This window comes from Anolis sagrei, chromosome 2 (genome assembly GCF_037176765.1).
Source record: "Anolis sagrei isolate rAnoSag1 chromosome 2, rAnoSag1.mat, whole genome shotgun sequence".
Taxonomy (NCBI): domain Eukaryota; kingdom Metazoa; phylum Chordata; class Lepidosauria; order Squamata; family Dactyloidae; genus Anolis; species Anolis sagrei.
In genome coordinates, this window is record NC_090022.1 from 137,934,416 (window position 1) to 138,077,548 (window position 143,133).

The following is a 143,133-nucleotide window of genomic DNA, read 5'->3' on the forward strand; positions in this document are numbered from 1 at the left end:
GTGGCAATAATAATTTAAGTGCAAACAAACTTTCAGGAAGTGGCTCTACAGTCACAGTATGAAAACCACAACTGCTAGCGTCACTGACAATTGCTATATTGGCTGGAGCTGATAAGTGTTGTAGTCCAAAATATGTAGTGAGTACTGGGTGGAGGAATGATGTCTTCCAGCAGTCTTGCCCAAAATCTCATTTCCCAGCATTAGAGTAAGGTTACATGCAAACCTTACTCTAAGGTTTGCATGTAACCTTACTAAGGCTAAATCGATGCACACACAGTCCTATTGTCGGGGGTCTTTTTCCCCCCTTGTGGAATGAATGTCACTTGAATGGATAGTGTTCCCGCTCCCCTTTCCCACACACACATTTTAAGCCAAAGACCTCCTTGTGCAAGGGGCATGTTTTCACTCAGATGTATTGGAAGGACCTCTGAGCATCAGTTCCATCTGGAAGGACACATCATCCCAGGACTGACTCAAACTGCAACCTTGCAGTGGCCGCATAGTAAATCACCCTATAGAGCTGGCTGCAGCAAGCGCCTTTCCCTGCAATCAGAGCCAGGGCCTGACAGAAGGCAACAGGAATTTCAAGAGGCTGTGGTCTGGGCTGGAAAGAGATGTTCTGGCACTGAGATGCATGATTTTTTTTTCACACACATGCTGATCCCATACACACAATCACATGCACTTCCCACACTTACTAAACACTCACAGGCATGTGCTGGAAAATCCTGAGATGATCTATCTGGTTGCACAGTTGTAGCCAAATTGAAACATATACCCTTGGTCTATGGAATACACATGATCCTGTGGATATCAGGCATCTCACATACATAGAGCTTTTCTGTGTCATTTATCTATAGTAGAAACTTGACAACTGTCCTTGTGTTACTCCTGAAATAGGTGAATGCATGTATGTGCAAACATTTCTCTCCCAAACCCACCCACACATACTTGTTTTTGCTAATCTTGGGCATATTATATCTTAGACTACAGTTTCTCCCATGCAGCATCATACGCGGCCTTGCTGTCTGGAAATTGTAGTGCCAGAAACCTGAGTCAAGCCAAATCTTGATGCAATATCAGCAGGATATTGCAATCATGTGTACACTCATGCAGATACACACCTCTTCTCATGCTTCTGAATGAAAACAAAGGCACCAACACAGCTAGTGGTCTTGCCGGTGCTGCACATTTTTAATCAAAGATTGCATCACCATCTATCAGGATTATTTCACTAGTAGATTTCCTACATTGAGGGCGGGTGAAGATCACCTTTGGTGTCCCTCCCCACTCTACAGTTGAAATTTGTTTTACATGTGAATGAACATGAGCAAACACACATATATCTAGGTTTTCATTCACATAGAGAATTTGCTTCCTCTCTAACATCTATGAGATAACAGGTGAACTTGCCTGTGTCCCTGTATGTAGCTTGGAAGGTATTGATTATAATGTATTGTAGAAGAGTGTGGTAGTGGATATTAGTATTACATTAATATCCTCTACCACACTCTTGTACAATAGGCAGCTCAAACAGGTGCCTGTTCAGTTGTGGTATCCTTAATGATATAAGGAAGAGGTATCATTATGTGTCCAACTCTGAGGGGTGATGCTCATCTCCATTTCTAAGCCAAAGAGCTGGAATTGTCTGTAGACACCCCCAAGGTCATGTGGCCGGCATGACTATTATAATAAATGTAAAGATTTCCCCTGACATTAAGTTTAGTCGTGTCTAACTCTGGGGGTTGGTGCTCATCTCCATTTCTAAGCCAAGGAGTCAATGTTGTCCGTAGACACTTCGAAGGTCATGTGGCCAGCATGACTTTATGGAGCACTGTTACCTTCCCACCGGAGTGGTACCTATTGAACTAATCACATTTGCATGTTTTCAAACTGCTAGGTTGGCAGAAGCTGGGGCTAACAGCAGGAGGTCACCGCACTCCCCAGATTCTAACTGCCAATCTTTTGGTCAGCAAGTTCAGCAGCTCAGTGGTTTAACTCACTGCGCCATCGGGGGCTCCTCTACCTTCTACTTAATCAGAGCAAACTGCTTTAGCATTATAAATGAATGTTGAGGCAATTGATATAACTTGGGGGGGGGGGAGTGGGAGAGGAGAGAAACTGGGACATTTTAAAAGCCATTGGAAAAATGTGCTGACAGATGGTTAATCAGGACTGTCCTTGCCAAATCAAGGCAGTTAGAGGGTATGCAACTGCAATATTTGCAAAGAAGAGTGTGTTTTTCTTCTGCCTAATCGATACACATGCACACATGCTCACACGCTGTCTGGCTAAAGGTTTCATGTTGGGCATCCTTCTTCATTGGCTTTATTGTGTCCCTGGGACCAATCATTTGGCTTTAACAAGTCCATAGTCTCCCACACTTGCCTGAGTCCTGGAGAAATCCAGCCTAGGATTTTTGCCACTCATTTAAACTTTTCTGCTGGTCCAGTCAGCAACAGATATTTAAGAAGGAAAGCAATGGGACTTCCATGTCCTGCACTTTACCACTACCTTCCCCATAATTTTTGGATGGTCTTTTGCTGCCAAAAAGCCAGACAAAATGCACCACCATAGAAAAACAGAACAGCGGCAAGCTTTTATAGAATCTTCCATGCAGAATGGAGAATTCCCATCTCTAAGGGACATTGGTTTGCAGGCAGACTTTCATTCTGGACTCAAGAGAGGCTAAGATACCCTGCATCTTCAACGACTTATAGGAGAGATACAGAAAACACAGTATCAGTCTCTATGGAATCTTGCTTTCTGAGGGGTGACTCTGCCAAAAGCTCCATGTTTGCATATGCAGACTGACTCTGGCAACTGTGTATTTGATGTTCATCCTGCCAGGAACTTGACCCTTTGTGGGACTCCATATCCCATGTAGCAGCACAGCCACTGGGGCCTTCCCACCATTCACTTGCAGATACTGATCCATTCTGTGGCAGGACACTCCTCACATTGTACATGACAGCACCAGTGGAAGCGGCAGTGGCAACGCTGGGCTCGCATCTCCTGCAGCACATTGTGCCCACGGCCACAGCATAGGCTGCCACAGCCATCTGACCTCATGCTTCCCTTGATGCACAAACGGCCACGAGTGCCTGATGAACTGAGACTCTGGTCAGGGTCACAGAAATCAGGTGAGGCTTCATAAAAAATGAGGTGCTTGGCCAGGCGGGAACTGTGGAGTCGTGGCCGGAAAGCTCCAGAGTTGCCGTTGTGAGGCCGCAAGAATATGGCTTGGTCCATTCGTTCCCTTAGGTCAGAACCCACATGCTGGAAGTCAGGAGGTGCCAACCAGCACGTCTGGAAGTGGCAGCTCCCTGAGGGACCATGGCATTTACACCTTCGCTGTCTCAGATCTGACACAACCTGCCAAAGAAGGAAAGACAGATTTAGCAGCCAGAAAACATTTGGTTACCTTTTGCTGCAGGGAACTGCCTTTTTCTATTTTGTCCCCTTGTTGAAGATGCTTAAAAAGCAGCAACTCTAATCAGGTGAAGCATGTGTCAGCTATTGAGAATTTCTATAAGTATGGAATTGAATCCATACTCCCACAACCCCAAGCAAGTTCTAAGTTAGCATATCTTTGACAATGTATGTTTACAACTTTGTCCTCTTTCCAAGGAGAACTTGTGGCCTTTGAAACAAACAAACCACTTAAACAGCTCACAGATTACATGGGATGGTACCTTCCCTTAGGATTTTGGAGTGAAGTATCCTCTCCAATACTCCGTACACAAGTTTCCCCCATCAGCCAGTTTTTAAGAGACTTGGTGATTTGTTACTCTGAAAGGATCCACCGTTTCACTACATTAGCCATATCAGGCAATTGGAAGTAAATTAACATCAATCCTGGTTGTTCTTGCAACTTAGCAGGGAATACTTTCTTTATTTTGTGTGTGTGAAGGGGGCCTCCTAGAATATAATATTTAGCCACTCTAAAATTTATGATGTCTCAGCTGAATAACATGATATTATTAAACTTTTTTTAGGGTGGTGTGACAGACTTTGGAATTGGTAGGGCCTGGAGGGCTTGCACTGCCAACCTCCCAAAAGGCTACATGCAGTAGATGCCCCACATAATTAAACCATGCCGATTCTGACTCCTGAAAGCACAGATTTCTATTGTTGCATTAACTATCATTAGGCTTTTGTACGTGGGATAATTAGGAAAGGGAGAGGGCAATGTCTAAGAGTTGTGAGTGGGCTCAGACTCACAATTGACTTGTTTTTGCCGTACAAAACCTCAAATTACAGCAAATATCTTGTGTCAGACAAAGACAGAGAAGACACTACTGTGAAAGATTACTAGATAACTTTAGACTAATCATTTTTTCTCTCCCTAGCCTATCAGAAAGGATTTTATGAGGGGGAGAATCTTGTACTCCAGAGATGGGCTACATGTGGTCCTTAGAACATTGCTGGACTGCAACTCCCATGATCCCTTGCCATTAGCTGTTCTATTAAGAGCTGCCATCCAATGACATCTGGATGGACCCACAATCCCCAGCCCGAATGTATACCACCCTGGAGTCCCTTGATGTGAATACAAGCTATAAAATGCAGTAATGGACCGATAATTCAGAAATGTAGAGGTGATTTTACTGCTCTTATATAATCACAAAACTACCATGGGAGCTGTCATTGTTTTCTAAACAGACTAAGATTCTATATTTGAAAAAAACCATAGCAGTATGCAGAGGAAAAGGAAAATTCCCAGGGCTCTACATCAGGGGGAAGTGGGCAGAAACAACAAACAATTAAATTGGATTTGGTCCGTAGTGTCTTTATTGTTTACATTGCTTTGCTATAACTACTCATGTATTATTCCAGAGCTTTCAAAACTCTGTGTTGCAGCATGTTAGTGTGTCAGCAGCAGTGTGTCGGTATGTCATGCCAACATAACGAGAAATGACAAAATATCTTGAAAATGTATGTTATCTTACAAATGATATATTTTAAATATATATAAATTAAAGGTTTTGATGAGATGTGCTGTGTCCCCACACATTTCATTATTACAATGTATACAAGTCTCTGTATCTTTTATAAGGGGTTGGTTTAACACCCTGTTTGCTAGTAAAACTGAATTACTGTGTTGCGATTTCAGCTCTCAGCCACAAAGCCAAGGTATCCAATGGTGAAGAGTGCTGGGAGTGACAGTCCAACAAAATCTGGAGAGCTGCATTATTCCCATGCTGTTCCTATTTGCATCAAGTATAGGTCTAAAACCAATTGTTAGTCTCAACTATAGTAGACTCACTGAAGATAGGTAGAAATTTGGTAATGCAACACATGCAAGTTCTACTCATATAACACTTTTACTCTGGCTGGAAATTAACACTTGGATTTGGAACATAGCTATTTCCACTACTTGAAAAAAAGTTAGGTTATGGGCATTTAGTATTACAAATTTCAAAGCCCTCCGCTTCTGTGGCTGGAAAATCCACTGGTCCTGGCCTTGCTGTTTAAGCAAAGTTGGGATTTACAGTTCTAACTGTAAATTTCTGAGCACTGTTCTAGGAAGTTGTGTGTGTGTGGGGGGGGGGGGGGCATGAAAAGTGTTTACACGTTTGAAGGCTGTATGCACATCTTTCCCTTTTCTGACTGGAGAGAAGTGGGAAGGTCAGTATAAGCTTGAAAATCTGGAGTCACCAGCAAAGGAACTGCAAGCAAGCCTTGATCTGCATAAAAGGAGCGGGCTCTGCTAGTAGTATATCTCATTTTCATACAATAATAAACCCACTGGGAGATAGATTTGGCTGATAAAAAAAACAGGGCTTCCTTTTTTTGTAATATGTTATTCAGCAAATTCTATTACGGTGAAAATTGTTTTGTTTTCCTAGAGATGTTATCAGATACAATTTGTAGCTCCATCACCAATGTAAATAGATCATTGCTCTGGGGGTTTACATTTGGCAGCGGCTTCTTTCAGATAAGAGCATAAGCAAGCCCAGAAAGATGTGCGAGAAAGGAAAAACTCCCATCTGAAGACTTCACTCTGCTTTCTTTCCTGCTTCTTTTCTACTTCTTCCTCCTCATTTCTTGTATGCCGTGGCATATATGTAGATTTTTTGTTTATTCATTGATGTTTGTATACACATGGCATCAAATTGCTGTCTTTGTAAGTCCACCTTGAGTCTCCTTCGGGGTTGAGAAAGGCAGGATACAACTATGGTAAATAAATATTGTTCACATTCATGAACTGCATAATGCACATGTTTGCCTTCATGAAGAATCCACACCACAAAAAACAACATGGGGGTTTCTACTGTATTTTTTTAAAATTGCATCTTGTTCAGCCTATAATATGAAAGGAAGACCTTCCAATTCTCCTTTTATAATAAGGAATCTCTGCCAGCATTACACTGAACACGTTTCCCAACCACGAAGTAAAGGACATCCCATATAATAAGGGAAAATACAACATGCATGCTGCCCTCCAAGCCTGAACCATGGGGAACAAATTATCTGAAAGGAACTGGTTTAGAATGGGAATGAAGAAAATCCATCCTGCGAGGCATGTGCAGCCCCTGAACTGTATATTTGCAATCTCTGAAGCTACTCCAGTCTCCCAGATCATTCCGAACCCCTCAAATCTTTTTGATGACAACAGCCACCAAAACAGCATAGAGGCACAATGGTCATGGGGATGAAAAATTGGCCTTCCAGTCCTGTACAGTTGCCCTTTCCTGATTTAGACCAAGAGTGTTTTCATGAAAAATAATTATTGCCCTGCCCTGTATTGTCGAATGCGTTCATGGACGGAATCATTGGGTTGCTGTGAGTTTTCTGGGCTGTATAGTCATGTTCCGGAAGCAACCTCTCTTGATGTTTTGCTCACATCTATGACAGGCATCTTCAGAGGTTGTGAGGAACTCACAATCTCTGAGGATGCCTGCCATAGATGTGGGCAAAACGTTAGGAGAGAAAGCTTCTGGAACATGGCCATACAGCCCAGAAAACTCACAGCAACCCATTTTTTCCCTTTCTTTGACTGGCTTTGTTTTTGGCAGTTCAGGGCCATTTAGAGTGTGGCTCACAATAGCTGTATTTACAAGGGTTGAATGAAAAGTAATGCCTCCACCTTCATAACTCCTCAACAGATGGCAGTACTGGTATGCGGCAGGTACTGGCTTGTTCAGTAGACTCTCCTCTACAGTTCCATTTTGGTGGGAAACCTTAGCATTGAACTGTTGTGTTGTTAAAGCGCAAAGTATGGAACCCTGCACAGACGGTCGGTCAATGTGACTTAAGCAACGTACAGTCATTGAATTCTTGACAGCAGAAGGTGTCACCCCAAAGGAGATTCATCAAAGAATGCAAGCTGTTTATGGTGATTGCGTTGATGTGAGTACTTTGCATCGTTGGGCAAGAAAGTTTAAAGATATTGAGGTGGGAACATCTGACTTGCGTGACAAAGAGTTGGACGTTTCACAAGCAAAAGGTTGACAGATTGATTCAGGACAATTGTCGTATCACTCAGAGAGAAATTTCAAGCATAATCAGCATTTCACAAGAACGTGTGGGTCACATTATTGCTTTGCTTGGCTATTGGAAGATCTGTGCACGATGGCTACCCAGGATGCTGACACCTGAAATGAAAGCGCACAGACTTGAAACTTCAGAGAACGGATCTCACCACCATATGACATCCTCCATACAGTCCAGATTTAGCACTGTCTGACTTCCATCTCTTCCCAATAATGAAAGAAGATCTGCGGGGACATCATTATGCTTCTGATGAAGACGTTGAGAGAACTGTGAGATGCTGGTTGCAGAAACAGAGTGTCAACGTCTTCTGTGACGGCTTCAGAAAACTTGTTCATTGTTGACAAAAATGTATCCAATTGTCTGGTGATTATTTGGAAAAGTGAGTGGTGGTAGTTAAAAAGTACATTCTAAGGATTATTTCTGCATTTGATTTATTAAAATATTCTCACCCAAACCCAAGTAACGAAGGTGGAGGCATTACTTTCCATTCAACCCACATAGCTAATCTTCAGTTCCCTTCTATTTAACCTGCAGACTGTGTGACTTCAACATCATAACTTTTCTCCCCTGTATATCCTGCAGCTTTTTTGTGTTTCTTCAGCAAAGACCTGTGTGTTCTTTGAAAACTTGCATAAATAATATTGTGCCTTTTTGGTTAGCCTAAACACAGTGTTTCTAAGTAAGTAAGTAACTAAAAAAATTGACTTCTTTAAAAGATTGTCTATCTGAGGTCTGCAGCAAATGGCACATTCCGCTAGCTATGGAAAAGGGGAGTTCAGTCTTCTTGTACCAGAAGGAATCTGTTTACATGCAATGCTGATACCATGCTATAATGGCTGGTTATTGGTTCATGCCAACATAAACTCATGTTCCCAAGGTCTGCAGAGCCCCAGTCCTTACTGACACTTCCATTATTGAATTGAACTTGCTGCTGTTCTCACAGTTATTGCCAACCACCTATGACTTTTGTCCATAAGGAAGGAAAAGAACAGGGGTGGAGAACTTCTGGCTTTCCAGATATTTTGGGCTTCCAGCCAGCCCAGCCAATGATAAAAGATGATGGGAACATAGTCTAAAGCTGTTTGGAGGGCCAAATATTCCCCACCCTTGGAATAGCGGGATGCCTACACCCAGAATGAGCCATCACTGGTGATGACGTTCAAGATATTACTCGCATTTGAAGCTCGCGCTGTGGCTCACTTCAGTCTTTACGTCTGTGCTAAAACTGGGAACAGTACAGCCCTCTAGTGTCTATGAAGAATTTGCAGAAAATCAAGAACGAATTTTGGAGAAAAGGGGAAGACAAATTCTTCTAACTGAACTTGGATTTAAATATGAACAAAGACAACTGGGTTTCTGGTTTTAGGGGTATTAAGGGCACAATCAGTTTGTAGGCTGGTTCCCCATATTTCTGATTCCTATGCCATATAGTTGAACTAGAACCCAAGGCTTGCTGTATTCCTACATGCAAAAGGGCTTTCATTTGTGGTACGTAAGCATGAGGGACTGCACATGTGCACATTTCTTCCATTTCTACCTTGGCTGCCCTTCTAAGTTGGTTTCCTGATTGGAAGGAGGCACACCTAAAGCATTTCCTAAAGACATGCACTCTGCCAATTCTTTGCAGACAAAAGACCTTGCAAATAATGGAACCCCCTTGTCTGAAAGATAGGCAGAAATACCTACCAAATAATCTGAGTAGAAAGAGGAACACTCCAGGTTTTAGTCCAAATGGAAGAAACTAAAGTATCTCAAGGCTCGGCTGGAATCTCAGGGACTACCCCCCCCCCCCCCATCTAAATTTCTTTGCATTTTGCTCAGCCTAAGTTAGGTCTGACATTGCAAGCCTATATTGCAGGCCTCTTAAAGAAGAGCCAGCACAATAAAGTGCTTTGAGTCTTGGACTATGACTCTGAATCTGTTGAAACCCACTGAGTGGACTTGAACAAGTGACATTCTCTCAGCCTCAGAGGGAGACAAGGTCAAACCCTCTCTAGATATTTTTTCCAAGAAAGCCCAGCAATAGATTCGTTTTAGGGACCTCATAAGGCAGGAATGACTTGAAGGCACACAACAGTGATCCCTTAAAGCAGTGATTCTCAAGGGGTACTCCCTGGAGCCCTTGGGGCTCTGTGAAGCATACTGGGGGGCTCCACGCTTCCCTCCCCCTCCTCCCCTTCCAAGCTTTTCCTCCTCTTTCCTGCTCCTCCCCCTCCCCATCTCACTTGCTCCCCCCCCCCCCCAAAAAGCCTTTTTTCCTCACCTCCCTTGCCACCCAGATCCTTTCCCTTTTGCCTTGCTTGCTTCCAAAACCTTGCTTTCCCTCCTACTGCTTAGGGGGTGGCTTTGATTGTGCTTTTCCTGCATGGCAGAAGGAAGTTGGACTGGATGCTCCCTGGGTTGCTCCTATTATTATTATTATTATTATTATTATTATTATTATTACAAAGGCTGGGTGACTATCTGCTGGGGGTGCTTTGATTGTAATTTTCCTTCATGGCAAAAGGGGTCTGGACCAGATGACCCCTGGGGACTTCCACTGAAATACTGTTAGGTTTATGTTAGTTAAAAATGTTCATTTTAAATATTGTATTGTCCTTTCTTTCTTACTTGCACTACAAATGAAAGATGTGCAATATGCATAGGAATTTATTCATTTCCCCCCCAATTTGTTCACACAAACACTTTCCATCCATCTGCCACTGGCCCGATCCATCTGTCAAATTTTAAAACACAATGCATCAAAATATTTGCCCATGCCTGATATATATACATAAACATTTCTTGGGGCTCCATGAGAAACTGACTGCAAATGTTTGAGAACCCCTGCCGTAAAGACAGGGCTGGTCAGCACCTTGGACAGTTCCTTTAAGGTTCAAATGGTAATACCAGAATGGATGCATGAACCCACCAGTTGAGAGCAGGCAAGAGGCTAGATTTCCACCCATTCCTATCCACTGGGACTATACCAACACTATCTAAATTCAAGAAAATGCAAAAATCCAAAATTTTGCCTTTAGCAAGTTCTTTTCATTTAAAAAATCCCAGGCACAACATGTGCTTTCTTGTTTAAAAAAAAGTAAAGGTTTCCCCTTGATGTTAAGTCTAGACTGGTGGATGGTGTTCATCTCCATTTCTAAGCCAAAGAGCTGGCATTGTCCATAGACATTTCCAAGGTCATGTGGTCAGTAAGACTGCATGGAGTGCTGTTACCTTCCCGCAGAAGTGATACCTATTGATCTACTCACATTTGCATGTTTTTGAACTGCTAGGTTTGCAGAAACTGGGGCTAACAGTGGGAGCTCACCCTGCTCCTGGATTTGAACCTCCAACCTTTCAGTGAGCAAGTTCAACTGTGCAGCAGTATAACCAGCTGTGCTACCCTAGGCCTTCTTGTTTATCATTCCCAATGAGTTTATCATTCCCAATGAGCTTCTGGCAACATTAATAGTTTCCTAGATCAATGTATATTCTCCCTTTGTGATTTTGTTTATCAGCCAGGATGGCTGGGGGTCTAGGATGCATGTGGTTGCCCTTGTTTCTCCAAGGATCTTGTCCACATCCTTGAGCTGCATTAATTGATATTAATCTATCAAAACCAGACAAGCAGGTACTCATGTTACATCCTCAGAGACTGCCATTAACATGACGTCCAGATTGGAGCGGATCAGAGTAACTTTGTCCGCAAAGAACTGAGCAAATGCTTCACAACAACCTGCCAAGGGTCAGGGATCCCATCCTGTGAGATGGGATTTAACAGCCCTCTGACCACTCAAAACAACTCCGCTGAATGGTTCCTTACAGATGCTATATTGACCACAAAGAGAGATTTTTTGCGGCATCTATTGTTGTGGTGTATGCCCTTAGATAGACACACACGGTCTGATTCGTTGCGCCTAGACTCCTCTTCACACACTTCATCGCTGCCAGCTACTCACTGAACTGAGGGAATCAACCAAAGGTTCTGCTGTAGATCCCAATCCACCTTCTACCTACTCTTCCACCACAACACTCTAAAATATCATTTAGGAATACTCACATAAAGTATTGGACAGGAGTTTTCCTTGCTTAACATTGTCATTTTACATCATCTCACATTTTTCTCTACAACCATAAGAGCTAAAGCCTTGTAATCCATTGTATGACCATAAAAATTCTGAGGATGTGAAATATGACACCAGATATCATACCATGTCTGTATTACAGGCCACAGTGGGATGTCCACAGCAATGCTTGATCTTGACTACTGTCTCCCAGATGCTCCCAGCCCTGTCCTTTAATTATGGCGGTTACTATCACTTGCATTGCCAACCCCCAACCGCCCAAATCCTGTCCCGTGCCCTGGAGAACCTCCTACCTTCCTGCCTATGCGGTGGCTGTGCAGTTGCATCCGTGCATGAGCATCGCGTGGTTTCCCCCGAGGGTCCAAGAAGTGCCGGGCAAATCTCTGGGCGTAGTCAAAGTCTGCGCTGCAGCCCCCCCACTCCCAGGTGTCTTGGGGGCCAGGTTCCCCCCACCAGGAGGACGGCACAGGGGGCAGGCTCTTGCCCTTGCTGAGAGTTTGTAGTTGGCTGAGCTTCAGCTTCTGGTTCTCGGTGCTTTGCCTGGCACAGCCACAGCCGCGAAGCTCCCCTAGGCTACAAGCGGTGGCCACCGCATGAGTCACCCCTGCCGCCAGCAACGAGAAGGCAAAGGCACTTTCACGGAAACCTATGGAGACAAAGCACATGGGAGGGAAAAGGGAGTTGGACGGTACACCTGGAGACAATTCAAATAACCAAACCCAGAAGGAGGAGGAAGAAGAAGGAACAGGTATCCCAACATTGGGTCTAGGTCTGAACATGTAGGAGAAACAAGCCCAATAGACAAAATCTACCTCCTGGGACCCACTATGATCTTTGGAGATCCCTGAAAGGAGAGCTGGAAGGAGCATGATGAGAGTAATGCCATTGTCTCTAGCTTTGCAGTTGGAAGGAGGAAGTAATAATAAAGTCCAGGACCATTACATTAAGCATTTTAATAAAAACAAGGTAAATTGTGAAGTGTTTTGCATTATCAAGTATGTATACTTGAGGATAACTTGTAGGAAGGTTGGAGGTTATCTCTGGTGTTTTTAAACATTGTTTTTTTATTTTTAAATGATTTAAAAATAACATTAATAAGATATATTGAATATATACATATATACATATACATATACATATATATATAGTTTCTCCAGTAACACTCCCATGTTCTGTACTGTGACTCCTGTTCAGGGCTGAAATATCCCCCATGTGGTTACTAAAGAAAGCAAAATAATCCAATTGTTTGCTCAAGCCAAATCAAGGATTTGTGTACAGAGTTGCTGATCTCTCACCCTTTCCCCTGCATCTGTTATGTGGAGGAACAAACCAAAAGCAACAGCTATGCAGGGTGCTTTTCTTCCCTTTCTTAAGCATTGGAATAACTCTTCCAATCTCATTGCCCGATTGTTGTCATATTGTCTGCATAGTTTTCTCTGAACAAACATGCTGTTTCAAACAACAAGCCATCACCATCCCATCCTGAAAGTGGAGGGACTTTTTTCTTCTTCCATGCTCAGCTCCTGTTGCTTGTGCGGTGATGTCATTGTATATATGGAGCCATGCTGAAGATCAGCTGAGAACATCCTCTTAGTAATACCGCCACTATGCCAAGTTAGAGCATCTGCAGCTGCACTGTAACGAAAGCATGCCCTTCCCTGAGTCCAGTGCCAAAGTCCTTGAATATCTTCAGACTGTCACAAAGGGTTTCTCATCAGGATGGGCCAAGATTAATTAAACATGTTGAGGCCATGCAGGATTGTGCTTTTCAGCAATTTATGTGCTGATTATAATTGTTTAGAACAGAGCCTAGAAGACTATTTTTTAAATGTTTTGCAAGTTCTGTTTCTTGTTTTTTAAAATACACCAGCCATTACTTGCCATTTTACAAATAACACATGACTAACATATTATTCCTTTTTGTTGTTGTTTTCTGTCTTCAAGTTGTTTCTGAATTATGGTGATCTTATCTTGGGATTTCCTGGGGCTGAGAGAGTGTGACCCACAGTCATCCAGCAAGTTTCCATGGCTCAACAGAAACCAATGCTCAAACCAGTGACAGCTCTGATTTTCAAAATTCTAATCTTTACAATATATCCACTTTCATAACGCATAAGGCCTTCCCAAAAGACCCAAATCCTCTGAATGTCTTCAAAATTAATTATTTTTACAAATAATGAACAAATATGATTTATACCATAGTTTCCTGATTTTCTTAATTATTGCAACATTGCAATGTATTGAAACAGCTGTGGATCGAGGTGGGAGGCAGGCTGCATTAGATAATGCAGAACATTGGATGAGCAAAGGTTGGATAAGTGAGTCTCTACTGTAGTAGTTCTCTAAGGATTCAAGGCAGCTCCACAGTCACCTACGGATCCATCGCACACTGACCCTGGAGGACCATCCTACTCGGACAACAAGGGATTGCCTAAGTAAGTAAGTATATTTACTATCCAAGTATCAACTAGACTTTACTTCTTAGCATTTGAAATCAGAGAAAAGCAGGTACAAGGATAGTTACTATGAATCCAGAGCCGTGGTGGCGCAATGGGTTAAACCCTTGTGCTGGTTGAACTGCTGACCTGAAAGTCAGTGGTTTGAATCTGTGAGACAGGGTATGCTCCTGTCAGTTCCAGCTTCCCATGTGGGGACATGACAGAAGCTTCCCACAGGATGGTAAAACATCCAGGTGTCCCCTGGGCAACGCCCTTGCAGACAGCCAATTCTCTCACACCAGAAGCAGTTTGTAGTTTCTCAAGTCGCTTCTGACACACATACACACACACACACAAACCCTATAAAGCCAGCATACCTGTGGCTTGCTACACTGCAAATATAAATATGTCAACTCAGAGTTAGGGTCAGCTGGTTTCAATAGTGCTCGTAAATTCTCCCAGGATTGCCATTTCAGATCCCAATCTGTGTTACAGGAATCTTTCTCGATCAGTATGCATTTGTTTGGTAATGTTGGCAAGTCCTCTGCCTCGACATGATCCTTATCCTGATATGCATCATTCCTAGAACACAACTAATCCCCATCAGCTCTACTACACCTGGGATTCTCCAAAGCCAAAAAGATAATCAGACCAAAGATCTGGTATATAATTCTTCAGGAAGATAAGGCCCACATTCTGAGTTATCTGGCAGGTGGGAATTACAGTTTGAAAAGTGGACAATTATTTTTATGCCCTAGAGGTTCCGAAATACCACAGAGCCTGTATTTTTTAATGATCACTTTAAGACTTGAATGTTCATTTAATTGTTCTAGAAGTCCTCTTAAAAGGGAGAGACCCTTACTCCAAATGTGCCTGTTCTTGTCAGCCTTGACGGAAAGTCTAAAATGCACACTATGGATGACTCCCTTATCCATGGATTTGATATTCACAGCAGCATTTACCTACATTCCAACAAATATTCTCCCCAGAGGTGTTTGTGGGCCTATCTAGGATCTCCAATACTACTCTATGGTATGTTTCTAGTTAAAGCAAAGACAAAATATAGGATTTACTTTTATACAGTTTTAGATATACATGGTGGGTCTTGGAACATATCACCTATGGATATGCAAGTCATACTGTAGTATATTGCCTGTCTTTGCCTATACTACAAAGACATATATATTACTCCAATTTAAATGTTTTTTAAGGCAGATTGGGAAAATGGAAGGAAAAAGGGAGAGGGGCGGACCAAGGGCAAGATGGATGGATGGTATCCTTGAAGTGACTGGCTTGACTCTGAAGGAGCTGGGGGTGGCCACGGCTGACAGGGAGCTCTGGTGTGGGCTGGTCCATGAGGTCACGAAGAGTCGGAAGTGACTGAACGAATAAACAACAACAAGACAGATCCAATAATTTTAGTACATCTTTCTTCCCAATCCTGCCAATGAAATGACTCTTAAGGTGGTGGCATACAATAGTGTAGCTGTTAGAAAACAACTGATTAATCTGCTTAGTAATTTTATCAATAACAGTAGGCTTTATTCGATTCCTTATTGAAGATGCTTACGTTCTATCATACAGAGCCAGCATGGTGTTATTATTTCAGTTGGATCAAGGTACTGGGAAGTCTTCACTAAGGGCCCTTCCACACAGCCATATAACCCAGAATATCAAGGCAGAAAATCCCACAATATCTGCTTTGAACTGGGATATCCGAGGGCCCTTCCACACAATCCTATATTCCAGAATGTCAAGGCAGAAAATCCCATAATATCTGCTTTGAACTGGGTTATCTGAGTCCACACTGTCATATATTCCAGTCCAAAGCAGAAAATGTGGGATTTTATTCACTTATGTGAAAGGGGCCTAAGGTTCAAATCCCCACTCAGTCTGCAAGGGAGTCAAAGGCAAACTCCCTTTTAACCAGTTCTGTCAGGAAAACCTCACAAAACGTTTGCCTTAGGGGTCACCATAAGTCAGAACTGATTTGAAAGCACGAAACAACAAGCATACGCTGCTGGAATTTTCCTGAGACTAGTGATCCGTACCTGTTTGTTTTGTACTCACCCGTTTTCTAATTAAAAAGGCTGGTCTACAACCACAATTAAATTATGGATGGATGTGTATCCATTACACCCAGTGTGTTCCTTTCGTCTTTATTTTATCTGTCAAAGCCCTTCCATTGATCAAGATATCCCATTGCTTCTCCATGTCAGAGGCTGCCCCAGTACCTAGAAAACAGGACGAAAGGTTTCCCCTTCCCCACCCACAGCCTCACCACGATGACACACGGAGGAATGGCTGGGCCCAGGTGTTGGAGGTTGTAGCTTGCTCCAGCTCCTGCCTGCCCAGGAGGCTGACTTTGATCTGAGGTTTAAATTTAGAACTGGCTCCTTCAAAGCCATATTAATAAAAGAGATCCAAATGACAAAAGAAAAGAGCTCACTGCCAACTTGCCTTTAGGGTCAGGTGTTGGCCACTGTGCATACAGCCAGGGAAAGATACCTGGCGGAGATTTGCCAGAGATAGAGGGAGGGAATGAGAGAGACCTGGCATTGGTGTGCATTAAAAAAGGACAAGTGGGTCATGGCAGGCTCTAAGTACTGAGGAAGATGTAGAGCAGACGTCTTAAAACAAAGGCCTGTGGACCAAATGGGGCACTCCAAGGTCATTTTTCCGGTCCCCAGTGCCGCAATGGGTTAAACCGTTGTGCTGGCAGGACTGAAGACTGACAGGTCCAAGGTTCAAATCCCAGGAGAGCACAGATGAGCTTCCTCTGTTAGCTATGGCTCCCTATGTGGGGACATGAGAGAAGCCTCCCACAAGGATAGTAAAACATCAAAACATCTGGCCATCCCCTGTGCAACATCCTGTGCAACATCCTGGGCAACATCCTTGCAGATGTTGCCCATCCTTGCAGTTGTTGCGACTTGAAGTTTCTGAAGTTGCTCCTGACACGAAAAAACAAAAAACAAAACAAGAACAAAACTCTACACTTCAGACTTAGGGTCACACTAAGTCTGAAACTACTTGAAGGCAAACAACAACAACAACAACAAATCCCAGTTAACTTGACTATCTCACCATCCAAAAGCAGGCCCACACTTTCCATTGAAATGCCAGTAAGTTTATGTTGGTTAAAATATTTCTTAATTTTAAATATTGTATTGTTCTTTTGTGTGTGTTTTGCACTACAAATAAAATATGTGCAGTACCCATAGGAATTCTTTCTTCTTTTTTTTCAATCTATGGTTCAGCCCCCTCAACAGTCTGAGGGAGTGTGCTGTAACTGTCTGGGGACTCCTGATGTAAAGTGTTTATTAGTAAACACACACACACACACCAAAAAGCTCTTCTTCTCCATTTGCTGGACTGGCAAAAAAGAAAAACCTCAACATTGCTTGCTTTTTTTTGGAAGGATTGCTTTTGGGGTACCACAGCTTCCTGCATTCAGAATAACTGACCGGGCACAGATCAGTACTAATGGGAGACATTGTAGCAGGCAGGTCAGCCAGTGTACCAGAGTGCTAGACTAGGATTGGGATGGAAGTCAAATATCTGATCAGTCATGGAAACCCACTGGGTGACTGTGGGCAATCACACCCGCTGAAGAAGGCAATGGCAATCCTCTTCTGAATAAACCTAGCCAAGAAAACCCCAGGAGGGGGTTGTCATAAATCAGGTATGATGTGAAGGGACATAGCAGGCCTGATCATCTTTACCAGGATCATCCTGGGATCTACCTGTTCCCAGACAAAATTTGATGCTAGGAATAGTGCTGCCAAATAAATCAAGGCTAAATCCCTGTAGACCCCGACATCTGGACTATCATTCAGTCTAGTGAACAGTTAAACTTGTGACCCTTTTTGTCACCTTCTTTCAAAACTGGAGCCATACTTTGCAACCCAGGAACACCTTCACATGTAGAAAGTGCTGCTGGTGTACCAAAAGGAATATATACATTTCCTAATCAAAAAGCTTTCTGTTTCTAAGTTTTAGACCCACCAAGGATATCTTTTGCATCTCAAGATCTTAACATATTCCCATTGGGATGCAGGTAACCAATAGGGGAAATCATGTAAAGTTACAGTGGTTAGCATCGCCCTGTAAGGGTGTAGATCCTGGCCTCAATCCAACCACAACTCTCAATGAGAGTTAACTCACCTAATGCACTGCTGACTAGCATGTTAATACTTAGTCCCCTTTCAAACAGCTGATTACAATCCCATATTTTCTGCTTTAAGCTGGAATATATAGCAGTGTGGACTCAGATAACCCTGTGCAAAGCAGATGTTGCGGGATTTTCTGCCTTGATATTCTGGATTATATGGCTGTGTGGAAGGGTCCCAACTCCAAATGGGGTCTTCTTAACTCAAGGTTGGGGTCACAGAAAAGTTGTCAACTGTGAAAGGTTTCTGAATGCCACCTAGACATTTACATGAATCTGCTATCAGCAAGTTGCAGTGTTTGCAGTGGACTCTGTAGAAAATGCTTCAATTGTACTTCATAAAAAAGGAAGATCAGACTGTTCAGCAAACCCTGCAAATAAGGATTTATGATTAGTAAATGTTTGATTCGTGTGCCTGTTTTATATACCTATACATCCAGGTTCACATAAAAAGGAGGAAAGGGGTGACAAAAAAAATATTGGGCAAAAAGGAGTGACTTTTTCCAAAAACCTCCTCACCTCTCTTAAGGATAGGACTGTTGAGAAGGATAGTGCCCCCACTGCTGAGGTCTGAGCAATCCCAGCGCCTCTGCTGGAGCTGGTGCTGGCATTCATGAATGGCCAGGTGGACGCCCTGTAGAGCTGAAGCCATTGCTTCTGGGCTGCGGACACAGAGTCCAAGTTGGCGCCGACTCAGCCAAGGGAGGGTCATGCAGACGGTGTTGGGAGTAAAAACAGGTTCAACCAATGCCTTTGGCCCCAGGAAATCATGGCCTAGGGACCTAGAAGAAAACACAGAAATTAAATTAGTGCCTTCTCTTGAGGAGTAAGTTACTACTGCACCTTAGAGTAGCAAAAAGCCTTTTTGAATGCATGGGTAGGAAAATGGTGGTGGTCAGGTACAGCTGGTTCTCTGATGCAGTGCAGGTGCTCCATGCGAAATGATCTTTACTTTATCCATGGGTCATAAAAAATTCCTTAATTTTGGCCCCCAAACCTGCCCTTGAGGTTGCCATATACACAAGTATATGCAGCCCTTTGTCCTAGCACCAGAATAAATGACAGTCAATGAATAAGGGACAAAAAATAAAACAGAACACCAAGACTAGTTTGTATTGCAAAATTCACCACTATACCACTTGTGATACACTAGTAGTCCATCTTGCTAGACCAGTAGTTCCCAAGCTTTTTTTGACCATGAACCACTTGACCAGGGACTACTTTGACCAGGGACTACTTTGACCAGGGACCACTTTGACCTGAGACCACTCTCCAATATTAGTACCAAAAGGGTTACAAATCTGTTTTTGGTCAACTTTGGATTCAGTTTGGGGTGCTGATTCAGAAAATTGCATTGGATATACCACATCAGCTCTAGTTTCTGATACAGAAAATATGCTGTGATCAGCAACAGGGAAGGAGTGGCATGTAGTGCAAAAGGAGTGGAAATTAAATTAAATTAAATAAATAAAGAGGAAGGAGGCTCACGGACCAGATTTTCATCCTTGCGGCCCACTGATGGTCCACGGCCCACAGGTTAAGAATAATAGCTAGACAAAAAGAGCAACAAGAACTTGAAATACAGTAATACAATGAATTCTGCTTCTGACTAAATGTTCTGATCCGGCATGAAACTATGGTTGGTTTCAGGCATTTTTTTCTTTCTATCAATATGGAGAGAGGGAAGATCCAAAAAAGGAAGGGCCTCTGTTTCAAGATTCTGCACACATGGTCCTTTCCAGAATTTTCTTCAGGTATATTTCTTACTTCATTCAGCTTTTCCAGCCAGAATCTGAGAATAAAATTCAACCACTCATACATTTCTTTCAGACCTTGTCAACATTGCTTTTTTGAGCAACAACATCCCAAATCCTCTGGGACCTTTTGGTTGGGTGATTCTAGGAAATATAATCTTATAAAGTAACTTTTTCACATTTAGAGTTTTCTCCTCCTCCCTGAATCATCAGACAATGGCACGAGATTTACATTTAAGGTAAACATGCTACAAATCATAGTAAAAATAGCAATATGAAAATTCCAGGTACGAGACAAGTGTTAGGATAACATGTATAAAGATGGAACACTATGGAAGCTGTTAAATTTGATATAGCAGCATAGGATATCAGTAGGAGCCCCGAGTGATGCAGCAGGTTAAACTGCTGAGCTGCTGAACTTGCTGACAGAAAGGCTGATGGTTTGAATTCAGGGAGCGAGGTGAGCTCCTGGAGTTAGCCCCAGCTTCTGCAAACCTAGCAGTTTGAAATCATGCAAATGTGAGCAGATCAATAGGTACCACTCCAGCGGGTGGGTAATGGTGCTCCATGCAGTCATGCATGCCACATGACCTTGGAGGTGTCTACGGACAATGCCGACTCGTCGGCTTAGAAATGGAGATGAGCAACACCCCCAGAGTCAAACATGATTAGACTTAATGTCAAGGGGAAACCTTAACCTTTACTTTAGGATATCAGCTGGTCTACACGAAATGCTGAGGTGGCTCCACACTATAGAAATAATGCAGTTTGACACCACTATCAGTGGTGTTACTGCTATGGAATCATAGATTGGTGAGGAATCAGGTACTCTCTTCTCCTCCCATTTCTCCTTGTTGTCCTTGGATTATTTCAGTTGCCATAAACTGAGGGCTTTTCCACACAGCCATATAACCCAGAATATCAAGGCAGATAATCCACAATATCTGCTTTGAACTAGGTTATCTGAGTCCACACTGCCATATAATCCCGTTCAATGTGGATTTTATACAGCTGTGTGGAAGGGGCCTGAGAGGGATCTATACTACAGCATTAATGCAATTTGACATGGCTTTAATTGCCATGTCTCAATGCTATGCGATCCTGAGATTTGTAGTTTAGTAAGGCACCAGCACTTTTTGTCAGAAAAGGCTAAAGACTGGTTTCAAACAGCTGATTTTAAAGTAGATATGACTGATTTTAATGTTTGTGTATATTTATAGTTATTTTATGTCCAGGTGTGGAATATTTGTTGTTTGTATGTTGTGCTCTACCCTGGGTCCCCTTCAGGATGAGAAGGGCAAAATTATAAATGTTTCAAATAATAATAAAAAAAAATAAAGACTGTAAAACTACAAACTCCCATGAGGACATAGCATTAAGGCATGGCATTAAAAGTTGTGTCAAACTGCATTAAATCTACAGTGCAGCTGTTTATTTCTTTCCACTGATGCCAAGACTACATAAGACCCCTGATTTTGCATTTTTCCTTCCTGCATAAAAACCTTTAGATTTCACCTTATTCTGCTATGACAGGAGGAATAACTTTAAGAAACCAGAAATCTTATCTTTTTAAAAAAAAAAAACTCACAAGCACAGAGAGGTGGAGTTCATGCATTTTGTCCTACACGTATGCTGGGCTATGTAAATCCCTTGCAGCCCAACTCCACTACCTGAGGGAAAGCAAAGCAAAGCACCTGGGTGGTTGATTTTCCAGGGGGAAATTCCCTGTCTGCCCTCCTCCCCACTTTGGCACTAGATGAAAGACAGGCTGTGGATCAAAAGCATCCTCCTGCAGCTCAGCACCCAAAAATGGGGAGGTAGGGTTGGGGGTTGGAGTGAAGGATGGTGATGGCTAAATTAGGGAACCCTCCCAGCACTAAAGCACTATGTGGAAACAGAGGGGTGTGAAGGGATAACCAGGGCAGTGGCAGGTGGAGACTGGTTGGTGTTAGAAAAATAAGCAGAGCCAAGTTTTCAGAGGAAAGTAAGTCATCATAGCAACAACCTGGTGAAGATAGGACATCCTCATAGAAATCACAAGGCAATACATTCACACCAGAATGTTAGGGACACAACAGTCCCATTGCTGCTCTCACAAATAGCAGGCATTTTTACTTACTCCCCAACTCTCCTGTTTTGGCAGGAACAATCCCAATCTCTTCTTGGCCATCCCACTTTTCCAGATGGTTTTTAAATGCCTCAGTTTCCCTCACCTCTGTCAATTCCCTCCTACTTGTCCTTGGGTTACTTCGGGTGCCACCAACTGAGAGGCGTTTACACTGTAGAATTAATATTTGCAGTTTGAAATTGCTTGAACTGCATTGGCTCAAAGTTGTAGTTGGTGAGCTGGGAATTGTAGTTTGGTGAGGCACCAGGACTCTGGCAGAAAAGACTTTTAAAACACCAATTGCATCCTAAGTTCAAAGTATAAAAGTAGCTTGCATTCATCAGGAGGGAGAGGAGGAGGCTGTCTCTTGCCTTTCAAGTAGGCCCAGGTAAAAGCAAACTGCTGTAGCCTCAATTTGAATGTTTTTCCTCATTAACAATATTTACTATCTTAGAATACCAATCAACCTCTCTGGGAAGGGATTTCCAAAATCTGGGAGCAGTCATCTCTAAGCTGTATAGAATTTTGTATGTCATAATCAGCACTTTGAATGGTGCCTAGAAAAAGAGCAGAACCAGTGAAACTGTTAAGAGCAAGAGAGTTGTGAGGTCTCATGTGATCAAACCAGTTCCTAGGGCACATGATGAGTCCTGAGCCAAAAACATACTCTCGTGGCATTACATGAGATATAGGAGCAAGAGAGTGGTTCTATCAAACTTTAACCACCCGTAGCATGGGTTCATTTCACTATTTGTTGTGGTTATGTTTTTTTTTCCAGTAAATTTCAACTTTTGCCAACCTTAAAATGAAGCTATCATGGGATTTTCTGGGGCTGAGAGTTTGCGACTCACCCAATGTCACCCAGTGGGCTTCCAAGTGGGCAATTGAACCCTGGTGCGCACACTGTCCTCAGAACACATATGCAACTCATGAAATGGTGTCATCAAAGTCCCAAAACTCCAATGAACTCTGCATCCCTTCACATTACACAGCTTCTGATTCCGCTTGAACTGCTATGAACACAACCTATATAGTCTTGGAGCAGTTTCGTCACAGGCACTAGAGATGTCCTATCCCCCAATTGCAAATTCAAGACTCTCATAGAATGGTACCATAGAATTAAAGTGGAATAATAGCACTAAAACAGTGTAGTAAATGGGTCCAGTTCAGTTTTCAATTGTCTTAATAATGTTTCCCTTAATGGTGTTTAGGAGCCTCTGGGAAGATGGGAAAACTCATCTTCCATTACAAATCTCACCAAGGAAGGGAATTATGCAAACTCCCATTCTTCGGTTGCATATCTGTTTGTGCCTAGTGCAGGAATTCAATCAGGACCGTAGTCAGGGGGGACCGGCTAGATGGGCTTCACCCCCCCCCCCCCGAAATTCTCAGGGTGGCCTGCAAGAAGGCCTTACTGGTGCATTATTTAAACTGTTATATTCATTGGGAGAATGATACAAAAGGTTTGCTAGGGTAGATCCTGACCCCCCCCCCCCCCCCGAATCAAAATCCTGGCTATGGGCCTGTGCCTGGCCATCTCTGATAAGCAGCCAAACATCCATGGGGTGACTGCAAGCATAGAGTTCTAGAATCCTAGATGACATCCAAGGGCCATCCAGTCCAACCCCTTTTCCCATGCAAGAAAACACAATTAAAACATCCCCAGAGATGGCCATCCAGCCTCAGTTCAAAAACTCACAGAGAAGAAGACTCTACCTTGCTCCGAGGAAGCATGTTCCACTGCCAAAGAGCTCTTACCATCAGGAAATTCTTCCTAATGTTGAGGTGGAATCTCTTTTCCTGCAATTTGAATCTGTTGCTCCATTTCCTGCCCCCTCTTCCTAATAACGTCATTTCAAATGTTTTAACACGGCTATCATGTCCCTCCTCAACCTTCTCTTCTCTAAGCTAACCATATCCAGCTCCCTAAGCCACTCCTCATAGGACTTGGCTTCCAAACCTCTGATCATAACTAAAAACACATAAAACTATTTCAACAGCATAGATTAAAAACACATAAACATAAAACACAAATTATTACTCATTTAAATCATGCATATCTATCAAAATGTCAACTTAAAATTTATAGTTGATGCCACATTAAGCATTCCAAACAATCTCTACTTCACCATAGTATGACGATTAGAGTTAGATGCACACTTGAGATACTGAAATCCTTAGGCAGCCAGAAAGTTTGCAGCATAACTGTGAACCAAGCTCTCTCTCTCTCTCCCTCCCCCCCCCCCCCTCTCAGCCTAGCCTCTCTCACAGAGTTGTTGTCAGGATATAAATCATAGAATCATAGAATGATAGAGTTGGAAGAGACTTCGTGAGCCATCCAGTCCTGCCAAGAAGCAGGAAAATCGCATTCAAAGCACCCCCGACAGATGGCCATCCAGCCTCTGTTTAAAAGCCTCCAGAAAAGGAGCCTCCACCACACTCTGGACAGATAGTTCCACAGATGAACAGCTCTCACAGTTAGGAAGTTTTTCTTCATGTTTAGGTGAAATCTCCTTTCCTGTAGTTTGAATTCATTGTTTTGTGTCCTAGTCTCCAGGGCAGCAGAAAACAAGCCTCCTCCCTATGGCTTCCCCTCACATGTTTATACATGGCCCTCATCATGTCTCCTCTCAGCCTTCTCTTCTTTAGGCTAAACATGCCCAGCTCTTTAAGCCACTCCTCATAGGGTTTGTTCTCCAGACCCTTGATCATTTTAGTCATCTTCCTCTGGACACATTCCATCTTGTCAACATCTCTCTTCAATTGTGGTGCCCAGAATTGGACACAGTATTCCAGGTGTGGTCTGAGCAAGGCAGAATAGAGGGGCAGGATTACTTCTTTGGACCTAGACACTACGTATATGCCTATTTATGTAGGCCAAAATTCCATTGGCTTTTTTAGCTGCCACATTATTGGCTCATGTTTGACTTGTTGTCCAGAAGAACTCCTTCTGCTTGAAGGAAAATGTGGGATATATGCAGGTACACATAAAATAAGTAGGTGCAGCTCCTTCAAACATGAGCGTGACCATTCCACACCCTTCAGCCATCCCGACTGTGAGACCAGGAAATAAACAATATACTTTGAAGAAATGATTCCATCCTATGTTATCATCTTAAAGAAGATCTTGGAGGGTGCTTCTACATCACTACAACTGCCACAACTCAGTGCTATGAAATGATGAGAATTGTTTGGTGAGGCAGAAGCACTCTTTGACAGAGAAGTCTAAAGATCTTGTAAAACAACAGCTCCCATGTTTCCATAGCACTGAGCCATAATAGCAAACATTAATGAAATTTGATACCAGTTCTACAGTGTAGATCAGAGCTTTCTAAACATTTCACGTTGGTGACATATTTTTTAGGCACACATTATTTTGTGACACAGTAATTCAGTTTTACTTGCAAACTAAGGGTTAAACCAACACTGATAAGAGATACAGATACAGATACAAATTGTAATAATGGAATGTTTGGGGACACAACGTATCTCATGAAAACTTTTTGTCTATATTTTTAAATATATATATGATTTGTTGCTTATTTCCCAAAGGCCTCAAAGTTTCTTGTAACAGTTGCATGTCACACCTAGACACTGCAGCCGACACACCAACATATTGTGATGCAGGGTTTGGAAAGCTCTGGGGTAGATGCACCCTACAGTGCCCTGCTTCTTGTTTCCCAGTTTAAACTTCTAATTTTTTTTTCTGTGTCAGGAGCAACTTGAGAAACTTCTGGTGTGAGAGAATTGGTTGTCTGCAAGGACATTGCCAAGGGGATGCCCGGTTGTTTGATGTTTTACCATCCTGGTGGGAGGCTTCTCTCATGTCCCTGCATGGGAAGCTGGAGCTGACAGCGGGAGCTCACACATGCTCTATATGGATTCAAACCTCTGACCTATCTTCAGTCCTGCCAGCACAAGGGTTTAACCCATTGCACCTCCAGGGGCTAATCTCTAAATGACAGTGGAAGAAAGTGTGGCCTTTCAGATGGTATTAGACTGGAATGCCCATCAGCTGTTAGCTATCCTAGACTAAGGTGATGGATGATGGGAACTGCCGTCCTGCACAACCTGGAAGGTTGCAGGTTACCCAACAGTAAAGGCTCCAATTTTCTGGCAGATTCAGGAATCATGTGCATAACCATACACTGTCTGTTGAAAAAGGAGGGACGGAGGGAGGGAACAAACTGGGCTGAGCCTGCAGCTGTACAAGCTGTACGGAGCACTTTGCTGCCTCTGTGGGGGTGGCTGTGATGTAGTAATGGTCTCTGCAGTGCCAACTGGGCAGATAAGATGCCCTTCCACGCCAAGGGCAGGCCTCCCCTGTGAGGATCCATGGGGACCCAGGACAAGTCCCTTGTGGACTGCACCCCTAAAATCCCCCAGCCAGCATGGGCTCCAAACTCTCCCCCCACATAATCACAGCCAAACCTTTATTTCTTTCTGGAAAGCACCAATAAAGGTGGTTAACTCCCACCCACCCATCCCATATTCATCCCATAATCTCTTACCCTCTCCAGAGACAGAGACAAGCAGCAAAGAGGCAGGTATTCACCCGGAAGCTCCTGGTAGCCATGCTGAGCACTAAAACTCCCAGATGTCCTCTAGTCTGGCTGTTGGAGAACCCTCTCCTCTTCATGTCCTGGCCAGGGAGGCATGGGGGTGAAGGCTCTGGGGGGAGACATGAAAATAAAACATGAGTAATTGAGACAGAGAGGTCTCCTTCTACTCCTCTTCCTCTGTCTGAGGCTCCACTGTCATATAATGCAGTTTCAGAATGCACTTTCTACATTGAACTGGATCATTTGAGTCCACATAATGCTGTTCAATGCAGTTAAACTGCACTCTGAAACTGCACTACAGCAGTGTAAATCTTTCAGCAATGCTACTGAAAGTGTAGTGTAGATCTTTCAGCAATGCTTCTGAAAGGATGGAGAGGTTTGGCAGAGTGCAAACTAGGAATGGTTCCTGACCCTTTAATAGTTGTGCCAGGGAGTAAGCCATACTCTTCCTGTTGTTGTTGTTGTTTGCCTTCAAGCCCTTTCCAACTTTATGGATGACCCTAGAGGAGGGATATGTTTTGCACAACCTTTAGAATGTGTTGTTGAAGGCTTTTATGACCAGAATCACTGGGTTGCTGTGTTCCAGAAGCATTCTCTCCTGACCCTTCACCTGCATCCAGGGCAGGCATCCTCAGAGGTTGTGAGGTCTATTGGAAATTAGGCAAGTGAGGTTTATATATCTGTGAAATAATGTCCAGGGTGAGAGAAAGAACTCTTGTCTGCTGGAGGCAAGTGTGATTGTTGCAATTGGCCACCTTGATTAGCATTGAATGGCCTTACAGCTTCAAAGCCTGACTGCTTCTTGGCTGAAGGAACCTCTGAGGATGCCCGTTATAGATGTGGGTGAAACGTTAGGAGAGTATGCTTCTGGAATATGGCCATACAGCCTGGGAAATTCACAGCAACCCAATATTTCAAATAATAGAATCCTAAGTGTTGGAAGATACCCTTAAGGGCCATCCAGTCCAACCCCTTGCTTGCAGAAAAACACAATCAAAGCACCCCTGACAGATGGCTGCCTAGCCTCTTTGTACAAAGAGGCTTTAACCATGCCTTTTCTGGGGCAGAGTGGTCAAGTGCAGGTTCCAGCCCTGCTCTGGAGTCCAACATGAAACCAGTATATGCAACCATTCAATGGACTGGAGTCCTCCCTAGTTTTCATCCTGGACTCGACTAGACTTAATGTCAAGGGGAAACTTTTACCTTTACCTATATAAGTATATAGATATACACACGTGAGTTCAGAATCAATACAGTCTGACACCCCTTTAACTGCCGTGGCTCAATGCTAGGGAGTCCTGTGGACTGGGCCCTTTTGGACAGAGAAAGCTGAAGATCTTCCAACGGGGCCCTTCCCCTCGCTGCCCAGCATTGGGCCAGGGCAGGGAGAGTGCTGCCCAGAGACATCCATTCCACACTCATCCAAGGGCGACGTTGGTGAAGCTGGACCCACTTCAGGACGTCTCCCTCTTGAACTTCCTATTCGCTCTCATAGCAAAGAAAGGGAACAAACCCAAACTTGAGCAACAAAAAGGACTCAATTCAGGCGCGGAAGAGGAGTCGCCCCCTGTTTCCACCACAAAACTATCGAAAAACGCTCTGAATCTATGAGGATAGAGAGTTAGGATGTGTAGTTTGGCGTGCAACTCCTGGGATTCCCTAGCATTGAGGTAGGACAGTGGAAATCCCGTGGGACAGCGCGGCCTTGGGTGGGAGGGAAGGGTCAGGAGGAGAAGGCATCCTTGCGCTTCTCTCCCTATGAGCTCAAGGTCTCCCCTTTCTGCTTCCCTTCGCCGAAACCCCTCCAGAGAGGAGTTCCTGGTGGACAGGCCCTCCCAGAACCCCCACCTCCGCAGGGAAAGCTTCCCTTACCGTGGGGGGCCGCCACGACGCTCCGGCTGGCCTTCTACCTGCTGCCCGTCTCTTCCTCTCTCCTCTTCTCCCTGCCTCTCTCTCTGCCTCTCTGCCTCTCTCTCTCTGGGCGAGGCTGCTCCCCTCTCCTCCCCGTCCGGGGGCAGCGGGAGCCGGGAAGCAGCAGCTGTTCTTCCCTTCGGGTGCGGCCCCAGTGCCCACACCCACGGGCGGGGACGCGCGCTCTCTCGCTCTCTCTCTCTCTCTCTCGCCGCGGGTCCCACGGGCGGCAGCGCCAGGCGCCTCGCCATCGCTCCCGGGAGCCCCCACGCCCTCCCCACGCCCTCCCCACCTTCTCTTCCATCCCCGCTGGGCCAGCCTCCTTGGACATCCCCACGCGTGGGCAGCCTAGCTCTCCTTCCTCGCTGGTAGGAGAGGGGCCGCCTCGCATCAGGGAAGAAGACCACACGATGCTACCCCTCTCATGCCGTTTGAGCAGCACTGCATGACTAGTGAAGGACCCTATGGTGCAAAACGGCATTATAGGGCAGCGTAGATCCAACCAGCGCAGGGTCCAGCCCCCCAAAATGCCCCGAAAAAGAACCCTGCGGGTCCACGAAAGACGACCGAAGGAAGAGAGTGGCGCAACTCGGGCCCCTTCCAGATTATTACAGTAAATGTAAAGGTTTCCCCTGACATTAAATTTGATCGTGTCTGACTCTGGGGGGTTGGTGCTCATCTCCATTTCTAAGCCAAAGAGCCGGCGCTGTCCGCAGACACCTCCAAGGTCATGTGTCCGGCATGATATTATAGTAAAAATAAATGTAAAGGTTTCCCCTGACATTAAATTTAGTCGTGTCTGACTCTGGGGGGTTGGTGCTCATCTCCATTTCTAAGCCAAAGAGCCGGAGTTGTCCATAGACACCTCCAAGGTCATGTGGATGGAGCACCAGTGACCTTCCCACCAGAGCGGTACCTATTGATTTACTCACACTTGTTTTCAAACTGCAAGGTTGGCAGAAGCCTAACAGCAGGAACTCACCCCGCTCCCCGGATTCAAACCGCGGACCTGTCTGTTAGTAAGTTCAGTAGCTCAGAGGTTTAACCCGCTGAACGACTAGGAGGCCCATCCAGATTAGCATAGAATAATGGAATCATAGAATCATACAGATGGAAGAGACCACATGGGCCATCTCGTCCAGCCCCCTGTCATGCAAGAAAAGCACAAAGCACCCCGACAGATGGCCATTCAGCCTCTGTTGCAAAGCCTCCAAGGAAGGCGCTTCCACTAGGCTCAGAAGCAGAAGGAGCTTTCACCACACTCTACATTATCGGCTTTGGACTGGGTTATAAGAACCTACACTGCGCCATATAATACAGTTCAAAGCAGATCATATGGATTTTATATGGCAATGTAGAAGGGAGCAGAGAATTAGACACCTAAATTAGACACTTCTGTCCATCCACTGAAGGCACTTTGACACCGCTTGAACTGCCATGGCTCAAATGCTGTGGAAACATTGAGCTGAGGTTTCACAAAGGCTGCTCTGTATCTCAGGATCTGATCCTAGATTATCTGTTTATCCTAGATTATCTGGCAGTGTAGACTCATATGGCATGGAGCAAACTGCATTCATTCTACAGTGTAGAGCAGGTATGGATAAACCCGGACCCCCGGATGCGGCCCCTTGAGCTCTTTTCTCAGGCCCTCCTCTCATCATCCTATCTTATCTTATCTTATCATGTCCTATCCTATCCTAATCCTTTCCTTCTCTCTTTCCTCCCTCCCCTCCCCCTTTCTCCCTCCCTCCCTCCATTCCCTTCCACCCTTTTGTCCCTTTTCCTTCTCTTTTCTCCTTCCCTCCCTCCCTTCCCACTCTTTAGTCATTCCCTCCTTCCTTCCTTTTGTCTTTCCTTCCTTCTCTCTTTCCTTCGTCCTTATCTCCCTCCCTTCCATCCCTCTTTCTCCTTCCTTCCATCTTTCCCTTTTGTCTTTCCTTCCTTCTCTCCTTCCTTTATCTTTCCTTTCCTTCCTTCCTTCCTTCCTTCTTCCTTCCCTTCCATTCTTCTCTTCCTCCCTTTATTTCTTCCTTCTCTTTTTCCTTTCCTCTTTCTCTTCCTTCTTTCCATTCTTCCCTTTTATCTCTCCTTCCTTCCTTCCCTCCCTCTTTCTCCTTCCATCCTTCCTCCCTTCCATCCTTCCTCCCTTCCATCCTTCCTCCCTTTCATCCTTCCTTCCTTCCTTCCTTCCTTCCTTCCTTCCTTCCTTCCTTCCTTCCTTCCTTCCTAGCAGGGAGTGCTCTAGCGTGCGGGCCCCAAGTGAGAAAGTGTGCGCATGCCTGGTGTGGAGGCACCCTCGTATCTTCCCGACAGGCGGAGGGTTTGGCCTCGGGCTGTTGGGGCGAGCGGGAGAAGAGTTACCTCCTCTCTCTCTGTTTGGCGGGCTTGGTTGCCCACTGGCGAAAGGGAAACCACCCCGCCCCGCTCTGAGGCAGGGACTTTCCAAGGCGACTCGCCTAAGCCTTTGGGGGAGGCGGGGGGGGGGGCTTTGCCCGTGCCCTCCCCACGAAGACGGGGTCTTCCCAGCCATACCGGGTGTCCCTTCTGTTGAGGGGAGAGTCCCAGAGTCCCTTCTGTTGAAGGGAGGCAGTTCTACACCGCTTCAAGTGCCATGGGGAGCCTAGGAGTCGTCGTTTTGTCAGGCCCAGCACTCTTTGGAATCAGAGGTCTTGGAAAACTGTAACACCCAGGATTCCATAGCATTCAGCCAGGGCAGTTCAAGAGGCATCGAACTGCATTAACTCTCCTCTTTACCCACAGCTTCTGAAGATTTGGAACTGGAATGTTATGGTCTGGAGGTTTTAAGTTATGTGTTTGGGGCATGGCTTCTATTCTGGAAGCTGACGGGTAGCTCATGGGCATGTGAAGAGTGCCTTTCAACCACCACCCCCCCCCCCCAGGCATGTAGCTAGGGGGAGGGCTTGGGGGGCTTCAGCCCCCCCCCCGAAATTCTGATGGTGGTCCGCGAGAAGGCCTTACTGGTGCATTATTTAAACTGCTATGTTTATTCATATCATGATCTGATCACTATACTCAATATATCCCATATGCATGGGGGTATTGGGGTAACGATACAAAAGGTTTGCTAGGGTAGACCTTCTTTCACTCAGACTCAGCCCCCCCCCCCGAACCAAACGCAGCCCCCCCCGAAACAAAATCCTGGCTACGGGCCTGCCCCCCCCCCCCCCCCATAGCCATTACACTATGTTCTTGAGTTATAAATGTCATTTCCTAATTTGTTCTCTCATAAAAACATGGGAAAGGTTTATTAAACTGCAGAAACGTTTGTTTTTGCAGGACACCCTGCAGCACATTTTGCTACAGTTTTTTTTTTCAATGGATATCTCATCGAGTCTCAACCATAGAAGCATAGAATCATAGAGTTGGAAGAGACCTCATGGGCCATCCGGTCCAACCCCCCTGCCAAGAAGCAGGAAAATCACATTCAAAGATGGCCACCCAGTCTCTGCTTAAAAGCCTCCAAAGAAGGAGCCTCCACCACACTCTGGGACAGAGATTTCCACTGCTGAACAGCTCCCACAGTCAGGAAGTTCTTCCTAATGTTCAGGTGGAATCTTCTTTCATGCAATTTGAAGCCATTGTTCCAAGTCCTGGTCTCCAGGGCAGCAAAAAACAAGCTTGCTCCCTCCTCCCTATGACTTCCCCTCACATATTTATACATGGCCCTCATCATGCCTCCTCTCAACCTTCTTTTCTGCAGACTAAATATGTCCAGCTCTTTAAGCCACTCCTCATAGGGCTTGTTCTCTAGACCCTTGATCATTGTAGTCGCCCTCCTCTGGACACATTCTAACTTGTCAACATCTCCCTTCAATTGTGGCACCTAGAACTGGGCTAATTCAACATAGCTTGTGGAAGCCACAAAAAAAGAAATTTCTGGAGTATAACAACAACTTTCAAAGTAAGCACAGTACTGCACAATTAAACAGGAAATAACACTTTCAAACTAGAAACATATTTTTTTCCAATTTTTATACGTAGTGTTAAAGTGAGCTACAGCAGGACAGGGGACCAAGAAGAGAAGCTGCCTTTGTCACTAGGCTTGCCACAGGTGTCTGATTTTTCATTAGCAATGGGCTAATGTGCCTAGTTATTTTACTGTTCATACGTGTGCTTATGTTTGCCACATTAAATGTGGACTCTCTTCTCTCAGAGATAGGATGCCCAGCCTCCAGGCAATCTTGGGCTTGGTATCTTATTCCTTGTCATGTGCAGGCTGCTGAGACTACACTACTCGATCAATTACCTGAGAGATACACGGGCCTGAAGGGAGACAGGAAGGCTCTGCCTCACATGCACACTTTCGCATAACATGCTACTTAATCAGTAATGACTTCCAGACAACTTCCAAGCATGCCACCCAGATTCATGTGGAATTACTGAATCTGATGGTACCTTTAAAAAGATGAATACATCCCCTGTGAGCTTCCATAGGAGATATAATTCACTGCGTCACATAAGCTCAGGCTGTACAGCATATTCACTTACTCTTTAAGGCTATCAGATTGTAGTCTAGTGGTTCTCAACTGGTGTGTCCCCAGATGTTTTGGCCTTCAAGTCTCGGAAATCCTAACAGCTGGTAAATTGGCTGGGATTTCTGGGAGTTGTAAGCCAAAACAACTGGGAACTCACAGGTTGAGAACCACTGTTGTAGACTGAAGAGATCCATGCAGATGTCAGCATCACTCAGTTGACTATTACCAAGAGGACCAGGAGAATTAATAGGAGTTCATTCCACTTGTCTTTTCCCCACTATAAAGTCTGGACCTAAGCCCATTTAAAATTTCCCTTTTTTTGGGCAAGGATCTAGAGCAAGTGGAGGCTTCTTGGATGAAACTGATTATCTTGATCCTTCACAGTCTGGCTTTAGGCCTGGTCATGGAACAGAGATAGTTTTGGTCAGCTTGGCAGATGGCCTCCACAGAGAACTAGACAGGGGAGTGTGTCCCTGCTGGTTCTCTTGGATTTCTCAGCAATTTTCAATACCATTGACCATAGTATCTTTCTGGGTCGTCTTGCTGGAGTGGGTCTTGGGGGCACTGCTTTGCAGTGGCTCTGCTCCTTCCTGGAGGATCATACCCCGATGATTATGCTGAGGGACACCTGCTTGGACCCCTGGCCATCGACCTATGGGGTCCCACAAGGTTCTATTATTTTCCCCATGCTCTTCAACATTTATATGAAACCAATGAGTGAGATCATCCAGAGTTTTGGAGTTGGGTGTCACACAACTCTACTACTCTTTTCCAGAAAAGAGCCAAAAAACCCTGTTTGAGTAAAATCTTCTCTTTAGTGGTATATATGCAAGGCAATTTGGTTTTCAGTTGTTAGACTGATATCCTGGTGGTCTGATCTGTTAGGAACAGAGATTATGCCAATGCACAAAATATAGTATGTAGTTCTTCAGAAGTGCTTTGTTCAGTGCCCAAAAACATCTACTCTCCCATAAAACATCTTGTTTCTACATCATGCTCTCAAGAGACAAAAATAAAATTGACATATTTGGTTTACTCACAATCTTCATGTATTCAGCATACAGGTGCATAACTTGTCAATCCAGTTACAGATAGGTTTGAAGTAGTTTCTCTGTGCAGATAACACAGGGCATCTTTCTTACAATCAACAGAAACATGAGTTTGCACTTAACAGTCCAAAATCTAAGCAGGTAAGAGACAGTCTTAACAGTCTGAGAGTCTAATGGAGTCTGAGGTCTGAGCAGTCTCAGATCTGATCATGTGATTTTCAGCCCCTCCTACAACCTCAAGAAACATAGAGTAAAGGGAAAGCTGAATACCAAAACATACATATACAATACAGTAAGCAAGCAAAATCATATATAAACAGATTACTAGTGGAGGCTTGAAGAAGTTTGCTATTTCCAGGCCCGTAGTCAGGATTTCAATTTTGGGGGGGGGGGGCTGAGTTTTTTTCAGGGGGGGCTGAGGCTGAGTGAAAGAGGGTCGACCCTAGCACACCTTTTGTATCGTTACCCCAATACCCCCATGCATATGGGATATATTGAGCATGGTGATCAGATAATGATATGAATAAACATAACAGTTTAAATAATGCACCAGTAAGGCCTTTTCGTGAACCACCATGAGAATTTCGGGAGGGGGGCTAAAGCCCCTCAAGCCCCCCCTACCCCCCCCCCCCCCCCCCGCTACATGCCTGGCTATTTCCAACATCTTTCCTCTGTTCATGGGGCAAGGATCTCCCATGTTCATGGAAGAGATAATCACAGCAAGAAGAGCAACCACCACTTCTAGGCAGGGCAGCCCCATCACTGGCAAAGTGAGACAATCACCTCAAGTAGTAGATACAGGACAGCATCAGCAACGCAAGGAAGGGTAGCCCTAGAGATGGTGGTAGAAGGGCTGAAAAAAGATTCAGTTATGAATATAACTGTAGATGAGTGCCCCCCCCCCATCTACACTGCCACATAATGCAGTTTTATAAAGTAGTTAAATTGTATTTTGAAACTGCACTATATGGCAGTATAGATGGGGCCTGGGTGTGGATATCTTCTTCTTCTTCTTCACTTCAGGGAATAAAAGGTCTTGGGCTGTCCCTGATCAAAGGGGTGACTGGACAGACTGTAAATAGGATATGCACAAAGCAGAGAACATTCATACATATTTTCTCTTACCATCTATTAATGAAATGGGTACAGTAAATGTAAAACAGATCTCTGCTTTGTGGAGCTTTCAGTGGGAGATAGGCAGGAATAGCCCAATGCACCCCTATGTCACTACTTCTGTCTTTTTGGTCTCCCTCCATAGACATACCTCAAGCCAGACAGCAGCCTTACCTTGCATCTCGCGAGAGTGACCTTTGGAGAGAAGATCTTTGGTGCTGGGACACCATAATCAGCCTGCCTTTTTATCCTACGGACATCTATGCATGTGTGATATGTTCAGCTAGTCTTCCAAGTAAAGGCTGGAAAAAGGCGCTTTGCTCTGACTCTCCCAAATTCCATGTGGCTCAGCAGCTGGAGCAGATGTGCCATAACATGCTGCCCTAGAATTCCCCTGGGGAGGAGTTGATGTTTAATCACCTTGAAAGAAGATGGCCTCGGCATAGGGAGCAGTTGTTGAGTTGGGAAGGAGAAGCCAAAGTGTCATCATATTTCAAGAGGTAAACACCCCCCCCCCCCCCACACACACACACACAGAGTACTGAACACTTATACTTACACCCCCAGGCTGCAGGAGGTGCCCTGAGGTGTGCAGATTCCTAGCTCCTTAAAGTTGATCATATTAACAGGATTGGAGTTATAAAACAGCTATAAAGAAAACAATTTTTATTTTTATTTTTAGAAGGTTAATTCCCCCCCCCCCCTCAATAGAATGTAACAGAAATAATATTTAATTTTGAACACAGCAACATTATATACAGATCTTTGTGTTGTCCAGTGAGGGAAGGAGGTTGCATATGCCTCTAATTCAGTGGTTCCCAAGCTTTTTTTGACCAGGGCCCACTTTGATTAGGGACCACTTGACCAGGGCCCACTTGACCAGAGCCCACTTGACCAGGACCCGCTTTGACTAGGGCCCACTTGACTAGGGACCATTTTGACTAGGGCCCACTTGACCAGGACCTGCTTTGACTAGGGCCCACTTGACCAGGGCCAACTTTGATGAGGGCCCACTTTGACAAGGGCCCATGTGGCCAGAGCCCACTTTGACCAGGGACCACTTTGACCAAGGACCATCTGACCAGGGACCACTTTGACCAAGGACCATCTGACCAGGGACCACTTTGACCAGGAACAACTCTCAAACATTAGTACCAAAAGATGCAGGGCTTTGGAAAGGAGCAGAAATAAAATAAATGAAATAAATAAATATAGAGGAAGGAGGTTCATGGACTGGATTTTCTCGTGGCCCACTGCTGGGCTGCGGCCCACAGGTTGGGGACCACTGCTCTTATTTCTATCTAGTTAATAAAACCAGAATAATTATTCGTCAAAACAACTGAGCCATGGGCATTGAATCCATGAATAAGAGGATTTACTGTGTTTATAGTGATCCGAGTCTCTCTGTAATGCTAGAATTTTGGAGAATGAGAGACCATTTCATATGGGTTCATAGAATTCTTGCTGAGAGCATGTCTTCATTGCGGAGAGTCCCATAGCTGCACCCCTGTGAAAATATTCAACGGTTCTTAATTGCAGGGAGCCTCAAACTTTTAAAGCCAGGGCCAATCCAACGGTCCCTCAGACTGTTGGAAGGCCAGCCTATAGTTTGAACATGCACACTGCACATATCTTATTTGTAGTGCAACTCCCCCCCCCCCCCCCCCAGAAATGAAGAACAATTTTAACCAGCATAAACTTACTAGTATTCCAACGGGAAGTGTGGGCCTGCTTTGGCTGACAAGACGGTCAAGTTAATTAGGATTATTGTTCTGTGCCTTCCAAACCTTCGGGGCAATCCTAAATCTGACGTTTAGGCATGGAGTCAGGTAAATGACCATGGAAGACCCAATTTGATCCACAGGTTTTAGTTTGGGGACTCCTGTTTAATTGCATAAACACATGAGCTCAATCAGGAAATTGAAAAAGGTCTTGAAAAAGTACATGTGCCTCTGCACCCACATTTTAGAATTGCACGGTATCTTTATATTATGTCAAAATTGAGGAGGATGTACCTAAGAAAACTATATATAATTTCTGGCATCACTATGAACATGGCAATTTGAAGGTGTGTATATGTGCACCCCTTCAACTCAGACAAGTCCCCCCTTGCACTGCAACAATAACACTGGGAGGAGGTAGATGGCAATGTGAAGCCATGGCTGGAGTGTGAGAGAATTTGGGGTGTGAGGGAATTTGCGGGGACAATGTCTGCTTTCAAATGTCACAAATCAAAAGATGGAGGAAAATAAACATGGGAGGATTACAAGTGAAAGATGTGGTGTCGACATGTCTTCATGCTGGCTGGTGACTTCTAGGGAGCCGACAAATTTCATAGGGTTTTCTTAAGGAATAGTCTCAGGATGTTTGTTCACTTCCTTCCTGTGAAATATAGGTTTTATTCATTGCTAGTCCCTATCCTAGTATTTACTAGATCTGATCATGTTTACTTTCAAGATCAGAGAGGATCCAATGTTTTAAGGATATTTAGGCTGGGAGCCCCTGGTGGCACAGTGGGTTAAACCGCTTAGCTGCTGAACTTGCTGATCAAAAGGTTGGTGGTTTGAATCCGGGGAGTGGGGAGAGCTCCCACTGTTAGACCCAGCTTCTGCCAACCGAGCAGTTTGAAAACATGCAAATGTGAGTAAATCAATAGGTACCACTCCGGTGGAAGGTAAGGGCACTCCTTGCAGTCATGCTGACCATATGACCTTGGAGGTGTCTATGGACAACGCTGGCTCTTTGGCTTAAAATTGAGATGAGCACCACCCTCCAAAGTTGGACTCGACTAGACTTAATGTCAGGGGAAAACCTTTACCTTTACTTTACTATTGTGGACACTCTGTAAAATGCCATATAAAAAGCTCCACTTGGAAACAATTTGAGCCTCCTAAAGCTTGCAGGGTGAGTGAGGTGAGATCAGAATTACTTTCAAAGATATGCACTAATCAAATCGAAAAGAAACCAATGAATAGAAACCACAATTTCCAGTCCAAAAGAAAAGTTGCTTGTGGAGGCTGCTGGACATCAATTCTGTGGCTTTTTCCGAAGGGAGGCAATAAGCCATGGAGAACTTCAGAGCCATTGGAGGCTGAACTGTGAGCATTTCTCTCTCCATCTGTCAAGCCCACTATGGGCAGCTCAGATCTGCCTTGTTTGAACTCGATGGCCCATGAGGGCCCTTCCAACTCTTTGACTCTATGACACTATGACTGTATGACTTTACTGTTTGGCTTGTTTGTTTGTTTGAATCCTTACTGTATTTTTGCACTTCTTAGCATCTCATTTACCTTTAAGAAGCAGCCAGACTCACCTGTAGTGTGTGCGAGTGTTGGGGGGAATAAAATATATAGAGGCTCAGTGTGACTTGCCTAAGGTCACTCAGTGGCTTTCTATGACTAAGTGGGGACTTAAACCCTTCAGAATCTGGAGGTACTTCTACACGAGGGTTCTAAAACTTTTTCAGCTGCAGAGCCCTTTTTGAAGCAAAAGTTTCTTGTGGTGCAGCGGGTTAAATCAATGAGCTGCTGAAATTGCTGACTGAAAGGCTGGTGATTCAAATCCGGGGAGTGAGGTGAGCTCTCGCTGTTATGCCCAGCTTCTGCAAACCTAGCAGTTCGAAGCCATGCAAATGTGAGTAGATCAATAGGTACTGCTCTGGCGAGAAGGCAAACGTTGCTCCATGCAGTCATGCCGGCCACATGACCTTGGAGGCGTCTGTGGACAAGCCGGCTCTTCGGCTTAGAAATGGAGATGAGCACCAACCCCCAGAGTCGGATAATGACTAGACTTAATGTCAGGGGAAAACATTTTCCTTTTGTGGCTTTTGTGGGTGAGGGAGGCGAAAGGAAGGGACACATCCCCATAAACACTGGCAAAGATTTATATTTGTAAAATCTTAAAATATCAAAATAACAGAAAGCTATGAAAACAAATAGAAGGAAATGCCCTCATTTATTTTATTTTTTTTGCCCTCAGTTCAGGGAGTCCCAACAGACAGGTCCTCCCCCTTCAGTCCCTGCGTGACTCGCTCCTTTCTGCCCGCTCTCCTCCGCCTCTTTTTGCCCAAGACCCTCCAAGGCAAGCGGCCGCCCTCCCTGCCGAGGCAAGGGCCTGCGTCCCGGGGGCTGGAGCCGGGCCTTGGCCTCCGCTGCTCCTGCCTCCGGAGCCTCCGCGCCTGAATAGGCGAGCCTGCAACAGCCCCTGCTGGCCGCACCGGGCACGGGAGGAGGCGCTTTCGGCACGGAGCGGCCGCCGGGAGCAAGGAAGCGTCGTCCTCTCTCCCTTCCCGCTGTCGCCCAAAGTCCCCTGCAAGGCACCAGATCCCGCCTGGTCTTGGCTGCTAACCAGGGCCAGCCCTGGGAGGCCGCCAACACAGGCCTGTTGCAGGAGGGTCTGTTTCAGGGGGAGGAACCGGCCGAAACTGCTCTGAGGATGCCTCAGAAAACCCTCATGAGGTCACCACAATTGGGCAGGTAGCACTTTTCCTAGTCGGCAGGTGACTTCCAGGTATGCGTGCAAATACTAAAGTTCCTGAAGACACTACTACGCCCTGTCTGATCTTAGAAGATAAGGAGGGTCAGGGGTGGCACCCGGAATGGCTTCACACGCCTATATATATCCCTTCAGCTCCACTCCTGAGAGGAAAAGGGTAAGGATCCATCCAATAAGATTGAGCGGTGGCCATGTGTGATCGAGCTGTAATGACCTATGTGGACAGTCTATGCCATTGCCCTGCTGGAGAGTGGAAATGCCTAGCTCTGTATGAAACATGCAGCTGCTCTCCTGGGATGTTTCTAAGGCAGTGGTTGCCAACCTGTGGGTGCCCAGATGTTTTTGGCCTACAATTCCCAGAAACCCCAGCCAGTTTACCAGTTGTTAGGATTTCTGGAAGTTGAAGGGCAAAACATCTGGGGAGCCACAGGTTGAGAACCACGATTCTAAGGGATCAGATGCAATAAGCCAACAGCCTATTGCTCATGGAGACAAGAGGTGCCTTTTGTTAGGATTGCATGCGAGGGTGGATTCTGATTTTGGGCATGAAGGGAACTTCCTGTTGAAGAAGACTTCCTGCTCCCCGAAGTTCTGGAAACAAAGAGTGAAGCCTGAGGTGGAATGATGTCTGCCTTGTCACCACAGGTGTGGACATATTATATGATGCCTGTAGCACTAATAACAAAAACAAGGGATCAGGAAGAGGTGATCAGACAGTGGTTTCCAACTTGTGGCTCCCCAGGTGTTTTGGCCTTCAACTCCCAGAAATCCTAACTGATGGCAAACTGGCTGGGATTGCTGGGAGTTGAAGGCCAAAACACCTGAGGAGCCACAGGCTGAGAAGCACAGGCCTAGGAGAACAGTGCGAGTGGCCAATCATCACCCACAGAAATGGACCCCCATTTTCCCTTTCTGCACTTGACCTCTGGCGGCCTAAAGTGGTCTGCCGAAAAGCTCTGAAGACTGGAGATGCGCCTGATTCACCTGCTGCAAGACATCTCCAGAAGACGGAGGGACATTGCCACGGCCATACAAGAGAGGGGCATTCCCCAACCCAAGAGGGGCACCTGCCCACAAAGCGGATGGATGGGCGGGGGAATGGAAGGGGGTGTGTGAGACAAGCGGGTCACTTTGGCGGGACGGGGGCACGAATCTTTCCACGAGTGGCATGTGGAAGAGGTACCCTGGGGGGTGTTGTCAGCATTTCACCTCTACAACGAGGCGCAGCACATTTCAGGCAGAAAAGAAGGCAGCGGTGGTGTGCGCTGGGTCTGATGACCCTCCCGGCAGGCGGAGCGGGCCTTGGGGTGACTCCCACGCCGCTCCCGGCCTCTCCAGGAGGTCCCCCCTGCCTCCTCCCCAGTCCCTTGTCTCTCGCTGGCTCTGTGAAGCCCGTCGCTTCCCTTTCAAGTTGCTTCTGTACGTCTAATGGCACTTTTCACGCCGTAGGGTTTTCTGAGGCCAGGAATCCCCAGCGGTGGCCCCTCCTCTGAAGCAGAGCCTCTCGCATCGTTCCGCCGAGGTCTCCCCGAGTCGGGGCCAGGCCAGACCCAAAGGAGGCTTCTGAGAGTCCGGAGCGCCTTGGGCCGCTCGCACCCTCCGCCTTCCTCCTCCTCCTCCTCTCCTCCTCCTCCTCCTCCTCCTCCTCCTCCTCTCCGGGCATCTCTTGCGTCCTGGGTCGGAGCGGAGCGCTTCAGGGGCTGCGGCGGGCTTAATTCGCTCCATCTGCTGCTCTTGCCGCTTCTGCCTCTCTCTCTTTCTGTATGTCTCTCTCTCTCTCTCTCTTTCTGCCACCGCGGGATGGAAGGAGGCGCGGGGGACTGTTGGGGCCAAGGCCAAGGCGGGTATGACGTCTGGCCCGAAGAAGCAGCCAAAAGGCTTCGGAGAGAGGAGGCGCGAGGACGCCGCAAAGCCCAGGGCGGGCCGGCGGGCGGACGGGCGGGCGGCTCGAGGAGTCCCACGAGGGGAGGCAGCGAGGCAGCGGCCGAGGCGGGAAGGGAGAGGACGCCCCGCCGGACCCGCTCCTCGCCCTGCCTTGCGCTCCCTCTCTCCGCCCGCCCGCCCGCACGCCGCTCCGCTCGCCTTCCTGCCTTGGTTGGTTGCTTGGTCGTCGGGGCCATGAAGCACCGGGCGCTGGGTCTTGGGGTGGGCTGGGCGGAGGGGCCGGGCGGCTGAGTGACAGGCAGGCGCAGGACCCTCCCCCTCCTCCCAAAGGCGCGGGCTTGGGCGCCCTCGGGTCCCCCGGGAGGGAGGGAGGGAGGGAGCGCCGCTCCCCCAGGCCCTCCCCCTCCCCTCGGCGCCCCCCTTTTGCGCTCTCGTGCGCCTTCCTCCCTCGCGGGAGCGCCCCGCACCGGCCCTTCCTGCTCCAGGGCTCCGGCCGCCAGAGGCTCCTCTATAAGAAGCCGGACGGGGCACCGGGGCGCAGACCGCAGCCCTTCACCAGGCAGGCAGACAGACAGCCCGGCCGCCGCCGCCGCCTCCGCAGCCCTCCTACCCCGGCCCAAAGGGAGCTGTCCCGGAGGAGAAGGACTGCCCTCTTCCTTCCTTCCTTCCCGCGCCCTCCCGCCCCCGCGACAGGCGCGGATTGGAGTCCCGCGTGTGGCGTGCAGAGCTCGTCGCGGAGGGACCCGCAGACCCGGCTTCTCCTCCTCCTGCTGCTGCTGCTGCTGCTCTTCCTCCTCCTCCTCCTCCTCCTTGCGGTGCGGCTGAGGAGGCGAGCGGGGCGGCGAAGCGATGAGTCCCGTGGCATTAATGCTAGGCTTGAAGACCTTGTGGGTTTTGGCTTTCTCCTCGCTTTCCAACACGCTGGCGGTCAACAACAGCGGGCGGTGGTGGTAAGTCACTTCAGGGCGCCCACACGCGCTCCCCATTCTCCCCCCCCCCTCAAGGCTCTGGAAGGAAGGAAGGAAGGAAGGAAGGAAGGAAGGAAGGAAGGAAGGAAGGAAGGAAGGAAGGTCACCTGGGAGAAGCCGGCAGCGCCTCCGAAATGGGAGCCCCAAGCCCACGGCGGGCAGGCAGGCAGGCAGGCATGCGCTCCTGGGTCCGACGGGGCGCACGCCTCTTTCCTTCCTTCCTTCCTCCCTTCTTTCCTTCCTTCTTTCCCTCCCTCCTTCCCCAGCTCCACTCCTACCCCAAGAGCCAAGGGAAGGAGTGATCTCAGTGCGCTTAGCCAGGCATTTCTCTGTAAAATAAACCCAGTGCCCACATTCATAAATGACACAGGTTTGGCTTCACCAAGGGACTGCATTCCAAAAGGCACACTCTTTCTTTTTGGCTCCTTGTTCGGGCCTTTGAGGCTTTCCAGCCCTCAAATAAAGGGGTATTCCTCCTCAGAAGGGACACCTCCCAGGCCCAGAAAGGACAAGCTTCCCAGTGTTCAATCTTATGAGATTCCTTATAATAAGAGAATGCATATAATAAGAGAATGCATAAGGGACACATTTCCCAACTCTCAAAAATAGGGGTTATTCTGTCTAATAGCACACTTGGCAAATGTACCTGAAAAGCGACTAGCTCCATCACTGAAATGCTATCAGTATTGCATTTGCAAGAGTAATTAAGGAAGAAAGCCCCCCCCCCCCCCCCTTGGAAGTGTCACTTGTTAAGTAAACTTTATTACCCTCCATGACCAGATCATAACAGGGGGAATGTCACTAAAATACTGCATTATTATTCATTGTTCACTAGCACTTTTATTCTTACTATGGCTATTGTACTGATAGTACATCTTATGGGGTGAATCACGGTCTGCCAAAGCTTATGCTAGAACAGTGGCTCCCAACCTGTGGTCTGTGGACAACCAGTGGTCTGCAAGAACTAAAGTATGGTCCTCGGCCTCACTGTTAGTACACTGTTGCAACAAGAGTGACCGGTCTCATGAAACCCTTTTATAGTAGTACCGAGGCTTATAAAATATGGTTTTCTGTGGGCGAGCAGATGGCGTCTACTGGGTAGCATGTCTTCTAAATCAGAAACTAGAACTGTTGTGGTCCATCCAATGCAGTTTTCTGAATTAGCACATCAAATAACCAAACCAAATCTAAAGTAGACCAAAAACTGATTCATAACCTTTTTGGTACTAATGTTGGAAAGTGGTCCCTGGTCAAAAAAAGGTTGGGATCCACTGTGCTAGAATGAACTAGTGAGTGAGTTTCAGTGGTTCTCCTGGGTTCTTTTATGCCTTATTAATGCCAAAACATATGAATACTTTTTATTACCATGTACTAGGCACAGTTGCTACAGTTTGTCCTCCTTGAGTACGAATCCCCATATATTTAGATGCACCCTCTGCTCCTGTTTGAGGGCATGGAGCGCTTCCTCCTGTCATTCATCTTGACCACAGCCCTTTAGAGAAGGCCCTGCCTATTTGCCTCCTCTTCCCTGGGCATCCTGCTCCAGAAATATCAGTGAATCCTGGCAATGAGACTCTGGATTCAGACTTCAGCCCAAACTTCTCTGTTGTTCTGTAGGTACAAGCCTGATCGCCATTAGTCTGGGAGAGATGCTGCAGTAGCTTCAATTCTATTTTACATGGGGCCCTTCCACACAGCCCTTTATGCCAGAATATCAAGGCAGAAAATCCCACATTATCTGTGGACTCAGCCCAGTTCAAAGCAGATATTGTGGGATTTTCTGCCTTGATATTCTGGGATATAGGGCTGTGTGGTCAAATTGGGCAGGTTCAACTTTCACATTGTTGCTGTGTGTCTTCAAGTCATTTCCAACTTACATTGACCCTAAGGTGAGGCTATCATGGGGGTTTCTTGACAAGATTTTTTCAGAGAGGGTTCACCTTTGCCTTTCATTGACATTGAAAGAATGTGTTTTGTCCAGAATCAGCCAGCAAGTTTCCATAACCAAGCAGAAATTTGTACTGGTCTCCTGGACATAGCATAGTGGTTTGAGTGCTGGGAAGCCAGGGTTCAAGTCCCCATTTGGCTATGGATTGGAAACCCCTTGGCTGACCTTGCAGAAGTCACTCTCTCTCAGCCTCAGAGGGAGGCAAGGGCAACCCTCTTCTGAACAAATCTTGCCAAGACAACCCCAGAATAGGTTTGCCTTAGGACCCTTCCAGACAGCCCTTTATCCCAGAGTATCAAGGCAGGAAATCCCACAATATCTGAGTGAACTCAGACATTGTGGGATTTTCTGCCTTGATATTCTGGGATATAGGGCTGTCTGGAAGGGCCCTTAGGGTCACCATCAATCAGTAATGACTTGAACTAACATAGCAACAAATGTTGTTCACAGTTGTTCTCACCCAGAAAAACAAGTGAACAAGAGAAGTCAAAAGCAGGCCCACACTTCCCATTGAAATACTAATAAGTTTATATTTGTTAAAATTGTTCTTAATTTTAATTATTGTATTGTGTTTAAGTGTATTTTGCACTACAAATAAGATATGTGCAGTGTGCATAGGAATTCATTCATGTTTTTTTCAAATTATAATCCGGCCCTCCAACAGTTTGATGGACTGTGACCTGGCCCTCTGTTTAAAAAGTTTGAGGACCCCTGCTCTAGATTCTAGAATAAATTAGGAGGGAATAGGATTCTTGCCCATCTTAAACAGCCGATGATTAAAGTGTTCTGAAAACACACTGGAAAATGAAGATTTCATTACACCCGTATCCTCAAATATGCTAGTTAAAAAGATGATGGAGAAGTATACGTAAGGCCTGCCTTAGGAATTATACACAAGAGAAATACATGCCTGAATAGGTGAGGCATCATAGATCTCCTTAGAAAGCGAAAATCTGGTGCTCACACAGCCCAAATTTCCCTTATGTGATGAGCTCATAAAAGAGGCCAGCAATTGATCACTAAAAAACCACAAGGATCGTACAACCTAGGCATAGGAAAGTTAGTTAATTTAAATAAACTATTTATTATGCACAATTTGGTTGTACTGAGTTTCAAGAGGATCCAAATTTCCTTCAAGCCTGTGCCAAAATAAAGATATAATATTAATTAGTAGGTATGTATGTATGTATGGATTTACTATATCCCCCACTCTTTTCACCCTGAAGGGGACTCAACGCGTCTTTTCATATAGGCAATAATTCAATGTCATAAAAACAATAAGCACGTAAAGTAGACATTTAAATTAAAACTGCAAATTAGACATTTAAGACATTACACCAACTGTTTAAAAATAATGCCATCCACAATTGTAATCTGGGCCATTCCTGTAGTCATTGCACAGATTCCATATCCATTTATTGGACTACAATTATTATCCAAAAAGATTGGTCCCAAAGCTACATTTTGACTTACTTTCTGAAGGCCAGGAAGAAGCGGGCAGATATAATATCACTGGTTAGGGAGCTTCATAGTCAAGGGGCCATCACTGAGAAGATCCTGTCTCTCGTCCCCACCAGTCGAGCTTGCAAGGAAGGTGGAACTGAGAATAGGGCCTCTCCAAATGATCTTAACCTTTGAGATGGATCATAGAGGAAGATACATTTGGACAGGTAAACTGTTTAGGGCTTTATAGGCTAAAGCCAGCGCTTTGAATTGAGCTCAGTAGTAGACTGGCAGCCAATGGAGCTGACACAAAAGGGGGGTTGTGTGCTTCCTGTATGCTGCTCTAGTGAGGAACCTGGCTGTCACCTGTTGGACCATTTGAAGCTTCCAAACAGTCTTCAAAAGCAACACCACATAGAGCATATTGCAGTAGTCTATTCGGGATGTAACAAAAACATTAATACAAGTGAACTTGTATTCAATTTGGTCTAGTTTTAATGAAATATATGAATACCAATCTCCCTCTGCTTATCTTCTTTTTTCCTTTTGCTATAATGCTAGAACATTAGAATCTGTTACTGAGACCTTTGTGGTATATTTTTATTTTACATATGAAAAAAATTAATTGAAAAAAGCTTTGTATTTTTAGCATGTGTATGGAGGAGGTGTCACTTCCATTGACCACTAGAAATCTACACTTGCCATGCATTATTTATTTATTTATTTTATTTGGAACATTTATATTCCACCCTTCTCACCTCAAAGCAGATCACAACATATACACGGCAAGCAACATATACACAGAAAGTGTATCCCTTCCTTTCCCCACCTGTAGACACCACCATTGCCAGGCTGATCTGGCCAGTGCCTGGTCAGCTAAGTTGGTTCTAGCCCTTTCCTTGAGAGGAATATCACAGCCAAAGTTTGGGTACACACTTCAACAACTTTCAGACTACTCTAACAATTGATATATCTGGTCTTGAATTATGTGTGCACCAAATGTTAGATTTCTGGATTTCCTGGAAATATCGCTAGCCATTTAAAAGTACACTTCTTAAGAAAGTACTTTGACAATTTCATTTTATTTGTCCATTATTTGGTGAAATGCTATCTATTGATGACAGATATTTAATCTATCTGTCAATGGATTTGTGAGTTTTTAGTTACTAACTATAAAGCAGCCTCCACCAAGCAATATACAGGGAATTAACAAATCTACAAAATAATTCCCAGATTGAAGTGTCAGGCCTGTAGCATTACTAAGCTGCTTACTGTCATATAAAACTGAAGAGGAGGGCTCACAGCTAACCAGTGGGAAAAGAGCATCTCATTTACTTTTATTTGTTTTAGTTGAATTTATCCTACCTTCTAGGCATAACAAGCATCCCCTCAAAAGGCAGTTGTCTATAATTAGCATATAGTTTTAAAGGAATAATTCAACATGGCTTTAAATATGGGCTAGTGGCACAGTGGGTTAAACCACTGAGTTGCTGAACTTGCTGATCGAAAGGTTGGCAGTTTGAATCTGGGGAGTGGAGTGAGCTCCTGCTGTTAGCTCCAGCTTCTGCCACCTAGTAGTTTGAAAACATGCAAATGTGAGTAGATCAATAGGTACTGCCTTGGCGGGAAGGTAATGGGTTAGGGTTATGCTGACCACATGACGTAGGAGGTGTCTACGGACAACGTCAGCTCTTCGGCTTAGAAATGGAGATGAGCACCACCTCCCAGAGCCGGACATGACTAGACTTAATGTCAGGGGAAACCTTTACCTTTTACCTTAAAATACCAGGGGGCATGATGATTTGAGCATCTGACTATGATACTGGAGACCAGGGTTTGATTTCCTGCTCAGCTGTATGATTTCTGCTGTTAGTGCAACTCCTGAAGTGTTTGCCATAGGATTTCACAACTTCCTTTCCTTTTGGTTGCAAAATGCATTGGTAGGGATGCTTTGCATTTGCTCATGCTGCTCCTGATCATATGGATCCTCTCCATTGTATCAAATGTGTTGGGGTAGGTCAAACGTATGCTGCTGCTGCTGCTGCTAGGCAGGCTCTCTCTGATATCCAGGAGCCAAGGGGCAAGCAGAACGGCAACTGAGGGCCACTGGGTGAAAAAAGTAACTTCACAGGCAATGTTTTCAATACCTTCCACTGCAAGACCTTTCCAAACTGTGTGTCATAACACATTATAGTATGTCAGCTGACGTTAGCATATCAGCATGAATGTTATAAGAAACTTGAGTTTATGTGAAATACTAAATAAATTGTATCTCTTTAAAATATAAATGAAAGGTTATGATGAGATATGTTGTGTCCCCATGTATTTCATTATTACAATTTATATATGTGTCTGAATCTCTTATAAGGGATTGGTTTAACCTCCAGTTTGCTAGTAGAACTAAATTACTGTGTAATAAAATTATGCATGTCCCAAGAAACCCTATAAAATTCATGAAGTTGCAAAAAGTTGATAGATAACTTGAAAGCACATACAGAGATTAGCCAAAGCCACCAGATCTCATCTGCTCCTCTTGGGAACTAACCAGGGTAAACTGTAGTTAGTACTTGGATGGGAGACCATGCAAAATGCTGGGTGTTAAAGGCTGTATTTCAGAAGAGGGAAGTAGGAAACAAACTCGGAGCCTTCTTTTCCTAAGAAAGCCCTCTGAAATTTATGGGGCCACCATAAATCAACAAGCAACTTGTGGGTGTGCACACGCACACATACACATACATATCATTGCCATATATTTTACACACATCTGCCCTTAGATCAGTAGTTCTCAACCTGTGGGTCCCCAAGTGTTTTCGACTACAACTCCCAAAAATCCCAGCCAGTTTACCAGCTGTTAGCATTTCTGGGAGTTGAAGGCCAAAACATCTGGGGACCCACAGGTTGAGAACCACTGCCTTAGATCCTGCAGAAACCAATACAACATGAACCAGCATTCATAACTCTAAAAACCACTTTGTTGAGCTCCAGATCATCTTCATCCAAATGTGTGTTTTTTATTTTGTTTTAGATTATCAATGATAGAATTGGAGATTTTCGTTCGGTCCCCAAATTTGAGCATTCAACAGAGTGACACACTGAACAGTGTCATGTTCGTTGTCCCTTGGTAACTTTACCCTTTTCTTTGGATGCCTAAACTGTAGTTCTAAACAGTTAGCTGAAGTTTCAAGTTAATAGACAGTTTAGGCATTTATAAAGAAAAGATTTAATTGTGGTGGCAGGATTCCTATTTGGAGGAAAGGCCCCCATTTTGTCCTTTCCTCTAGATACACCCCTGCAAAGACTGCATTTAGACTTGGCCTAAGGAGCAGATAAATGAAGCAAAATGTCTTACTTTTGGTCCTGCCAGATACACCTGTTAATTGCACAGTCAGCCTTCTTCCAACCTCGCCCTGCTCCCTCTAGATGTCTTCGATAGTGACATTGTGTTTTAAATCATTCTACCTTGGCTGATCCTGCTAAAACATTGGTAAATTGGACCAAGACAGGAATAGATAAAATGTGACCTTGCTGTGTTACCTATCCCCCCCCCCCCCCCGCCCCGCTCCTGGGCATGTTTTGGGACATCTTAGTTTATCTTTGCTTTATCTTACTTAAAGTTTGTATGTTTGAATTGCCACTCGTAGAAGCCTGTGGTCCCCTGGGACTGTTGTAACCATTTTTTAACAAATACCCAATTTTCAAAACCAGAAGTAAACTTTGAGCCACTTCTGTTTTCTTATTTTTTTTGGTATTTGTGGCAATCTGGAGGACCCAAAATTCAGATAAATTGTCATGCTGGAGTTGTGAAAGTAGCCCACCCTTGGTCGAGGAAGTCAACCACGGCCCATGTGTTTTTAATGGGTTTCACGAGGCTATTCAGCAGGCTCAGTATTCTTTTTGATGAAATTAATTTGAGGAAGGAAATTCTCTCACTCACTCCTTCCATATAATATGTCAGGCATGCCAAATGCACCAGATTTCAAATGTATATGAAATCTCCTTTTGGCTGTGCTCCAGAAGTTTTGCGGTAGAGTCTGGCTAAAAATGGGAACACTCTGCTCTCCTCCTATTTAATAACTGGATTGGAACGCCATCTATACGACCCACTGCTATTGGGGCTTGCAAGACATCAGCACAGTGACTTTTTAAAATGATTGAATAAAGATTCTGATAGTAGCAGATGAGCCCCCTCTTCGGGACTGACATGCAGGAATATTTAACATTGGTTTGTGGGTTTTTCACATTTGACATGAGCCTGGCTGTGCATTTAGGGCATCAGTGGATAGCCTCTTATGAGTTCCATAAGAGCTGGTTAGAGGGCCTTCTCTGTGGCTGCCTCTAAGCCCTAGAATGTCTGGCCTAAAAAGGCCTTTCAACCTCCTTTGATAGCTGTGTCTTACCACATACTATTGGACTTAATGGTCTCAGTTTCAGGGTGCATCTATACTGTGAAATGAATGCAGTTTGACATCACTTTGACTGCCATGGTTCAATGCTATGGAATCCTGGAAGTTGGAGTTTTACGAAGTCTTTAGCTTTCTCTGTCAGAAACAGCAAGGTACCTCAACAAATTACAAACCCATTGAATCCATAGCATTGAGCCATGGCAGTTAAAGTTGTGTCAAACTGTATTAATCCTACAGTGTTGAGGCACCCCGCCCCCCCCAGAGGCGGCCCTATGTCATTTTCAACGGTAAGCAAACAGCATTTTGCCCCCCCCCCCACCAATCACTGATATATATATATATATATATATATATATATATATATGTTCTGTTCGTCATGGGAGTTCTTTGTGCCATATTTGGTTCAATTCCATCATTGGCGGAGTTCAGGATGCTCTTTGATTGTAGGTGAACTATACATCCCAGTAACTACAACTTGCATATGTCAAGGTCTATTTTCCCCCAAGAGCACCTCAAGAGCGCCCCTGGGCAAAATCAACTATACTGCAAATGCTTACTTTAAGTAATGGGTTGAGCCGCCCCTGCCTCTCCCCCCCCCCCCCTACTTCTCTCTCTGATAGGTTTTAGTTGATTCTCCTGGTGCCTTTGGCAAGGAAGGCAGTCTTGAGAAAGTCTGAATGCTTCATTTCTGCCATAAGCCCTTTTAAATTGCTTATTAGCGGATTTTATGTGTTGTCTTTTTCTTCATGGCAGGGGGTTGGACTAGATGGCCTATGTAGTCTCTTCAAACTTAATTATTTTATGATTCTATTTGTTATTTCAGCTTTCATTGATTTTAATTGTTAGCCTTTCCCCAATGCTATGTGTTTAAGGATCTAATGTTGATAGCCACAGTACTTAATGAAACAACAGGGCTCTATGCAAATAAATGGCTGACATACAATGCAATATATCTGAATCCTTTAGAAATATAATTAATTTCAATTTTAATGTAAAAATGCAGGTTGCTGCTGTTAATTGAGTCCTCTAATATCATAAAAATGAATACATTTCAAACAGGAATCCAAATCAATCAATCAATCAATAAAACTGTAATGAAAGATTTGAATTTCCACACAGAGCAATGTGCCGTAATGGAATCTGAATGCTTGGTGCATTCTGTATATTAGGAGAAGAAGAAAAGGTACACTTTTGGACTATACCTCTACTGGCTTTATGACCAGGAAATTCTGCAAGTTCTCAAACCCCAAAATTAACATTTCCAAGCTCTGCTTGGGGATGGCACTACACCAGGGGTCCTCAAACTAAGGCCGGGGGCCGAATATGGCCCTCCGAGGTCATTTACCCGGCCCTCGCTCAGGGTCAACCTAAGTCTGAAATGACTTAAAAGCACACAACAAAACAATCCTATCTCATCAACCAAAAGCAGGCCCACACTTCCCATTAAAATGCTAATAAGTTTATATTTGTTAAAATTGTTCTTTAGTTTAATTATTGTATTGTTTTAAAGGGTTTTTTTGCACTACAAATAAGATATGTGCAGTGTGCATAGGAATTAATTCATGTTTTTTTCAAAATATAATCCGGCCCTCCAACAGTTTGAGGGACTATGACCGGACCCTCTGTCTAAAAAGTTTGAGGACCCCTGCTTCACACTGTTGAATTAATGCATACTGACACCACTTTAGCTGCCATGTGTCACTTTAGCCGCCATGTGTCAATCTGCACTATGGAATCATGGGATGTGTCAATCTGCACTATGGAATCATAGTATGGTGAGGCAACAACACTTTTTGGCAGAGAAGACGAGAAAATCTTGTAAGGCCACAGCTCCAAAGATTCCATAGCACTGAGCCATGGTAGTGGAAGTGATATCGAAGTGCATTAATTCGACAGAGTAGATACACCCCGACTTCAGAGTTCAGGAGATGCCTCCCCAGTGTTTAAGCCTTTACAATTATTCTCTCCCTCCCACACCTCCAGGGGAATCATCAATGTGGCTTCTTCCACCAACTTGTTGACTGACTCCAAGAATGTGCAGTTGGTGCTGGATCCTTCCCTGCAGCTGCTGAGCCGCAAGCAGCGCAAGCTCATCCGCCAGAACCCAGGCATCCTTCACAGCATCAGCAGTGGCCTGCAGAGTGCCATCAAGGAATGCAAGTGGCAGTTCCGCAACCGGCGCTGGAATTGCCCCACCATGCCAGGGCCCAACATTTTTGGCAAGATTGTCAACAGAGGTAAGGAGGTTACAGGAGAGAGAAAAAACTGGAAAACGTGCATGTGTCAGCAATGGGCTACTTGTGTTTTGATTTTCTCATTCCTCTGCGTTGGGTATATTACAGGACTGAGATTATTAGTTCCTTATTTGTGTGAAAATTTTGAAATAGAGGGTATTAAATTAATTGTAAAGGAGATATAGCTGCGGGAAACTTGCTTTTTAGGCTATAACTCCGTATCATTAAAAGACCTGATTTGGCATGGATGGTCCCAATTAATCCTCTGTTTCTCTACCTTTAAAACTCTTTTTAAAATTTCCAGATTTCCTCCTAATTAGAAAAGAAAACTAAATTAAAATTTCCAATATCAAAAATCCATGGTGCAGCCATATCTGGAATTCTGGTGCAGTTATGCTCAGTGCATCTAAAAAAACTTTAGAGTAGAGGTTCCCAATCTTTTTTTTTGACCAGGGACCACTTTAACCAGGGACCACTTGACCAAGGACCACTTTGACTAGGGACCACTCTCCAACATTAGTACCAAAGGGGTTATGAATCTATTTTTGGTCAACATTAGATTTGGTTTGGTTATTTTGAGAGCTGTTTCAGAAAATTGCATTGGATAGACCACATCAGCTCTAATTTCTGATGTGGTCTATCCAAGGGGTTGAGGCTGGTCAATGACATGGAAGGAGTGGCAGGCAGAAATAAAATGAAATAAAATAAAGAGGAAGGAGGCTCACAGATCAGATTTTTGTTCTTGTGGCCCACTGGTGGTCCGCGGCCCACAAATTAAGAATCACTGCTTTAGAGGGTGTAGAAAAAGAGAACCAGAATGGTAAAGTGATTGAAATGACACACCTTGCAACTGTCAAGATTTGGTAGGGACGGTCCTAGTTAATCTTCTGGTGTTCTCTTTTTCATTTGGTTCTAAAATGTCCTGTTGTACTCTCCTCCTTCCACTTCCTTCATCCTTAGATTATTTTTGTTGCTGCCAACAGAGCTCAAAGTGTAAAAATAGTTTGGACTAGTACAGGGGAATAGAAGGAGGCTGAATCTTTTCTTTTCCTGCAAGCTCAGGCAATAGTACACTGCAGCAACCTCTCCTAGCCTATGTGTTCTTCTTCATTAGTAACGCTGATGGTGTTCTTCCCCATCTTTGTAAAGCAGGGATGGGCAACTTTAGCCCTTCAACTGTTTTGGGGCTACAGCTCGAATTAACCCATAGCCAATTGTTAAGGATGATAGGAATTGCAATCTTTAAAATAACATATGAAGAGCCATACGTTCCTTGTTCCTCTTTTAGATGAGAACCGGTTACCTCAGGCCAAATATTTCTCTGTGCAATCCATGGACCAGTGTAACCTTTTCATTAATTGAGAGGTATATTATGATATAAACGTATACAGAAAATAGTACAACTGAAGCAGATTTTGTGATACATCATTTTGTTTTCTGTTTCCCAATTTTGAGTCTGTTTGTGTGCATACATAATAAAAGTGTATTCCTCAAGAAAGAAATATAAAGGTGTGCATAATGTCCAGGGGAGTTTATGCTGTTCCTTTTCCTGTCTACCATTCTTAACCTCTTCTTATGATGAGAGACTTTTCCTTTTCCTCTTCCTTTTCCTAAATGGTGATTTGTAGAAAAGCATGTATGTGCCTGCTCACCACAGAACCACACAACCGATTCTAGCTCCAACGAATGGTGGCCAGAAAGCAATGTGCTGTGGGCCCATGACACTGCTGCTCTATGATTAAAATTAAGTAAGGTTCAACTGGCCAGCCTCAGCGCTTGTCTGACAGCATCTGTGTGAAAGAGGGGCTGTCAAGGAGTTGGCAAAAGAGAGATCTGGTTCTACTAAGTGATCTCTGTTAAACATTTCTGACTTACACTCAAATTCTCTTCCCATGTCCCAATTTGACTAGGACAGTCATCTCACTTTTTCCTTTATCATCCCACTTTTTTCACTGCTCTTAAAATGCTCCATTTTCATTCTCGTCCTACTTACTACATTATTTTTTAAAAAACTGAATGTAAGATGCAAAAGTCGTTTTCATTCAATTACTCTAGCAGGTGGAAGGGGATAGGAGGGTGGATTCTTTCCATTCTCCATAAAAGTAAAAGTTTATCCTATTTTATGTGATCTTCCTCATTAATAATGCTGCTTGAAGTCAGTGTTTCTGGAAGGGGGTAGTCAGTGGATGGATGGGCTTCCGAGGGAGCGAGTGAGTGTGTGCGCGCACAAGTGGGTCTTTGGGCAGGTGGATGAGTGAATGAAGCGAGCAGGTCAATTTTGGGGCAGATGGGTGGATTGATGTGCATCCGAGTGAGTGTGTGGGTGGGTGTGCGAGGAAATAGATGGGTATTTACAGTGGAGAGGATGCCTACCAGTAAATCAAGGGTGCAACTATTATGTGAGGAATTTGAAAATACCGCAGCCGGGACCCAAAAATGGGGGTGTGACTATTATGTGAAGACGACTATTGTGCAATGAAATACTGTTTATTCCTTTTGTGTTAGGATCTAGTTGGTCAGTCACATTTCTCCCCTTCTCTTTTCTTCACGATTTAACAGTCTAGTATATGCTGAAGAGATAAAAGGAAGTTCCTTCTAAATCTGTCTGTCAGACTGAGTTCCAAATGTAATTCAAGTTGAAGTAGCATTATCTCAATAGATCAAAGTTTAATTGTCCCAAATCTCTATCCACCTCAGAGATAACAGTAAGCAGCAAGGAATCCAGGAGCAGTTCAGTATTTTTTACCCCTAAGAAAAGTATAGGAAGAACCATACCATTTTTTTAAGAAAATGGGGAAGGGTAGAGTTTGTTTGTTTGTTTTCAATGGTAGAAGTAGGGAGACATAAATGAGAATGATATAGGATTGTTTTTATGTTAAAATATATAACACTAGATAAATAGTAAGAGGCACCATGGTGTAGTGGTTTGGATGTTGAACAAGGACTCCGGGAGACCAGGGTTCAAACCCTACTGGGTGAGCTTGGGCATGCCACACTTTCTCAACCTGAAAACAAAGCAACCACAGACCTATCCTAAACAAATCTTGCCAAGAAAACCCTGTGGTATGTTTGCTTTTGTGCTGACTTGAAGGCACACAACAACAAAAACAAGGGAAAACATGGGAAATGTTTGGAGGTCAATGCTGGGGGTCAGTATTTGGTGCCAGTAAATATGGACCTTCCAAGCATGTTTGAGCTCATCATTATTCAGACTTGGTTTTATTTCTTCAGTGAAATAATATAAAATGAAACAAAAGAATGTGCCACAAGTCTTTCCCACAGGAATGTACTCTCTGCATTTCCCTTGGCATCAAATGGCATTCAAGAGACAGCACAACTTAGAGTGGAATTACCAAAGCCAATGCATGGCAACTGCCTTCCGTAGGGAGTAACCAGAATAAGAAAGATAGGGGAGAGAGTCAGCAAGCCCACTCATCAGGGTGAAAAATGGACCTGCAACTTCGCACCCTGAAGATACATGGAGTAGAGCTTAGAAAGCTTATAAGCAGTAGTATTTCCTTTTCACAGGGCAACTCTGGAACTGTAATCCAGAAACCAACGACTGGCATCCTATTTAGTAATTGTGAGTATGTGTTTCTGCTTTCAGGGCACCTGTCAGCTTATAGTGACCCTATGAATTTAATGTGGTTTTCTTAGACAACAACAACAACTTTATTTAAAGACCGCCCTATCTCCCCAAAGGGACTCAGAGCAGTTTCCAACAAATATTGCAAACATTCAAGGACAAAATAAAAGCCATACAAACAGTTTACATCAGGACAAGACTCATTAGACAATAAATAACAACATAACTATAATTTAATAATCAAAATAGCAAAAAAATTAAAATTAAAACATCATAAAATAAAAAATACTGATAAAACAAACTAAAATAAAATATAAAACCAAATACACCCTAGTTACAAGACAAGGAATCCTCAGAGGTGGTTTTGCCAGTTCCTTCCTCTGAAATATGGTCTACAGCAACCAGTATTCATTGGTGGTTTCCCATCTAAGTACAAAGGGTGTTTCCCTGCTTAGCTTCCAAAATCAGATAGAATCTGTTGTCTTTACGGTATTTAGGCCTAATGTCATAAGTCAGTTGCACATGCAATGACCCAAAGTCTCCCAAAACCTACCTTTTGGTACCTGCATCTTCACCAAAGTGAGAGGCTGAGTGGAGATACATACAGCAATCTTCTTTAGCTGGATACATCTCGGAACATCCCGCAGCTCTCTGGCAACATGGAAATGGCTTTCTTAGACAAGGAATCCTCACAAGTGGTTTTGCCCATTCCTGTGAAAAGTAGTGATGCAAATTCCGAACCAACATTTCCAAGCTGCCTCCAAAAAGTAACTTATCTAAACTAGTCATTATGATTTATTACATTTTTATAACATTATTACCTCCTGGAGTTCAGAGGATCATATATGGCTGTCAAAGAGACATGCATCATTTGGTATGTACTAAGAAAAGGCAATTGACCAGTGAACTTCCTGAATGGCTGTGGGATGTGAACCTGGATTTATCTCATGCTAACCTGTATCCCAGCACAAGGGTGATAAGTGTTTGTGAGGAAGAAAACACTGGAAATGTAAGAGTGACTTGAATTGTGTAGAGAAAGCATTTTGGCTATGCAGCTCTTCTGTGCAAAAAAAAAAAAAAACCCTTCAGGGATCAACATATAAACAACACAGCATATATCCTAACAAATTAACAGCTGGGATTTGTACATCAGGCATCATGTATTTTTTTAGATTTTATAGTAAACTTATTATTATTATCCCTCCCTCCATTCCCTAGTATGAAGAGGAAAGACATTCCTTTCCCACAAACTCTAAGACCATGTTAGTCTAATATGTCTCTGCTTGCTCTCATCTCCCTTTAGTTCCCAGAAAAAGAAATCGATTGGCTGGGGGGGATGCCAGCATTTGGAAATTAAAATATTTTGATTTTTAAAATTGCTTCCAATGAATCAAACATTGTGTGAAAGCATTATTTATATTTGGCTCTTAAATTTTATTTATTTATTTATTTAGTCCACTTATATATTGCCTTTCTCACCCCTGGGGGGACTCAAGGCGGTTTACAACATATTAATGACAAAAATTCAGTGCCAACATACTGAACATATAATAAAATAAAATCACAAGAACTAAACACTGATATATAACTATAAAACAAGATCATTAAAACCATTAAACATAGGCATATACAACATTTAAACACTATTCAGGAACCTGCCTCACTGAACTCTGCAAAACTTATTACTTACATCATTTAATTATTTAATTCAAACCCTCTTTCTCCTAAAAAAATGAAATGAATAGTATACCAATAATGTACACTAAAATATTAATTAAAATATTTATGCTATTGAAATACCCATTAAATCAAGTTTAAATTACCACCTGACAGTAAATTTCAAAACCCTGGGCTATGATAGGCATGGAGCTGTTGAAGGCCTATTTGAATAGAAAGGTCTTGACTTGCTAGTGAAAGGACCATTGGGAGGGAGTCTGTGATCTTTGCAAAGACATTACTCAGTCTGGGAGTAGTCACCAAAAAGGTCCTGTATTGTATTTGCCTCATGAGAAGATCCACTTTTGCAGATCTCAAAACCTGTATAAAATTCTACAAGGTATGCATGAAACATAAATGAATTTCATATTTAGCTTTGGGTCCCATTTCCAGAATATCTCATTATACATGTATATGCAAATACAGGTATTCTAAAATCCAAAACAATCCGAATCATATCCAGTCTCAAGCATCTCAGATATTTATGCAAGGTTACATTTGGTAAAAGGCCATATATAAGATTACTGGAACTTGCAAAAAACGAATGAGACAGTAACAAGGAAGCTTTCCACACTCTTTTAAAGGATGTCTCTACTAAGGTGGTATCTATAATACTGGAATATTGTCATAATTGTTATGTGTTTTCAAGCCAGTCCCCATACTTGGTGTCCCTTTTCCTGGGGTATTCTTGGCATTGCCTTCCTCTTCGGATGAAACAATGTGAGTTGCCCAGGATTGCTTAGTGGGTTTCCACAACTCAGGGGAGATTTCAACCCTGGTCTCCTCAGTCTCTCTTCCAGGGAAATCCTGAAATGACTCATGCAGAAACAAACAACATCCTCCTCATCTATCCTTGTTTTTTTAACCATGTACAAATCATGTTCAGAATATGCAGAGCGATAGCTGTGTGATTTTCTAAGTCCTAATAGTCTTATGCTGGGCAAGAAAGGAAGTGTGACTTTCCCCCACTTTTTTGTATTCTATGGAAGACTCTTCTTCCATTGTCTCTGGAGGGATAGAAATCTACTACACCAGAAGGCATGTCTCAGTGCCCTGTGCCTCTAATTTGGATCTAAATGATCTCCCAAGCTGTCCCTGACACAGCTCCAGAATTGCCTCCCTCCACATACCAAAAGATCACTACCATTCAGTTGGAGGAAATTAGGTACACTGCTGGTCAAGGCAGCCCCCTTCCTTTCTGTCCAGCAGAAAGTTTTTCCAGTGGCTGTAGCTACTCTGTAAGGTTTTAAAGCTAAGTGTGCCAAATCTTCAAAGAATCATAGAGTTGGAAGAGCCATCTAGTCCAACTCCCTGCCATGCAGGAAAAGCACAATCATAGTATCTCTGACAGATGGCCATCCAGCCTTTGTTTAAAAGTTTCCAAGGAAGAAGCTGTAGAATGATTGGACATACATTCCCTCTTTCAGTGGAAGCTAAGCACACAAGCTTTAATATGTCACCTCCTGTCTGGATCACTTCTTATTACCGTCTCATCTCTCCTCCTCCCTTTTATATAGTCTTGACTGGATTGTAAACAAAGGCTGTTATACTTTGGACATATCATGACACAACATGAGTCCATAAAAAGATGATGATGCTTGGCATAACAGAAGGCAGTAGAAGAGGAAGACCTGAGCAGGATTGCTGATGGAGGACTCTCATCCACATAGCTGACATACGTCAAAGTTGACCTGACAGAAAACAACAACAAAGTCATGGACTTTGTTGTTGTTTACCTTTTACAACAGAAAAAAAACTACACTCAAAGACCCAAGTAACTGTACACCCAAGAGGTTCTATACATATTTTTCTGTCAATGAGATTTACCATCATGTATGAAGCAAAGCTTAGTCCCAGTTATATTTATGGCATTGATGACTTAGTACAACAGTGTAATTGGACAGTTTTATTTGGTGGAGGTTATGTTTATAAAGAACTGTAAAGCTATTTATACTGTGAGAATGTGAGGAGACAACAGGCAACTCGCTTCCCATTTGTGTAACTAGGGAAGGGATGGGAAGTTAAAACTTCTAGCCTCAGTAAAACTCTACATATAATGGTACCTTAAAGACAAAAATATGTGTCATGCACAAAGACCATCTACTCCAGTTCCCTGTGTCAGTACACTTCTCCTTCCAAACAGATTGACTTATCTCAGTTATACACAGAGAATGGGAACAAAGTGTTAATAAACTGTATGCTGTGCATTATGTGTTGTGATTGTGCATCCTATATTTTGCAGTGTGAAATGGCACCTAGCTGCTGACACATTGCCTACTGTTGCCATGCTGTGTAGCACTCAAATTGCATCTCTCTGTGTGCAGACAGTTATGTGCCATAGGATATATGGGATTGCAACCTGAGGAAGAGACCATTATCAGCTCATTTTGGTGGTCTAGTCAAGGTGAAGGAGGCTGTATCAAAGTATAGCAGGGCTTAAGAAATTTTGCTTGTTTGAACTACAACTCCCACAACTCCTGGCCAGCATTGCCACCAGCTGATAGGCTGGGGAATTGTAGTCCAAAAACCATTCTCAAGTTTTGGAAGTTTACTGTGTTTGACACAGTCCCCTCTTAAGGTTCAAGGTCCCCTCTTGAGGATCACTGTAGGATAATGCTCACACCCTGCCTCTGGAAAATGCAGATTTATTAGGCTTTGGATGTATATCAGAGAAATAAATGCAGCAGCAGCCCAAATATATATTTTTAGATGTTAAAATGGAGAAAATTGTGTATAGCTGGAAAAAATAATGGAAAGAAACGTAAAAATATGTGCCGGTAATCAGGCCTGTAGCGAGGGGGTGGTTTTAGGGGCTCACCCCCCCCCCCCGAAATGTTTCAGAATTTTTTTTAAAAAAAACTGGTTTACTCATGAATTTTAACTGGTTAACCAAATCCCCATGCTAAGTCTATGAGATACAAAAAATTAAGAGTCCCTCCAGAACTGTAAGCACTATCTCAGGCAAATATTGACAATTTATTCACACTGTCATTACTTGCAGCAATAGCCGATGTAGTGAAGCAACCAAGTTGGGGGTGTGTGTGTTGAATGCTCTCACTAAGGAGGCCAGACTTGGTGGAGGTGGTTGACAGGGGTGGAGTTGCAGGCTATTGAAGGTTGCTCTGCCCCCTGCTGTGCTCTTTGCTTCAGCGTGAGCTAGGAGGCAGGTTTCAACCCCCCCCCCCCCCACCGCCGAAATTTTCAACCCTCCCCGAAATTTTCAAACCCCCCGCCGAAATTGTCAACCCTCCCTGAAATTTTTTTCTGGCTATGGCCCTGCCAGTAATCCCCAAGTCACAAACATCCAACTTATAAACAACTCCTAACCCTAACTGCCCTGAGTTGCCTAAGGGCTGAGAAGGGCAGTATACAAATATTAAAAATAAATAATAAATAATAAATAAGAATGGGGTGAGACAACAGGGAGTGAGGGAAATCTACCCTTAGGAAGGGAAAATTACTCATGGAAAAGTTGGCATGGGGAAAAGTATCTCCACCGAAGCTTTATCACCAAATCCGTTTCCACACCAAGCCATTTTTTTCAAAATCCAGTTATCATAGGGACAGAAATTGAGGTGAAATCTTTGGAACAGGGACACAGATAGCAAAGCAAATACTACAGGAGTGTTAACCCTTCCCAATGCTATCCATTTTTTGGCTGGAGCTACACTTAAAAAAAGACTTGTTCTGACCTACATACAAATTCAACTTAAGAACACACATACAAAACCTATCTTGTTTGTAATTTGGGAACTGCCTGTATATTAAAAATTCATATTAATATAATATGAAGGATAATGTTTCCAAGAAATACAGTCCTGCAAGATGATAGGAAAGAAGGGATGCATGAAAATACAGATGAGATTCAGAGAAATGCAATATAACCCAAACATCCCTGCTCTTGTGTCTTGTGGCTGATCACTTCTGTTCCCAACATTGTAAAATCTGGGTTGCTGTATGGCCTACAACACATTGTAAAATCTGTAACTTGTCAAAAATATCACATATTCTATCATGCCTGTAGGGGAGCCCAAGAGCTTTACTAGCAAACACAACCTGTCCTCCTGTATTTTACAGCTAGAGTTGAAAAGGAAATGCCTTCTATGTTGCTCTCCAGTGCTATTTTTTTGTGCAAAGCAGGGTTTGGAAACTTAAAACTTACCACATGTTGTTGGCTTTCAACCCCCAGCAGACTTAGGCAGCATAAGACAATAGGAATGAATGTTGGGTGCTGCAACTTTGCCACAATGTGCACCTCGATACAGAAGAAGCAAATGAGAGCATTCGTGCATGTGGCTGCGTTGTTCTTATTGCAATGCTACATAATTGCCTAACGCTATGCATCTTGTTCTAATCCTGCCCATGTTTACTCAAAAGTGTTACTGTTGTAGCCAAAGGGGGCTTGCTTCCTTGTAAGCAGTTTGAATGAAACCTCCACAAGCAGCTGTCATTTCTAGGCACTGGACAAACATGCATACACTTGTCAGAAGCCTCATATTCTAATAGATGCTATACAAAAAGGGAATGAGAGGCTGGGTTGAGAGAAGAAAATAAGTATTGGGACAGCTTTTTACCAAAGTCTCAGAAACTATTATTTCAGGAATGACTGAGAAACTATATTGGTTAGCCTTTTAAATTTAACATTTCAACATGCAAACTGAAACAGTTATAAGGATTTTTTTTTCTAAACATAGTGATATGGTTCACAGGTGAAAATAGTCATATAAAACTGTATAATGGGGGAAATGGTACACAAAATTGAATTTTAATTAAAAAAAATAGCTTGGGGCTAAAGTGCACATTAGGAAACGTTTGTATTCAGATAAGTAAACATGAAAGTAAATATAAATTTTACATGCTCTTGGTGTTTTTAAAAACTAAAAATGCAAACTAATATTAAAATGAGACAAACAGACTTAATGTTATATCCCATAAGGTGTTGTGCTTGATGCTGCACATTGCCATGTCCTCTCCTTGTTTCCAACTTCTAGGTTGCCGAGAAACTGCTTTCATCTTTGCCATCACTAGTGCTGGGGTCACACACTCGGTGGCCCGTTCATGCTCAGAAGGCTCCATTGATTCGTGCACCTGTGACTACCGCCGGAGGGGCCCAGGTGGTCCAGACTGGCACTGGGGTGGCTGCAGTGACAACGTTGACTTCGGCAGGGTCTTTGGACGAGAGTTTGTGGATTCCAATGAGAAGGGGCGGGATCTGCGTTTCCTGATGAATTTGCACAACAATGAGGCAGGACGCCTGGTAAGATTCTATGAGCTAGCAAGTGTATATAAAGACGTGATAGAGATTATAACTACTTTTTAGATTATAGAGCCTATAATCCTATTATCAGCATGACCTATGGGCATTCCAGCTGTGATATTCTGAGAACTGTTGTCTAAAACAGGTCCTCTTCCAAGCTCTGTGCATGACGATGACATAGGTATGTGAGAAAGTGAGCAAGGGATAAATTGAGAGGTGAGGTCAGCAGGAGTTGACTGGTTGGTTCAAAGGTTTCTGTTACTGACATATATACATTTAAACTAACCATCCTCAATCTGAACTCCCCCTGATATGTTATACCACAATGCCCAATGCCTATCACTCATATACTGTCTAGGGATTATAAGGTTATGGTCTAATACAGCGTTTCTCAACCTCTGGGTTGGGGCCCCTGGAGGGGTCACGAGGGGGTGTCAGAGGGGTCATAAAAGACCATCAGAAAACACAGTATTTTCTGTTGGTCATGGGGGTTCTGTGTGGGATGTTTAGCCCCGTTATATCGTTGGTGGGGCTCAAGAGGCTCTTTGATTGTAGGTGAACTATAAATCCCAGCAACAACAACTCCCAAATGTCAAGGTCTATTTTCCCCAAACTTTATCAGTGCTGACATTTGGGCATATTGAATATTTGTGCCAAGTTTGGTCCCAATCCATCATTATTTGAGTCCACAGTGATCTCTGGATGCAGGTGAACTACAATTCCAAAACTCAAGGTCAATGCCCACCAAACCCTTCCAGTATTTTCTGTTGGTCATAGGAGGTCATAGGAGTTCCGTGTGCCAAGTTTGGTTCAATTCCATCATGGTTGGAATTCATAATGCTCTTTGATAGTAAGTTAACTATAAATCCCAGCAACTATGACTCCCAAATCTCCCCAACCCCACCAGTATTCAAATTTGGGTGTATTGTATTTGTGCCAAATTTGGTCCAGTGAATGAAAATACATCCTGCATATCAGATAATTACATGATGATTCATAACAGTAGCAAAATTACAGTTACAAAGTAGCAACAAAAATAATTTTATGATTGGGGGTCACCATAACATAGGGAACTGCATTAAGGTGTTGCAGCATTAGGAAGGTTGAGAAGCACTGTTCTAACACATTGGCATGGGGAGAGGCAAGTTGGCAAAAGCTGATTCCCTCTTGAAAATATCTTCCTGAGAGCCAGTATGGCATAGTAGTTTGAGTGTCGGATCAGGACACTGGAAGACCACAATTTGAATCCCCTCTCAGCTATGGAAAACTTTGGGGGCGGGGTCCACTGTTGGCAGAGTTGCTTTTGTGTTATTGGAGCCCCCCAGCCAGTCTGGCCATTGGCAACTGTAAAGAACTCTTGTGATTCATTAGGGGTTTCCCTCACATAGTCCCCACTGAACGTTATGGGAGTTGTACACAATCACACAGGAGTGTACTTGCACATCTTTTATCTTGTTAGTGGTGTGGTGGGCAGGAAAACTTCCCAGTGGCTCAGAGCTACCTGTCTTTTGCTGTCACTTTTACAAGTGCCACAAACCTGCTTGCCTGACATCAGATCTACTTGTATACCAAGAAATACTTGTCATACAAAGAACCATTTGCACACTAATGTATGGCAAAGCACTTTGCACTTCGTGCATGCATGGGGATGTAGTCTTCTTGACAGAGGCATGTGTGAACTCCACTAACAAGAAAGCAACATCTCTGTTTGCGTTTTTGCAAGGGATATGTTACTACAGCAGGGAGGGAGTGGGAAGACAAAGATGGCAGCAATGGAAAGGTGGTGGGGGCTGTGCGAGGACATGATGCCCGTTCCCCACAAAAAGGTGGGGAGGTATCCTTTAGCGGGCAAGCCTTATGCATGCTAGCCAAGGCCAGAACCGCACGCCCGGCTGCCATGTGGGCTCTTATACATCTGGAAGGAAATTGTTCCAATTCTTCTAATTGCAGTAAAAACCCCTTTGGAAGGGAAAGCTGTGGGCTTGGAGAGCCATAGGCACATTCCATGGGAGGGAGGGGGGCCCCACAGTCTGCCAGGGGGATAGTTCCCATTTACAAGGAAGGATTGTGAGGAAACAGAGAAATGGGCCCACTGAGAGGAGCATCACAGCACTAAAAAGAGAGGAGGTGCAAGCTGAACAGTAGGGATTCCATGGCAGGCTTTCAGCTCACTTCTGTCCTGGTTAGCATAACTGATGCTCAGGAATGCTGGGAGCTGCAAAATCTGATGGACATCAGATTGAAGATGGTTATACTAGCATATTGCCAATATTCACACCTAGCCCAACTGACAAAAGTCCTTTGTCTCACGCTGGTCATTCCACAGATATATAAACCCTTTTTCCCAGTCCCAACAGACCTCACCTCTGAGGATGCTTGCCATAGATGCAGGTGAAACGTCAGGAGAAATGCCTCTAGAACAATGCCATATAGCCCGAAAAAACCCACAAGAACTTACCTTAGAAATGTTCAGCAAAAATATAGTACAGTGCGTCTTTGATATCCACTAGGGCAGTGGTTCTCAACCTATGGGTCCCCAGGTGTTTTGGTCTACAACTCCCAGAAATCCCAGCCAGTTTACCAGCTGTTAGGATTTCTGGGAGTTGAAGGCCAAAACATCTGGGAACCCATGGGTTGAGAACCACTGCAGTAGGGTTTAGTTCCATGACCCCTGTAGATTCCATAATCTGTGGATGCTGAATCCCAGCTCTAAACAATGTAGCAGTAAAATGGCACACAAATTATAAAATGGCAAAATTAAAGTTTGCTTTTTGGATTATCTTTGTTGAATATTTTCAATCCATGGATCGTCCAATCTATGGATGAAGACTCTGTAGATCCAGAGGGCTGGCTGTATAGTGGTAAAGTAGTATTAAAAGTAAGGTAAAGATAAAGGTAAAGGTTTTCCCCTGACATTAAGTGCAGTTGCAGGCTCGTAGCCAGGATTTCGTTTCGGGGGGGGGGGGGGGGGGGCTGAATTTTTTTCAGCGGGGTTTTGGGGGGGGGGCTGAGTCTGAGTGAAAGAGGGTCTAGCCTAGCAAACCTTTTGTATCATTACCCCAATACCCCCCTGCATATGGGATATATTGAGTATGGTGATCAGATCATGATATGAATAAACATATCAGTTTAAATAATGCACCAGTAAGGCCTTTTCGCGAACCACCATGAGAATTTGGGGGGGGGGGGCTGAAGCCCCTCAAGCCCCCCCCCCCCCCGGCTACATGCCTGTCCAGTCGTGTCTGACTCTGGGGGTTGGTGCTCATCTCCATTTCTAAGCCGAAGAGCCAGCATTGTCTGTAGACACCTCTAAGTTCATGTGGTCAGCATGACTTCATGGAGCGTTGTTACCTTCCCGTCTACTCACATTTGCATGTTTTGAACTGCTAGGTTGGCAGAAGCTGGGGCTAACAGTGGGAGCTCACGTCACTCCCCGAATTCGAACCTGCGACCTTTTGGTCAGCAAGTTCAACAACTCAGCTCTTTAACCCACTGCACCACTGGGGCCTCCTTATTATTATTATTATTAAAGGTAAACTACTCATAAAAATAAAATAAGCAGTAGTAGAGTAAATAGTAAAAATAACCTTCGCAAGCAATGCAGGGAAATTCTGTTCCAGTCTCTCACACTTTTGGTGTCACTTTTGTTGTCTTATAGACTGTCTTCACAGAGATGCGTCAGGAGTGCAAGTGTCATGGGATGTCTGGCTCTTGCACAGTCAAGACTTGCTGGATGCGGTTACCCACTTTCCGGACAGTGGGGGACTTCTTAAAGGACCGCTTTGACGGTGCCTCTCGGGTTATTTATGGCAACAAAGGCAGCAACCGGGCCTCCCGGGTGGAGCTGCACCACCTCGAGCCAGAGAACCCGGCCCACAAGCCCCCTTCCCCTCACGACCTGGTCTACTTCGAGAAGTCACCCAACTTCTGCACCTACAGTGGCAAAACAGGCACAGTGGGCACAGCAGGTCGCTCCTGCAACAGCTCCTCCCCAGCCCTGGACGGCTGTGAGCTGCTGTGCTGCGGGAGGGGGTACCGGACCCGGATGCAGCGGGTCACTGAACGCTGTAACTGCACCTTCCACTGGTGCTGCCATGTCAGCTGCTTGAACTGCACCAATATGCAAGTCTTGCATGAGTGCTTATGAGCAAGGAGAGAACAAGACAAGGATTTCCTTTACCTCCATGGAAAACAGTGACACTCCTCATCTGATAGCAGGCTTCCCTCCATACATCAAAGCCCTGCCAACAAGACAGCCCTCCTACCTCCTCTGTGTACGTACACACACACCTTTCTCCACAAGATTACAGCGTCCTCTGTTGGCCCAGGAAGGCAATGGTTTCCCTATGGCAAACTCTCTGCTGCCCCTCTGAAAAAACTCCAAGGTCCTGAATACCACAGGACTGCAAGAAGAACTAAAACGGGGCATACTTGTGTCAGTGTCAGTAGCAGCATTCGAAAAATCTGGAAACAGAGTAGAAGGAGCAATGTAGTATTTTCCTAGGTGAGGAAGATGCCTGCCACATGAACAGCAAAGTGAAATGTCAATTTCTTTTACAGAATAAAAAAGAGGTGCTGCAAAAAGGGAGCTTAGTGGGAAACATATGAAACTCACAGGCTGAATTTGGTACATCCTTGACTGACCCAGGTAATAATATAGTATATGGATGTATTTCTCTATAGGGGAGTGCCCTTCTTTTAAGCAATGAGTCAGTGGGAGGGATATGCTCCTTGCTTGGGAATGATGTTTGTCCCCTGCACCAGAGCCTTCCCTAGTTGTGTGTGTGTACATGTATATATATGTATGTGCTTGCCAGATAGTTGACATTCTCACTGCAAGACTTTAATTTGAACCAGATCTCTCCTTCATCAGGGCAGAGCCACTGTGATCTTCAATACTAGGACTCATTGCTTCCAGATTATTTAACTCTGTTACCATTAATAGGAGCCTCTGGTTGTTGTTCCTGTAGAACAACAGAGGGAAGAAACACGGGGGATGTCTCTATGTTCATCTATCGTGGATAGTGAACAGCCTTTTTACTATTCCAGCCAGTCCTCCCCATGCTTAGTTTAAAATCATGTTCATAGGAGATAACTTCCATGATGAGCTTGGAAACATTAATTGTGGGGGGGGGGGGTACAGCAACCAAAGGCTAGTGGCTATTCTAGTTGGAAGTTCTCAGAGATGTAGTCTCAAATGTAAGTTTCCCAGGCTCCCCCTCTGCCATGCCTGTATGACTGACACATAGCCTGGCACTTTTCATTTTACAAACGAAGCACAGCCTCTGAGAACTTTATTTCTTATAGATGAAACACTGTACAAGATTGCAGAATGTTGGCTGTATGTATGTATGTATGTATGTATGTATGTATGTATGTATGTATGTTTAAACACTGTGTTGCATTTTGTTTACCCACTCCCATTGGAAACTCAATGTGTGGAGCGTAAGTGGAGCATTACATGCAGGCACAACTAAACCATATCAGGGCCATTTCAGCACTCCACAATTACAGTGAAAGGATTCCACTTTAATTGCCATGGCAACATTCTATGGATTCTTAGGATTTGTAGTTTGGTGATGGACACCAGTGAAACTCTTTGAATGAGGATTTTAAAGGCCCTTCCCAGTATTCCATAGGAAGTTGCCACTGTAGTTAAAATAAAATCACAGCACTTCAATTCAGGCTCTAGTCTAAACCCAATACAGATGTCTGGAGGCCAAGTAAGAATACTCTTCAGTTGCCCTGAAACTACTCTTGATGGAACACGCATAGGAGAACTCTATATTTAAGTCTTACCACTTTAGGGCCGCTGGTAAAAATTACTCAAGGCCTTGGGTTAAATCCCTTGGTGTTCCATCTGTACACAACTCAGTGGCAACATGGTGTCTTGACCCGTTAAGGACTGTCAATGTTGACCTTCTAAGCACTTGTCAAATTCAGAGAAAAGCAGACAATTCCCTCAGATTACATGGTGTTACATGTCTTTGCAACTATTTCCAAATGTCTGTATGTCTGTGTATTCTTGTGAGCATGCCCTCCAACCTTTGATCATTTTGCCAAGGAAATGTTTGTAGAAAAATATTGATTTTTGTTTTACAGCTGTAATTCCCCCTTCACTCTAGTCTCACCAAACTACAAATCCTGTAAGTAATATGCACTGAAAACTTGTGGGGATCGCTGATGATTTTTGCAGATGTCTGTAAATAAAATATTTATTGTTACCATTTCATATTCTTGTAAGCCTGGACTAAGGTTCTTGCTACTAGATTCATGTTTCTAGCATTCTAGAGAAAGAATAAAGTATATATTTTTATCAATCCAACTGAGTTGAATGAGTCTGCTACATTTTAAGAAACAGCCAAGTACTCAGTCGACTGATGCCAAGTTACCCTGCACTGGTATTCAGCAGAGCAACACAAGTTTGCTTGGCACGCTTGTTGACATGGATTCAGATTTCAGCACTTTCACATTTAAGCTGACCTCTCGGCACAGGTCATGGAGTTTTGCCTGGCAATTCTGATTCTAAGCCCAATTATTTGCAGCTGAATGACAACGTATCATTTGGGAATGCAGCCAAGCTTCACTTAAGGTCTCCAAGTGTTGGATAATTTACCACATCCCTTGTTAATCTGTTCCAATGCTTTCCACCCTATTAAAAAGCCACATTGTGCTTCCAGCTTGGATTCATCTGACTATAAGCATTTCAGATTATGAATCTTGTTTTGCTTTGGTCGACTAGGTTAAAAAGCCATTCTTTTTTCATGGAAGGGTGGCAAGGTCACACAAGGGCAGAAAATGACATGCTGCTATGGGGAAGTATGATCTACAATTAATAGCAACTTGGATTGAATTTGGGGCAGGGCAAATCTATTTATGGAGAGGCAGATTCTTGCTCAATTTGACTGGACTTAGGCAATAGATGAATTACCAATCTAATGGGTCTTTTGGCATATCAGTCTGGCATTGGAGCAAGGAAATTTTCCAGATTGCCTTAAAGAAGCAGTGGTCCACCCTCTCCTGAAAAAACCAAGCATTGATGCTGCCATACCTAGTAACTATCGCCCAGTTTCAAACCTTCTGTTCCTGGGCAAGGTGATTGAACAGACAGTGGCGGGGCAGCTACAGCAATTCTTAGATGAGACTGCAGGTTTGGACCCCTTCCAATCAGGCTTTCGTTCAGGTCATGGGACATAGACTGTCTTGGTAGCAATTACTGACGAATCAGCGCTATTGGATCAGCGCTATTGGTACTCTTGAACCTCACAGCTGCATTTGACACCATGGACCATGACTTGCTGATTCATCGATTGGCTATGTCTGGTGTACGAGGTTTAGCCCTCAAATGGTTCAGTTAATTCCGCCGGGACCAGAGACAGAGGGTGGAGTGGTCAGGCCAAAGCTCTGAAAGCTCCTGCCTTTGCTGTGGAGTTCCCCAGGGTGCTATCCTCTCACCCCTGTTATTTAACATCTATGTCCGACCACTTGCTGGACTGGTGCGGAGCTTTGGCATAGAGTGCTACCAGTATGCAGATGATACCCAGCTACTCTTGCGTCTCGAACCTGGAACAACTGCGATTCCTGAGAACTTTAAGCTGTGTTTGGAAGCAGTGATGAGTTGGCTATGAGCAAGCAGACTAAAAGTCAATCCTGCAAAAACAGAGATACTCTGGCCTGGCCAGCCGCCAGAATTAACCCAGTCTCTGCCTGATTTCGATGGGGAAGCTCTGGTTCCGTCTGCCACTGTTAAAAGCCTTGGGGTTGTGTTGGACTCATCGCTGATGATGGAGACCCAGATCACTGCCATAAGTAAGCAGGCCTTTTTTCATCTTCGCCAGGCAAGGAAATTGGCATCCTACCTTTCGGTAGAAGCATTGGCAACAGTAATCCACGCAACAGTCACCATGATGTTGGATTATTGCAATGCCTTATATGCTGGCCTTCTGAAGTCAACGACCCAGAAGATTCGAATGGTCCAAAAGGCGGCAGCCAGGCTGCTAGCGGGATCATCTATAAGATTCCATATTACACCGATTCTGCAACAACTGCATTGGCTACCAATAGAACATCGGATCTCTTACAAGATACTGATCCTGACATTTAGAACTCAAAATGGCCAAGGACCTTTATATCTTAGGGACCGCCTCATTCCTTTTCCCCATCAGTGGTCACCTTGATCCACCCAGGAAAATCTCCTCTACATACGGGTCCTAGGGAGGCACATTTGGAAGCTACAAGGCATAGAGCTTTTTCGATCTATGCTCCAATTCTGTGGAACTCATTGTCTCCATATATTAGAGCAATGTCAGAGTTGCGACCTTTTGCAAAGGCACTCAAGACTTGGCTGTTTGGTTGTGCATTTAAGTAACCGGATCAAATTTTGCCATAGTCACTGCTGAATGTTTTTATGTTGAATGTTTTATGTTGAATGTTTTTATGTTGAATGTTTTTATATTGAATGTTTTTATATTGAATGTTTTATATTGTGTATAAACTGTTTTAAATTGTAAGTCGCTCGGAGCATCTTGGTGGAGAGCGACTAATTAAGAAATAAAGTAATGATGATGATGATGATGATGATGATGATTTATAAACAAGAATATATGCTTTTAATTTAGTAATTGATAAACATATGATACTGCCTAGTTGGATCGAGTAAGCATGGTGTGATAGTTTTAATGTTCGACTTGGAGTCTAAGAAAGTAGGCTTTAAATCCCTACTTAGCCGTGGAAGCCTAGTAAATGACTTTGGCTGCTCAAACTCTCTCAGTCTAAGACAAAGGCAATGACAAATCCCCCCTGAATACATCAATCCAAGAAAACCCCTTTAGGGTAAGCATAAGTGTCCCTATATTAATTCCTATTGGTAGTGGTTATCTAAATTTGAAGCAGAGATCTTTCCCATCCCTGCTTTCTGAAGATACCAGAGATTACACTTGGGACCCTTTACACACAACATATGAGCTGAGCTGTGAAGCTTTTCAAGGTAAGCAGTATTTTCACACATATTGATCAAGTGCCCAGGCAATGTATTTCTTCAATTGTATTTTGTTTTTATTATTACTTTTTCCCTAAAGTGAGAATCAAGTCTACATAGTTCAGAAAAAAGATTAAAAAACAGGACCAGACAGAAGCAGATAGAAATTTTAAAATAGACAAAATTGTTATGTAAGAAAACGAATGTAAAGCTATTTTCAGAACATCAGGAAAACATGAAGACTCTTCCTCACCTGCTAGTCAGTTTCCAAAAGCTGACATAAAATGGTATTTTAGGGGGAAACACTTCTTATAAGAAGAGACACCTGGGACTCTGGTATTCACCTACAGCAGAACAACTGCAGAGAGGGGGAAAGCTTAACTTTCCTTCAAAGACAGAAGGGAAAAATGTGGGGCAGTACAGACAGTACAGAGATCTGTGTCAGGAGTGGAAATAAATTGGTTCTTCACATAATGCTGGACTACACTTCCCAGAAGTCCACACCATTGACTATGCTGGTTAGAACTGATGGTTCTGGCAGTCCAACAACACGTGGAAGGCCAAATACCTCCCTACTCTGAAACATGCAGTGCTGCAAGTTCCACCTCCTCTTTACACGGGCTTTAACCAACATCAGATCTGGTACTAGAAGCAGTAGCTCTTTAAGCAGTTTTTTCCATGGGTCAGTGTCCCCTCACAGGAAGAATATTTCCTACTCCATTCATAGAATTTGCTGCCAATGCCAATGCCTTAATGACTATATAAGCCCCTGAAAGCATTCATTCTGGCTTTATTCTCCAGCCAGAGAGCCTTGCACTTTTCCGTTTCTTCCCTGGTGCTGCTTGTCACAATCTCAGGCAATCTTTCAACTATGAGATAGAGAAACTGCCATTGTCCATTGGCATGGGGTTTTCATCTTTCACTTCCTTGTCCTGGTTTTTCCATGCTGATATTTGTGTGCTTGCTATACACATGGGTAGCATGGAGTTCAAGGTAGAAAGTTTAGATACGTTTTTGGTTATCCCTGAACATCCCCCACTTCTGTAAACTTTAAACAAGAACAAGAACTAGAGATGAAGCATTGCAACTGTTGCACCCAGCACATGTTAGGAGGTATCCCAGCTTGTGCTGGGTAGTTCATTTTTGTACCTTTCCATGTAAAAGTGGAAAGAAAGGGTCTGCCCATTAAAAAAAATCAATGCTTTGGCTAGAAAGGTGAATTCATTCATTAGTTAAAGAGGGATGCTGACACACTAGCATGTTTTCCCCAAGGCTTTTGCAGTACCAGATTTCTCATTCCCAGTCTTCATATGAAACTAAGAATGGTGATGAGCCTTGCTTGCAAGAAATGCCAGGGGGAAAAGATGCAGCTGTAGATGTGATGTAACAACCACACTATGAATGTAAAATTCTAGGATTATAGAAAAGGCTAGATAGTATTGTGTAGAGAAAAGTAAGACAACTTGGTGGTACAGTTGAATATGGGGACCATTGGAGAAGAAAGAAACAAGGTTAAAGCCAATCTTTATTTTCAGCTGAAATACAGCTACAGCTTTTGGTCTTCTTCAGTTCCAAATATTTCCCTCAAGAGGCCTGGCATGGAAACTTAAAATAAAGTGGTCTGTTTGTGGCTTCTAAGGGGGGATTAATTCTTCCCCCACCTCAGATGAATTTCCTGTCATTGGAAGAAGTGAATGTCACAGTCCCAACCTTGAGCTCAGATCTGTCCAAGCTTGGGGCTGCTGTAGGGGCTGCTCAAGTCGATGATGCTGGCACTGAAGCTGGAAACCAGGAGACGGAGAAACCCCAGTCAAGATCCTTAGGTGATTTTTCCTGAGCCTGCCCACCCTGAGGTGTCAAAGACAACCTGAAGCACCACTCCCTTCCAAAAGGCACGTAGAAGACCATAGAAAAGACTTAAAGAGTTTGTTTTCAGTTCAAGGGATTGCAGCTCTGCAGCGGGTGGTCTCCTCATTCCACCTCTAGCTTTTGCTTGAGCCAAGTGACTCACTTGGAGCTTTCCATGGTGCTGCAACCACTGAGCAGCTTTGCCTCTATCTACTCTGGATGTGCCAGGCCAGCTGTCAGCTGCAGCAGCCTTTGTGGGCAGGAACACCAGAGCCTTTGCATGTGCCACAGATTTGCTGAGATAAACCTCAGCAGCAAACACTCAAAAGCCAGGGTGCTGCGCCCAAAAATCAAAGCTCTTTGGTTCTCCCATTTCCTGCCTGCTTTCAATTAGCCTGTTTATCTTGTTAATCCCTATAGAGCCTGAGCAAAGCAGAGGGATGCCTGAAGGGTTGGTTCCTCTTTTAGCCAAATAAGTTGTGGCTTTTGAGGTGCATTGAGAATTTGAACCCAAAATAGTAAGGAGCTAAAAAATCTCCCATATCCAGTAACTTTAGGGTGGGGGACCTGTGACCTTCCAGATGTCGTTGGGCTTGAGATCCCTTCTGCCACAGCAAACCTAGTTAATCATCATGGTCAGTGGACATTGCTATTCCCAAAGGCATTGTAGTCCAGGTTCCTCACTCTTGAATTATGAAAGAGGAAATTAGCTTCTTTCATAATTTTTAGCTCATGTGGGCAGATCTGTCTGAATCTAAGCAAATTGTAACACTGACTTCTTTCCTTTCCTCACATAGTTTCAGAGTTAGATTTTGCAAGTGTCGGTACAAAAGAGGTATATGACATCCAGAAGAGGACCTAAAATGCACAGATTACACACGAAATAATCGTTTACTATTTGGCACTTATGCAGTTGTGATATGGTAACTGCAATATCACATAGGATGTTGTTGTTGAGGTTAGGGTTCTTTATCAACTGCATAATGATCACAATCCCTCCCTCAACTCTCCTTTGAAGGAAGGAACATCAGCTGGAAGCCCCTCTCCAAGGACCCCCAGGTGGTCCTTGTGAATGTCATTTGCAGTGCCTCAGCTACAGGAAATCCCCCCACTCTCCAACTACTTGGAAATGACTGAGTTGAGATAGGGTGCTTGCATCACTTAAAGGTATGGTGGAGCAGCACTGGGAGACATAGTTACATGTCAGACATACATATCTGATATGACATCTCAGTCATCTAGTGACAACTGTTGTGTGAATGGATTATCAGCACACAACTCTACAGAACAAATTAACTTGCATCTTGGAGGCTATGAGCTACTCAGGAGGGGGCACTTAATTCAACACATACAACTATCAATTATTGTGCACACTCAAACCAAGTGGAGCCCCTGGTGGCGCAGTGGATTAAACCCCTGTGCCGGCAGGACTGAAGACTGACAGGTCGTAGGTTCGAATCCGGGGAGAGCACGGATGAGCTCCCTCTATCAGCTCCAGCTCCTCATGTGGGGACATGAGAGAAGCCTCCCACAAGGATGATAAAACATCAAAACATCAGGGAGTCACCTGGGCAACGTCCTTGCAGATGACCAATTCTCTCCCACCAGAAGCGACTTGCAGTTTCTCGAGTTGCTCCTGACACAACCAAATCAAAACCCAAACCAAGTGAGACATGTTACATATGAATGTGCCCTTGGCCTCAGCAATGTGAAGTGGTTTTATTGAAGGACCCCAGAAAGCAGCACTTGATGCCTAAGGTAACTTATTTCTTATTCCAGCCATAACATTTGTCTAATATCACAAATCTAACTGGCCAGAATATACAAGCAACTGTGAACTACAATTTATCTGAAGAACTATATTATGTTGCAGATTGCAACCTAATCAGCTCTAGCCCAGAGTTTGAAAACGTAACATGTTTAAACTACATCTCCCAGAAACCTTTGGCCAGCATGGTCAGTGAGGATGCTGGCTGGGTTGTAGTTCAAAAAAATGCATGTTTCCCTGCTATGATCTAATCTGACTAGTGTAGGCTGACCCATTGAATCAACTGGATCTACCTATATATTGACCAAATTTTGAATAGTTGATTTTATAAAGCTACCCTTGTTTGGACTAACCAAGACTAGCTTCATGGCTATACCAGTGTTAGTCTGGAATATCAGTATGCAAAGAGATCTTGTAGTACCTAAGAGTCCGTGAACTCTATTAGTGGGTTTGGACAACTCTTCTACTCACTCTTGCTCTATCATCAACGTTATGGTAGGCTTGAAAGCTGCTTGCTTTCAAGCTCCTGATCAGTAATCATGAAGAAGAGATTAGAGGCATTTAAAGGCTGCTGGGCTGTTGTATGAAACTGATCTTTGCTTTGAAGCACTAGGCTAAACCCTGAGCAGATAGGCTAAATGCTCAGCTCAAAAGCAGTTTTACTGGGCTTTACCTGGGAGCAGGCCGACATAAAGTTTAACTGTAGTATGCTTGGTGGGAAAGTCTTCAAATAGATATGAATGGCATCTGGGCCCACCCACTTTCTTTGACCTCTCCTCATCCACTGCTGGAATGCATCCTCCAGGACTGTCCTCAAATTGGAATTTGGCCCCTGGGGCTGAAGAAAATTCCCCATCTGTGCGCTGTATGATGAGGATGGATAGCTTCACGGGTTGCCAGGCAAGGTCAGTCACCCTGAGATTGATGAAGTGGTTGTGGTTCTAGTGACAGAAGGGCAAAAGAAGCTGAAGAAAGCCTTTCAGAAGAGTGGCCATGTTCCTGGGCAACAACATTAGGGAAATGATGTTGCTTCTTGGTCACTAAGAAGAAGTTGGAGATGCTATGTAAAAAATAAAATGGCACAGTCTGGAAAAATCTCAGTATCCCTCAAATAGTACAGACACTGGCCATGTTTATTGGAAGCTGTAGTCCTACTCTGAAAAATGAACATATAGCCTAGCTTGTCATGGACACACAACTCCTTCCCTTTTACAGAGTCCATTGTTAATCTCTCATCACTTCCTGGTATCCTGTCTCCAATTCTAATTGGATGTGTGATATATAAAGAGGCTCTGAGTTTAGCTTCCATGACTTAAAGAAGTAGAAATTCTGCACATCTGAGGGTCTACATCAAGGGTCCTCAAACTTTTTGAACAGGGGGCCAGTTCACTGTCCCTCAGATTGTTGGAGGACTGAACTATAGTTCTTTTTAAAAAAAAAAACAAAACAAAAAAACAAAACCATGATCAAATTCCTATGCACACTGCACATATCTTATTTTGAAGTAAAAAACCAAAACAGGAACAAATACAATATTTAAAATGAAGAACCACTTTAACTCAATGTTATGAAATCCTGGAGCTGCAGTTTGATCTTTTGGCAGCAAAGGCGAAACAGCTTATAAAATTTTAAATCCCAGGATTCCATAGCATTACACCATGGCAGTCAAACTGGTCTCAAACTGCATTCAAATCAAAATCAAAAACATTTATTTCGGTCATTGACCAGCACAGGAAATAGTGTCACGTTTCCATACAAACCTGGCATGTTTGGTACATTAAAAATATATAAATACAACTACTAAAAACACAATATGGGTGAGGGAGCAGAAGGGGAAACAGGGTAAAAACATACAATGCCCAGACCCATCACCAAATTGTAGATCCAGGGAAGAAGATTACTGGACACACAGTTGACTTTTGGAACTAGTCATCCCCTGGCGGATTGTGTATGCTGCTGCACAAAACTTTGCGACATTGTAGGTTGTAGCTGAATTAGTATCTGCAAGTAGCAGGGAGGTATAAAATTGTCCTGAATGGCCTGGGTGCTTGTCTATTAGAGGTAAGATAAGCCTGGCACGGGTATCCCTGTAGAACGGGCACTGAAGGAGCACATGTTCTATTGTTTCCACATGACCCGAGTCACAGGGGCAGAGTCTCTCTTGGAAAGGGATCTTCCGGTAGCGGCCCTCGAGTACAGCTGATGGGAGAGCGTGGCATCGGGCCAGGGTGAAAGCCCTTCGATGAATAGGAACCTCTAAGTATGTTAAATATGCCATAGGGGAGGCAAGGTATCTGCTGTCTTCACTGACAAGGAAGGTTGGAGCCGAGGCCAGATCTAGTTGGCGCTCTGTGTCTGTGATACGTTGTTTAATAAGTGCCTTGGCTTGATTGTAATCCATAGCTAATAGTAGACCTGGAGAAAATCCCAACGAGGAGATTTTGGATGCTACCGCCTGCTTCCATGTGGATTGGAAGTCATCCTCCATGGTTAGTGGGGCAAGGCCAAGGGGTGCACGGGACAGTCTGAGCCAGAGGTTAAGTATGGCCACCCACACCCTGGCCTCCACTCTCATAAAGCCCGTCTCTAGTCGCAGGGTGGCATTAGAAACGCATTTAGGGACCTGCAAGGCCGATCTCAGAAACTTGGACTGAACCACCTCTAATGGGGCAAAACTGGGGAAAGGGCCCAGCTGAGCCCCATACAAGAGTTGGGCTAATGACTTGGCTTCAAACAGCTTGAGCGCTGCCGGTGTGAAGTGGCCCCCTCTTGTCCTGAGATATTTAAGAATGGCAATTGAGCTCCCCTGCGCGGTGTTGGATACTTGATCCCCATGAGCTCTTCTGCTACCATTAGATTGGAAAACTACACCTAGATATTTGAAGGATGTAACTTGTTCAATTTTATGGCCATCTATGCTCCAAGAGTAAGTCCTGGGCCTATTAGCGAAAGCCATGATTTTGGTTTTATTGTAATTGAGTTGGAGCTGATCTGTGTTGCAATGTTGTATTAATGCTCTCAAAGCTCTTTTGAGCCCAATGGGTGTTCTAGAGAGGACAGCAGCATCATCTGCATAAAGCAGGATGGAGATGTGTCTTCCCGCCAGTTTTGGGGGGTGGAAGTCCATGTTTTGAAGCTGGTCCACTATGGAGTTTATATAGAAGTTGAACAGCAAAGGGGCCAGGATGCAGCCTTGCTTGACACCCTTGCATGTTTCAACAGCCTCGGTGAGGTGGCCCTGTGGGTTGCATCTTACTTTGAGTGTGGTCTTTTCGTGAAGTTGGCGTATTAGATATAGTAGATGGCGATCAATTGTAGAACTCTCCAGTTTTTCCCAAAGCTTAACTCGCGAGATGGAATCAAATGCTGCTTTAAAGTCAATAAAAGCAGCATATAGTGAGGTTATGTTTTGAGAGGAATATTTTTCCACAAGGTGTTGCAGCACTAGGCACTGATCTATGGTGGATCGACCTTCCCTGAATCCAGCTTGCTCCTCAGCTAATATGCTTTCTTGTTCCAACCAATCTTGGAGTTTCCATTGTAGATGTCTAGCATATAGCTTGCTGATAGTGTTAAGGAGGCTGATTGGTCGATAGTTCGCAGGATCATCCTTTTTCCCTTTCTTTTTGTAGATGGGAACAATGATTGCAAGCCCCCAATCCTTGGGGATTTGGCCATGGTTGTCAATACATGTAAAAAGTGAGGCTAGGATAGGGGTCCAGAAATCCAGGTTGTTCTTGATGGCCTCTGCAGTGTAGATGCACTCTATTTTTCAGCGCTTTAGCTGCGTATCGTCAGGTGCCCCCTCTTCATATACACCAGTGGTTGTCAACCTTCCTAATGCTTTGACCCTTTAATACAGTTCCTCATGTTGTGGTAGCCCACAACCATAAAATTATTTTCGTTGTTACTTCACAACTGTTATTTTGCTACTGTTATGAATCGTAATGTTAATATCTGATATGCAGGATGTATTTTCATTGTTACAAACAGAACATAAAGCATAGTGATGAATCACAAAAACAATATGCAATTATATATTGTGAAATATTTTTTTCTAATTACAAATAAATGAAATTTTGACTTCAAGCATGTCATAGCATAGGTAACAATCTTAATATAACAGCAGGGAACCCATAAATATCTTTCCTGATCAGCCTACTGGCCAAACTGCCATGACCAACAGAAAATACTGGAGAGGTTTGGTTAAAATACACTCAGACATGTGGGAGTTGCAGTAGCTCCTGCAATCAAAGAGTATTCTGAATTCTCCAACAATGGAATTCAACAAAACTTTTCATACAGAGCTCTCATGACCAATAGATTCATCGTAGTTTGTGGCAGACACACAAACAAAGTTTCTGGAGAACAACTACTTTCAAAGCAAGGGCCACACAATTAAACAGGAAATAACACTTTCAAACCACGCACAGATTTTTGTTCTCCAATTTGGTTACAGAGTTTCATTCCAGGTGGGAAGGTCTAACCAAAGCAGGAGATCAGACGAGGAGGACTTTATTATTATTTTGTTTATTTATACATTGCTTTTTGTCTCCACAAGGAGACTGTGGGCCCTTCCAGACAGGCCCTATATCCAAGGATCTGATCCCAGGTTTTCTGTTTTAAACCAGATTATATGAGTGTGCACTACCAGATAACCTGAGATAGACAGAAAACCTAGGATCAGATCCTGGGATCAGACCTTGAAAGGGCCCTTCCAAACAGCCATATAACCCAGAATATCAAGGCAGATAATCCACAATATCTGCTTTAAATTGCATTATCAGAGTCCATATTGCCATATAAACTAGTTCAGTGTGGATTTTATACAGATGTGTGGAAGGTGTCAAAGCAGCTTATATTTCAATACAATTTCAAATCTAAAAAATATATTAAACACAATTCAATATAATTGGTATTCTTTAAAGCAGGCATGGGCCAACTTGGGCCCTCCTTGTGTTTTGGACTTTAATTCCCACAATTCCTAACAGCCTACCTACTGGCTGTTTTCACAGCAGGAGCCTGGATTTGCTGAAGAGAAGTAGAGGACAAAGAGGGGAAGAAAAGGAACCCCAGGTTTTGAGGAGATGTCTTTCCTCTGGGAAGCTGTTGTTGCTGCCACCCCTACTCTCCCTTCCTGTTTAACTTGGGGGGCAGGCTTTGCAGGGGCTCCTTGGGCACTGCACTGAGATAGAGGTGGAGGGAAGGCGGGAGTGCTGGATGGCAAGGGGAGGCTTTGGGGCTGCCTATTGGCTGCACAGAAGAAAGGGATGTAAAAAGATGAGGAGAACGGGAGAGAAAAAAGAGGGAGAAAGAGGGAAGGGAGAAAGTAGGAGGGAGAAGGAGAAAGAGAAAGTAAAAGAGAGGGAAAAGGGGGAGAGACTGAAACGGGAGAAAGAGAGAGGGGCTGGAGAAAGAGAGAGAGAAAGCATGAGGGGGAGACTGAAAAAAAAAACAAAAAGAGCTCTGTGTTAGCGGAGCCAAGACTGATTCTATTAAGAGGGAGGCCTCATCTTTGGCAGGCTGGATAAATGCCCTTGGCAGGCCGCATGTGGCCCGCAGGCCGTAGTTTGAGGACCCCTGGTCTACATGTTCTGAATGTTTCAGTATTTGTTGAATTAAAAAGCTATTCACATGTATGAAGAAATATCTATCCAAAAAAATGAAGAACTTTTGGTAGGGACTGCATTAAAAAGGAAAATACACCTTTATTTTGAGAGACCACAATTGTCCAGTTGGCACTTCACTAGCTTCTACCCATCTTATGCCAGTATTTTGAGAGCTGGCCAGATGTTGAGCTGAATTCTAGTTTTAGGCTAAATACTTCATGAGGGTCAACTAATGCAAAGCAAGTTTATTAGAACAGCTATCAAAGAAATATAATTCTTCAGCAAAGGTGCAACAACAAGGGGTTCCACAAAAGAAGCATGCGATATGGAATGTTGTTCATGACACGTATCTAATTAAACCAATTAACTGTGGCTTCAGCTCATGTCACAGAGTTTCAATTTTTTTTTCCAACAAAACAATCTGATTCTGTATATTTATATGTAATATAGCCTGTAGAGAATGCCTCAAAAAAAATCTGTGGACCAAAAAGAACATTCTTTCAACCTTGGTATAATAGCACATAGAGCTTTCCTCTGCATTTATGTGGGAAAATATCCATAAATTGCTTGCTATCTCATTTAGCCTGGAATTATGGTTACAATCATGTAGTCCCTAGTCACTTTTAACACAAAACTGAGAATGGCATTGCCGACAGGTTGGATTCAGTGTTTATATTCTACCTTCATGTCTTCTTTCAGACATGACATAACAATCTTTTCCTATTTAAACTACTACTATAGCTTCAGCTTGTCTCAGATGCAGGAAGCAGGACTATTCTCTCTTTAGAAACTTTTTCTTCATGGCTTCGGCTCCCAATTGCTTCCTTTTTTACATACTATGGCATTCATGAAGAAGCTTTGGAAAGTAGTTACAGTATTCATTTCTTCTCATTTCTTTACTTTTCTTACAATTTTTCCATAAGGAGTAAGAATGTATGCTTTATGGTCTTATCCATGCTGAACAAGAAGCAAACAGGTCAAAGTCACAAGAAAAAGATTTCTAATGAAAGATGCCAGAGGTCACTGCTGGAATGTACTTTAATGTAAAGACAGAATAATCTTGACCCAGGGAACAGGCATGGCCAACTAAGGTAGAACTCTTCAAAATGCCATGTGAAACCACAGATTTCACCCAGTCCCTCATAACAAAAAGGTGATGCTCCATCGGTTTCCTCCTATGGAAGCTACAATCAAGTCTGAAAAAAGAAAGGAAGAGGAAATGATATTACAGAAAACAACAAACCAGAGGCTGGCAATATTCCACTGATTCTACTCCTGAATTATTTGTAGAAAGTGAGTAAATGAAATATGGCGAGCATAAGAAGCAAAGAAGACCACAGGCTGAAACAAGGTATTAGAAGAGAGAAGTTAGTAATCTTGGTGTTGGAATGGGGGTGACACAAATACACAAAAGACCCCCCCCCCCACATACACATACACTATTTTAATTTTATATATTCTAAATATGAAAAAGGCTAAACACATATTAAAACCAGTTATGCTAATCCCTGGCCAATTTTGCAATAATCATATATCAAACCCATTTAACAAACATATAGGCTTCTTTTTCTAATTGCTAACATCTTTAGGCAGAGTCACAACTCATGTTACACTTTTCATTTAGTTTTAATATAGGATTAATTTCCAGAGATGATCATATAATCCTGTTTATCTGTGTGCTGCAGAAAAGCAGTTCTTACTGCTTTCTACTCATCAAGTTGTCCCTAAAGGCATAGGAGCAGATTAGCTGAGCCCAGGCAGTGCTGCTATAGTTCTTTTTCTGTATTTCCCATCCAGATCTCAGCCTTCTTGGTATGACTCCCCATCAGTGAATTCTATGTCTTTAGAAGAGAGAAGTTGGTAATCAGGGTAACAAACATTCCAAGACAATAAAGATTTCTATGGAGGATTACAGGGTAAAGATGGTGGGCTGTGGGAGAACCACTCATAACTGTAATCCAGGCATGAATAAGGAAAGCAGAATATAGAAAGTGGAAAGTGCAAAAGGGTTTTGTCTTTCTGGTGAGTCAGATGTTAACATGCTCAGAGTCTTAATGAGCCTTATCTAGAGAGTTTGAGGTGTCTGAGTATCAAACACTGCCTATTTGCTTCCAGAAATACTGCCACGGAAAAGCTGAGTGTTCCTGGCCCTCCATGCCAAGGTGCAAAAGAGTCACCCATGCGGTAAAATAGAATTCGAGAAGCAGAGAAAAATATAGCCTGTAAATAGAGAAGCATCACAAGTCTCAAAAATAACCAGTGCATCACCTTTGTCTGCCAGGAGCTATCACGAAATCCCGGACAGGAAAATAAATAACTTTTTTCCCCTGTGGTGGGGAGTTAAGAATATAGATAATGACTTTAACTTCAGTCACTCTGCTACGCAGCTTTTCCAGCGAGGCGGCTGTAATATCTCAGAGCTTTGGTAAATGGGTCCTTCCTCCTTCTTTGCAGTTGCCCTGCTGTGAGACTCAGACACGGTGGGTGCAAATTATAAATAAGCTGAGAAGGCTTTTAAAAATAACCCTACTCGTCCCCCACCCTGCTTGCTTCATTATGGGAGGCACACTTGGCCCCGCCTGGAATGGAAAGACCCATCACATCTGGGAAGCTGAGCAACATCTGGATTTTTTAGCCACAAACTACACTTTTCTGGTTGAAAAGGAGATTGGTTAAAGCGAGGGGGGAAAGATGATTCCGGAAGGAGGAGGGGAAGTAAACGTTTCCAATTTTCATACCGTGAAATTTTGTTCCTGAGTTTAACCCTTCACTGCAATTTCAGTTAAGAATATGCTGTAAAATAGAATGTGGTCTTTAAGCTGGAATGACATTTTGAAATCCAGATTTCAAATTGTATACAGTTTAACTATGTTTAGGTGTTCATTCTGGCTCTGATATCAGGAGATGGGTATTTGAAATTTTAGCCTACAGATGGATCTGTGGATCTGTGCATGACATTGAACCTCTGACTTACTGTAATGCTGCTTAAATTTATATGTAATATTCTGCAGATCAACAGCCTTTATTCTTGTCATATAGCACTCATATTTTCCTTTAAAACAGGGATGAGTATCTGTTGAGGGCTAGGATGCTACATTAGTCCCCCAGAAGATCTTGAAAAACTGCCCCCCTCCCCAAATAAAAACTTGTACGTGGTATTGAAAAACAGCTGTCCTCAAATGCACTCTAGGGCAGTGGTTCCCAAACATTTTTAGTCATGGAATCCTTCAGAAGACCTGCCTCCCTCCACTGAATGCTCTGTCCCTGATATTCCTGTGGCACCCTAAGTCTGTTCCTAAGCACTGTGTGAATCCACCAAGTTTTCATTCTTACATCTACTCCTATTGTCTGAGTGTTTTGTATAATGTCCAAGTTTGGAAGCAAAGAGAAAACATTTTAAATATAACCACTAACCTTTATTTTGGAACAGGAAAATACTGGATATAACAACAAACATAACATTTAATGTGTTCTAGGAAAATATTAGATTCACACCTATAATGATGAATGAAATTGGGTTTTATGTCTGACAGCTGAATGTGTAAATTCAGGGCAGCATCCAACTACATTTGATTTTGGTGTAAGCTAAAAGCTAAAAAGTCTTATTCTCATCCATAGGTGCATGCAAAGGGGAGCATTGCTTCACTAGCCTTTCTAGCTACGAACAGCTATATGTCCTCAGAAGTCATTCAGCGACACAGATTTAAATGTACGCTGAATTTCAATTAAACCTTCATATTCTGACACTGACTATACAAAAAGTTTTAAACTTTAAAAGAGATATTAAAGTTTTTTGGTTTTTTTTTACGGAATCCCTATGATGCTTTTGCAGAACTCCAGAGTTCTGCAGAACACAGTTTGGGAAGGAATGCTCTAGAGAACACATGGAGCATTCTCAACCTGTTGGAGGGCCTTCCTTAATCATTTTAGTTCCAAGAAGGCATTTTTAAATAATAAGAACTAATAATCCAGTTCTTATTACGAAAAAGGCTTCTCCTGGACATGAATTGGCTGAAATAATGGGTGCAAGCAAAAAGTGGTGGAAATGCTCTGTACAATTTTTTAAATGTAGCAATTTGATTTGGCCCCTGGAAGTGTGAGCCTGTCTGTTTGTGTGTGTGTGTATGTGTGGAGGGGGTTCTAGATAGCATTTTAGGACAGTGCCCCCCTCCTCGGAATGTTTGGAGGTTAACAAAGTTTGGCCTGCAGCCTTAATACACATCGGGGTGCATTAAGGCTGCAGGCCAAACTTTGCTAACCTCCCTTGAAAGAAGAATAAAGATCTATTTCTAAGCCTCTGAAGGGAAGACCATGTTGAAACTCAAGCCACAATTTTCACAAGCTGAGAAGAAGAGGAAGGAGACAATGCTCACTTAACAGCAGCCTTTCTATTGTGGAACAGCCTCCACTAAAATATCAGATTGGCTTCATTCCTAATGAACATTCTCTAGGCATCAAAACCTTGTTCTGCTTGACCTATAGTCCTCAAATTTAGTTTCATTACAGGTTATATTCCAGAGTACCTCCAAGTACCCCAGTTTAAAGCTTATAGTGTATGTTTCAGAGTATCCCAGTTTAATCCCTTAATGTGTATTGCTATACCATTTGATATACCATTGCTGGTCTAAACACCATGCTGTCGATTTGCCTTCAAACTGCATTAAGTGATTACTGTAAATGTGTCCAATCTCAAGTAAAGACTCTCAAGATGAATGCTGATGTGTGTCTGGTCCAGGTTATCTATCTTTACTACGGCCTGCCCACATCTTGAGGTCTTCTACAAAGGCCCGTCTATCTGTCCCACCACTTTCACAGTACTCAACATGGGTGTGGCTGCTCTCCAACTCTGAAACTCTATTCCTAACCATGTTAGACTGGCACACTCATTTCTATCTTTCCTCAAGAAAGGAAATACTCCCCCCTCCCCCCGCAAGCCTTTGAAGACTAACTGCTCAAGATGTCCGCAGAACAGTGCTGTGTTGTGTGTTTCTTGCTTTCTTAAAAAAATGTTTTTATCTGATTTAAGTTTTAAAGTTAAATGTTAAACTTTTGTATGATGTGAGTTTTAAATTACATTTGTTTCAACTGTTGGAAGACACCTCAAGTTCTAAACCAGGGGAAAGATAGGATGAAGGTGGCAAAGAATGAGCCCTTGCAACTGGTGCCATGCAACCAATATTCAGCTAGAGAGGCTTTTTGAACTGGTCAGCCTTGACACAGAAGAACAATTAAGATAATTGTTGCTGAAGGCTTTTTTGTTGGCAGCAAACATACTTCAGTAAATTAACATATAGGTATTTAGACATTTTATTTGTGACACAGATAATTTAAAAAAAATTCTAGTAGGTTTGTTGGCAGATTATTCTTATTAATTCATAATCGTACTTTTTTAAATCCATAGGACAATTCTGCATAGGGATAAATGAGGAATTTGATTTTTTGTAAATCTATTTTGGAGGGCTTTTGGGTCTTACAACTGGAATGTGGGAGTGGGTGTGGAATTTTAATGCATTTTAATATTTGAATGTTTAATAGTTTTGATTACACAAATTGTATTTTAATTTGTATATGTATATTTTAATGAATTTATATTGTTTTAATTTGCATTGTTTTCTATTTATTGTTCGCTGCCTTCAATCCCTATATGGGGAAAATGGCAGGATAAAACAAAGTAAAACATAGCAATAAGAACAACAGCAACAACATAAAATTGCTTCATCTATATTTTAAACTAATGTACAGGTTAGAACCATGTAACCACTGAATTTCAGCGCACATCATGAAAATTCACAGATTGCAAGACATCATGGCACAAGTCAAAGTCTCAGCAAACAGCTCCACTTCTCCAAGTCTCTAGGCAGGTATACAAATTCAGAGTGAATGGCATGGGAAGAAGAGAAAGATTGATCTTTGTATGAGGTCATTTTTATCTCCACTCATTACTGCTGGTGCCAAGGATCTCTGAATGAAGTAACTTGATGAATACTATTAAAAACATCTAATAGAGGATAGGGAATCATGGATCACTTTAATAATGGCTAAATTTCGTGTTGTAGCTATAAAATTAAGCAGTCAAATTGCAGATGATTTTAGTGGATAATGTTTTATCTTACACATTTTAATATCTATTTTCACATATTTTAATCAGTTGTCATTTGTAAACCATGCTTCAGACTCCACATGTTTTAGACTTGTTGTGGATATGTTTTTAAAATGAAGCCAATGGCGTTGATTTTTTAATCATAGGCTTTCTGCTTTTAATGTCTTGAACTTATGGTTTTGATGTCTTTAAAAACCTCTGATTTTAATGTTTTAACGTTTCAAGCTTCTGGTCTGTGACTGTAATAAAATTCATTCATTAGTTTTTATGGGGCCTGATGGGAATGTCAACAATAGCTACAACTACTGAGATCTGTCTGGCTAGTAAAACATGCTTTGCTTTTTCTCCTGACTATGGGGAATAATATGGGACCTCATCAGAAAGGCCCATGGATTCAGCACACATCGAGACGAATCCATGAGTTCCCAGCAAGGGGAGGGGGCATGGAGAACCCGTTGCTCCACATTGTATGACTTACAGAGACCCCCATCCCATGGGGGAAGCATCATTGACTGACTTTCCCCCATTGCCTGTAGCCAGGATGAATTTCAGGGGGGGGTGTGTGAAGGCCCTCAAGCCCCCCCCCCCCAAACCTGGCTACATGCCTGGCAGCAGCGGCATACACCACTTGCTCTCCTCTTTCTGGATAAAGCCCAACAAGAAGTACATGTGAATTGTGCAATGGGCTCTGTCCTGAAAGAGAAGAACAAGTAGTGTACAATGGGGAAATACTCCATCTGATGAGGTAGTAAGGTACCTCATAAGCAAGATTTAACCCAGATTCAGCCATCACTCTCATGCTCATTTCTACAATCAGTTCACACCAAAATAATTCTGATCCATCTCCCAATGTTTGCTTGTTCCGTCCCGTGACATCACAAGTCTCTATCCTCCATGATATCACAGTAACATCAAAAGGGCCACAATCTGATTTAAAACTTGGCCCTGAAAGATTTGGCCATGGTAGTCCACACTCTTGTTACATCCCGTTTAGACTACTGCAATGTGCTCTACGTGGGGTTGCCTTCAAAGACTGTTTGGAAGCTGCAAATAGTCCAACACACTGCAGCCATGTTGTTGCGGCAACTCCACTGGCTGCCTATTAGCTACCATTTTTATCAATGACATTAAATTGTTGCCCACACTGTGAGCCACCCTGAATCGCCTTTGGGGTTGAGAAGGGTGGTATACAAATACTGCAAATAATAAATAAATAAATAAATAAATAAATAAATAAATAAATGTTAGGGAGTGGGGTGCAATTGACCTGGGAATATCTGAGCACACGTTTTTCCAATACTGGACAGATTTTGTGTGTACCTACATACTTAAAGATGTATTGTTTGAACCAGAAGCTATGTGAAATGCACTGTCCACACCAAGCCAATCACAATAATCTCTATTAATGGAGTGGATAAAAGCATTGACAGACACATCACGTGCAGACACATACACTGAAAACAAGGCAACCTGTAATATATAAAACATTTGCCTTGGTGTAAGACATGTTGCTTGACAATAGGATAAAAGTTACAAATAATAATTAGTACATTTTAATAATATAATTGCAATCCTATAGAAATAGTACAGTCAGTACAGTCAGGCAGCAACATATATTTAACTACAATGAGTATACTACCTGGGTATTTTTTTAAAGTAGCTTTTCAAATTCTGATGAGGTCCTTGTAAAGTTTTGTGTCACAAAATTTTATTTTTTAGCATACTAGTTAGGTACAGTTATTTAACGTAATTTCATTTGCCAGGATGGTAGCAATGAGTATGTAAGGATGTTTAATAGATGGTTAAACATGTGGCCAGAAAAAGTTGGGAAAATGCCCACACAAATGCCTTACTATCCAAGTCATTTGAGAATTATGCTGTGCTTTGGAAAGCCTGGTTCCACTTAAGAACCTATCATTGCCACTTGATTTAACAACCATTGTACCTTGATGGAACTCTTGTAACTGGGAAACTTCATTTTTAGTCACACTTACTGCCTGTTATGTTGTAAAACCATGCCCCTCTCAGAAACAACTATACTGTCATGATACAAATAGTGGAACAGAGTAAGTTTTTGAATAAAGCTATGTGTTATGATAAAATATCGTCAAGATGAACCCTCTACAAAAGTCTGCTAAGCAAAACATTACAGTAATTCAACTGGAGGAACTAAGTCTATAACTGGGACGAAAGAACTGAGAACCAAAACTTGAGGATACTTCTATTATAGCTTGGCTAAATCACTCGTGTTTTCAGTAGTGGACAATATGGTGCATCTTCCACATATTGAATGGAGTTGTACTGAGCTTCACCTGTGATGGGAATCTGAGAGACTATGAATACATGATATGTTCACAGTACTAATACATATACCAATACAATCAGATACACCAATTGCTAAATTGGTCTCTAGGGTGAGAAATGCAAAGTAAGTTCAAACATTATTTATCAAGCAAACATTTAAGAGTGTAAGGGCCAGAGTATGCAAGATTTCAAATTTCACATGACTTTTCATCACAAGAACATGTGTTGAATCAAAATCAGTCTAGAAAAAGATGCTCCAGCGACAGCTGTCATCATAGCTGGCACCATTTCCTAGGTGTGGCCATTTGTTTCTTTTCAGACAAGTGGAAGAGTAAGAGTGCTTAGGATCAAGCTCATAAGTCCAAGCTGGGGAGGGGGCATGTGTGGGAAAGAGTTGACTCTCTTCCTAGATTATTCACCGTCAGCTTTAGCTGAGCCTGTCCTGTATTAATCCTCGGAAGTGATTTCGACGTCGCTGCCTGCGGCCCCTTGCCTAGCTTCTAATTAACTCCTTGCGCCTCTGGTTTTGTGTTTGGCAAGTACCCCACCTTGTTGGAACGCCCCTCTGCTTCCCCCCTACCCTCCCCGGGGGCATTCCTCTCTCAACTGGCCAGCTCACCAAGGCAACGTGGCAAGCATCCCCCCTAATCCCCGGGCGCTTCAGTCCGTCACCTACTGGCTGTTAGGTGGCCCATGCCTGGGAGAGACAATTAGGGACAAAGCGCTGAGCCCCAGGGGTCTAACACAAACCTTCATGGGTAGGTTGTGTGGCATTTGGGGAGTTTAATGAATTGTCCATCATGTCTTTCAGTGCTGCTCGACCAGGCTGGATTAATCTGAGAAGACCCAGTGGGGTAGAAGACACTAAGCCTGTATTTATTACTCTTCCATTGTAACTAATTGAGGTAATTATCTGTGACTCCAGCCCGGCGTGACAATGAGGCATTCACTCCGCCAAAGCTGCCATGCAGGGAGAGCTCAGCTTCCCCAGCCGTACATGGGGAGACAGATCCTGTGGCATCATGGGAGAATGGACCGCTTCCCACAATCCTGTGTGTCCTTCCAGAAAAGGAACCAATGTTCAGTAGCATTATTAAACACTTAGATTATATGCTCATATGCCACGGTGTTGGCAGAATGGATGAATGTTTGGGTACATGTTGATTCTAAAGATGGCCATTCCTTCAAAGTATGTTGACTTGGCAGAGGCTGCCATCTCATTCCTTCCATTTTGAAATTTTACAAAATCTCAGGTGCTTCCAGACAAGCCCTTTTTCATGCATGGGATTTTATAAGGCATCCAGATGACCTCATCTTCCATTTGTAACTCTTGTGTCTTCCCAACATTACTTCTTCAGTCCTTCTGTCTGACTGTGGAACAATCTGTTAAGGGGTTCAAGATGGAATAACTCTGCATGCCTTTTGATTGCTGGTGCTTAGAGCATCTTTTTGCAAGCCCTCTACCTAGAAACCACCACCAGATGAACCACTTGTTGATTAGTGAGAGATCGTCTGTTTGAGGGAAGTCTAAATGGGATTTTCAGTAGACCGTCATGCAAAGCAAGGTGATCTTCTCAGGCACCAGATGGGGGATATGGCAGTATCAATCTCTTACTACTATATGGATGCTATGTATGCCATATGACTTGTCCTGGACAAGATAACTCCCAACCTTAGTGTGGTAGATGTTATTTTACCACTGTCGTTAAAGCAAGATTTAATCACCAAGCTAGTTGACTTTGGAACATAGCTTTATTTCTGGGCACCAAAGTTCAAGAAGCATATTGACAAGCTGAAACACATCCAGAGAAAGATGACCTTGGATAGTAAATATGTAGAATCTAAGCCCTATGAAGAACATCTTAGGAAACTAGGTATGTTAAGTTTAGTGATGAGAAGGTGAGAGGTGACATGATTGGCATATTTAACTATTTGAAGGGATGTCCTATAGAAGCTAGAGAAAGCTTCTGCTCTAGAGACTAAAGCACATACCAACTGATTCAAATTACAAGGACATATGTTCCATTTCAATATTTAAAGAAAAAAATGACACTAAGAGATGTGTGAAGTTGGGATAGACTTCTTTTGACAGCAGTGGGCGTCTTTTCTTTGAAAATCTTTAAATAGGCATCACTCAAGAGTGCTTTGGTTGTACATTTTTGCATCACAGAAGGTTGAATTTGATGGCTCTTGTAACCCCTTCCAGTCCTATGATTCCATGTTCTATGATTATACATCAGTTCAAAGCACATCTAGTCCTCCTTTAGTAAAGGCCACATGCTATAGAGAGCTGATTCCAGGTACTTTATTTACCCATAGTTGGATCGATAACATTTTCCTTTTTCCTTAAGTAGGTTAAGGATAAGAATGGAGAGGCAAGGAATGAAAAGCTACTGACAACATGGTACTGTTGATAATGTCTATGGAAGAGCAATAATTACTCTTCTCATGTCTGCAAGTCTGCAAGAATCCACCCAGGTGATAAATTAAATGTCAGGAACTCCATCAAATTCTAAAACACCACATTTTTTCTGATTAATATGTCAAGCTCCACTATCAAACTTCAGCAGGACAATCAGAGTTAACAGAAACAGTGAATAATCATAATTTGCTTATTGCACCTTGATATAATGGGCAAACCACCAGTATGTCACATTCTAATGCAACTAGTAATGTGCCCTTGACACCAACAAACTCGGGTAAGACTTCCCTGAAAACTATTTAGACGCTTTGAGAGCCACACAATAGATTGTCATGTCTCCTTTCAAGGATTTGATTCAGTGAACAAATGACATCTGTTCTTGTCAATCTGTGTTGGTTGCCAAACATGCTGCCAGGCATAATAAAGGTGCTGGTCTTGATGCTGCTGCTGACTTATAAAGCTGAGAGAACACTTGAATTTTTTAAGAGCAGCTGTTCAGGACTCCTGAACAGGGCTATCTAGATACTGTTGGACTGAGATTTCCGTCAGCTTTAGATGGTATAGCCAGCAATGAGGACTTACCCAAGCTGAAGTCTGACAGCATCTTTTTCGCCCCTGATTTAGAAAGTGGTTGGCATTTCCTGTGGAAGCCCTAGCTCTCACCATGAAAGAATTCACTCCAAAAAGCCCATCCTTGCTTCTACTCTGTATTAAAAATGGTTTCATTTTTTAATCTGGCACTGTTTGAGGGTGAGCTGCCAAAATATTTACTGGTTTTAGGCCGATTTTCTGCTGCTGTCATCTTTAAGTTTGATTGAACTGCATTTTATGCATTTTTACTATTGCAGTTCATACTTAGGGCTTTGGGAAGCTACCATACATTACATATCCATCTGAAGGGATAGGCTATGAATACAATAAATTAACTATAGTAGGGATCCCCCTCTCTGTTCTATTTACAGTAGTGCTTCATCTAGCTGCAAAGTTTATTTTTAACTCAGTGTTTAATTCTGCTTTTTGTTCTCACCCGTATGCTATGAATGGGTATCTATGGTCATTCCTAACAGCTAACATTAAGTATGTATCTATTTGTTTTCAAAATATTTATGCTACCTAGTAATACATATTCTCTGAATAGTTAATATTAAAATGTAAAAGCAGAGAGATTAAGATAAGTAAGGTTTAAAACAGAATAAGATTTCAAAATAATACTAAAATATCTTAATATAACTGTGAATTTAATAATAATAATAATAATAATAATAATAATAATAATAATAATAAACTTTTATTTGTATACCACTCTATCTCCGCAAGTTTCCAGCATAGGTAAAGCATTTCAATTACCGACACAAAAACATACAAAACTATCTTTAACATAGACACATTACTATATAACAGTCCTACATATTTAAAATTAAAAGCCAGTTCAGTACTAATTTACATCGGGCAAGTTCAGTTTTTAGCACCATTGATATTAAATTCTGTTTTAATGTTTTGCACATTTGTAGATTGTAAATTGTATTGAAATGCTTTTAATATAAGCTATTTTGAGTCTCCTTTGCGGAGAGAAAAAGCAGGATATAAAAAGGAAGGAGAAGGAGAAGATATCTGGAAAATACTAACCTGTACTTGATTCCTCGCCCCTTTAAAAAAGAAGAAAAAACTATATTATGAGTGTCATGTGAGCCTCTCTGTGAAGGACGTTGTTTTACTGGTACAAATACTCGATAAAATCTCATTACGTGTGAATCATGAGAAATTCTTTTGGAGAAGTTCCCTGTAGTGATACTCCAACAACCTGGCTAAAAAGTGCATGGTTGCATTCTTGAAGGCAGGGGATGGGAATTCTGTCGCTCTTCAAATGACAATGGATTGCAACTCCCAACTGAATATACTGGTTAAGACTTATGGGAACTGCAATACAACAATATCTGGACAGCCACAGAGTTCCCACCTCTTCTTGATGGGGAAAGTCATACACATGTGGTGTGTGAAGGAAGTTTCCATTATTCAAAAGTTAGAACAACTCATAATAGCAAGAACTAAGCTGGAAATCTGACCCTCCTGAAAACTACCCACTGACAAATTTCTATATAGAAGACCACATTTGAAAATCTTGAATTAATCCATAACAGTCACTGCAATCATTAACGATACCATTGCTACTGAATAGTTTTAAAAGTTTCTAGGGACTGTGATCAAATGGTTGCTTGGCATTTGCTGTCCCATTTCTATACAGAGAAATGGGGGAAGGGAATAGTTTTATCAACTTTTTTCTAGTGGAAAAAGAAAATATTTTCCAGGACTGAGACTCACCATTAGCAAACCCAGAACACGTTTCTTTCTTTTTCTTCATTCCTGAAGGCTTTGTTTCTTGGTTTGATGTGCTGCCACTCCAAGATGTCACTGCGATACCTGTATTAGTAGGATGGCTACCATGCCAGGAGACTGAGTATCATTTGACGGAACATAGCAGTCACCATACTAAAATGAAAAGTAATCGTTGAAGGATATTCTCCAGAGCTGCCAATATCGACATGTCAAGTTTGCATATGGGAAAGGCTGAGAAAATGAAAAATCACAGAGATTTTCTCAGCGGAAAGAAAATATAACTCCTGCTATTCCGATACAACTTAAATATGATTTTCAGTCCTAAAACTGGGTCCCATTCAGGCAATGTGCAAATATTCCAATTTATGCCACAAGAATGAATTCCACGAGAAGAATGGTGGGATATTGTGCTTTGAAACCACACTCGAACCACTCTGTAGAAACAATATTGTGATGGGACTGTTGTGGGATAGCTATTCCCTGTTAAATTCTCTATTACATATGATTCCAGTATTTTCTTTCCTTATTACTCTCCCAACTTTGTAGGGACAAGTCACAATTAATTCTCTGTTGTCCCACTTTTCCAGCTACTTTAAAAACACCCTGGTCTCCTTCGCTCAGTTTCCGCCTTCAGCTTTGATGGAAAATGAGTTCAAAGTCCAAAATCAGTTGGCCTCCATAACTCAGCAGGTGGGAGAGGATGGGGCAATTTTGCTTTTCCTCAGCGGTTCAGGCAAAAGCCAACCACGGCAGCCTCCCCTAGCTTCCTCATTAATATTTTCCGCCAATGGATCTAGTGTCGCTTAGCCATACGTATCCTCTGTTTTTTGTGTGTGAAATGTTAACACATTAGCGATCCATGCCATCTTTGTAGCAGGCAAGAACTCAAAATGAGAAGCCTTTAACACAAATGAGGTGGGCATGGCTGAAAAGCGTCACCTGGTGAAAAGCACCTTTTTGTGCTGTTAAAAACACACACACAGAGGCAAGGCCCGCTCCCCAAAGGAGGTTCTGGCATAGATTTGAGGGCCACTTCCCTCAAGGTCTGAGCCATTTTCGCTAAGGCATTTTGCACAGGCCTCCCCTGCTCCACGGTCAGGTAGCAGAGGCTTGTGTTGCTATGGTAACAGGAAAGGCCTCAGACTGGAGAGGCTTCCTGTGACCCAGCCGCAGGCCGAAGGGCTGCCAACCCAAGGTTCTGAGGTGAAGGCCTTGGTTAGTTAGGCTCGGCAGTCCCAACTGCTTGCACACACACCACACCACACCACACACACACCACACTCTTCTGCTTGGTTTCTCCCCCAAGCAGCTCCACCGTGAGCAGGGAGGTCGGGGCTGAGCCCAGAGCCAAAGCCACGAGGAGGATGACGGCAGGGCTTCCGAGGTGGAGGAGGCCTTGGGCAACCTGCCCGCCCACCTCTCCAAACGACTGGGTGGTCTGCGCCGGCGTGCCAGGGCTTGTGGCATTTGCGGCATGCGGGCAAGGAGTGTGAGGGAAGGCCACAGTGCACAGTCCATGGAGATCGATGGGTTAATATGAGCGCACGGGACATACAATTCGCAAGCACGCCTTTTCACCCAGCACTGGAGTTCACATACACGCTGATGAATCACAGACACACTGCTCCATCTCTTGCTTTCTCTTGCATTACGGCAGACATGTATTGTCCTGCATCCTACTAAGCCATCCATACTCAAGAACTACAATAGCTATGGATACATCTACACTGTTTAATTCATGCAATTTGACACTATTTTAATTGTTATGGCTCAATGCTATGGAATTATGGGAGACGTGGTTTTACAAATCTGCCAAATAGCGCCGCTTTCTCCCCAAACTACAAATCCCAGGGTTCCATACTGTTGAGTCATAGCAATTACAGAGATGTAAAACCATATTAATTGGAAATGTACATTGAAATAATAATAATAATAATAATAATAATAGTAAAAGTAATAATAGTAATAGTAATACATCACATAGTCCTAGACACTTGGGAAGTGCTCAACTTGTTATTTTGTGATACAAAATGCCAGCAGTAAAGAATTGGTGGGATCATAAACCCACAAAGGTCGTGGAAAATGAATATGCAAAAATACTGTGGGACTTCCGAATCCAGACTGACAAAGTTTTGGAACAAATACACCAAATATCACAATTGTGGAAAAGAAAAAAGTCTGGATTATTGGTGTCGCCATTCCAGGTGACAGCCGCATTGAGGGAAAACAACAGGAAAAACTCAGCCGCTACCAAGACTTCAAAATCGAACTGCAAAGGCTCTGGCATAAGCCAGTACAGGTGGTCCCAGTGGTCATTGGTGCACTGGGTGCTGTGCCAAAAGATCTTAGCCGGCATTTGGAAACAATAAGCATCGACAAAATCACGATCTGTCAACTGCAAAAGGCCACCTTACTTGGATCTGCACACATCATTCGAAAATACATCACACAGTCCTAGATGCTTGGGAAGTGTTCGACTTGTGATTTTTGATACGAAATCCAGCATATAGATCTCGTTTGCTGTGACATACTGTGCTTTTGTGTCAATAATAATAATAATAATAATAATAATAATAATTTTATTTTATACCCCATCTCCATCTCCCCTAAGGGACTTGAGGCAGCTTACAAAGGGACAAGCCCAGAGAGCACAAAGTTAAAAACATAACACAATAAGATAGCATCAAAACAAAACCAAATGAAAACATATCACAATAAAACATAACATCATAAAAACAGTACCATACAGAATGATAAAGGTGCTGAGTTCAGAGGGCTCTGGGTTTGTGCAAATTCCTAGACAGAGCTAAGGGAAAGTGCAAAATTCAGAAAGGCAGGGCTGGGAGGATAATGTGCATGGGTATTAAAATGTCAGGATTGGGTTTAATTGGTTTATCAATGACGAAAGCATAATCAGGAAAAATGTTTGCTTTTAGCCCTTACACCCAGCCTATATCCCAGAATATTAAAGCAGAAAATTCCACATTATCTGTTTTGAACTGACAGTGTGGATTCAGATAACTCAGTTCAAAGTAGATATTGTGGGATTTTCTGCCTTGATATTCTGGGATATAGGGCTGTGTGGAAGGGCCCTTAGAAATGGGTGCCAATGGGAGCCAATGTGGGTTTGTTAGGTATAAGTAATGAAAAACTTTTTAAAAAAATCTCTTTTTAAAATTCGGTCATTTGTTCAGTAAATGATGGAAATGCTGTGGATGTCATTTATCTGGATTTCAGTAAAGTATGTGATAAACCTCCCCCCTCCCCCAATATTTTGATCAGCAACCTGACTAAATATGGAAGAGATGGAAACACAATCAATTTGATCCATAATTGGTTGGAAAACCTTGCTGAAAGAGTTGTCATCAGTGGCTGTGCTTCAAATTGAAGGGGGCCTCAAGTGGAGTGCTGCAGAGATCTGTCTTGAATCTGCTCTCATCAATATTTTATCAGTGATTGGGATGATGGGATAGAGTAACTGCTATCAAATCTGCAGATGATACAAAACATGTTAAGAGCACAGAACAGACTTCAAAAGGACTAAACTGGGTTGAATGATTTTTAAGTTACAGGAGGGGGAGATTTTTATTTAACCTTAGAAGGAACTTCTTGAGAGTAATAATGGTTTGGAAATGGAACCATTTGCCTGGAGAGGTGATAGGGCCTCCTTCTCTGGATGTCTTCAGAAAGAGCTGGCAGCTACCTGCTGGGGATGCTGTAACTGGAGCACCTGTATTTGTCAAAGGGTGGACTCAGTGGCCCAAAGAGCCCCTTCCAACTCTGATTCTGTTATTATAATAGCCCCGGAGTGACTTGAGATGTAACAAGGAACATCTTTTAGGGTGGGCAAAGTGGTTCTAATCAGGAAATACTTTATCAGTGTTATGGATAAAAGACCAGATAAATGCCGTACATAAATAGAGAAGACATTAATGTATTGTAACCCCAATGCAATGGGATTTGACCCTGGATTTGCCTCATGAATGGACTTTTTGGGCTCAAAAGGCAGACCCTGCTCAGATGGTGAATGGAGTGTAATCTTCAAATCTGAACCATTTGCAATAAGGAACACATTTTCAAGATTGCTTTTATACATGGCACAGCTACAAGATAAGGGTATGGTGGTCATAATTGAATTTAGGGGACTTTATTGGAAATGTGGACAGAGGGGGCAAGGAAGCTGCTGTTGTGTGCCTTTGAATTGTTCCAAACTGCTGGCAAACCTTAAAGCAAACCTCTCCGAAGGAGTTTGTCTTGCTTTCCTCAAAGGCAATGATGTGTCTTTCCCAAGACCATCCAGTTGCTGAGTGGTGATTCAAACCCTGGTCTCCAACACAGAAAAGCCAAGCAAACCAGCATGCAGGGTCTGTTGTAATTTCTGGAGATAGTAAGAAGTTAAGCTTAGAGGTATCCCAAGACCTGAATTTCAAGACCAAAACCTGAGACCTAGAGATGCCTTGCATCAAAGGAAGGCTCTGATAATATTACAGCTGAAATATTTTAAGGGGTAGCATCTAGTGATGACATTAAACATGGCACATTAAGCAACAACTGCAGTTGGAAAGACTATGCCAACCAAGCATCCCCCATCTAACAAATGAGTAAGATATACACAAACATAATCTTTCAAGACAGCACTTTCACCCTGAGATTTCCACTTTGTTCTGAAACCACAGAAGAGGGGTCAGGGCCAGAGATCTGGGAACCCTAGCAAGGACACAGAAGAACTGCTTCCACATCCTGTCTGGCTTTCCAAATCTATCCCCTGTGAGTCACGCTGGCCATAGGTGAACTCATTTCTTCCTACCTGATTGTTCTTTGCAGCGCTGAAGTACAGACTTGAGAGGCAATAACATTTGCAGATTATAGGGGGATAGTTATTCCTGCCTACACACATAGAAACTGTTTTAGGCTTCATGGCTTGAACCCTCAACCATTAAAGGAGGGGTGATGATTGATGAGAACCTAGAAGCCTGCCAGCCACCATCGCAAATTGGAAGCAGCTTGCAAGCCTTGTGTCTCGGAGAAAGGGCTGGTGAGTCCTTGTCCTGACTCAGCCGCATGAATGGACATTCGTCCCCAAAATGCAGCCAGCAGTGGTTTCACATCTGGATGCCCTCAACTGTCTCGCCACAGAAGTGACATCTCATCCTAAGTCCTTGTCCCCTGGTGGGACCTAGGTCTGAATTGTTTATTTGCAGTAGTGAAACATGACGTGGTGTGTGTGAGCAAGCTAGGACAAACTAAATGCAGAAAGCATCCCTCCTTTGGTACTGTAGAGGACACAACACTGTGCAATGCAGAATGGATTATTCTCACTGACAGGCCCAAAATGGGGGGGCTGGCTGTGAGAAGAAACAACAAGGGGGCTTCTGCAGTATTAAGGCCATTTTCCCAGTGCTGCAGGAAGCTGCAGAGGCCCCTGGTGACGTATCTGCTGTGGGCTCCCCAGACGAGAGGCCCCATGGTAATTTTGGGCTGTGGTTGAGCTAGGATCTGTCCTAATTGCAGGGTTGGAGCAGCCAACGGGAGGCTCCGATGTCACCAAGCGTCCGAGGCCTGGGCAGTGGGCCAGGCCCACCTGTGGTCACGCTCCCCACCCCCAGAAAATATCACAGAGCCCACTGAATGGGCAGAAGGAAAAGAAAGAGGCGTCAAGCAGGGGCATCTCTGAACACACAAAGAAGGTCGCCCTCTCACAAATGACTACATCCAGATGTATAACCTTTCCTTCGCCCCACCTATGTAGCAGCTCAGACAGGCCAGGAATACTCCACACTTTTGAAGAAGGTCAAAATTTAATCCCGTTTTACAGGACGATCTCTGTGAAGTAGCTGTAATCTGTATCTGAATCCATGTTAAAAAATTTTTTAAAAGAATTATCAAATTTGTTGTCAAAGGCTTTCATGGCCAGAATCATTGAGCTGTGAGTTTTTCGGGTTGGATTACCATGTTCCAATAGCATTCTCTCCTGATGTTTCACCTGTATCTGTGGCTGGGATCTTCAGAGATTTGCTTGACTTACTTCTGAGTAAACATATGCCGATTGCTTTATTTACTTCTGAGTAAGAGAGAAAACGTGGAGGCAGCGTCAGACTTTATATTTCTAGGTGCAAAGATTACTGCAGATGCAGACTGCAGCCAGGAAATCAGGAGATACTTACTTCTTGGGAGGAGAGCAATGTCCAATCTCGATAAAATAGTGAAGAATAGAGACATCACACCGGCAACGAAGACCCACATAGTTAAAGCAATAGTATTCCCCAGTCACCTACGGATGTGAGAGCTGGACCATAGGGAAGGCTGAGCAAAGGAAGATAGATGCTTTTGAACTGTGGTGTTGGAGGAAAGTTCTGAGAGTGCCTTGGACTGCGAGAAGATCCAACCAGTCCATCCTCCAGGAAAGGAAGCCCGGCTGCTCACTGGAGGGAAGGATACTAGAGACAAAGATGAATTTACTTTGGCCACATAATGAGGTGACAGGAAAGCTTAGAGAAGACAATTATGCTGGGGAAAGTGGAAGGAAAAAGGAAGAGGGGCCGACCAAGGGCAAGATGGATGGATGGGTTACTTGAAGTGAATAGATTGACCTTGAAGACTGCCCGGAAGCTCCAGATGGTCCAGCGTTCGGCAGCCAGGTTGCTAATGGGAGCGGCACTCAGGGAGCACACCACTCCTCTGCTGAGCCAGCTCCACTGGCTGCCAATCCGCTACCGGGCACAATTCAAGGTGCTGGCTTTAGTCTATAAAGCCCTAAACGGTTCTGGCCCCGCTTACCTCTCCGAACGCATCTCCACCTACGAACCGACTAGAACATTAAGATCGTCTGGGGAGGCCCTGCTCTCGATCCCGCCTGCGTCACAGGTGCGCTTGGCGGGGACGAGAGACAGGGCCTTCTCAGTGGTGGCCCCTCGGCTATGGAATGCCTTGCCAGCAGACATCAGACAGGCACCTTCGTTGCTGGCGTTTCGGAGAATGGTCAAGACCTGGCTTTACGAACAAGCGTTTGGCTAAGCAATGCAACTAACTAAGGAAGACGGTAACTGAACATAGGAACGGCACAATGGCTATGAGAATGGATCTGACTTTAACGGAGGCGTTATATATGTTGTTTGTTGATTTGTCTGTCTGATGTTAATTGTTGTGGAACGACGTTGTCGTCCCGGTTGTTGTATTGCTGTATTTTAATTACACTGTAAACCGCATTGAGTCGCCTGTCAAGGGCTGAAATATGCGGTATAAAAGTGAAGCAAATAAATAAAATAAATAAATTGAAGGAGCTGGGGGTGGTGACGGCCGACAGGGAGCTCTGGCGTGGGCTGGTGCATGAGGTCATGAAGAGTCGGAAACGACTGAATGAATGAACAATAACAACAAGCATGAGCAAGATGCTGCTGTGTCTCTTTATATGCTGCAGTGCTTACTTTCAAAAAAGTTTATTTAGGACTCATCACATGGCTTCCCTATTGAAATTATAAAATGTTTTGTGTCGTGAAATGTGTCATAGAAATGGTTGTTTTTCACTAAATCTTTAGCCTTGGAACATAGTTTTAAACAAGAATGACCTGCAGACATTGAGCAGGATCAGTCCAATTCTGTATATATCTATTCAGAAAAAGATCCCATTGCATTTAAGGGGCATACTCCCACCTCATTATTAATGGAATTTCAGCCTATAATATTCCTATGGAGCTCCAGTTGAACTCAAAGTGAGTTGTTAGTCATGAAAACTAACTGAAGCCCTGTTGATTTCAGTCAGAATGAACTGTGAGTAACTTAATCCATATCCAACTCATTTAATATAGCCATTCACACATTTCTTTATATTGTTTCCCACATAAATATAACTCAAATTTGGACCCAAAGTATATGACTCTTTCTTTCTGTGTTTCTTTCAGTAAAAGTTCCTTTGTGACTCACAACAACACCCTCATTATTTTACTGTCTTTTCTCCTCTGTGGGGCAAATACCACAATGTTTTGGTACAGCCCTTACTTTGAACCTACTTTCCAGGTTCAGCCTTCTATGTGTCCAGGGTCTGGGTGTATGTATGTCTTTGTTGGCCTTTTCTAAAGGGTGCAAATGAAGTAAACGATTTCAGCCTCAGAGAGCCTCTTAACAGTCACAAGAAACAGAATTAGATTTTAAAAAATAGTAGGCAATAATATGAATTCCTTTCCTTTCTTACGTTTTTTAGAAAAATCTACACTGATTTTCTTAAATGCTAAAGTATAAAATGTCTCTAAAGTTGTTTTCCTCACATTTGATAGCAAATGAAATGTACACATTGCAAATCAGAATTGATTGAATCCCCAGATGTTTCATGTCTTTGTGTGCCTTCAGGTCACCAATTAACATATGGCGACTCCAATAATTTCATAGTATTTTCTTAGGCAAAAAATACTCAGGAATTTTTTGGACAAAAATTTCCAGCATCCTTGATCACTGTTGTACTGGATGGTCCTTTTTTATCTCTAACCAGGCCCATAGCCAGGATTTCGATTCGGGGGGGGGGGGGGGGGGGGGGGGCTGAGTCTGAGTGAAAGAAGGTCTACCCTAGCAAACCTTTTGTATCGTTACCCCAATACCCCCATGCATATGGGATATATTATGGTGATCAGATCATGATATGAATAAACATAAGAGTTTAAATAATGCATCAGTAAGGCCTTTTCACGAACCACCATGAGAATTTCGGGGGGGGGGGGCTGAAGACCCTCAAGCCCCCCCTCCCCCCCCCCCCCCCCCGGCTACATGCCTGCCTCTAACAACTCTTTTTTGCCATATTAGTCAATTTCTCTCAATGGATTTAAACAGTTGTTTTAATCCCAACCCAATTAATGGGACTATATTCAGACACAGTAAGCAGTAGGCATTAATTATCAATGAACTGTATACTGTGCAGAGCAAGACAAAACATATTGACTACAGTACTTTCAATTATTGTTGAAGGCTTTCATGGCCAGAATCACTGGGTTGTTGTAGGTTTTTTGGGTTGTGTGGCCATGTTCTAGAAGCATGTTTAACGCTTCTAACATGGCCATACAACCCAAAACATGTACTTTCAATTATTTTGTTGTTGCTGTGCCTTCAAGTAATTTCCGGTTTACTACAACCCTAAAGAACCAATATTTTTTCAGAGAGCATTTAGTATTATCTATGACATCCTCATGGTCATTTGATAGGTTTCAGCGTTGATCCCCCAAAATCCTAGACCAACACTCAAACCACATCAATCTTGCTTTCTTCAGTTCAAACAGCTCCAATGAATTCATTCAAAGCATAGGTAAATTCCATTAATCTAATATAGTGCCAAATGCTACACAACTAGAGTAGAGTTCAGCTTACTCCGGTTTAGATGGATAATGAGATTTTGGTCAAGATATTGATATAATGAGAGCTTGCAGAAGAACCTAAGGATAAAATACACTCCGTTGTATAGAACAGATAAGCCCTAAATTTACTTTTTTCCAGATCACTAGCTTTGCCAGTTCTCACAGTATGACTAGAGGCTATACTGGCCGCACTGTTCATAGTCTACCTGTCATGGTGCAACATGTTGAGTAATTATTTGGCCAAGCAGAAGGTAATATATAGCTTACTCAAATACAGCCCAAATTCTGCTTTGTGGTTTTCCTGAAGCTTTGTTGCTGCTGTTGTTATACATCTTCCAAATAAATTCCAATTTATGGTGAACCTATTACAGGGAATTTTTGTTCAGAAAAGTTCACAATTGTCTTTCTTTAAGTGTCAATGGGCTTCCGTGGCTCAGCGCAGATGTGAACTCTAGTCTTCCAAAGTCATAGTCCACCACTCAAACCACCGCATCTGTCATATGTTCTGCAGTTGTTGGTGATGGAAGGGTTAATGTGAGTATTAGTTCTAGAGGGTTTGGTAATCTGTAAGTGGGAGTTCATGGGTGAAAGCAATTAGGGATGGAGTTGTGCAGGAGATGGGTTGCAGCTGGGTGTTACTGGATTTAAGGAGCTAACCTTGAGACTGATTTTGGGGAGAAAAGTATCTGTTGCATTTTGGTGGTGGATGCTGCTGGGTTTTTCCCCCAGGTCTGTCGGATTTTTGGTATCCTGACCTGTCTCCTGTAATCTTGGAACCTTGAACCTTTGAACTGCCTATAGACTCTTGATCCCTGGACTCTGTTATTGAACTCTCGGTGTTTGACCACTGGACTGGACACTTTTGACTACGAAGTTATTTTTGCTATCAGTTTTTGTTTATTCTGTAGCTGAGTGCTATCTTTATGTTTTGGTCTATTAAAACAGCCAGCAAGTAAGTGCTGTTTTAATTAAACTATTTGATAAAACTGGGAGTTTGATTCATCTCTACCTAAATAAGGTAGAGCCCTGGCAACGTGACAGCATCAGAGTATTAGGCAAGATTTTACTTGCCTTTTCTTGTCCATCCAGTTAGTTATGTCATAGTGTAATACAGGTTGAGCATTCCTTATTCTAGGAATAGTTCAAAATTATCCACATGTGTGACTGAGATAGATGATTTTGCCTTTTTATGGTTCAATGTGCATAAACATTATTTTATGCATAAATTACTAAAATATTGTATAAAATGATCTTCACACTATGTGCATAAAGTATATATGAAACATAAATGAATTTTGTGTTTAAACTTAGGTCCCATCTCAAAAAATTTCATTATGAACATATTTTGCAAATAGTAGGCCTTCCACATTTGTAGGCGACTTTTGCAGATTTGATAATTCACAGATTTGATTAAAATGTTCTCTCTAGGAATCTCTGGCTCCTCCAGTGTGACTCCATGGTCAACTTGTAATGGAAGATTACTATAGAGTCAAGCTGGAGCAGGCATGTAGCCGGGGGGGGGGGGGGGGACTTGGGGGGCTTCAGCCCCCCCCCCCCAAATTCTCATGGTGGTTCGCGAAAAGGCCTTACTGGTGCATTATTTAAACTGTTATGTTTATTCATATCATGATCTGATCACCATATGCATGGGGGTACTGGGGTAACGATACAAGAGGTTTGCTAGGGTAGACCCTCTTTCACTCAGACTCAGCCCCCCGCCCCGAAACAAACTCAGCCCCCCCTCCCCCCCGAATCAAAATCCTGGCTACGGGCCTGAGCTGGAGAGAATATCTCTCTAGGAATCTCTGGGTCCTCTAATGCAGTTCTATTGTCAATTGGCTAGGGATTCCTAGGGAAGTGTTCTCTCAGGCAAAAAAACAAAAGTTTTTTTGAATTCACAGGTTTTTCACTCTCTCATTGAAGGTGTAGGGCTGACCACCCAGGTATTCCAAAATTAGGAAAAAGATCCAAAATCGCAAACACTTTTGGTCCCACGCATTTCACATAAGGGATAATCAACCTGTAATGCAGAGTTGGGGGAGCTATCTTTGGATTCCACCTCCCCAATCCTCACCAACCTTCTGAGAGTTATAATTCACACAAAATCGGAAACAGCAACTGGGCTACCAGACAGATGGCAAGGTCAAAACGAGGGAAAGAGGCATGCTTTGGATATAACAACACCTTCTGCTTTTTTCAGGAACGCTACCATTAAAGAAGATACAGAGGCTGGGAAATCTTTGTCTTGTCATTATTCCAGATCCTTCAAGCTTGCACTTTTGATCTTGATGCTCTCTTAGTGTCAACTCTTGTTCCAAATAAGGACCAGCAGAGCATGTAATGGAGGGGTGCTTTTCCATGCCTCTCAGGCCAAAACTCCTCCTCTAACTCCCTGCTGAGAAAATTACCTTCTACTAAATTCAACCCCGGCTGGCGCCAGAACATCCCTATCTCTACTCCCACCCCAAAAAAACACCAGGAGACAGTAGGAACTGAGAGCAGAAGCAAAGCATTAAGGGCAACAACCAACATAGGTAGAAACTTTTGAACAAAATGGGCAATGGCATGAGGAGCCAAAATTGCGGTAAATTTTCCTCAGCTATGTAAATATTCTACATATTTAATTTTGGAAGAAGCGAACAAAGGCAGATTAGTGCATTGGTGCAATAATGTTCCATGTGCTTCAGTATCAATAGATGCTTCATTTTTCTCTGAAATGGGTATTTTAACCTTGAAACTATATTTAGGTCTTGATTGATTTGGGAGAAGATAGCGATCTGACGGAAGCCTTAAAAAAAATCCCTCTGTTATGTGCTGGACCTCATATGCACACATGCAAATCTGTGCATGATTGTGCACACATACGATCCATTGCATAACTGAGGGATTTTTTAAAAAAACTTCAGCTAGATGTCCATTCTCCATCTTGATCAACTACAGAGGAAGGCTGTGGGGATGGCAGGAAATCATATACCAGGACTGACAGGTTTGTTTGTAGACCTGCTATCAGGTCCTGGGGGGTTTTTTTTGTCTTCGATGTAAAACACAGATTTTGGCACTGCCTGGAAGCGCCCTATGAAATGTCCCAAAGAGATGTGACTCCTGTACCTTTAACAGATGTGCAAAGGTGGGCAGGGCATCCTCACTTTTAACAGATCTCCAGAAAAGGATGGGCTTGTGTCCCTTTAATAGGTAAGCAGAACAGAGGCATTCCATCTTCTGCTGGATCCACACTGCCATATAATCTAGTGCAAATCAGATAATCTGGAATCAGAAACTGGATTATATGGCAGTGTAGATGGGGCCTTCCACATAAATATTAAAGGATGTGAGGGCAATCTAGCTACAATATCAATCATCCCGTTGATTGCTTGAGTTGACAACCCTATTTAAAGTGTAGGAAAAGCACTGTAGTTTTGTGATCTGACTTTTCAATTGTATACATAATAAGAGAGATAGAATATGGAATGACCTGATAATTTTAACAGAAGAAATTTCAAGAGAGATTTTAGTGAGAAAACATGAAGATTCAAAGCAATAAACACCTATCATATATATGTGATTATGAGGTTATTATTTTGACACCCTGGATCCATTTCAGGCCTTTTTATTGGCATAGATTTGTGGCTACTTTTTTAATGTGCTCAAATATGAAGAATAGACATATACAAAATCTTAGTTAGAGCATCTGCAGAAAATGAGGAACTGGAACGATTATTGCAGAAAACTCTGCCTTTCTCTGACAGCTGAAGCCCCATCTACACTGCCATATAATGCAGTTTCATAATACAGTTTAACTGCATTGAACTGCATTATATGACTCTTCACTGCCCTATAATGCAGTTCAATACAGACCCCTCTATGCACTTCCATATAAAATACAGATTATGTGGATTATCTGATAATCTGTTTTATATGGCAGTGTAGAAGGGGTCTACACTGTTCTATATCCCAGGATCTTATTCCAGATTATTACTTACTTAGGCGATCCCTCTTTGTCAGAGTATCATGGCCTTCCAAGTTCTTGTGCGTGAGGTTGTTTTTTAATATGCGGAGGTTGGGCACAGCCGATCAACACACTGTCTTCACAGTGTGAGGGTCCCAGCCTGTGGCGTGGTTAACACAATGAAGGTGGCAGCCTTCTTCTGCTTTCATAGCCGTTGTAACATGTACCATGTTGTCTTCCACCTAATGTGCCGTTGAGGTCTTCAGATTGTCTGGGACATCTCCTCCCTCCCCCCCCCCCCCCGGCCAGGAGTGCATGATTCTGGTGGTTACACCTGCAGGTTCATTGGAACACACAAGCCCCTCACCACAACAAGGCACCACTCCATCAAGAGATTATATGGCAGTGGAGACTCATAATCCAGTTCAAAGCACACAATCTGGTATCAGATTCTGGGATATAGGGCAGTGTAGATCCAGCCACAGTTCAACTGCATTATGGGACTGCAGTCTATATGGGATCTGAGCTTCTGGGTGAGAAAATACAAAATCCATTCTTGTAAGAATGGGGACCAGGAGAGCAAAAACAGGCATATCAATTTGCGATATGATTTGTGATTTGGAGACCTTCCAGTTAGGCCTTATACCCTGGGATCTGATCCCAGGTTTTCTCTTTATCCCAGATTATCTGGCAGTGAGGACTCATATCAGTGGGGACTCATATAATCCAGTTTAAAATAGATAATTTGGGATTGGATTTTGGGATATAGGCCATGTTTGGAAGGACCTTGGATAAAAGATTTAAGGATTTGCATAACTTTCTTGTTTACACTGCAAAATAGACTAGTGTGGATAATATCTGAACAATTTAAAACATGGTTCTTCCTGTAAGATTGAGAATATAAATAAAAAACTGTTTCTGCCAGCAAATAAATTCAATATTGATTATAATATAAAGTACTAACTAAACCACACCAAGACCCATTTTGATTTTTTTAAAAATCAGGAACACAGAATTGAAATTCTACATTCTTGAATTTCTTGGGAGCATTTGGTGCCTGGCATCAAAGATTGAGTGGTAACAGATTTTCACTACCTCCCTTAGTGAATGAAAAGCTACATGTCCACTGGGTTATAGAAGCTTGTACAAATCCGAACTGTAAAAGCAAAAACAACAAATCAGAATTTTAAAAACTTATTTGTCCAAGTAGGGGATTTTGTGACTGTTGAATCAAATGCATATTTGAAATAGGAGAAGCTAATTTAGAATTTCTGAATTCTGGATGAAAATTTGAGCATTGGGGTTTCAGGTTGTTGGGTTGTTTTGACCGTGGAGAAAAAGAAACAACTGTATAAATTTTTGAAAACCGAAACAGGCAATTATATGGACAGAAGTAATCTGAATGCCAATTCACAAATCAAATAGGCTACATAATCAGAAGCAGAAGATGGCGAAGCTTCGTGCTATCTGCAAAAACAAGCCCAGAAGCAGATTGTGGCAAAGATTGTGAACTGCTATCAAAATTTAGAGTAGAGCTAAGAAAAACACTAAATCAACCATCATGTCAAAATATAATTGAAATAATTTCTCCCTAGAATTTAAAGACAATGTAAACAAAATAGATTTGTACTCTAATTGACAGGAGCCAGAAGAGGTCAGGACTGAAGCCAGGAACATTGTGAGAAAGGAATGCAAAAAGACAGTATCTGCAACCAAAAAGAAAGAAGAGACTCAATGGATGGTAGACGAAACTCTTCAAGCAGTTAAATGCAGACTAAAAGAAACTGACAAAATAGAGTCAAAACTGCAAATGTAACTATTCAACAAGTAAGAAAAAAGAGGGCCACTATAATAGATGAACAGTCAGTCATCATAGGCAATCGGCGAACCACAATGCATGATTGTCCTAATGCATAACCTGTACAAACAATATGTATGACATACCATGTTTTCGTTTATAATTTTTAACTGCTTTATTTGTATATACTATGATTTAGACATGCTGTGGGTATGTTGTAAATAAGATATTGATTCCTATTTGTATATATATGTTTTGCATTTCTGGTTTGTGATTGAAATAAACTGTTTGAGTTATTGGTTAATTCTTGGATCAAGAGGCTACTGTGAGGAGAGAATACAAAGAAATGGGATGGTTTCCTACAGAGAAGGTGGGTAGGCAAGGTTGCATTTTATCACGCTATTTGCTTAACTTGTATGTTGAACATATCATATGTGAAGTAGGATTAAACCCAGAGAAAAGAAGCATGAAAATTGGAGGAAGGAACATCACTAATGTAAAATAGCCAAATGAGACTATAAAATAGCAAAGACCTGGAATGATTATTAAAGAAAATCAAGGAGGAAAGTGGATAGGAAAAGCTAGAATTGAACATTAAGAAAACAAAAATAATGTTGCCAGATTATTTACATAACTTTATAGTAGATTATTAAGACCCTGAAATAGTTCAAAATCATCTATACCTTGATTCAGTCAAACATAATGGAGACTGCAGGCCAGAAATCAGAAAACTAGGGCCCCTTCCACACAGCTGAATAAAATCCCACATTATCTGCTTTGAACTGTAATATATGGCAATATGGACTCAGATATGCCAGTTATTCTGGGATTTTCTGCCTTGATATTCTCGGCTATACGACTGTGTGGAAAGGTGCTAGGACTTGGAAGGGCAGCTATGAATGAAGGAACTAGACAAAAGTCCAGAATGAAAAGATATACAGTATATTGAATACTAAAGCTATGATTGTTCATGACATCATAACTGCCATCACCTTGACTTCAACTTATGGCAACCCCATTAATGAAAGACCTCCAAGTCCCATAATGTGTTTTAGCAAATAGACTTGAACTTATAGGCACACCATCCTTGGGGGGGGGGGGGGGGGGGGGAGAGGTTGGCAAAATTTATTCAAAGGTTTGCTATTGCTTTCTTTTGGAGCTGAGAGAATGTGAGTGGCTCAAGGACACCCAGTGAATTTCCTTGGCTGAGCAGGAATTGAACTCTGGTCTTCCAGTCCCACACTACTATACCTCCCTTGTCTCTCTCCAAAACTATTATGTACCATCAACATATCAGACTAACATATGCCAACACGTAGCCAAGGATTTGCTCATCTCGGAACATCATGGAGATAGAATGGTATTGATCCCATTTTTAATGCAGAAGAGTATTTACAACATTTATATGCTGCCCTTCTCATCCCGAAGGGGACTCAGAGTGGCTTACAAGGTATATATACATACAATATATTATATTATTAGCATAGGACAGTATCAGTATTAAAAATTACTATATTGTACTATACTGTTATATTGTAATATTATTTGTAATATTACATGTAATATAAATATATAATTATATTATATTATTATTAGTAGTAGTATTATATTGCATTACATTACACCCATACAGGTACTTCAGAAACTAAGTCTGAAAGGGTTTTTTTAAGCTGGAAAAAGTGTTCTAGCTCTAATTAAAGCATTGATTAAAATAAAAAAAATAACAGGATGGTAAAAGACATGTCAATTGAAAAGATAATGACTGGCATCCTGTTGATTGATTACAATGGTGTTTGCTATTGCAACTCATTTTTATGGTCATTGAATAGGTTGGAATTCTCCACTGACTACACAAGGCACAAAATCCGCCCCCCCCCCCCCTTCCCGCCAAAAAATCCAAACTCGGGAACATTTCAAAATTGCAGCCAGTAGAACTAGAACCATATGGAAAAGGAACTGGATGCAGAGCAATGACTGCAGGGACCTTGAGAGGAGCCTCCCAAGCAGTCCCTGAGGATGTCTGTTGTTGTGTTGCCAACTGTAGGAAAAGTGCTGGATGTTCTCCCCTATCCCATTCTGCTAAAAAAATAATAATAAACTATTGGCTTTTTTACAGCAACTGTGACAAGCAATATTTGGCAACTGACAGCCATACAATTTCCTTGGCCTGTCCCTGTCTCTTATAAGAACAGTCAATCTGCAGAAATCTGAAAGTGGCCAGTACATGCATAAGCCAGTATTTGACTTTCTCCCTCTGACAGAGGTGGGAATCATGTGCCCCTCCAGCAGGCCCGTAGCCAGGATTTCGTTTCGGGGGGGGGGGGGGCTAAAAAAATTTCGGGGGGGGGTTGGGGGGGCTGAGTTTTGGGGGGGGGGGCTGAGTCTGAGTGAAAGAGGGTCTAGCCTAGCAAACCTTTTGTATCATTACCCCAATACCCACATACATATGGGATATATTGAGAATGGTGATCAAATCATGATATTAATAAACATAACAGTTTAAATAATGCACCAGTAAGGCCTTTTCGCGAACCACCATGAGAATTTCGGGGGGGGGGGGCTGAAGCCCCCCGAGCCCCCCCCCCCCGGCTACATGCCTGCCCTCCAGATGTTGTGGATCCCAACTTCAACACTTCTCACTCTTCTCTGGGATCTGCAGTCCAATACTATTTGGACAGCTGCAAGATCCTTGCCACTGGCAAGGAAATAAAGATGATCACTGGCTTATGCCTGCATAAACTACTGTTCAAGGGATAGGAGAAAAGGCCAGTAACTCTAAGGAGGAGAAGGAGAGCTCTGCCTTTCTTGATTTAAGGATTGGTGAAGGATGTGTGCCTCCTGGATTAATTGGGCTCCTTTAAAAAGTAACAAGGGAAGACTGAGTCCTGCTCCTGAAATAGTCAGCTAGCAAGGAGTCTTGAGTGCTTGCAAATTGCAGGGCAGGGTGGGAAGGCAATCTTCTGGACAAAAGGCCGGGAAGGGGGGGTTGGGTCCAGGGATCATGCAGTGGCCAGGTTTTTCTTGCTGTGGGCAGAGCCTCCTTTAAAAAAGAACGTGTGAGTGGCATCACAGGCTATATTTACCCGGATGACTCAGAACTCACCCCTGCTCGGAATTTGTGACACTGCATGGGATGGGAAACGGGACACTTGGCCACGGAAGTGGCACCTCGGTCAGGACAAGGAGAAGACAATGGGGATGCCAAGGCAGAGCTCTCCCCCAATGGCAAAGTGCTGCAAGGAGAGGGAGTAAAGGGGAATAGGAAACTACAAAAAGAACAGCCACAGCCTTGTCTAAACAAGTACTGATTAGAACGGATGATCATGATAACAAAGAAACAGTGCTCCTATTATGATTTGGATAGTATAATTGATTTCAATAGTACTCTTGACTGGACATCTGAGTGAATATGTGAGGTGCATTGGAAAGCTTAGGAAAGTCACTCTTTGGATAACAACTTCCAAAATCCACCAAACAGCATGAGTCAAAAATCTAGTGTTCTCAATGCAGCACAGAGGAGACTCTCTTATGATGCATCTATTTATTTATTTATTTATTTATTTATTTATTTACCTTACTTATATACCGCTGTTCTCAGCCCGAAGGCAACTCACAGCGGTTCACAACCAATACAAACAGCAAAAATTCAGTGCTACAGTATAGAAACAGTTAACAACCTAACACATTACACAATTAATAAACAGTTACTACAATACCCATTCACTGTCGTCTCGTCATCAAAAACATGTTCCAGATTCGTCATCCATTGTTCCATTCCAGTGTTCATTAACCAATCATTGCACTAATTATTGGAACGCCTGCTCAAACAGCCAGGTCTTCACTTTTTTGCGGAATACCATTAGAGATGGTGCTAGTCTAATGTCCGTAGGAAGGGCATTCCACAGCCGAGGAGCCACCACCGAGAAGGCCCTATCTCTCGTCCTCGCCAGCCTAGCTTGAGAAGCAGGCGGGATCGAGAGCAGGGTCTCCCCGGAAGATCTCAAAGTCCTGGTGGGTTCATAGGCAGAGATGCGGTCGGATAGGTAGCTTGGGCCGGAACCGTTTAGGGCTTTAAAGGCCAACGCCAGCACTTTGAATTCATCCCGGTAGCAGATCGGTAGCCAGTGGAGTTGGCGCAACAGGGGGGTTGTATGCTCTTCTTCGCTGTAGAATGAATGCAGTTTGACACCACTTTAACTGCCATGGGTCAATGCTGTGGAAACATGAACATTGCAGTTTATAATGTATCCGAATGTATCTCTCCCTATAAACCTGTTAAGAGTGTTAAGATCTTCTGGGGAGGCCCTGCTCTTGGTCCCTCCTCTGCCGCAAGCGCGTTTAGCGGGGACAAGAGACAGAGCCTTCTCAGTGTCCGTCCCCCCCCCCCCATTTGTGTTCGGTCATTTGTGTTTGGAAATGTGGGCCTCATCTACACCGAGTATTTAAAGCAGTCCAGAACAAACTCCCATGACACGAAAGTACGAGGGTTGAATGAAAAGTAATGCCTCCACCTTCATTACTTGGGTTTGGATGGGAATAATAAATCAAAGGCAGAAATAATCCTTAGAATGTGTTCTTTAACCACCACTATTCACTTTTCCGCATAATCACCAGACAATTTGATACATTTCTGCCAACGATGAACAAGTTTTCTGAAGCCGTCACGGAAGAAGTCAACACTCTGTTTCTGCAACCAGCGTCTCACAATTCTCTCAACGTCTTCATCAGAAGCATAATGATGTCCTCACAGATCTTCTTTCATTATCGGGAAGAGATGGAAGTCAGACAGTGCTAAATCTGGACTGTATGGAGGATGTCATACAGTAGTGAGATCTAGTCTCTGAAGTTTCAAATCTATGCGCTTTCATTTCAGGCCTCAGCATCCTGAGTACCCATTATGCACAGATCTTCCAATAGCCAAGCAAAGCAATAATGTGACCTACACAATCTTGTAAAATGCCGATTATGCTTGAAATTTCTCTCTGAGTCATACGACTATCATCCTAAATCAATCTATATACCTTTTGCTTGTGAAACTTGGTGTTTGCTGTCACAGAATGTCCAACTCTTTGTTTGTCACGAAAGTCAGATTTCCCACCCCAACATCTTTAAACTTTTTTGCCCAACGACACACAGTACTCACATAAACACAATCACTATAAACACCTTGCGTTCTCTGATGAATTTTCTTTGGGGTGACACCTTCTGCTGTCAAGAATTCAATGACTGCATGTTGCTTAAGTCACACTGACTGACCATCTGCGCAGGGTTCCATACTTCGCACTTTAACAACACAACCGTTCAATGCTAAGGCTTCCCACCAAAATGGAACTGTAGAGGAGAGTCTACTGAACAAGCCAGTACCTGCTCCATACCAGTACTACCATCTGTTGAGGATTTACAAAGGTAGAGGCATTACTTTTCATTCAACCCTCGTATGCGAAAGGCATACACATCAGTGCTCTGTAGTTTGTGCCATCATCACCATCCAGGCCCATAGCTGGTTCCATGATTTCCTGTGTAGTTATCCTCACAGCTGGCTGTGCCCTCATCTACACTGATGATTTAATGCACTCTTCAGCCGGATTTGCAGATAACTACACAGGACCAAATTAAAGCCACGACTTAAGTCCCCTTATTTATTATTTACCAACGTATATCTCTGGTGTTGCCTGGGTTAGGTATTTTGTAATGCTATTTATTAAAAATATTAATTGGAGCTGGACTCCAACACCCATCATCTTCTATCAGGCCTTGCCCACAAAATATTTTAAGCTGGATAACGATGAGTATGTGTACCAAGTTTGGCCCATATCCATTGTTTGCGGGATTGACACAGCTAACTGGGTGTGGGTGGACTACAACTCCCATCATCATCTATCAATCCTTCAGAACCTACCAACATTTTAAGTCTGTCATGATGGGTATGTGAGCCAGGTTTAGGCCAGATCCAACCTGAGTGGGCGGAATTAACATGCATCGCCATATGTGGGTGCACTAGAAATCTCATTATCCTTGGGTATTTTAAGTGAGATCATGATGGGGATGTTTGCCATGTTTGATATGAATCCATCACAGGTAGGGTCCAGAGGGCTCTCCGAGTGTGGGTGGACTACAACTCCCATCATCTTCTATCAACCCCACACACCCCACCAACATTCTAAGTCAGTTATAATAAATGTGTGTACCAGGTTTAGGATGGATCCAACGTGGGTGGGTGGGATTAACATGTGTCCTCATATGTGGGTGGACTGCAATTCCCATCACCTTCTACCAATCTCCCCAAATGCCACTGGTATTTTAAGTTGCATTCTATGTGCAAAGTTTGGTACAGATCTATCAATGTGAGTATAGCCATACAGACATATTTTCATATATAGGCAGTCCCCAAGTTACAAACATCCAACTTACAAAATGACTCCTAGTTAAGAATGGGGGTGAGGTAACAGGAAGTGAGAGAAATCTAACCCTGGGAAGCGAAATTCACTCCTTTTTTTCATGTCAGAGCAATTTGAGAAAACCGCAAGTGATTCCTGATGTGAGAGAATTGACCGTCTGCAAGGATGTTGCCCAAGAGACACCCAGATGTTTGATGTTTTACCATCCTTGTGGGAGGCTTCTGTCATGTCCTCACATGGGGAGCTAGAGCTGACAGAGGGAGCTCATCCGCACTCTCCCCGGATTCAAACCACCAACCTGTCAGTCTTCAGTCCTGCTGGCACAATGGTTTAACCCACTGCCCCACTGAGGGCATTATTGTGGGGAAAGTTATCACGCGGAAAGGCATCTCACAGTCCTTGTTTCCACAGCAAGACAAAATGTTCAAAATTCAATTATCATAGAATCATAGAGTTGGATGAGACCTCATGGGCCATCCAGTCCAACCCCCTGCCAAGAAGCAGGAAAACTGCATTCAAAGCACCCCCAACAGATGGCCATCCCGCTTCTGTTTCATAGGAAGAGATGGTGAGGTGGGATCTTCTGAAGAGGGGCACAGAGAGCAAAACAAACCCCACAGGGTGTTCCCCCTTCCCTATGCTCTCCAAAGCCGATGGATAGATGGAATGACAGTCCCTGTTCCGACTTACATACAAATCCGACTTAAGAACAAACCTACAGAACCAATCTGTTGGTAACTTGTTGGTAACTTGGGGACTACCTGGATCTATAGATACAGATGTGGCTCTTTTGTTTTTGGTGTGTGTTTGTGGGGGCGGGAGGGCGCTTTGGCCGGACTCCCCTGGTGGAGGAGGGCTCTCTCTGCGTGAACTCTGCAGCCCGGCTGGGGATAATGACAGGGTGGGAGGGAGGGCAAGGCTGTAAACACCGGCCGGACTGTCCCACGCGCCCCGTGCGGTTTGTGGCCTTTCCACGGGGGGATCCTTCCTGCCGGGACCCCCAGGCGGGGCCGTGGGTGACTCAGCCCTCCGTGACTCAACCCCGGCAGCGGCAGGAGACGCACCTGAAGGAAGCCGCTGCGGGCCAGGAAGGCGGAGGGCGCCCTCTGCTGGACCCCGCCGCTAAAGCAGCCTCACATGATAACTGGGCTGTCGAAGGTTTTTCGAGCTGTATGGCCATGTTCTAGAAGCATTCTCTCCTGACATTTCTCCTGCATCTGTGGCAAGCATCCTCAGAGGTTGTGAGGTTTGTTGGAAACTAGGAAAAATTGGTTTATGTATCTGTGGAAGGTCCAGCTTGGGAGAAAGAACTCTTGTCTGTTGGAGGCAGGTGTGAATGTTTCAGTTGGCCACCTTGGTTAGCATTTGATGGCCTGGCAGTTTTTAGGTGTGGCTTGTTACTGCCTGGGAAATTCCTTTGTTGAGAGGTAATTAGGTGTTCCTGATTGTTTCTTGTCCCCTCTGTTTGGGTTTTGTTTTTTATTTACTGTTATAATTTTAGAGTTATTTAGTACTGGTAGCCAGATTTTGTTCATTTCCATGGTTTCTTCCTTTCTGTTGAAATTGTCCACATTCTTGTGGATTTCAGTGGCTTCTCTGTGTAGCCTGACACGGTAGTTGACAGAGTGGTCCAGCATTTCTGTCTTCTCAAATAATATACTGTGTCCAGGTTGCTCTGCTATGGCTGACTTCTCTGGTTGACTTAGTCTGCAGTGCCTTTCATGTTCCTTGATTCGTGTTTGGGTAATGCTGCATTTGGTGGTCCCTCTGTAGACTTGTCCACAGCTGCATGGTATACAGTAGACTCCTACAGAGGCGAAAGGATCCCACTTGTCCTTTGCTGAACGGAGCATTTGTTGGATTTTCTTAGTGGTTCTATAGATGGTTTGTATGTTGTGTTTCCTCATCAGCTTGTGGTTTCCTTGATGTATGGCAAGAACACTTTTCCTCTGGATGGATCTTTTTCTCAACTCTCGTGGCTTGTTCTCAGTCTTGCAGCTCTTCTGATGTCTGAGGTGGAATATCCATTGGCCTGTAAAACCCAGTTTAGGTGGTTCAGTTCATCTTGGAAAAGGTGGGGTTTGCAGATTTGTATTGCACAGTCTACCAGCAAGTGTCCAGAATGAAATAGCAAAAGTGACACTCTTTTTGGCCACCCCCCTGGACGAGTTTGGGTTTTGAGATTGTGGACTTCTGAATAAGGAGCAATCAACCTTTATAAGCTCTAGGTGATCCCCATTAATAGTCTACCTTGCTGTTGACCTATGTAGCCCGAGAGACAGTTGCATCTGTCAAGTAGGAAATTTAGGTACCGCTTAATAATAATAATAATAATAATAATAATAATAATAATAACTTTATCAAAATAATATGGCTGAGAAAGAACATAGCTGCAGTTCAGGCTCCATGAATGGAGTACAACCTGAAGGGAGCGCAAGGAAAGTGCAACAATCAAGTAGACAGGGCTGGGAATAGTGTCATCAAAAGTGTTGAGGTGGGCACTAAAAGGGCTGGCATAAAGTGCTGAAACTTAAGGTAGGGAAAGGGAAAAAATTACTGTTGGACTGCTTACTCAATAGCACACCGGAACATCCAGGTTTTTAATTGTGACTGAAAAGAGGACTAGGGAGGGAGTTCCAGAGCCAGGGGGGCACCACCGAGAAGGCTTTATGTGGGGAGGCTAATTTAACTAATTTACAACACGATAAAACCTTCCAGCAGCATGCATAAGAATGAGGAAGTACTCCATCAAGAACTCAGTGTCACAAGTGGACAGTGAAGCAGCAACTCCCCCTGTGGCCAGAATCGAGCATATCCGCATGAAGCCGGAAAGCTGGAATGTTAAATTGCCTCTGTGTCTGTCTATATATGTTGTATGCCTATGGCATGGAATGTTTGCCATGTACAGTATATGTGCGATTGTAGTCCACTCTGAGTCCCCTGCAGGGTGAGAAGGGCGGAATATAAATACTGTAAATAAATAATAGGGTTAGGAAAAAAGGAGTTAAAGGTGCATATACGCTGAGATAAACACCTGTGTGACACACAGGCTTGTAAAAGGAAAAATGCAGCTAAAAATAAACTGGATCAACACTACCATATAATCCAGATTATCTGCTTTGAACTGGATTATATGAGTCCATCATATAATACTGGGCCTTCTGGTGGCCCAGCAGGTTAAACCATGAGCTGCTGAACTTGTGGTTGGTGATTCAAATCCAGGGAGCAGTATGTGCTCCCACTGTTAGCCCCATCTTCTGCCAACCTAGCAGTCCAAAAACATGTAACTGTGAGTAGATCAATAGGTACCGCTTTTGCAGGAAGGTAACGGTGCCCATGCAGTCATGACCTTTACCTGACTATGGACAACGCCGGTTCTTCATCTTAGAATTTGAGATGAGCACACACACACACACACACACCCAGAGTGGGACATGACTAAACTTAATGCCAAGGGGAAACCTTTACCTTTACCATATAATCCAGTACAATGCAGATAATCTGGATTTTGTGTAGCAGTGTGGATGGGGCGTTAGGCTGAATCTATAGTGCCCTATATCCTAGGATCTGATCCCATATCATCTGCTTTGAACTGGATTAGATGAGTCTACACTGCCAGATAAACTGGGATAAGAAGATAATCTGGGATCAGATTCTGGGATATAAGGCAGTGTAGATCCAGGTATGTCACACAAGCATCATGAAAGCCCTCTTAATCTATGTGAAATAAGCAATAAATCAGATATTTTACTTATTTATTTTAAAACTGGTAACCCACTTTCTCTGTTGTGTCTCCATATGTTTTGTTATTCCATTTTATGCCTGTGTCCATATCTCTTATAAGGGCTCGGTTTAACAGTAAACTGAATTACTGTGTCACAAAATGATGCATGTCGAAAATGTGTGTCCCCAACATGCAATGATTAGAAAACCCTGGTCTAGACTGAACTCCATAGTGGATTTATTGCCTCACAGATACTCCCTATGACTTCCCCTCACATATTTATATATGATGAAGGGGGAAGTCATAGGAAGGAGGGAGCAAGCTTGTTTTCTGCTGCCCTGGAGACTAGGATACGGACAATGGCTTCAAACTACAAGAAAGGAGATTCCATCTGAACATGAGAAAGAACTTCCTGACTGTGAGAGCTGTTCAGCAGTGGAACTCTCTGCCCCGGAGTGTGGTGGAAGCTCCTTCTTTGGAGGCTTTTAAGCAGAGGCTGGATGGCCATCTGTCGGGGGTGCTTAGAACGCAATTTTCCTTCTTCTTGGCAGGGGGTTGGACTGGATGGCCCAAGAGATCTCTTCCAACTCTAAGATTCTATGATTCTAAGTCACAGAAGCTGGCTCTACCTTTGAAGGTCCTGTAAAAGCTAAATAACTTATGTACAAACCTGGCTTGCACCTTTTATGAGATATAAAAATTCACACAATATGAGAAGACAGTTTCACAGCACAAAGCTGCCCATTGCATGCTTCTGCAGATATCTTTCCTCTGACATTTCCTATTTTTCACCCAAAGCGAGCTCTGAATCTACAGACTTAAGTGGAAGAACAGCAGGGAAGATGAGTTGTTCAAGACCTTTATCATTTAGCTTTGTGCACCGTGTATTTCATCTCTCAGGGGGAAACTAGGTTTGCTATTAAACCAAAAAAAGAAATAGTCTCACATAAACCATATTGAGTGTGTCTTACAGAAGCAAGCAACAATCCCTGAATCATACCAACTTCCAGCTCTGCAAAGAAACACACAGAGAGAGAGAGAGAGAGAGATGAAAAGGGGAAATGCAAGAAACTGTATCAATTGAAAGTTCGATCTCAATCCAAACTCTGCACTTGCCCACTCTCTTATTTAAGATCTGAAGGAATCTCGACCGCCTTTAACTTTCACAGGTCAAGCTCCCAAAATGATGGTAATCAGGAACCGATGATAAACCCATCCAACCATCACTTGGCTTCCTGATGTATAAGCAACCTAGGCTGGATCTACACTGCCCTATATCCCAGGATCTGATCCCAGATTATCTGCTTTGAACTGGATTATATGAGTCTACACTGCTATATAATCTAGGATAAGAAGATAATCTGGGATCAGATCCTGGGATACAGGGCAGTGTAAAAGGGGCCTTACATTTCCAATTGAATTTAACATGGATGATAGCGCCATACTGTCAATGTGGGAGATAGGATAGTGTTGTCTACACTGCAGGCAAGGTTAGAAAGTACAGGGAATCAATGGCTGGGTCTACACTGCCCTATATTCCAAGATCTGATCCCAGATTATCTACTTTAAACTAGATTATATGAGTCCACACTGCCAGATAATCTGGGATAAAAAGATAATCTGAGATCAGATCCTAGGATATAGGGCAGTGTGGTAAGGACCATAGATTACACGGCAGCCATAGTTCTGCCAACTTTCATTCTCACCAGGAAGTACAAGAAAACCTCACCTTCGGGGTGAGAGGGGCAGCATATAAATGTAGTAAATATTTCTCGGATGTAATGCAGCTCTGTATGGGGACAAAGCAACTGGAAAAAACAAACAGGCAATTGCTTTCTTGGCTTCCTGTTGGCTTATCTTATAAGATGCTGGGCTAGGTGGGCCTTTGGTCTGATCTAGCACTGATTTATTGATGTACTCACATTTACATGTGTCAAACTATAGGGGTGGTGCTCATCTCAATTTCTAAGCTGAAGAGCTGGCGTTCTCCTTAGACACGTCCAAGCTCATGTGGCCAGCATGACTGCATGGAACGCCATTATCTTCCTGCCAAAGCAGTACCTATTGATCTACTCAGATTTGCATGTTTTCAACCTGCTAGGTAGGCAGAAGCTGGGTGTAATGTCTTTTGGTCAGCAAGTTTTGCAGCTCAGTTTAACCCTCTGAGCCACCAGGGGTTCTCTCTCTCTCTCTCTCTCTCTCTCTCACACACACACACACACACACATATATATAGGGCCGTGGTGGTGTAGCAGGTTAAACTGCTAAGCTTCAGAACTTGCTGATCAGAAAGTCGGTGGTTTGAATCCATGGATAGGAGGAGCTCCCGTTGTTAGCCCCAGCTAACAATGGGATCAAAAGGTACCGCTTTGGCAGGAAGGCAATGGTGGGAAGGTACCCCTTCTCTACAACTAATCACTCTAAAAACTTGGTTTATGGAAGGAAAGCAAATTTTCTAAGGTTGCAAGACTCTAGAGTTTATATGGATGTACACAATGTGTATGGCCTTGACTGTGTGATCTTCTGTGCTTGCGTGCTATTTTTTCGAGATTGTACAAATCTGGATTCCTAACCAAAGGAGCCCCTGGTGGCACAGCAGGTTAAACCAGTGAGCAGCTGAACTTGCAGACCGAAAGGTCAGAGGTTCTGATCCCGGGAGCAGAGTGAGCTCCAACTGTTAGCCTCAGTTTCTGCCAACCTAGCAGTTCAAAAACATGCAAATGTGTGTAGATCAACAGGTACCACACTGGCGGGAAGGTAATGACACTCCATGTAGTCATGCTGGCCACATGACCTTGGAGGCGTCTACAGACAAAGCCGGCTCTTCGTCTTAGGAATGGATATGAAACCCCCCCCCCCCCCCCCAGAGTTGGACATGACTAGACTTAATGACAAGGAGAAACCTTTACACACACACACACACACACACACACATGCACGCAGAAGAAGAAAAAAACATTTTTAATTCATGATTTTTCACTTTCATAGGTGTCCTGTGCCTCTAACTGCAGAAAATACAAATGGATGGCCATTCCTCCCATACTACAAATATCACATTAGTAAGATGGATGGTTTCAGGCAGACAGAAGCATACTAGTTCATAATGGTACCAAAGCTGCTTAAGAAATATAGCTTCGGATTTATTGGAAGTTGATGGTAAATGGGTGGTGATCTGATTCCAGTCAAAAGTACTGGATTTTGCTCATGAATGTCGCTTGCTATTTTCTCCAAGGATATCAACGTTTTGTCTCTAAAATGCAACCCACACTCACGAGCTTCTTCCGTGGGAGGCCTCTCTCTCTCTCATCTGCAGGGTTTTGTAAGACTGTGAAGGCCAGAATGGCTGAGTCATAAGACTTCCACAAAAAGATTTTCCATTTAAAAAACACGTTAAAAGCAATTAAAGAAAAAGAGAAAGGTTTGGAAGAAAAGTCTTTCGACCTCAAAAATAATTAATCTCAATAAATACATCAAAGAGATAATTAGCAGAAAACCAACATTTTTTAGCCAAAAGAGAAACAGTAATTTGCCCAATCCCTTCATTATAGTTGGGCAGACAGTAAAAAGTTAAAGGACATTTTAATCTTTTTTTTTCTTTTTGACCAGAGAACAGGCATAAAGAGAAGTGTGACTCAATTTAGTCAGAACAATAGTCCTGGGGGAGAGGAGGTCAGTTTTCAACCACATGCTATTTCCCTGGATTATATTGCCATCTTCTTTTGCCCCCAATCATTGCAGCATTGTGGTGCTAGTGATGGTTGAACAATGAGATCTGTCAGTTTTGCTTTCTCTCATGTTCAGCCTTTTCAAATAGTCTCTTTGACCTGAATATGAAGGCATTTGTGAATTATGATAAATTATTCCATTATGAACAGAAATGAATATTTCTCAGAACCTCACCAGCCAAGCTCAGTAGATATGCGTATTCCCAGCAGGGAGAAGGCACTGTTCTACCTTTCCGGCATGTAGTATTTAAAGATAAAGGGAAAAAGAAGCAATCTTTGTTTAGCCTCACAATCTTGGTTGGTACATGGAGATTTGACAGACTTTCAAGATCTATGGCCTCAATGTCTTCAACCTGGAGGAACAGATCTGCTCTGTTGTTGGCGTTTTTCTTTAATCTTAATCACCCTTAATAACAGCTTGGAACAGATGATCTAGATATAGAAAGAAATGTTCTTGCTTCTTCACTATTTTTGATCTCATCTGCGTGAGTGCCTTCAAGTCTCCTGTGGACTTATGGAGTCACCATGAATTTCAAAGGGTTTTCTTAAGCAAGGACTACACAAGAAGTGGTTTTGCCAGTTCCTTCCTATGAAATATACCCTGCAATGCCTGGTATTCATTGCCCCTCTCAAATAAGAATTATGGCTCCTAAGGATATATTCAATTTTCTAGCATTACAGTAACAAATCCTCAATTGAGCATTAGGAAGTTGTGTGCCAGTTGCTCCCGTACCTTGGGAAGTCAGATCTCACCATGGTGGTCCACGCTCTTGTTACATCCCGAATAGACAACTGCAAGACGCTGTATGTGGGGTTGCCTTTGAAGGCTGTTAGGAAGCTCAAGTGGTCTTGCAGACGTCATCCAGAGTCCTCACTGGGGCAGCATACAGTGAGCATACAACCCCCTTGTTGCGTCAGCTCCACTGGCTGCCAGTTTGCTACTGAGCACAATTCAAAGTGCTGGTTTTAGCCAATAAAGCCCTAAACGGTTCCGGCCCAGCTTACCTGTTTGAACGTATCTCCCTCTATAAACTATCTCAGAGTAAAGATCTTCTGGGGAGGCGCTGCTCTTGGTTCTACCTCCTTCGCAAGCATGTCTGGCGGGGACGAGAGACAGGGCCTTCTCAGTGGTGGCCCCTCGGCTATGGAACCTCCTCCCCAGTGAGATTAGATCAGCACCCTCCCTCTTGGCCTTCAGAAAGAAAGGGAAGACTTGACTGTGGGACCAATCCTTTGGTTAGTAAGCAGTGCAAGAAATAAGCAGGGATTATGTGCAATTGACATTGGAATTCCTAACATTTTGAAAAAAAGTTAAAACCTGGCTTTTTGAGCAAGCTTTCCCAAATGCAGTGTAGCAGACAAACTCTGATCTTTGGAACAACTGGACAATGCGATTGGGTAATGATTTTAGTAATGAGGCGCTGTGGATTTATACTTTTATCAGTTTTATTTTATTTTATGAAATGTTATTTATGCCAAATGTTTCAATTGTTCTTTGTTATTGTAGGCATTAAATTGTGCCGTTTGTAAACTGCCCTGAGTTGCCTTCAGGCTGAGAAAGGTGGTATATAAATAAGGTTAATAAATAAATAAATAATAGCCTCGGATTGCAGTTTTTAGATTATGTGATTTTAATATTTATATTAATATGTTTTAATTATATGTTTTAATGTCTAAATGTTGCTTATGTTTTATGGTTTAATATGATTGTAATAGTTAAGTCATAGTTATATGTTTATTGTTGATTTTATGCTTGGTTTTTCACATGTATGTTTGGCATTAAATTTTGCTGTGACTATGTTGGAAACCTCGTTGAGTCCCTCCAGGGATGAGAAAAGCAGTATATAAATACAGTAAACAAATAAATAATAATAAATAGGAAGTACAATTTAGGCACCCATAGAAAAAAGCTCCCAAAAGCTGACACAGCCCAACAAATAGAAGACCTCCCAGTGTAAATGAGTTTCTCTGTCTCACTTTCAGTAATGTTAGAAATTTGGGAAATGACAGAAACTTTCAATGGGTTAGAATTCCATTATGAGTAGCAAAACCCTTATTTAGCCGCCCACCGCCCCCCATTCCAGTGGACACACTTCAGAAGCTTTTTGGTAAAGACAATATTTTTGCTTTCAGTCTATGATCCGCCTGGCCAACTTAACCAGAAAAGATTTGGTGTCCCTCTTCTGGTTGAAACACATACAACTTTCTGTTTAAAGTAATGTTCTCTTGTTAATGTGATGGTCAGTGCATTTATCATGAGCCATATCTGTCTCTTGAGGTTCCCCCTTTCCTCCCATTTCTTCTCATTTTGGCATTAGCAGCTGAGAAGACCAACAGAGAACACAGGCCATACAATCACATTGGAAGATCTAGAAAGGCATTATCTCTAGAAATCCTTCAGAACAACTGGAAGAAGATCACCACAGACACACTGTAGGGCTTAGAAAGTCCTAGAGAAAATGTTTGTTATCAAATCTGTGAGTAATCAAGTCTGCAAAAGTTGAAAAGGGACACCTGCAGTCCAAAAGTGTGGAATCTAAATAACTCAAGGCCCTTCCCCACAGCCCTATATCCCAGAATATCAAGGCAGAAAATCCCTCATTATCTGAGTGTGGACTCAGTTCAATGCAGATATTGTGGGATTTTCTGCCTTGATATTCTGTATATAGGGCTGTGTGAAAGGCCCCCAGACTGGCTTTAGAAACAGAAACTGGGAATCAAGAGTTCCCAAAGCCAATCCCTTTCAACAGAAAGCTTGATGGATAAACTTGGGGAAATGGTTGTGTGTGTACTACAAGTGGGAGTAAAGCCAAATCACGGAGACAGAGCACCATCCAGTGGTTAAGGAAAGACTGTACACTTTTCTCTGGATTCATACATGGTTTTTTCTTCAGTGAGGCCTGTGCAAACAATTGAAATTGTTAAACCGCTCACACTTTTTATTGTGTTCTGCTATCATGCAAAATAAAGCTTTTAGGGATTTTGAAAAGTAGACTTTTTACAGTGGACATACTTTAAGGAAGCAAAGGTGGTCCTATTTTGCTGACAGAGTAGCAGCAAATGCCACCTGTCATCACCCAAGTTGGAGCACCCAAGGCAAGCTGCTTTCTTTTGGCACTCAAGGCAAAAGCTCCCACATTCCCCATCCCTGATAGTAGAAAAAAGACAGAAAGAAAAGGAACAACACAGTAAATATTTTAGTCAATAATCAGAATCCTTCAGAGCATACTGCTGAATTTTGACGAGACAAGGATCTGAATCCCTGCCCAGTCATGGAAACACACTGGGTGGTCTTGGCCAAGTCACGCTCTCTCAGCCTCAGAGCAAGGCAATAGGAAACCTTTCTGAGCAACTCTTGCCAAGAAACTCTTAAACTGGGTTTGCCTTGAGGAAGTCCTTGCCTGAGAGCAAATAGGAAGCCAACCAAATCTCTCTTAGTAGACATTTCCATAGCCTGGGCTCAGCTGCCTAGCAGGCTTCTTCTGAAGGCCCTTCCACACTGCAATCTAACACAGAATATCAAGGCAGAAAATCCCACAATATCTGCTTTGAACTGGGTTATCTGAGTCCACACTGCCATATATCCCAGTTCAAAGCAGATAATTTGGGGTTTTATTCAGCTGTGTGGAAGGGGCCCGAGTCCTCATTAGACATGCCCCCGATGGTGGTGGGACCAGGAGAAATCCCTCCCTCAAAGACCTTACAACTTGGGCAGCTATTAGCTTTCTATTGCTCTTTTTCTGTTGGGGTCTTATCCACAAATGTTAACATACATGTTGAAAAGCCACAGAATAGTCTTTGGCTGACCTAGGAATATCTCCCTTGGTCTAACCCAGTGGTTCTCAAGTTTGTTTTTTTGACCAGGGACCATTTGACCATGGACCACTTTGACCAGGTATCATTCTCCAACATTAGTACCAAAAAGATTACAAATCAATTTTTGGTCAACTTTAGATTCTATTTGGTTATTTGGGGTGCTGATTCAGAAAATTGCATTGGATAGACCACATCATTTCCAGTTTCTGATACAGAACATATGCCATCCAGTAGTCACCATCTGCTCGCCCACAGAAAACCATATTCAATACCTAGAGCTGATGCGGTCTATCCAGGGGGCTGGAGCTGGTCAACGACAGGGAAAAAGTGGCAGGTGGTGCAAAAGGAACAGAAATAAACTAAAATAAACTAAAATAAAGAGGAAGGAGGCTTGCCGATCAGATTTTCATCCTCGTGGCCAACTGGTGGTGCATAGTCCACAGGTTAAGAACCACTGGTCTGACTCCTGATTCAATATGCATATGATTGTGCTTGCTAATGATTCTAGTTCCATTCTGGCAGATCACAGAACTGGGAAAATATTATGCACAGCACACTAATAAACTTGTGTGCATAGTTTAATTCTGCATAGCTTAATTGGACAGCCAAGATTTTAGAAATGGTTTTTGAAGGGTGCCGGGAATACTATTGTACCTTTGATCATCTCTGGAGCAAACAAGACCAAACTAGGTAGCACAATGAGAAGATGAAAAACCAGATAGAGAATCCATCTCTCAACTTCTCAGATTAACATAACTTTATTATTATATCCACTATTCATAACACTGCCCCACACACATAGAATTTCTTACAATAGCCGCACAGAAACAGTGAAGCAGAAAAGGTCTTGGCAGGTTTATTGCCCACTGCAAGGTCAACATTTGCAATCAGGATGAAGCCAAAGGGAGTCCCTCTTCTCGCCAGGCAGTGCTTGTGTCCTCAACTAAGGCTAGGTGGGGAGGTTTGATATTATAAGGTACTGTGGTGATGGCTTCTCTTGTCGTTATTGAGTAGTCAGAGGTTTATTGCCCCCTGATTGTGTGGAGATCCCTTTGTTGCTGTTTTGCACACAGAATACAGGGCACAGCTGGGAGAAAGCCATGGGTGTAGATATGAAGGAGGAGGGATGAATGAAGGCATTGCTGCCTCCTTCCCCAATAGAAAAATTGTTCCCCCTAAAATAAAATTTTTCTATAGTCCCCAAATTTATACTAAAGGAGTAATGTTCATTTTAGTTGAGCATTTAGAAATACAGTTAGGGCACCCAGAGAAAAGGAGCAGGCAAATTTACTGAAGGAAAACAAACACAGCAAATGGAAAAAATCTAGGTGTGCATTGGTTTTGATGCCCAGCTCTGCAGTGCTAGAGATTTGAGGACTGCTTGAAAATGTCACTTTGGGGACAGAATTCCATCCCATCCAACATTTCAAAATTGAAAGCAGAACATATGCAGTCACGCAACATATCAACAATCAGTATTGGAGAAGTTAATAATGCGGACGAGCACATAAGCTAAGAGAGGCTGGAGCCATTTGCTTTTGCCTGAAACTCTCCTTTCAATTTCCTTCTGTCAGATTAGTTGACTCCAAACTATGTCTGTATTTTGAGCTCAGTTAGTAGCAAGTGAAGTAAGCTGAGGGTAAAAGGGATAAGAGGGAGCAAGGAAGAGAAACTGCAGCATTTTGAAAGCAGCTGAAAACATGGGGTTTTTTTCCATGTCAGGAGTGACTTGAGAAACTGCAAGTCACTTCTGGTGTGAGAGAATTGGCAGTCTGCAAAAACATTGCCCAAGGGACGCCTGGATGTTTTCGATGTTTTACCATCCTTATGGGAGGCTTCTCTTATGTCCCCACATGGGGAACTGGAGCTGACAGAGGGAGCTCATCCGCACCCTACCCAGATTCAAACATCCAACTTGTTGGTCTTCAGTCCTGCCGGCACAAGGGTTTAATCCATTATGCCACCAGGGGCTCCTAAAACATGGGGTGGCAGAGGATTAATCGGGCTTTCCAATTAATTGGGAATGCTTTAAAGGTATGGAATTACTGGGTGAGAGTGCAATGCCATCATTTAGGAGCCCCCATAGTTACAGTCCTGGAGAGGCTTACGACCATGTGTATCTTTCCATCCCCTACAATCCACCAATGTCCCTGAGCTTCTGGCAAAGGGGAGCAGGCAGAGGCATGGGAGAACCAGGCACTTGGGAAAGTGGGGCGGATGAAGGCTCCAAATTATTCCACAGTCTTTTCTTCTAATCTGTCTTCATGGCCACCGCACTGCCTGGACCAGTGTGGCTTCCTTCACGCACAGGAGGCTCTTCTGATTGATTTCTCGGGGTAGGAGTAGCATTCCCTGGCACCACCGTGGCATTGGAACTGCTACTGTCTAAACTGCTGCTGCTGTAAGAGAGAGCCCCTTCGTTCAGCCGCCCTCGCCACTCAGCTGGTCGCCCACAGACCGGCTGGCAATCTTTCTCTATCTCCTCATCCGTGTCTGAATCTGGGGCTGTGTGCCGGCGGATTCTTGACATGGCTTCTTTCAGATCCAGGGCATAAGACCTGCTCTGTGGGGAAAACACTGGTTCTGGTTCTGGTTCTTCCTTTCGCTGTAGTTGAGCACAGCCACTTTCCTGGCAAGGAACTGCTGGTATTACTGTTTCCTCAGGGTTATGCAGCACCTGCTGTGTAGGCTCTATCTGGAAATTATTGGGAGTTGGGGTGAGTATGGTTGTTTCCTTAGGGCTGGCTGGGGGAGAAGGAGCCCCTTTATGCTGCCCTGCTCCACAGATATTCTTGGACACAGCCAGGTCGGCTGTAGAGCCCTTGTTAACCTTTTGCTCGGGCATCCCGGGTCCCACATTTTTACCTTTCCCTACCTCTGTGAACCCCAGTTCACTCACAGATAGGCCCAGGATACGAGCAGCACGCTCCTCCATTGAGGCTGGAGCTACAGGACCAGGGGACAAGGGAGCCTTGACCTTGTCCATTCCCTCTTGGCCCAAATAACGGACTCGCTCTGTCCGGGGAGCTGGGATGTAGTGGGCCTGGATGACCACACATGTGGCATCAATGACAAAGAGACCACCACGCTTTTGTGACACCAGCTTTGAAAGCGACCCCTGGCTCCCCCCTGGGTCCCTGGCATGGCTTGGCTCCTTCCACTTGGGCAAGATGGTTCTGCTGTGCTTATCTCCCACTTTGCTCCCACCATCCTGCACATCTCCGGGGGGCCAGCCTACTGCGTGGCTAAAGCCCCAACCCACTGGGAGTGTGTGCTGAGGAGGACAAGGCACGGGCACAGGCAGCCCCTTATTCCTCTTACTTACTCGAGGGAGAGTGTGGCTTTGATGTTGGGGGCTCATGTCCCAACTGGGCATCAGGCCATAGGCGGACTCTGACCTTTGTGGCTCCCTCCGGTGGCCACCCCACGTGCTGGCTCCAGAGAGGTAGCTCCAGCTACCAGGGATTTTAACCTGGCGCCTCCCTGCCTTTCTGCCAGGAGCATGGCTCAATGACCCGCCTGTCTCACAGGTCCCTGTTACTCTCTCCCCATACTTCTTGGGCCCCACTGTTTGGATCTGCTTTCCTGTTAAAGCTTCCTTATGTGGACGCTGGCATGGCAAAAGCTTGGACTGGGGCCGGACTGTGCGGTGGGGTGCCTCATAAGATGGTGGAGCAACATAAGGTGGAGGATGAGGCCAGTTTTCTTTGCGGGGGCCTTGCCCAGCCCGGAGGCGCAACAGCATATGGGCTTCATAACTTGGAGGGGCCCGAGCAGGAGGATTGACCCTATTCTTTGCAGAGGTTCCCCCAGGATACCAATGGCAGTTTGGAGCAGCAGCAAATGAGCCTCCAGCAAGGAAGCCTATGGGGACATCCCCTCCTGGAGGGCTGTTTGCTCCCCAGCTCCCATCCCTCATAGCGATTGGGCGCAGGCCTTCGTAAGTGGGGCTACACTGTGGTGGCGGCCACAGTGGTTGCTGCCTTTGGGCCTTTGGGGATGAGGTTGCCCTGCTCAAGTCCTTCCCAGAAAGCCACTGGCTCTCCTGCTTCGGCAGGCCCCAGCGAGGTGGGAGTTGCGCATTATGCCAGTTGGTGGAGTCCTGGAGCACTCGGGAGACGGGGCGGCGCCGGTAGGGGGACAAGTCAGAGATGAGTTGTTTCTCCAAGAGCCTGTGAAGGACACAGAGAAGAGAAGTCAGAAAGGGAAGAGAAGTAAAGCAATGCCCTTTTGACATTGGTATGTTTTTGCTGCCTGAGATGAAGAGAAACACTATCTACACATCGGCCACCTAATACGCTTTTCTGACTTTTTACTTTAATACATTTTTGAACCTAAAGTTCTGACTCTGCAATCCTAAGCCATCCTAAAGATTAGAAGGCTATCTTGTTCCACCACACTTAAGTTTCTGCTGGTTATGGAGTCTACTCCTGGTACTCTGCTATATTTTGGTGGAATTACCCTGACGGAGGGTTATTTTTGAGCCTAACAGCTCAGATTCCCCAACACATCTCACTATAGAGCTATTATTGATAGTTAAATAGGGATACCCAGCACTCCAAACAGTGGTGCCAGCAGAGTGGGACCTCACAGGTCTTCATTGAGGAGAATGAACAAGAAAACCTGCAAATGTAGCATGACTGGCTTACTAAATGTCCTAAATACCAGATCCCATTTGATCTTGGGAGATAAACAGGGGCCAGCCCTGGCTAGTACTTGAATGGGAGACAGGAAACCAATAGAAGGTGGTTTAGGATATGTTAAAAAAGGGACTGGCAAAACCACTTCTGATGATTCCTTGACTAAGAAAACCCTATGTAAGTCATGTGAAAAGTCTGTAGGGTGACTTAAAAGAACAAACACATTGTAACTAAATACACAGTGACCCATAAAGCAGTGGTTCTCAACCTGTGGTTCCCCAGATGTTTTGGCCTTCAACTCCCAGAAATCCTAACAGGTGGTAAACTGGCTGGGATTTCTGGAAGTTGTAGGCCAAAACACCTGAGGACCCAAAGGTTGAGAACCACTGCCATAAAGGGACTTGCAAGGGGGAACATAAAGCCATTGTAAAGACTCTAATTGCACCATTAGCTCTATGCAGCTTGCAATCCACATTTTCTGTTAAAAATGCTAATATGGGGGAGGAAGCAATTAGCATTTGGTAAGGAGAAACAACACTAACATTAGATAAATTGATGCAACTGCCTCAGGTGGCAGATACTGGTACCCCCTCTTCACTTCATGATTACTCCGGCTGTTTCCTTGTGAATCCTTTCATACTATTCAGTACTCCGAACTCAAGAACGGAAAATGGAATGTTGGAGGACAGGAAAAGAGATTTAAAGACGGGCTCAAAGCCAACCTTAAAATCTTTGGCATAGACACTGAGAACTGGGAAGCCCTGGCCCTCGACTGCTCCAGCTGGAGGTCAGCTGTGACCAGCAGTGCTGCAGAATTTGAGGAGGCACGAATGGAGGGCGAAAGGGAGAAGCGTGCCAAGAGGAAGGCGCATCAAGCTAACCCCGACCGGAACCACCTCCCACCTGGAAACCAATGCCCTCACTGCGGAAGAAGATGCAGAGCAAGAATAGGGCTCCACAGCCACATACAGACCCACAAGAATGTTGGAAGACAATCATCCTCGGAAAACAAGGGATCGCCTAAGTAAGTAAGTAAGTAAGTAAGTAAAAGTACTATACAATTATAGGACAATGATTCTGTTTGGAGTTTGTAGCTTGGTCAGAAGCACCAGAAGAGCTCCCTTCTGGATTCCAAAGAGCTCTCCCAATAAACTACAGACCCCAAGATCCGACGGGATATTGCCATAAGAAATAAATTGGAATCAGAGCACTATTTCTGTGTAGTATGAAGGGCAGTGCTGTATATACTGCCCTTATGGTACCCTAAACTGCTGCAGAGGCTCAGGTCTGGTGGGTGCAATTGCTTATGCAGTCAGCTTCTGATCTGGCTCTGGAGCTCCCGGTGCAGTTTCTCAAGTTGCTCCTGACACAGAAAAAAATGGAATGGGGGTTTATATCTACATGAACCTAGGGAAACCTTTGCAGAAACCTTTTAAAAATCCAGAATTATTTTGAACCTGGGGATGGGGAATCTGTGTTTCAGATGGGCTTGTTTTGGCCATATCTGTCAGATGGATTGGCAGGCAATTTTATTATTGAACCAAGAAAGGTTCACATATAAATTGTAGCTATGGATCAAAGGGGGAAAGCAAAGAGAAAAGCAATCTTTCTTTTCAGATTTTTATTGTTAGTGTGAAGTGCACTTTGTAAACCTGCTTTTTAAAAACTACTATGCAACCCCCACCCCTTCAGACAAGACTTGGACAGGCTTCCTCTGTGTCATAATCTAACACAGACCCAATTTTTATTCCCATAATAAATCTTGATGTTTTGTATTTCAAATAAATTCATATTAGGAGCAAGCAGTGCAAAATAACAACTTAGTTCCAGCTAGGTGGATATAGGAAATATTCTTCTGAATGAATTATTTCTATTTTTTATTTTCCAGAACATTCTATAAGTACAAAGCGGTTTTCAGTCCTTGCATCACTGAGCTGAACCCCAGTGAACAGGTTCAGCTGACAGATAAAAGGCAACGGAGCTCAGCAAACAATCTGAACCTGAATGGGTCTCTTACATCTAAACAGAGTATGATCCTTGAACTGGACTGATCCTCAAATTCAGTATCTTGGCAAAAAAAGAGTGCCTCTGAGTATGTACAAAATACCACCTGACTGCCTGTCTACATGCCCACCTTGTGCTGCTCTTTGCCCCATGAGCTTTTAAAAAAACAGATTTATGACTTCCAAGCATATTTGAACCTTAGCATTTATCTTTTTGGAAATTAAAACCGTGGCCCAAGCTCAGTTCAAGCTAATATACTAGCTCCAAAATAGTTAAAGGTAAAGGTTTCCCCTTGACATTATGTCTAGTCATGTCTAACTCTGGAAGTTGGTGCTCATCTCCATTTCTAAGCCAAAGAGTCAGCATTGTCCATAGATGCCTTCAAGGTCATGTGGCAGCATGACTGCATGGAGCGCTGTTACCTTCCCGCTAAAGCAGTACCTATCGATCTACTCACATCTGCATGTTTTCGAACTGCTAGGTTGTCAGAAGCTGGGACTAACAGCAGGGGCTCACCCCGCTCCCCAGATTCAAACTGCTTACCTTTTGGTCAGCAAGTTCTGCAGCTCAGCAGTTGAACCCGCTGCGCCACTGGAGGCTCCAAAATAGAGGGGTATCATATTTAAGAGCATATACAATGAGCTGCCAAGTACCCAGTTCAAACTGGAGGTCAACTATGACATACCTTTTAGCCTCAGCATCCTAGTCCATATTATGGACATATCACTATACAAGCTGTTTCTTGTACAGGTGATTGGGATAATACAGAGCTTTAAAGAAGTGAAAACCTACTATGAGCCATGTTAATGAACTACTATTCAATCTGTTTGAAACCCACTGTTTAAAACCCCCTCAAATCTTAAACCAAGTCCCACCTCCTCTGCCATCCCAGAGGTGACCTTTCACTTGATGCAGCCCTGGAGCAATGTGATCCCAACCTATGGAGCCCTCTCCAGTGCTGGGAGTTGGGTTTTGCCTCCTCCTGTTCAAGCAGCACCCCCTTCAAAAGAGTATAGGACTCACGTGTACTGCCCAGGCACACTGTGGTACATCCATGGGGCGGCGTAGCCTTTCCCGGTCCATGTCCCCCCTGCTTCCATGGTGATCTGGCTGGAACGAGAGACTGTGTTAGATGCAACAAGGAACAGGTTGTTCTCTTGCAGACCCGAAGGCACCTGAAATCACCTGGATTCAAACGTTCAAGCATCCTCCTCGTTGCCGGGACATCGGGCAGTTGCCGGTGCCAACACAGTCGCACCACGAGAGAAAGGCTGGGGGTGCATTACAGCCCCCACACGCAACACATGGCAGGCAGATAGGTAGAAGGATAAGGACTCCCAGCAGCATGCAGCCCAGGGCGAGGGTCGGTTGGTAAAGCAGATTGCTCGAGGGCAGGTGGCTGCAAGTAAAGCCAATGAAGAGAAAGCGAAGAAACATACAGGGAGAAAAACAGAGACACGTGGCTGTGCACACACGTGCAAAGGCACATCAGGCAAGCAGCTACGCCCACCGAGATGCTCTCGCATTGCTAAACGCTCAGTTCTGTACATAGAGACCACACACATACACTCACAGAGCATCTCTGCCACCACAAGCTGCTGCAAGAACCGTAACACAGCAACAGCTACACAAGGACACAGCACATCACACAGGAAAAGCCTGCATTCTCTGTTTTCTCACACATGGAAGCAACGCACATGGCTTCAACACATCTCTTCATGCACAAGGCAGTACTCATCCCAACCCGGGCCCTCCTTTCTTTCACTCTGCCCATGAAACCCCTTTATACCTGTTGATACATTAAGATAAATAAAAGTACACACGTTTTACCTCTTAAATGCTTCCTGCTTCTATGTTATTGTCTTTTGTGGGTATCTGGCTGGCCTCTTGGAGACTAGAATGAGTTGTGTCGTGTTTTTTATGCTGAGAAAGTTGTGCATTAAACACAGGAGATTGCACTGTGGTGTATATATTCATGTTTTAAAGTCTTCTATTATTCATTTCAAAAATTTTTGTTTTCAATTTGGGATGAATTATTGTAAAGAATGGTATGGAAATCCAATACATAAAGTGAATAAACCAATAAAATTGGCCAGGAATATTGATTTCTCCATTGCCCTTGTATCTTGCTGCACTGCTAAGTGCCACAGATATGTGAGAGTTGGTATATTGTTCACCTCACACTGCTGTACTACATTACCAAAATCAACACATCTGTCCTTGTAGGATTTAGCCATTCCTAAAACTATAACATGCCATGACACTTAATTGGGAAGGAAATAATAGACTCATAGATTCATAGAGTTGGAAGAGATCACAAGGGTCATCTTGTTCAACCCCCTTCTGCCATACAGGAACACACAATGAAGGCACTCCTGACAGATGGCTATCCAGCCTCTGCTTTAAACCTTCCAGAGAAGGAGACTCCCCCACACTTTCCATTGTCAGACAGCTCTTACTGACAGGAAGGTCTACCTAATGTTCAGGTGGAACCTGTTTTCCTGAAATTTGGGTTTCCCCTGCTCTTTTTGAAGTAGGGACCATGTTTGCCTTCCTCCAGTCCACTGGGACTTCTATTCTCCATGGATTCCATTTGTTCTGAAGTTCTTTTAATACCCTTGGATATAGTTTGTCTGGTCCTAGAGACTTGAATTCATTCAGATCAGCCAGATATCCCTGTATTTCTCTAATTTGTCCTGCATCCTCTACTCCAGTGGTTCTCAACCTGAGGTCCCCAGATGTTTTTGGCCTCCAACTCCCAGAAATCCTAACAGCTGGTAAACTGGCTAGGATTTCTGGGAGCTGTAGGCCAAAAACATCTGGGGACCCCAGGATGAGAACCACTGCTCTACTCCATCCTCTCAAAGTTGAGCACTGTTAACCTTTTGGGAGAAGACTGAGGTAAAGAAGGTGGTCAGGAGCTCTGCCTTTTCTCTCTCCCCTGTCAGCCTTTCGCCATCCCCAGTACGCAGCAGCCCTACCATTTCCTTCTTCTTCCTTTTGCTACAGGCATTACCAAAAAAAGGCCTTTTTGTTGTTTTTAGCCTCTCTAGCAAACCTGAGTCATTCTGTGCTTAGACTTTTCTAACTTTTTCCCTACACATGTTATTTGTTTGAATTTCTCTTTGGTAATGTCTCCCTTTTTCCATTTCTTGCATGTCCCTTTTAAATTTTAGGTCAACTAAAAGTTCCTTAGACAGCCATTCTGATTTCTTTAGACATCTCCTATTTTTCCTCCGCATTGGAACTGTTGGAACGGTGCCTCCAATCTCTCACTTTTCAGAAACTCCCATCCATCATGAACTCCTTTCTCTCATTAGTGTTACTGACCATGGGATCATACTCAGTTTTTCCCTAAGTTACCTAAAGTCAGATTTCTTAATGTCTAGAGTGCCTGACTGACTATGTTTGACTTCTCCTTTCCTCTGTATAACAAACACTAGAAGAAGTCACTCCCACCTGCAACTACCATCCCATTTACCAGGTGCTGGCCCTGCATCTCAGTAACATAGAACACACTTTTCACAGAGAATGTCTAAGGTTCGCTTCTTAGCTTCTCCACATGTTTCTGCATGCGCATCCTCAAGCCTCCTGTCAACCTCTGGCAAGCCCAATACTTTTTTGGTAGGGTTTTCTTACATAGGCAATACTCTGAAGTGGTTTTCCTAGTTCCTTCCTCTGAAACAGCACCTATAACACACATTCTTGATTGGTTATCTGCCTTCCAACAAACTAACCAGAGCTGACTCTGCTTAGCTTGCAAGGATCGGATGCCTTTAGGATATTTAGGCCTTCAGTACCTCCAGATAGGCTGAAACATCCTAGTCTCTTGCAGGCATGTAGCCGGGGGGGGGGGGGGGGCTCGGGGGGCTTCAGCCCCCCCCCCCCGAAATTCTCATGGTGGTTCGCGAAAAGGCCTTACTGGTGCATTATTTAAACTGTTATATTTATTCATATCATGATCTGATCACCATACTCAATATATCCCATATGCATGGGGGTATTGGGGTAATGATACAAAAGGTTTGCTAGGCTAGACCCTCTTTCACTCAGACTCAGCCCCCCCCGAAACTCAGCCCCCCTGACTCCCCCCCCCCGAATTTTTTTAGCCCCCCTCCCCCCCCCCCCCCCGAAATGAAATCCTGGCTACGGGCCTGGTCTCTTGTCTGAAATACTAGAATGCTCCTTCTAAATTGCATAGAGGTAGCACTGAGAACTTAGTAAACGAAGTAACAATTTGACATGGGATGAGGCAGTGTCTTGATTTTTTTTTTTTACTACCTGTCCAGCTCAACTATTTGTCAAAAGGTCAGAGGATTTCTCCTTCAAAGGAAGCAAAGTGGGCAGTTCTTTTGCTTTTTATCGTCTTTTAAACCACCACTTAGATCTTCTACCTAGAAACAGAAACTTACTGGGTTGCTGGCAATCAGTTGGATTCAAGAGTGAGAACATGGCTATATTGCAAACACCAATAGGGATTTGGAAACCCTGTGACTTTGCAGGGCTGGCACCATGTGTCGGCATCACTGGGCTCATGAAGGGGCTTCTGTAGCTACAGAGGACCTACCTCCTATCTTTATTGCTTTGTAGCTCTGTCAAGTTTCCTCTCAGTTGTTCCCTCTCTGACAGAGCAAGGAAAGGAGCAATAGTTTCCATGTAGTTTACAATAGTTTCCATTTAGTTAACCTTATTTCTCTCCCTCCCTCTCTCTTTCTCTCCCTCCCTCCCTCCCTGTGAGAAGTATTAAAGTTTAGGCTCAAATGGTGAGGGTGAACAGGCAATAGAAACAGGAAGGAATGGGCTCTAGGGCTCATCAGACATAGTCCTGGACTCCTTGGCATCAAATGGTGCTATGCTAAAAGAAATGTTGGTGCCTACCCTACCTGGTCTCCCATTACTGTTGTGCAACAAGGTCCAATGGCTCAGATCCCATCAATTAAGGACATCCAAGAACCTAACAGAACTTGACAATCTAGACCAGTCTAGATAGAAAACGAGCCATAAGAATCTCATTTCATATGTATCAAAAGGCAGCTCAGACATGCTGTACATGGGATGGACATCTGCAAATTTGGTTCATTCCTCTAGAGCTTGGTCCCATGAGGAGCTAGAGAGCAAGAAATGTCCTCTACCTCCGCACCTTCAGAAACATTCATTCAACCCACAGCCCCAGGTAATGCTGACTCTCCTTTCTTCCATTCCCTCCCTCACACATTTCCCAGTAAATGAGAGAGTTCAGTACAACTCCCACGCCAGCACCAAGTGAAACCTAGCAACTGAGCACAAGCATGGCAACTGCATTGGCAACGGATGGCAACAGTGCGGGTAGCTAGCTGAGCTGTCTGTGGCACAGACTCATTTGCTATTTGCAGGTGAAGGGGGAGAGGTAAGACCTTGCCATCACTTTCTGTTCCCTTGCCATTGCTGGGACAGAGCCAAGTTTTTGGAAAGGCCAGTGAGTGACCGAAACCAAGGAAAACAGGGGTCTGCAATGATTCACACACCCTGTCCCTCACTTTGGTGTAACACATCACTTGACAAATTGTGTCAAGACGATGTTACAACATATGTAATTTTTAGATTGGGATTCTCATTTCACAAACAAGAAATCCTTAAGGTATCAGCCTTCTTCCCTCCCTCCCACTCTCCTTTCTTCCTATTGTGACTTTGCTTTTTTACAAGATCCTGATCCTAATACACAGAAACCTAGTCAGCTTGGCAAGGAGAGCTCACCTTTCCAATATTAGTGGGTCTGGCTGTGCTCAAAGACCAGTAGCAGATCTATTAGGAAAAGAAAAAGTGGCAGTGATTTGGCATATGGAAAAATATTTAGCTTAGCCAAGGTTCACACTGAGACACACCACTCCCCCATCTCTTTAAATACAACTCTCCCTACCATTAATACAGGTTGAGTATTCCTTCTTCGAAATGCTTGGGAATATTTTTAATAGCTATGAGTGGGGGGAATCCATGCCTAGCGCTCAGTGTGAATGCGTGACAACTGCTTGCGTCTCTCTCCAGCCTCACATCTCATTCATTAACTGCTTGTATTGTATATGAAATACAAGGCTGGAGACCAAGAATCTGAGAGACCAAGTGTATAAAGGACCTGGTATTTAGGGAGAATAGTACTGTATAAGAGATCTCTGGAGAATCTGTAGCTTCCACTTTGAAAGGGAAAATTGAGGCAAAACATTGGATCTTGGCACATTTCAGATTTTACAAGACTTCTCTATGTAAGCACATATGCATATAGCTGGTTTTGAGCTCTGGCAAAGATTTTTGCCAAAACCTGCCTGAAGCATAAATCCATGCCCCCAGCTTAAAAACATAATATATTGTTATCTCATTGTTACATATGAGTTGTACCTCCAAACTTCAAATTGTGACAAAGGAAACAAAACATAGAAGAATTTGCAAGGAGAAGTTGTGGTGACCACGGCCAAACATATTTGCCTGGGTGGAGGCAAGTAGACAAAATATGTAAGTTATTACTGCTATTTGCATGGAAAAGATCTAGTGATATGCTCCATATAATAATATAGATACTATTAACTGTACCATCTATTCAGCTATTCAATTAAAAGCATATTTTCTACATTGACAGTCAGATATACATGCTTTTGTATGGCCATGTAACAGACCATACTCCAAGAAACCGTTTTCAGAAATCAGTGCTTCACAAGAGTTTAGAAACAGACAAAATGTTGTCCGATCACCAGTCAGTAAGGTATGGCATTAATCAATATATTTTCCATAAAAACCAAAAGTTAGGGAAGTGTGACCCTTTGCGGGTTAATTTGACTTGATGGCAAAGCTATGGTTTTAATGGACTCTGATGGACTGTTTTTAGGATGGTGACTTAAATTGGCGATTGCTGTAATGTTTTTATAATGTTTTATGCTGGGTTTTTTTTTTACTTGATATGTATAACTATGTTTTTTGTTGTTAGAGTCCCTCTGCGGAGGTTGAGATAGAACAGGATATAAATGTCCTAAATAAATAAATAAATATTTTGGGCTTCAAACCCCATAATCCCATAGTATTGGGAAATCTGGCAGGGACTTTTGGAAGTCCCAAACATCTGAAAAGCCAGAGGTTTCCTACATCTTCTATACATCTTCAATACAGTCTAGCCTCAATTTTTATTGAAACAAGAAGATCCAGATTTGGCTTGTGCCATCTATTCACCCACCCACCACCACAATCATACTTCAACACACAAATCACCCAGTGGAACTAAAATAATAGTGCACTGTACCTGTTAAGCAGCCATGACTTTGCTCCTGTGAGATTGAAGTCCAGCCTTTATGCAAACGTGTAATATTATGAACACTCAACTTCGAATCTGCTCCGGGATGTGCTTGTTTTGTCCATTGCAATCAACTTCTCATTTCTGTCATATAACTTCAGGGAAACATCAGTAAACCAAATACTTCAGGGTTCTTACATACCAGCAAGAAATACCAATGCCGTAAGCTATATTTTAGAGAACAGAACTGGCAAAGCTATCTCTGGGCATTCCTTGTCTAAGAAAACCCTGTGAAATTCAAGGGTTCATCACAAGTCAACAGGAGACTTGAAGGCAGATACACACACATACACCAGATCTGTCAGCATCAGATGCAAAGTGTTTAAATCTCAAGAAGTCCCCGACCAGTATGTGCTGCCTTAACCAGTACCTTCTTGTCCTTCTCCCACCTTGCTAGGAATGTGCTGCATCAGCAAGGAGGTGGGGGAGAGAAGAAGGGGATACGGTGTGGTGGAAACTGTACAACAGTCAGACACTGCATCTCCAGACACCCTCACAAGATCATCCAAGTACATAACAGTTTGCTGCCCTTTTATGTCATCCTACATCAGATAGTTCCTTAAGTACCAAGGGATAGATCTGACCCTCCTTGTACCTCTTTGCCACTAGTAATCTTCCAGAACTTATTCCTTTCCCACAGCAAAAATAAATAAATAAAATTAAACATAGCCAGCTTCTACTTCTTCCAGTCCCACTTCATGACTAGGAAAGCAACCCAGAAGTCCCAAATCAAATACCTCTCATTTACTCAGTCTTTCGAAAAAACTTCATTGGATACCTCTACCTCCGCCTTGTTGTTCTGTTTCAACTTCACTCATTTTGTCTCTAGGGCAGGGCACCCCATTCCTTGACAGCTGCCTCATCCCAATAGTATTCCCCTTTTCCACGGAGATGATATCACCACCCGTGGCTCCAGTTGGGTGCCGGATGGGATTTCCGCCTTTTTAAAAGCCACCGGCAGAACAAATAGGGATTTGGTGTCTGGGTAGTGATGCTGGCTCAGCACATTCCTGGCCCTGAGGATATTAGCAAAGAGAGAGGAGCCACCGGTCCATGGACAGGGATGTAGGTCCTGGAAGTAGGTTCAAGCCAGAATGAGAGCAGGGGGAGCTCCTTTTTTTTCTGACATCATGCTTGGAAGGTATGTAGAAAAAGGACAAACCATTCAGGCCAGAAGAACTTTGCAGCTTCACAGTTTCAGCAATTACAGCTCTGATGGATCATTCTACATAATATTATCATTTTAATTGTCCCTTCCTATAAAGCACATGATAGGAGTGCATGTGACATTTTGTTTGCAGAGGGTAAAGCTCTAGTCCGTTCTTAGTACATTTTTTTTTACTACTGATGTATATCACATTTAAAACATGGAACACTATACAAATAGTGAGAACCAGGCCCCATATACATTGCCATATAATGAAGTTTGAAATTGCTTGAAATGGTGGTGAGTCTGCATGCTTCCACTGCTTTGATGCTCTTTTTGGTTTGGGAGTGAAATGATGTACCCAGGTTTATTCAATTCAGTGCAGACTTCACCCCTTCTGTACTGTTCAAAAGCAGAAATCTGCCTTGGCATCCAGAGCGCACTAACTTTTCAGAAATGGAAATGTTCATGAATAGTTGTTATTGTTTTCACCATTCCCACAGAAATACACACACATACATGGTTAGGAAAAGGTTTTCCCCTCACATTAAGTCCAGTCGTGTCTGACTCTGGGGGTTGGTGCTCATCTCCATTTCTAAGCCAAAGAGCCAGTGTTGTCCATACATACCTCCAAGGTCATGTGGCCAGTATGACTGCATAGAGCGCTATTACCTTCCTGCTGGAGCAGTACCTATTGATCTATTCACATTTGCATGTTTTCAAACTGCTAAGTTGGCAGAAGCTGGGGCTGACAACAGAAGCTCACACTGCTCCCCAGGGGCAAAAAGGTTAGCAGCTCAGTGGTTTAACCCACTGCGCCATCAGGGG

At 43.4% G+C, this 143,133-nt stretch overlaps 3 protein-coding genes across 6 annotated transcripts; 1 reads left to right on the top strand and 2 right to left on the bottom strand.

The window, feature by feature from the left end:
- Positions 1-273: 273 nt before the first annotated feature.
- WNT10B (Wnt family member 10B) lies at positions 274-35,590 on the bottom strand. Of its 2 annotated transcripts, none has more exons than XM_067463892.1 (5): positions 35,340-35,590; positions 26,546-26,705; positions 18,693-18,955; positions 11,858-12,210; positions 274-3,375 (listed from the first exon to the last, which is right to left on the bottom strand). In XM_067463892.1, the coding sequence occupies exons 1-5, from the start codon at positions 35,344-35,346 to the stop codon at positions 2,917-2,919; spliced, it is 1,242 nt and encodes a 413-aa protein (XP_067319993.1). In that variant the 5' UTR covers positions 35,347-35,590; the 3' UTR covers positions 274-2,916. The 2 variants fall into 2 exon arrangements, with proteins under 2 accessions (XP_067319993.1, XP_060620103.2); XM_060764120.2 differs by lacking the exon at positions 35,340-35,590 and adding an exon at positions 28,469-28,549.
- A 6,752-nt stretch (positions 35,591-42,342) lies between these two features.
- WNT1 (Wnt family member 1) lies at positions 42,343-67,245 on the top strand. The gene is made up of 4 exons (XM_060760940.2): positions 42,343-42,493; positions 52,289-52,542; positions 62,833-63,098; positions 66,757-67,245. The coding sequence occupies exons 1-4, from the start codon at positions 42,393-42,395 to the stop codon at positions 67,243-67,245; spliced, it is 1,110 nt and encodes a 369-aa protein (XP_060616923.1). The 5' UTR covers positions 42,343-42,392.
- A 60,366-nt stretch (positions 67,246-127,611) lies between these two features.
- On the bottom strand, positions 127,612-135,390 carry DDN (dendrin). Of its 3 annotated transcripts, none has more exons than XM_067463894.1 (3): positions 135,032-135,390; positions 134,870-134,952; positions 127,612-131,374 (listed from the first exon to the last, which is right to left on the bottom strand). In XM_067463894.1, the coding sequence occupies exons 2-3, from the start codon at positions 134,944-134,946 to the stop codon at positions 129,454-129,456; spliced, it is 1,998 nt and encodes a 665-aa protein (XP_067319995.1). In that variant the 5' UTR covers positions 134,947-134,952; positions 135,032-135,390; the 3' UTR covers positions 127,612-129,453. The 3 variants fall into 3 exon arrangements, with proteins under 3 accessions (XP_067319995.1, XP_067319994.1, XP_060620102.2); XM_067463893.1 differs by having other exon boundaries at positions 134,870-134,956; XM_060764119.2 differs by having other exon boundaries at positions 134,870-135,390.
- Positions 135,391-143,133: the final 7,743 nt, after the last annotated feature.

What these genes read in the sequence shown, in the direction of transcription:
- WNT10B (XM_067463892.1), bottom strand. An exon ending in TGTCTCTGTCTCTGGAGAGG is followed by an intron (nt 18,956 to 26,545) that starts GTAAGAGATTAT and finishes GTTTTCTTCTAG; the next exon opens with GTCCCTAGGCCATGATTTCC. An exon ending in GCCACCGCATAGGCAGGAAG is followed by an intron (nt 3,376 to 11,857) that starts GTAGGAGGTTCT and finishes CTTCTTTGGCAG; the next exon opens with GTTGTGTCAGATCTGAGACA.
- WNT1 (XM_060760940.2), top strand. Translation starts at nt 42,393, where the DNA reads ATGAGTCCCGTGGCATTAATGCTAGGCTTGAAGACCTTGTGGGTTTTG. An exon ending in AACAACAGCGGGCGGTGGTG is followed by an intron (nt 42,494 to 52,288) that starts GTAAGTCACTTC and finishes CCACACCTCCAG; the next exon opens with GGGAATCATCAATGTGGCTT. An exon ending in ACAATGAGGCAGGACGCCTG is followed by an intron (nt 63,099 to 66,756) that starts GTAAGATTCTAT and finishes GTTGTCTTATAG; the next exon opens with ACTGTCTTCACAGAGATGCG.
- DDN (XM_067463894.1), bottom strand. Translation starts at nt 134,946, where the DNA reads ATGGAAGCAGGGGGGACATGGACCGGGAAAGGCTACGCCGCCCCATGG. An exon ending in AGTGTGCCTGGGCAGTACAC is followed by an intron (nt 131,375 to 134,869) that starts GTGAGTCCTATA and finishes TGTCCTTCACAG; the next exon opens with GCTCTTGGAGAAACAACTCA.